Source organism: Paramormyrops kingsleyae, chromosome 2 (genome assembly GCF_048594095.1).
Source record: "Paramormyrops kingsleyae isolate MSU_618 chromosome 2, PKINGS_0.4, whole genome shotgun sequence".
Taxonomy (NCBI): Eukaryota; Metazoa; Chordata; class Actinopteri; order Osteoglossiformes; family Mormyridae; genus Paramormyrops; species Paramormyrops kingsleyae.
In genome coordinates, this window is record NC_132798.1 from 31432530 (window position 1) to 31568967 (window position 136438).

A 136438-nucleotide genomic window follows, 5' to 3' on the forward strand; every position below is an offset into this window, starting at 1 on the left:
ATTCTGGGATCAGCATCCCATGTTTGTGGATGTCAGACCAGCCATGATTACTGTTGCAACATTCACATCAATGAAGGAAGCTTGGAAATGTCAGTCAGATTAACCCCCATTAGACCTTGAATAATATGATAAATGGCCCTTTTTTGGACCTGAACGGTCTCTAGTTCACCTTTGGCTTTCTTGACAGTCTTGTGAAAAGTCATGTGACATTTTGCTGAATTTACCAGTTCTAATGCATGACTTCCTGGAGTACCAGAATAATCAGATAAGCAGTATATAGTCATCATTCTATTTTTTCAAGTATAAATTTACTTAAATTTAGGAATTTGGATCTATGTTCATTTCCATCATATGTTGTCGTTTTATAGTTTTGCCTCCTATGGTTTTACTGGCAAATTATAGTGCTTAAACTGAGTAAAATCATTTGGGAATGATTACAGTTGCAGGGGTTGGGGAAATCCTGTTAGAAACACCTGCAGTAGTTCACCTTTTGCTGTTCAGGCTCAAAGTTCTTTGGTTGAATTTGTTTAATCAGACCATGTTTTGTAGGTCTACGCCAGGACCAAGGGTGATGCGAAAATGTCATTTTCTGTGCAGGATCTGCTGGACACTGTGAAAGGATCAAGGCTTTCCTTTCAGAAGATAAAATAGCCATGATTTTTAAGGACTTGTCCTTACCATATGTTTCAGATGCCATAGTGTGAGTCACAGATGACGTGATGTTCTGAAATACGCAAATTAGTGTAGCAGTTAACAGAACTCTCCCCCTGCCTGCTTACTTCCTACATGCAAAGGTGTTTAATGCCTCACAGTAGAACATCTAGCTTGAGGGTCGGCCTCTTCTTTTCCCCTCTGTAGCTGTGTAAGTGTATGGTCCCATCTTGGTGCGTTGCTGGATACATAACGAAATCTCTTTGTTCTTCCACCCCCCACCTAAGAGTATTTGATGTTCTAGGCTGTAAGAGATGAACATGGTTCTCCAAATGGCTGCCGATGGGAAAACTTCTCACAAGTCGACTTATTGTCTGCTGAGGCCTGGCATCCCACTCTTCTTGAAGGGCGGCCATCAGGTCATTGAGGTTCTGGGATACAGAGCTATGAAACTCTACACGGCGACTCAGCTGATTCCTTAGGGTTCCAAATGGGATTCAGGTCTGGAGAAAGTGCAGGCAACTCCATTCGAGGTACCCCAGGCTCCAGCAGCCGTTCCCTAATGATGCGACCTCAGTGATGGAGCATTGTTGTCCATGAAGATAAAATTAGGCCTGTGTTGTTCATGCAGGGGCATAATGACTGGATTCACGGTCATGTAAACGGTTTTGAATGGTCTGACGTGACACTTGGGTACCTCTAAGTTAACCAGAGCCATACTGTAAAGTGTTACTCAGCCTTGTTCAGCTTCTGACATTCTGCACCCCGCAGACCAATGGGAAGCCCAGCACTGCATGTTGGTGACAACAGTGACAGCTGCTGCCAGACGCTGTGACACTTTACAATACGGAGGTTGTGCGTCTCTGCTGCTGTTATATCAGGGCCTGTTATGGTCCCAAACTAAGTTTCAGGAACAATGTAACATAAGAAAAGGCCACAGACTTCGGTCTCTCAATCACAATATAATTTATTACTAATTCAAATTATCCACAACAAAACATTGATGGTTGCAAAACAAAAAAAAAGAAAGAAAACCCTACCCTTACTTCATAAGAAGTACAGAACAAACAACTTGCCTACCTCCCGACCAAGGTCCAGAAGCAAACAAATAGGTGAGTCTTCTGAAAACTAACTTACTATACTAACTAAACCTAAACCAAAAGTGCAAAAGAATGTAGCAACCCGTCAAAGATCAACATATCCATAAAGGTAACTTAACAATAAACAATACCAAAACTATTACAAAAAAAGGGTGCCGGCATGTAAAGCCAAGGTGAGGGACAGCCATCTTGGAACGAGGGTGGTCTTTATAGGCAGGAAAGCAGACGCCAGCCATTACATAATCCAATCATCAACGTCCAATCGCCACCTACAGGACAAATTCAAACACCAAAAACAGCTCTCAACCCCATTGCGACTAAATAGTTTGGCATCCCCTGGTCTAGAACTAGCATGTTACCTAACACCTTTGAAGACCAGAAATCGAGTCTCCACTCTAACTCTGCTTCTTCTCCCCATGTCGTTGTGGGGTTTCCAAAAACATGCTAAGGTGACTTGGTATGAAGGCTGACCCATCTGTATGTGTGCCCTGCAATGGGTTGGTGCCCCATCCTGGGTTATTCCAGGTTATGTTCCAGACACCTGCAGTCTGGCAGGGGACAAGGGTGTTTGGAAGATGCGTGGATGGATGCATTCACTCCTTTCTGCGCTACTCGACAAAGAAATTTCCCCTCATGAAAATCAATAAAGTTCCATCTTACATCAATGCGGTATGAGAGAGACACTGTCTGCCCTGTGTATCTTTAGACATGGCAGTGTTAAAACTAAAGATTTTTCCCAGTTTGTCCACATACTTAATTTTAAGAATAAAAGTAGAAAAACCCCTATGAAGTTAATAGGAAGGAAGCTACATTGTATATTGAAATGAATTATGACACAGATCAGTAAAACCATTTGCTCACATACCTCATATTTAATTGCCGTTTATATAACTCTGCGGCGGCTTTCACTTAAACTCAGAATCCCCATAACTGACTGGTAGGGACTCTGCGTATCCCTTCCTGGAAGTCAGTGCGCTGGATTTGGGTATGGACATGTCCCTACCAATATTTGTGGGAGTACAGTACTTAATTGTGTGCTTGGGAAGGACGATGGTTCGGGCTGATCTGGTCCCTAAAGAAATCAAACTTCCGCTCTTCTGGGAAGTATGCCTTTATACTGTAGATTGAGGGGGTGTAAAAGAATCTCAATTTTGGAGAAGGAGACTGACGCAACTGGGCAGTACCGTTCTATCTGAGTAAGCAGCATGACTTTTTTAATTCCTTTCGTTTAATTAAATTATTTCAAACATTGGGGAAAGTTCAGAAACTAAAGCTCAAACATCGAATATAACATCCGCAAACTATCGGTGCAATGAACAGCACTTGTGAGCTGTCCCGGGCAGCAGGACTTCTACAGCCCATGTGGGACAGCTTCCTTCTGCATCGCCACATCTTACGGTCGCCCTTCTTGTCCGCCATCCTCGCCTTCTGCGTGCACTTGCTTTTCAGCGCACCTTTCCTATTCCTGGACGCGCTCGCCCGCCATGTTTCCGCTGTGCATCGGTACAGGATCTCATCCAGCGGCTCCGAGCCCGTGTGCCTCCGTCGCTGGCTGGACTGCTTCGGTCGAATTCTGCTGAGATACATCGGCATCGTCCTACCAGCCAGCGCGGTTCTGCAGCGCCTGCGGACCCCTTACTTTCCGCCAGCCGCCCCGTCCTGCGCTCAGATGCTGCTGGAGGTCGGGTTGTGTCTGCTCATCTTTGACACGCTTTTCTTCATTTGGCACGTCTTAATGCACCGGTAATGTATGCTCAGATTACAGAAAATTATTCAGCTGTGTATGTGCGATGAAGTGATATGTCTAGAAGTATTAAATTACCGTCGGAATATCGGTTGCCAACTTTGGCCAGCTGGGAGGAATGAGATTTTCAATTCAACACAAGTCTGCACACATGCACACGCATTTACATGCCTGTCACAGTTTAATTACCTTGTAAATAGTGTATAGGATTGGCAAACTGCCCCAACGCTTTTGATGTACCTAATTATACGTTTATAATTATATTCAAACGTGATGTTGAATAGCAGACAAGTATCACACACTGTGAAAATGTGCATATTTTGGAAATTGCAGAACATCTCTTATTTAAGTATACCTGATACGAGCTGGGACACTTTCATTTATTTTGGGTGGATAAAGACGATGAGGTCACTGTTAATAAGGGATCTTTATGTCCAGCTACATGGATATTCCTGCTTACACTAAAGATCCATGTAAGACCTTCATCAGGTGTTTTTGGTGAAATGTTTACTACCAAATTGAGCACAGACACAGGGGTTAAAGGAAGACAAGAAGGATTCGGCTTATGTGACTTATCAAAACAGTCTCCAGAAGAACAATGTCCAAACTGAGTCTTTTATTACAGAAGGAAATCCAGCTGGGAATGGCATGTTCTGATAAAATAGTAAGCTTCAAGGCAAAGCAACATTTGGTTTTGAGTCTGTTCTGAGTGGGCAGAACTTTAATATAATGAAGCACATATTTTTACAAAGTGCTTTTCAGTGCAGTTCAGTGTCCCGTTTCCAAATCACAACCAGTTTTAAAGGGAGGGTGGGAAAATTTGGGAGCTGGAAGAAGGAGTATGGTTCCTGAATTGCGTCCCAGTGTTAAATCTATGCTGGTTCAGTGTGTTTAGACTGTGTTTAGCAACAGTCTGTAATGAAGCATCACACAATTTCCCTCCATGTGAGCTGTTGCTCTGTGCTAGTCCATGGATAGATTGTGGATAGTCAAAGGGAATCTGAAAACAGTTTAGCTTACTATAGCTCCGATATAGCACCATAAGGAGGATTGCTTCAGGAGAAGTTGGTTTTCTTGTGTCTAAAAAAAGTAAGATGTGCTGTGGTGAGATTAGGGAGGGCGATCATTTGGGACTGCAGCCGGTGAATCCGTTTGCCAGGGAAGGTTATCCCAGCATGCTACTTCATCAGGCTGTATTGCTGGAAGTTCAACTCAGTACAACCAGCCAGCACTACGAAAAGTGATCAACTCAAGCCTTTCACTACGGAGCTGGATCATTACTAGTTGTTGGCTTGATAATGGAGGACGTTGTGTCTGTGAGAAAGACAGGCGTCTCTTGGAGTTTGCCTCAGTGGGACTTTGATGCTGCGAGTCTCTGGCTTTCAGGCTAAGGACTGACCCACCTGATCAGTGACAGGAGGTCTTCAGCCAGAAATCTTAGCCTGAAAACAGACACTGAATGTTAAATTGTTGTGGTTTTCCCCAGAAATGCCACTATGCTGGTGGTTCAACCTCCAATAGAAACTTTATTGTTATTTTATACTAAATACACCGCAGCACTCATAGTTTCATTGTGTATTTAGTGTACGATGACAATAAAGCTTCTATTCAGCTCTAATCCATGGATAATACTCCAGGTTGCGCAAAGTGTTATTAGACCAGCTGGAGCTAATGGCCCATACAGTGTAGAAGTAACGGGGGAAAGTATCAGACATTATCAACACATACTTCAGTGTTTGTCTGCTGCTCTGGATCGTTCATCTGCTACAATCCAGCGGAAGATGACAACCCCTAAGCGGCCACCCTCTCATAACTGCTGTGAATCACCCATCCCTGGGCAGAGGTTTCCACAGTTCCCTGTGAGCTTTGTCCAGCACACAATCTGACTGATGTTCAAGGCCATATTTAGCTAGATTGGATTTGCTGGTGGAACCATGAAATTATTGTGCCTGACTTGGAATGGGGTCACTTAGATGCTTGGTGTGGTTAGGCGTTTTTTTCCATGCGTACAGTAAACTCTCAGCCAAACTGTGGATCGATGGAGACTAACACCATCCAAAGGGATAATCAAACAAATATATGGAACAGCTGGGAGTGTCAGGGAGAGATCTGAGTGACAATAGCACAACGTCCACTACCAGCTCCTGGCAGTTCCTTGTCACTGTCACTTTTCCGTTAATGTGCAATTATAATTAAGCTTATGTTTGTGAAGCTGTGGATGTTTGTGCATGAGTGTGGGAGACAATGTTTGATCCTGTCGTTGGCAGCGTCCCCTGGCTGTACGTCTGGGTGCATCGGGACCATCACCTGAACAGGGACACGTTTGCTCTGGCTGCGCAGGACGCCAGCATATCAGAGCTGCTGTCCCTCAAAGCCCTGGCAGTCGTCACTGCTGCCGCAGTCGGCTGCCATCCTCTGAGCGAGATCGTCTTCTACCTTCTCAACATCTGGCTGGCTGTGGAGGACCACTGCGGATATGACCTGCCCTGGGCCCTTCACAGACTCCTGCCTGGCTTTGGGGGGGCACCTTTCCATTTGGCACATCACCAGAGGAACAGAGGGAACTATGCCCCTTATTTCAAACATTGGGATAAATTGTGCGGGACATTCCTGACGGAGGAGGTGGAGGACCAAGTAGGCAGGTAGATGCCTTCAGCCCTATTCATGTTTAACTTCATGGCTGTGCATCTCAATGTGGGCTGTGCTGTACGTGCAAGTCGATTAATCACTGGAGACTTAAAGGAATTTCTCTGAATCACTTACCATGAAAACTCCAGCGAGTGGGAAGCACTACAAATGAACAGATGCAGGGAGAATGTGATTGTTATGCAGAAGCAGACTTTAAACGGCTCACCACTGCATAAGATGTCACTGCCTAACAATCTTTGCAATCATGATTAATATAGTGGAGACTAAAAGTATATCAAATATCAGTCTTGAACAGCTATTTCCATAAAGCTTTGTTTTAGCTCTTGTGTTTCTTTAGGATAACCTGAGTGAAGCAACCACATAAACACATTTACATTCACTCTTTTTAATAGATTTATATATCTATATTTTTATTATTTAATTAAAATATATAGGTAACAAAGACTGAACCTTTTAGTTCAGTAAAAAGTCATTTTATGGCTTTTTGACATACATCTACCTATTCATCTTACAGCCATTTATCCAGTATGGGATTTGTAGAGCATTTATGTTCCTCCATCAGGCATGTAGCCACATAGTAGTATAGCAGGTATAGAGGGAGAGACCTTCCCCATCGGTAGGGTGACCTCCCCGCCCCAATTTAATTCTACGGGCTACGGGCCTGTCCTCCACATGTGAAGAACATCCACATACAAGCTGAGGCTTGCAGCTGTCCCTCATATCTAATCTGTAACATCTGCAGCGGTTTTACATGAGTCAGAGATGTGATGCAATTTTTTTTGTATCCATATGGTTTAGTTAAATTTAAATGCATTAAAATTCGAAAATTAACTTATAAATTACTTAATGTAATTTAGCAGACTTAATGTAACAGACTAGACCAGGGGTCACCAACATGGTGCCCGTGGGCACCAGGGTGCCCCCAAGGACCACATGAGTTGCCCGCGGACCTGTTCTAAAAATAGCACAACTCACCAGTGAGCAGCGTCTAAAATTTAATTTTATCGTGTTGCTATTCTTCTTTAATCACATTTGCATTTATATAGATTTGAAAATGACAATATCTAAAAAAAGCATTTAAAACATGTTTATCATACATGAAGTTTAGATAAGTTTAGGAGGGTGTTTCAAACTGGTAGCCCTTCGTATGGCTCAGTACCCGTGAAGTACAGTAGCCCTCAGTTTCAAAAAGGTTGGTGACCCCTGGACGGTAGCCTGCATAGTAAGAGAAGAATACACACAGAATGGATACCACAGACTGGGGTAATGTGAACTGAACCCACTGGCAAATTTGTTTACTGCACTATAATTATTAAATTATTACATTGAAATAAACACACACATAAAATGTAATGGATCTGTATATCACATTCATTTGGCCAATCTTAAGAGAATATCTGACTTCCTTCTCTTAGGGAGGCCTAAGCACCTTTTTTTTTGAAGACCTAGTCAAAAATTTTTGGTTTTAATCTATTTTTAGAGAATATTTGTGGGATGATGGCAAAAACGTCAATGTGGAGTCACTGTAAAAACTTTATACCAAATAAAATTGCTTTAAAAAGGTGAAATTCTGAAGAAAACACCCTTTTTCAACTAGTCTGGCGTAATCTTACATTAGGACTATTTAATAGGAAATTCAAGTAACAGAACACTATTGTTCTGAATTTTACAATTAATTTGAGGAAACATATTAGTCAGGTAAACTTTCTCAAGTGTGACGGTGGTGAAACCACCACTCAGAGCCATTTTGTTCATATTGTGCAATAAAACCCTGTTACAGGAAATATCACAGAGAAGGACCTGTGGAAGTAAAATTGGACATTAGTAGGCCCGGGAGGGGAGGCATATTGGGTCTGTTATGTCTTAGGCCTTAGGCCAGAAGAGATTGTTTTGGATACTGTGTGACCTCGCTTTGTGATAGCTGCCTGCAGTTGGCTCCGCAGAAGCTCGGACCTTGGAGAGGCAGACAGTGGAGCAAAGGGGGGGAGAAACCACTTGCAGGAAGAGACTCGAAGCCACCCCAACTGGTGCACAAAGAGTTATAGCTTAATAGAATAGTAGTAGTCAATATATATGTTAATCATACTAATCATATGTTAACCATGTATTTTCAGTGATTCAGGGACAATATGTCAATGTGTTAATCATTAATCAATGGAACACCCAAACATTAACAGTGATTCAATGTCATATAATTAATAACTATATATATATCTCATGTAGACAGGGCTTGTCCTTTGAAAAATGCAGGCGCACACAAATTTGTGCACCTAAAAAGTGCTAGGTGCACAATTTTTTTTGTGCACCCTAAAAGTGCTAGTTGCACAACTTTACCTTTTTTGTGCGCCTAAAATGTGGTTGGACTTTGGTGCAATGGGTCAAAATGTACTTGTATTTGTACATATTTCTGTTTTTTGTAGTCCTAGTGTTAGTTGAGAATTTTGTCCTAGTTTTAATGCTTTAACATATTTTGTAGAAACCCATTTAAAGTGAATCACTTTTTATTGGTGAATAAAATTTGCAATTCAGAATTCAGTCTTTTTTGCATCAATACATCGGAGATTGTCCTCAATTTGCATAACACTTGCTGCAGAAGGCTCAGAGGGGAAGAGCACCATAATATTAAGATTATATGGGCCAAAATACACATCATACACATCTGAGCAAATCAAATGTGGCATAGGGTAACCCTGACATACATGTACATGAATACATTACCATGATTTCTCATGCATGCATTTTGTACAGGTCATATGCGTGGTGTGTGTGTGTACTAGGGTGACCAGCTAATCCATGTCAGGGAGGACACTTTGAGCTACTTCAGGTTTTACAAACTACTTTCAAATTGAAAGGCTCCTGTGCTCGGCTAATTAGTTCAGCTCTTCTTGTGCTTTGATTGGTTTATTTCCTTGACTGAAAGACTCATCCAGCTGTTTCACATTAGCATTAGTGACACATGCATGATTATAGGAGACTGACCAATCAGCACACAGCAAGAGCTCAGTGCTCAAGTGAAATCCAGGTCCGTTTAATTGAAATGGTAATTTACAATTCCTGTCCTAGCTCAGAGTGTCCTCCCTGACATGGATTATCTGGTCACCCTAGTGTGTACATTCTAATCGATCTATCTACGGACATAATAAATGCAGTACTACGACGCCAGTTAAGAAGTTGGTTAGGTAAATCGGTGCTGCATTGGAGTTTGTGCGCGTTCACATATGTAGAGCATGTTCGGCAACGCAAGGCACCATTTGACTCATAGCGCGATCTGTATATGTTTCAGAAGACTGCATGCTAATTATGCAAGGTTATGAGGAGTTTTTAAATCAACGCTGTAAAGAAAGTCCAATACCACTGCAGCCAACAAAAGCAGGCAGGCTTATTGGCAACGTATTGACGGCGGAGAAAATGCATACATACATTTTCACGGTCATAAAACGTGGTCTAAAATATCTCACGACCGAGTATTAGACAATTAAGTGTTTTCTGAAAAGAATTGAAATACTGTTAATAATTACAGAGGCTAACAGATGCGACACAATTCAGAAGTCACCTATTATATGCTGCTAAGTAATATGTAATGCTCCCTGAAGTTCCATTACTGTAATGTTACTCATAATGTAAACCTATATAATATTAACAATTTAACTGATCCGATTTCAAATGCAATAGTAGTGGAAAGCGTACGTGGCAGCAAGTCAAGATGAAATATAAAAACATCATGTCTTTTTTATTGATAGGCGCGCATTTCTTTGCGCAGCTCTTCACCATTTTAGGCGCGTGATGGCGTGCACGCGCAATTGCGCACCTTAAAGGACAAGCCCTGTAGTCTAGAAGCCGAGGCTGTCTCCAGTAAGTTCCGTACAATGGGTGGACTTTACCTTGCTACCAAAGTGAACCAATGGAGCAGGAGAATTGTGTTTGTTATACGTTTCAGCTTAGGTTGTTGATGTTTCATGACCAATCAGGACTTAGAAGTCCTGGGAGTTATGTTTTATCTACTGGTTGCTCTGTGTGCCGGGTGTGACTTGGTACCAAGTGCCAGAGTGTGATGGGAGCGCTTTGCTGAACTTGCTGGAATAAAAGAGATTTTCTTTACTTACCAAACTAAGAGGTCCAGACTTTTATTCTAAGTCCTTGATTTATAATTTTTCTACCACAGTTTGGCGCCCAACGTGGGGCAGCTGAGTTCTTTGTTTGTTCCAGATGATGGGATCCTGCGATAGAAGTAGGTAAGGCGTAGAGCCTGATGGGACCAGATCCAGATGAGATTGAGGATTGGCCCAGTCCCTCGTAGAGGAACAACGGAGACCACGCTGTCCCAGACCTGAACATTCCTGAGACTGATTTGGCCGGACCTGTTTTGGTGAGATAGAGGCTTCTCTGTTTATTCATTCTTGCTGCTGCTTTGCTTGTTGCTGAAGGTTATGTGTTTGGTAGTGTTTGAGTGTGTTATGTGAAAGTCCGCCGTGACTGAGGGGATCCAAGCACGGGGAAGCGCTGACCACGGTTAGGAAGGCCGGTGGGAGAGCGCTCATCCACCTGTAGTAGGGAAAGGGTGCTGTCCAAGTGGAGACCTGAGTGACCTATTACGTGGAAGAGGTGGATGCACGAGACCTTTGGGAAAGTCCGTGATTTTGGTGGCGCCACTGTATATTTGTGTGACGGGGCACAAGGAAGGCGGCAGGGAAGTCGTCACCCGCAGGGGGTCCAGACACGACGGTGATAAGGCTTGGTGCAGCAGGGGCTGAGGGCAGGGTGGTGTGTGCTCTGCGTGGTGCGGCATTGTATGGTGAAGGCTGGACAGTGAATGCATTGCATGCGGTAGCACAGCACTGCGTAACAGGCCAAGGACGGGTAAGATTCCTGTGTGAGGACAGGAACAACCTAAGACAGGCGCTGTCGTAGACCCCTGGCACTGGGCTGAGGCACTGTTCGGGGTTTGGCCCACTCTCGGTCCCACGGGAGTATAAAGATGTATGTTGATAGGGTGTATGGGTTTTGGAGAATGCGTACGTGGTAAAGGGTGTGGGGTCTCCCAGGTGCAGTATCCTCAGTGGGATAAACAATACATGGAGTTGATTTTGCTCCACACTGTCACATGCAGGTGCTAACATTTAATGGAATGGTGGAATAGCCCTGTGGACTAATACAGCAAAAAGTGTCTGGGGAATCATGTTGGACCTGAGATATACTGGGATAGGCTTGTTAATTTGCTTTTAGGACACTAAATGTTTGGAATAACACTTAGTTCTTTTTGATTCTTTCGTCACCCAGTAACAAGGTGTCTTGTTTAGTTTAGTGACTACCCAGCAGCTGTGTGCTTTGTACAGACGGCAGCTACCTTGAGAAGGGGAGTTTGTAGGATATCAGGGTCAGAACAGATATTTCATAGGTCTTATGTTCAACGCCATTTGTTAAAGGGTAGATATGGGGAGTGCGTCAAGTAAACATTCACACCCTCCCGAAAGGGACTCAGAGATCGAGGGAGAGATAATGAGGAAATGTAATAAAAGGGATAAGGGGAAACAGTCCCCAAGGCAGATAATGGAACGGGTTACTGGCCTGGGACTAAAGAAGGCTTGTAACACATCGTCAGACTGGGGGTGGATGGCCAAAGGTATTGACCCTCTGCCATACTGGTTAGGGGATGTACCAGATTGCTTGTGGGCAAAAGGGAAAAATTTTGGTCGAGTGGTGTCAGCTGAGCCTTTGGTGGTCCACCTCAAGTCTGACTTTCGGCCTCACAAGGCCCAGTATCCCTTATCTAGAGAAGCAGAGGAGGGAGTGAGAGAAGTACATGCAGATCTGGTGAAAAGGGGGGCTATTAAGGAAATAGCCTATTCTCCAGTTAATTCTCCTATCTTACCTGTGAAAAAGGCAAATGGTACTTGGAGATTTGTACAGGATTTGAGGGGTGTCAATGCAGCCATACACCCCAGAGCTCCTATCGTACCCAATCCAATCACGATTCTGGCTTCCATACCAGCGGAGGCTAAATGGTTCTCTATCATTGACTTGGCTAATGCTTTCTTTTCTATCCCAGTAGATCCAGATTCCTAGTACTGGTTCACCTTCACCTTTCAGGGGAATAGGTGGACTTGGACAGTGATGCCCCAGGGCTACACAGAGGCACCTAGTGTGTATGGGCAGGAGCTGGGAAAAAATTTGGAGGGGTTTACTGCACCTGGGGGTAGCACACTGGTACAGTATGTGGATGATTTGTTGCTTTGCTCTCACACTCGTGAGTCCTGTAAACAGGACACCATAGCTATGTTAGACTTCCTGGCAATAAAAATTGGGCACAAAGCCTCCAAAGAAAAGCTGCAGCTGGTGTCACAAAGGGTTAAATACCTTGGCCATGTGTTGACAAGTGAGGGAAGGTCATTAGGACCAGACCGAGTGGCATCCATACAGGAGATGCCCAAACCAAGGACTAAACAGCAATTGCTTTCAGTCCCAGGCATGATTGGCTATTGCAGGCCTTGGATTCAGGACTATGCACAGAGATCACAGCCCTTGGTTTAACAATTGGGCTAGGACTGACAGACAGACTGACGTGGACGACTGAAGCCGAAGACGCCCTAATTGATTTAAAGCAGGCATTAATGTCAGCCCCAGCTTTGGGGGTGCCTGACTATCAAAAGCCATTTGTGCAATATGTGGACGAAAAAAAAATGGGTTCATGACTTCAGTCTTGACTCAGTATCACGGGGGGAGATGCAAACCGGTTGCATACTACTCAAAGCGTTTGGACTCGGTGGCTCGACCATTATCACCTTGCCTTCGAGCACTGGAAAACCCATTCAGCATCATCAATTAGTGGAGCAATTGTTGGACGCTCTCATGCTACCCGAACAGGTGGCAATAGTGAAGTGCCTGGCCCACACAAAGCGGACTGATGAAATCAGTCAGGGGAATGATCTCGCAGACCAGTGGGCTAAAAGTTTAGCTAAAGACTCCACTGGGTTTGGGAATAAGGTTTTGCTAGCAATGGATGTTGATAAACTATGCGTTGATAATGACCTTGTTTTGATTCAAACAGGTGCTACAGAGGGTGAGCTCCACGGATGGAAATGGAGCGGTGCACGGTGTGATGGGAAAGGCGTGTGGCGACATTCTGGGACTAACCGACCTTATCTTCCTAGATCTGCATATCCAGGAATGGCCAAAGCCGTTCATGGCCTGGATCATGCGTCTCGTGACGGGATGGTGGCAGCTGTGACTCGGGTGTGGCATGCCCCTGGGTTTGCCACAGCTGCTGCCCAATTCTGCGGGAGGTGTATGGTGTGCATGAAATTCAATGTGGGGAAGGGCATCCCAACCGACCTGGCAGTGACCCCGAGTCCCCAAAGCCCGTTCGATCACCTGCAGATGGATTTCATTGAGCTAACGCCAAGCAGGGGATACAAGTATTGTTTGGTGATTGTAGATCTGTTTTCCAGGTGGGTGGAGGCATTCCCTTGCCGTCGCCCTGATGCTCTGGCTAAATGTCTGCTAAAAGAGGTGATTCCGCGGTGGGGCATCCCATCTAAAATCACCACAGACAATGGTCCTGCGTTTGTTGCAGAGACACTGGCTAAATTGTCCCATTGGATGCAAGTCGATTTGAAACATTATTGCGCCTATCACCCCTCGAGTGGGGGGATGGTGGAGAGGGCGAATCAAACTCTGAAACTGAAAATGGCAAAAATTTCAGAGACGACTGGCCTGCCCTGGGTTGATGCCCTGCCCCTGGCTTTGTTATTCATGCGAGCCAGGACACACCGCCAAACAGGGTTGGCTCCATTTGAAGTGTTGACTGGGAGGCCAATGCGTGTTTTGTCCCCCTCGCGATATGTCACACTGGAAACTGTGGCTGGGGACTTGCTGACTTATCTTACAGGTTTGCGGTAGGTGCAGCCTGGGACCAGGTTCGTGCCTATTGGAGGACTCCAGAAGGAGAACCACTACGAGCTGTGACACCGCTTGACCCAGGGAGCTGGGTGTTGGTTTGTGACCTGAGGAGAAAGAGATGGAACACGCCGAGATGGAGGGGACCACACCAGGTGCTGATGGTGACCCCTCACACAGTGAAAGTGGAGGGATTCGACGCCTGGGTCCATCGGGTCCACTGCAGATGCGTGTCCGACCCTGGTGGTTCTTTCAAGACTGGCCACTGAGGGGGTCACAACTGTGTTGCCTTTTTATGATAACTATTTTTATTGTGACTGTTATATTTGGGATTGATGCTATAATGTTTTGGAGAACCGCTTTCAAATGCAATAGTAGTGGAAAGCGTACGTGGCAGCAAGTCAAGATCCATCCATCCATCCATCCATTTTCTCCCGCTTATCCGAGGTCGGGTCGCGGGGGCAGCAGTCTCAGCAGGGAATCCCAGACTTCCCTCTCCCCGGCCACTTCATCCAGCTCCTCTGGGGGAATCCCGAGGCGTTCCCAGGCCAGCCGAGAGACATAGTCCCTCCAGCGTGTCCTGGGTCTTCCCCGGGGCCTCCTCCCAGTGGGACATGCCCGGAATACCTCACCAGGGAGGCGTCCAGGAGGCATCCTAATCAGATGCCCGAGCCACCTCATCTGACTCCTCTCAATGCGGAGGAGCAGCGGCTCTACTCTGAGTCCCTCCCGAATGACCGAGCTCCTCACCCTATCTCTAAGGGAGAGCCCAGCCACCCTGCGGAGGAAACTCATTTCGGCCGCTTGCACTCGCGATCTCGTTCTTTCGGTCACTACCCATAGCTCGTGACCATAGGTGAGGGTAGGAGCGTAGATCGACTGGTAAATCGAGAGCTTCGCCTTTTGGCTCAGCTCCTTCTTCACCATGACAGACCGATGCAGCGCCCGCATCACTGCGGAAGCCGCACCGATCCGCCTGTCGACCTCTCGCTCCATCGTCCCCCCACTCGTGAACAAGACCCCGAGATACTTAAACTCCTCCACTTGCGGAAGGATCCCATCCCCGACCCGGAGAGCATTCTACCCTTTTCCGGCTGAGGACCATGGTCTCGGATTTGGAGGTGCTGATTCTCATCCCAGCCGCTTCACACTCGGCTGCGAACTGTCCCAGAGAGAGCCGAAGGTCACGGTCTGATGAAGCCAACAGGACCACATCATCTGCAAAAAGCAGAGACCTAATCCTGAGGTCACCAAACCGGACACCCTCAACGCCCTGGCTGCGCCTAGAAATTCTGTCCATAAAAGTTATGAACAGAATCGGTGACAAAGGACAGCCCTGACGGAGTCCAACCCTCACCGGAAACAAGTCCGACTTATTGCCGCTCATGCGGACCAGACTCTGGCACCGGTCATACAGGGACCGAACAGCCCTTAAAAGGAAGCCCGGTACCCCATACTCCCGGAGCACCCCCCACAGAACTCCCCGAGGGACACGGTCGAATGCCTTTTCCAAGTCCACAAAACACATGTAGACTGGTTGGGCAAACTCCCATGAACCCTCCAGAACTCTGCGGAGAGTATAGAGCTGGTCCACTGTTCCACGGCCGGGGCGAAAACCACACTGCTCCTCCTGAATCCGCGGTTCGACAATCCGGCGGACCCTCCTCTCCAGAACCCCCGAATAGACCTTACCAGGGAGGCTGAGGAGTGTGATCCCCCTATAGTTGGAGCACACCCTCTGGTCCCCTTTCTTGAAGAGGGGGACCACCACCCCGGTCTGCCAGTCCAGAGGCACTGCCCCCGATGTCCACGCGATGCTGCAGATGCGTGTTAACCAAAACAGCCCCACAGCATCCAGAGCCTTCAGGAACTCTGGGCGGATCTCATCCACCCCCGGGGCTCGACCACCGAGGAGCTTTTTAACCACCTCAGCGACCTCCGCCCCCGAGATAGGGGAGTCCACACCCAAGTCCCCATACTCTGCTTCCACGTCGGAAGGCGTGTTGGTGGGATTGAGGAGGTCTTCGAAGTACTCCCTCCACCGACCCAAAACGTCCCGGGTTGAGGTCAGCAGCACCCCATCCCCACCATAAACAGTGTTGATGTTGCACCGCTTTCCCACCCGGAGCCGCCGGATGGTGGACCAGAAACGCCTCGAAGCCGTCCGGAAGTCGTTTTCCATGGCCTCGCCAAACTCCTCCCAAACCCGAGTTTTTGCCTCAGCGACCGCCGAAGCCGCATCCCGCCTGGCCTGCCGGTACCCGTCAGCTGCCTCTGGAGTCCCACAGGCTAAATAGGCCCGATAGGACTCCTTCTTCAGCTTGACGGCATCCCTCACCACTGGTGTCCACCAGCGGGTTCGCGGATTGCCGCCACGACAGGCACCGACTACCTTACGGCCACAGCTCCGGTCAGCCGCCTCCACAATGGAGGCGCGGAACATGGCCCATTCGGACTCAATGTCCCCCGTCTCCCCCGGGACATGGGAAAAGTTCTGCCGGAGGTAGGAGTTGAAACTCCTCCTGACAGGGGATTCAGCCAGACGTTCCCAGCAGACCCTCACTATACGTTTGGGCCTGCCAGGCCTGGCCGGCTTCCTCCCCCACCAGCGGAGCCAACCCACCACCAGGTAGTGATCAGTTGACAGCTCCGCCCCTCTCTTCACCCGAGTGTCCAAGACATGCGGCCGCAAGTCCGACGACACGACTACAAAGTCGATCATCGAACTGCGACCTAGGGTGTCCTGGTGCCAAGTGCACATATGAACACCCTTATGCCTGAACATGGTGTTCATTATGGACAATCCGTGGCGAGCACAGAAGTCCAACAACAGAACACCACTCGGGTTCAGATCGGGGGGGCCGTTCCTCCCAATCACGCCACTCCAGGTCTCACTGTCATTGCCCACGTGAGCATTGAAGTCCCCCAGTAGAACAAGAGAGTCCCCGGAAGGAATGCTCTCCAACACCCCTTCCAGAGACTCTAAAAAGGGTGGGTACTCTGAACTGCCGCTCGGTGCATATGCACAAACGACAGTCAGAACCCGTCCCCCCACCCGAAGGCGAAGGGAGGCTACCCTCTTGTCCACCGCGGTAAACCCCAATGTACAGGCACCCAGCCAGGGGGCAATAAGTATGCCCACCCCCGCTCGGCGCCTCTCCCCGCAGGCAACTCCAGAGTGGAATAGGGTCCAACCACCTTCAAGGAGACTGGTTCCAGAGCCCAAGCCGTGCGTCGAGGTGAGCCCGACTATGTCTAGCCGGAATTTCTCAACCTCGCGCACCAGCTCAGGCTCCTTCCCCATCAGAGAGGTGACATTCCATGTCCCAAGAGCTAGCTTCTGCAGCCGAGGATCGGACCGCCAAGGTCCCCGCCTTCGACCACTGCCCAGCTCACAATGCACCCGACCCCTATGGCCCCTCCTACGGGTGGTGAGCCCATTGGAAGGGGGACCCACGTGCCTTGTTCGGCCTGTGCCCGACCAGGCCCCATGGGTATAGGCCTGGCCACCAGGCGCTCGCCATCGAGCCCCACCCCCAGGCCTGGCTCCAGGGGGGGGCCCCGGTGACCCGCGTCCGGGCAAGGGAAAACGTGGTTCCAATATTTTCTTCATCATATGGGGTCTTTTGAGCCGAACTTTGTCTGGTTCCTCACCCCGGACCTGTTTGCCTTGGGTGACCCTACCAGGGGCATAAAGCCCCGGGCAACTTAGCTCCTGGGATCACTGGAACACGCAAACCCCTCCACCACGATAAGGTGTCGGCTCCAGGAGGGGGATCCAGAGGAGAGATGGAACACGCCGAGATGGAGGGGACCACACCAGGTGCTGATGGTGACCCCTCACACAGTGAAAGTGGAGGGAATCGACGCCTGGGTCCATCGGGTCCACTGCAGATGCGTGTCCGACCCTGGTGGTTCTTTCAAGACTGGCCACTGAGGGGGTCACAACTGTGTTGCCTTTTTATGATAACTATTTTTATTGTGACTGTTATATTTGGGATTGATGCTATAATGTTTTGGAGAACCGCTTTCAAATGCAATAGTAGTGGAAAGCGTACGTGGCAGCAAGTCAAGATGAAATATAAAAACATCATGTCTTTTTTATTGATAGGCGCGCATTTCTTTGCGCAGCTCTTCACCATTTTAGGCGCGTGATGGCGTGCACGCGCAATTGCGCACCTTAAAGGACAAGCCCTGTAGTCTAGAAGCCGAGGCTGTCTCCAGTAAGTTCCGTACAATGGGTGGATTTTACCTTACTACCAAAGTGAACCAATGGAGCAGGAGAATTGTGTTTGTTATACGTTTCAGCTTAGTTTGTTGATGTTTCATGACCAATCAGGACTTAGAAGTCCTGGGAGTTACTGTATGTTTTATCTACTGGTTGCTCTGTGTGCTGGGGGTGACTTGGTACCAAGTGCCAGAGTGTGATGGGAGCGCTTTGCTGAACTTGCTGGAATAAAAGAGATTTTCTTTACTTACCAAACTAAGAGGTCCAGACTTTTATTCTAAGTCCTTGATTTATAATTTTTCTACCACAGACCCTGGGTGACCCTAACTGCTGTATGCCAAGGTTAGTAATTCTGTTTAAAATGACAGATAATTTGGCAATTAGTTAGTCATACTTCTGGTTACATGTCAAATGGTACTGTATGACCTTAGGGAAACATTGACATTGAATTAATCATAATTCTAAAAATCACTTAATTTAAAAATATATTTTTTAAATATTGACATCAAGTCCATGTGCTTATGAAGGTGTCCCTGATAATGCCTGTAAAATTTAATTTTAAATTGAAATGTCAAACAATGTAACTGGCTACACCATTTGACTTCTATTATGAGCTTTTCTGTTGGAGGCCATTTTTGAGAAATATCAGTAGTTTATGATGCTGATTAAATGTAATACAAACTAACTTACAGTGTGGAAGTATTTTCAAGTGTTCAATGTCATATTTTTGGGAAAAAAAGTGTTGATTTATCCACAACTTTATTTTCAAAGCTCTGTAAGGCTAGGATAAAATCACTATTTATGACTTGTCACAAAGCACAAGTAAACACTGCACCTGCTGCAAGGATCAATTACCTCGGTAAAAGGCATGAAAGGTAGTTAGTTTTCACACACACACACAGAAATACACAAACGGACAGAAACACACAGACACACGGACAGACATGTTTTTACCTTGATTCATTGTTGCTAGATATTTTTCTTAACTGAAATCATAACTGAGGTTTTGGTTTGGATTGCCCACCCAGGTTGGGGATGAGTTGCTGCCTGAAGCAGGGGAGTTTAAGTATCTCAGAGTCTTGTTCATGAGTGAGGGAGGAAGGGAGCAGGAGATTGACAGGCGGATCGGTGCTGGATCGACAGTCATGTGGACGCTCTATTGTTCTGTTGTGGTAAAGCGAGAGCTGCAAGGCCAAAGCTATTGATTAACCGGTTGATCTGCGTTCCTACATAAGAACATAAGAACTATACAAACGAGAGGAGGCCATTCGGCCCATCGAGCTCGCTTGGGGAGAACTTAACTAATAGCTCAGAGTTGTTAAAATCTTATCAAGCTCTGATTTAAAGGAACCCAAGGATTCAGCTTGCACTACGTTATCAGGAAGACTATTCCATACTCTGACTACACACTGTGTAAAGAAGTGCTTCCTTACATCCAGTTTGAAATGGTCTCCCGCTAATTTCCACCTATGTCCACGAGTTCTTGTATTTGAACTAATGCTGAAGTAACTATTCGGTTGAACAGCATCCAAACCTGTTAGAATCTTATAGACCTGGATCATGTCCCCCCTCAGTCTCCTTTGCTTGAGGCTGAACAGATTTAGCTCAAATAACCTTTCCTCGTATGACATTCCTGTAAGGTGAGGTCTCACCAAGGAATTGTATAATCTTAGCATTACCTCCCTTGACTTAAACTCCACACACCTGGAGATATACCCCAACATCCTATTGGCCTTTTTTACTGCTTCCCCGCACTGGCGAGAATGAGACACGGAAGCATCAACATACACACCAAGGTCTTTCTCATAATCAGCTACCTTTATTTCAATAGGTCCCATAAAATACCTGTACTTTATATTTCTGCTCCCTACATGGAGTACCTTACATTTGTCTATGTTAAATTTCATCTGCCAGGTGTCAGCCTAGTCACTAATTAAATTAAGATCCCGCTGTAGCTGCTGAGCCGCTAGTTCAGTATCTGCTACACCACCCACCTTGGTGTCATCTGCAAATTTCACCAGTTTACTGTATATATTGGTGTCTATATCATTTATGTAAATTAGTAACAATAGTGGTCCTAAAATTGAACCCTGCGGTACCCCACTATGAACGCAGGCCCACTGTGACATTGAGCCTCTTATAACTACTCGCTGCTTCCTATCCGTTAACCAGTTATCAATCCAGGTCGCTACAGTTCCTAAAATACCTGTCGCTTTGAGTTTAAGGGAGAGCCTCTTGTGGGGGACAACATCAGAAGCCTTTTGGAAATCTAAGTAGATGACATCATAGGCCTTCTTATCATCAACTTCCTGAGTAGCTTCCTCAAAAAACTCCAACAGATTTGTTAAACAGGATCTACCTCTCCTAAATCCATGCTGGCTATCCCTCAAAATGTTATTTGAGTCCAGGTAATCTACCATTTTCTCTTTGATTATAGCCTCCATAACTTTACCAGTTATACAAATTAGACTGATTGGCCTATAGTTTGACAAATTACTTCTATCCCCTTTTTTGAAAATGGCTCCATAACATGAACTGGAAGATTGCTTCTGTGCTTCCCACTGGACCTCAGTAGGTCACCTTTAATGTGAGCAAGGTGGACAGGTCTCTTAAATAGTTTGTCAACAGTTGAAAGATGGATGTAAAAGGTCTTCATTAGCTTCACTCCTGATGTAATAACAGTTAACCTCTGCCAAACCATCTTAACTTCAGGAAGTCAGCTGTGGTCACAAGCTTTGGGTAGTGACTGAAAGAATGAGATCATTAATAAGAAATAATGCTAATAAGGAAAAGGTCACATATACTTTGCCTTTAAAATATATATTTGAAAACTACTCATTATTTTTTTTTTCTTGTACTTCGCCAGTTAGTATTGGTGAAATTAGTAGCACACAGTGAAATACACTCACCTAAAGGATTATTAGGAACACCTGTTCAATTTCTCATTAATGCAATTATCTAATCAACCAATCACATGGCAGTTGCTTCAATGCATTTAGGGGTGTGGTCCTGGTCAAGACAATCTCCTGAACTCCAAACTGAATGTCAGAATGGGAAAGAAAGGTGATTTAAGCAATTTTGAGCGTGGCATGGTTGTTGGTGCCAGACGAGCCGGTCTGAGTATTTCACAATCTGCTCAGTTACTGGGATTTTCACGCACAACCATTTCTAGGGTTTACAAAGAATGGTGTGCAAAGAGAAAAACATCCAGTATGCGGAGGTCCTGTGGGCGAAAATGCCTTGTTGATGCTAGAGGTCAGAGGAGAATGGGCCAACTGATTCAAGCTGATAGAAGAGCAACTTTGACTGAAATAACCACTCGTTACAACCGAGGTATGCAGCAAAGCATTTGTGAAGCCACAACACGCACAACCTTGAGGCAGATGGGCTACAACAGCAGAAGACCCCACTCATCTCCACTACAAATAGGAAAAAGAGGCTACAATTTGCACGAGCTCACCAAAATTGGACAGTTGAAGACTGGAAAAATGTTGCCTGGTCTGATGAGTCTCGATTTCTGTTGAGACATTCAAATGGTAGAGTCAGAATTTGGCGTAAACAGAATGAGAACATGGATCCATCATGCCTTGTTACCACTGTGCAGGCTGGTGGTGGTGGTGTAATGGTGTGGGGGATGTTTTCTTGGCACACTTTAGGCCCCTTAGTGCCAATTGGGCATCGTTTAAATGCCACGGCCTACCTGAGCATTGTTTCTGACCATGTCCATCCCTTTATGACCACCATGTACCCATCCTCTGATGGCTACATCCAGCAGGATAATGCACCATGTCACAAAGCTCGAATCATTTCAAATTGGTTTCTTGAACATGACAATGAGTTCACTGTACTAAAATGGCCCCCACAGTCACCAGATCTCAACCCAATAGAGCATCTTTGGGATGTGGTGGAACGGGAGCTTCGTGCCCTGGATGTGCATCCCACAAATCTCCATCAACTGCAAGATGCTATCCTATCAATATGGGCCAACATTTCTAAAGTATGCTTTCAGCACCTTGTTGAATCAATGCCACGTAGAATTAAGGCAGTTCTGAAGGCGAAAGGAGGTCAAACACCGTATTAGTATGGTGTTCCTAATAATCCTTTAGGTGAGTGTAAATGCACATAGTGATATGAGCTTTCCAGCCCGCTAAGCTAGGTGTGAAGCATGCTAACTAGCAGTATTATAAAATGCACTGTAATACGCTTCCTACTTTTAGACATTTGGAAGGAGCTCAAAGTAAAGCTGCTGCTCTTCCACATCAAAAGGAGTCAGCTGAAGTGGGTTTGGGCATCTGTGATGCCTCCTGGATACATCCCTGGGGAGGTCCTTCAGGCATGTCCAACTGGGAGGAGACCCCAGGGCAGACCCAGGACACACTGGAGAGATTGCATCTCTTGATTGGCCTGGGAACACCTTGGTATTCCCCCAGTGAAGCTGGAGGAGGTGGCTGGTGAGAGGGAGATCTGTTCAGACTGTTGCCCCCATGATCCAGCCCTGGATAAGTACTAGATGGATGGATGGATGGAATTACAATATAAGTCATGAATTCATGATTCTTTTTGGTGGATGTTTTTTCTACATTGAATTTAAATAAAACACCACGTTCAACAAACCACGTTAACTGTCAAGCTTGATTTTTCAATGTCAATTTCTTAACCAAATAATTGCATTTCACTGTAGAAGCAACATGGTCAAGTGGTGTAACTGATTTGTGTCAAATGGTGTAACCAGTATTTTTCACAAACATATGATAATATACAGAAAATTAATGTGGAATAAAATGCAATCATCTATTGCAGTGTAATATGATTTTTTTAAAACAATTTTTATGTAATTTGTCAAAGATTATTTAGAAAACAGTGGCCTTTTTAGCATGTCCTGCTCAATACTGTAAAATAAACTGTCCTACACAAGGACAAAACAGCTTTTCTTGTAACTAGGAATGCAGGCAGGCACCTGGTGTGTTCAAAAAAGAAATCCTTTTAACAGAAATTGTAAAGCACTCAATATTTAATGTTAACCTTGTGGTTTCATTTTGTTCATATGTTCAAAGCAGACCATAAAGCTTCCAAGGATTGCCACAGTTAAAAAAGCTTTGCGAAACTGGACTTTGTTGACTTTGGACCAGTCAAGGGTTGTTGACGCAGTTTGCTACAGGAACTAAGCTTGCCCAGTTGTATTGGTTTTATTGTGATGCCTCCATAACATGAACTGGAAGATTGCTTGTGTGCTTCCCACTGGACCTCATTAGGTCACCTTTAATGTGAGCAAGGTGGACAGGTCTCTTAAATAGTTTGTCAACAGTTGAAAGATGGATGTAAAAGGTCTTCATTAGCTTCACTCCTGATGTAATAACAGTTAACCTCTGCCAAACCATCTTAACTTCAGGAAGTCAGCAATAAAATACTGTACAGGAGCAGGAGTATCTGATATGTTTAATGTGGGTTTGTTGACAGTCTTACTAATCACCCCACTCCCTTTCTGCTGAATACTTTCCTCTTTCAAAGACTCTAATGCATTAACATGCTCTTTGAGGAATTCCTTCATGCAAGAGCATTTGGAACAAAAAGCTCTTGCTCTTCCTGCCAAGACAAGTCCATGAGTTTCTCAGTAAAGTCTGCCTATCTCTTCTCATGGTATCAAGCTCAGCTGTCCTCCCCATAATATTATTCAAATGCCGGGCCAGGATTTGTGGATATAATAACTGCATCTCTATGTTAAAATGTCCACTGGCTCCAGCTTAGTGTCCATCCCCATTACAGCTGTCAGATGTCCAAAAGCTGGTTACGGTTGTTTGCAGCCCTTGTCACACTGCACTGACTGAAAATCTAAGGTAATATAAATTCACAAAATCTTGCCATATTTCTGCACAATGATGCTTTCAGTACTAATATTTACTGTGGCTGAATGCATCACTTCCAAATGTTTCTTGCTGCCAGTAAAGGGTCTTTTTTCAGGATGTTGGAAGGATGTTTAAAATAGTTTTTCCCAACCCGGCCCCTGGGAAGCCAAAGACAGTCCAAATTTTTGCTTCCTCTCAGCTTCATTCCAGATAGACCTGAGGACTGGATTAAGAAACACTGGGTTAAAATGTTAACTGCTATGACACATGAGCCCAAGTGAGACCAAGTCAGATGGGAAAGTGGGCTGATTTCGACTACAGTGTCTGTTCTGTTGACTGTATACTGAACAGCAGGCCAGATGTCTGATAGCTTCCTGTGTTGACCCGCACAGCTCCAGGAGACATTTTCCTGTCTGCCACACTAGCTTTCCTTCAAGTCCAAAGTTTTCAATTAAATCCAGCAAAGTCAAAAAATACTGGATGACTCATTTAACCATAAAGCTGAATTCCCAGAAGCACTGAAAAAGAGCTTGTGCTGCATGATCAAGAATAAAGAAATAAAATGTTAAACAATTTTCACACATAATTTAGAAGGGGAACTGGCAGTCGCTTAGGTTCTGCTTTGAAAATGGTGCCTTGCCTACCCTAAGGGTATCATACTTTCAAGGTATCTATGTGGCAATCAGCTTAACAGGGTAATGCTGGAGCAGGAAAGCTGAGATCCCACTGTGTGGGTGGAGGTCTAGAGTCCATGTGTATCGCTGTCAAGGACATTGAAGAACAAAAAACAAGCAAGACCTGTGCTTAACGGCAGGCTGTCACATCTCACAGGAATTCATTTACAGCACCAGTCAATAGTCAGCACACATTAGCCCCCTACAAAGGAGAGTGATACAGTGTCGCATCACATGATCTGTCCACTCGACCAAGTCACATTAGAAATGGTTTTGGAGGAGTTTGTCCAGGAAGTGAAGGAAAAGCAGCCAATGAGTGCTCAGCATATGTGGGAACTCCTTCAGGACAGCTGGAAAAACATACCAAGATGCCACCTCATGAAACTGGTGGAGAGGAGAACGTTAGGCTAGCCAGTCCCTGGAGCAACTAGGTTTAAGGGCCTTGCTCAAGAGCCCACTGGTGGGATCACTCTGGTGACTCAGGGATTTGAACCAGCAACCATCTGAGATCTGACCTGCTCCCCCCCCCCAATAATGCTTTGGTCAGTACATAAATCTATATATGATATTTTACAGTTTTGATACCTTAAAAGTTATTCTAAAATACACAAATAAACCTTTCGCCCAGGTTATGAGTTAGGTTATGAGTTCAGTTTAAATGCCCCTAGTTTTGAACCCGAAAACCACTGACACCCGCTGGAGCCATTGGTCCCTTTGCACAGGATATGTTCTGTTATGGCTGCATAGCACTGCATCTCGCCCTCCCCTCACGAGACACGTTAAAGACCAGGAGACACCGTTATGATGACATGCTCATTATGCTCATTTAATGTTTAGCAAACATTGTACCATGGTTCAGTAACTGCTGGCTGGGTTTGCCAAGGCATTTGTCAGTAGGGACCAAGGTCATTTTAGTTGCCATTGTTAAAGTTAGTTTTTATTCTAATACTTTGTTTTAAGTCTGTGTCTTTTTCAGTTTAGTTATTTTTTTATTTTCTTTTTTAGCTTCATAATTCAGTTTTCATTGTAGTTTTAGTTTAAAAAAAAAAAAAAAACGGCCCTCAAATGAAAACACACGGTGAAAATGTAGCTTTTAATTAGCATCGCAAAACCTAGAACATAAAGAAACAGTTTTCTCATACTTCTCTCACTCACACTGTAGTGGTATCCATCTGTTCAAGGAGCAGACTGTTAACTCTGTTTTGAAGTTTGAGGGAAGGAATTTCTAGAACCGTATAAATGTCAGCAATTCACACAATGTACTTGACATCCCAATTCCCAGTTCAGTACACACTGTAAGCATGGTACTTTCCCGCTTGCATGCCAGTGCCCTGCGGTCCCCAGCCGAGCAGGACCGCCTTGGTCATTTTTGCATGAGAGCAACTCAGAACCTCAAAAGTGGGGCACAATCAATCATTCAGGCAAAAGGGGGCAGCTGCTCAGCCCCCCCATGCCTGCCTGCCAAAAAGCCCCTTCATGCATGCATGCAGTTTAAATTTACCTCCTGTTTCACAACTATTCCTTTCCATGGTGTTTAAGTCCTCAATCTCTGCATAAACACATTTATGGCAGCAGCTTTGGTCTGTCATTAAATTAGCTGGGTTCATTTCCTTAAGCTGTGCACCGACGTCTAGACTACTTACATCCAGGACAAATGTATTCGAGCTTCCATCATACAAAAATGGTTTCACCCTGTTCTTTTGCACTTGGGTCCAGCTTGCTGTATGTCTGTTTAGCTTAATCTCTTCATCTAAATCATGATTTATCTTTTGGGCTCAAATGCAATCTTGTCAATTTGAGATGCTTAGTGTAGGCTAGATTAACCGTCCATTATTTAGAGGAGGGACATCTGGTAGGCTAATATAGGCTGATGACGTTCTACTCATTTTTATTTATTTTAGTTAGTTTTGAAGTTTGTTGTTTTAATTTCAGTTTAGTTTTAGTGTCTCATAGTTTTAGTGTCTCAACGGAGTTATCCTTCTCCTTTCGGCATTCGTTAATGATAACAAGTATGGACAATGGAAAAACCCACGGCTTGCCAAACACGAGGAAATTGTGGGGTTTTCCTTCCCTGCAATAGACATGACGACATGACTAGGCTATCGCGAGGCATGGAACAAAGCATTGCTGTCAGAGTATTGAAGGTATGTGAACAGAAAAAATAAAATTAAAACAAAGTGTTTCTCTGTAAGCCTCCAGATGCATGCCAGCTGGTTAGCCAATGCCTACGTGGGAGAGAAAAAAGTACCCAAATCCATTTATCCAATCACAGAAAAGAGCAGACTAAATCATCTCTGAAACTGCTGTAAGTTTCACCCCCTCCTCCGGCAAGCTGTTTAGTAAGAATTTATAAATTAACCCCAACTAGTCATGTTTAGCAGTGACCTGCTTTAGTCTTGTCTTTTCAATCTTTATCAGACTGTAAGTTCAAGAGCAGTACCTAAGAATGTCCACACGATGTCACCATTGCATGAGAGCTAGCAACCATGCATAACATTAGCTAAAAAAGAAAGTGAATTTTACCCTGTATATAAGCCAGTGCAGTGGCTCAGCAGGTAGCAATATGGGCAGCATAGGGCAGGTGGCACTGGCTCAGAAGCAGGACTTAAAGACACTGGCTCAGTTAACCATGATCATAACTAACTTAACTACACAGACTTTTTGAACTATGGAATGAAACCTGTGGAAACATGGGAAGAGCATACAAGCTCTGCACATACCAAGCTTGTGGAATCAGTTGAACTTTCAACCCTGGTTGGGTGAGACTACAGAACTGCTCACTGTGCCGCTCAAAAGAACCTAAAATCTTTCTCCATAAACCACTACTCAGTGTGGATAGCGAAGGCTGAGTTGGTTTTGTACGAACACTGGAAGCATCCCCTGGCACCAGAGAGCCTTCCTCAAGAAACAGAGTTCTGTTCAGACCAAATGGCATCACCATAAATCAGATCAACCTTTGTGATGGGCAAATGGTGAAATCTTGGTCAGCCCCTGTGAGGACTTTCACATTCCTTCTGTATTCAATAACTTCCTGACATTAGATGACAGAGTTAAATTGAATTATACAACATAAGATATATTTAATGGAGCAGAACAGTGGTTCAGTGGTTAGCACTGTTGCTCACACCTCTGGGACCAGGGTTTGACTCTCTGCCATGGCTCCATTTGTGTAGAGATTGAATGTTCTCCCTGTGTCGTTGTGGGGTTTCCTCCAGGGACTCAGGTTCTCCCCCACAGTCCAAGAACATGCTGAGGTTAATTGGGGTGTGTGAGTGTGCCCTGTGATGGGTTGGCCCCCCATCTTGGGTTGTTCCCTACCTTGCACATGCAGCCTCTGGGATAGGCTCTGAGTAGGACAAGCGGGTACAGAAAATGGGTGGATGGGTGGACAATATATTTAGCTTAATTTTCTTTGTTGTTCTAAATATACAATATATTTTTTCAATACAGTGAGACAGTTGATGTCCCAGTGCTCCATTTTATATTTTACATTTTATAACTACTCCACACATCACTCAACACTGTGCTTGTTCCTTGGGGACCTGGTGTCGTGATGGATGACAGTGGTGAAGCAGCATTCCTCAGAACTCCGCAGGCCTATGTACAGCAGAATGGAGCTTCCTCTCTGTTGCGTCTGGAGACACCGATCCTCCAAACAATCCCAGCTTCTGAGCGTAAAGCTTATCTGATTTATCAGCAGGCAGAGTGGAGGGCGGCCAACTTTAACCCCAGTAGGACTTCTTCTGTCCCTATTACAGGCAATTAGAACATTTCCTCCAGTGTAAATAGCCGTGCTTAAGTGCTGTCTCTATCTCTCTTCCACTTCATCCACCCAATTCTCCTTCTAGCAGTCGCTGTATCTGTCCTCCATCTTGCTATCTATTGATCTCTCTCGCTTCAGTTTGCATGCGTGCTCCCGTGCACACGTGTGGCTTTCCATGTTCAGGGAACGCCCACCACCACACCAGTCCTTCTTGCGTTTGTTTCTGATTCTTCTTCTTCCTCCTTCTTGCTGCAGACTCCATTCTTCCTCGTCTTCCTCGTTTCATGGACTGGCACTTTCCGGCACCTCGTCACCAGGTGTCCCAGATGCCTTCAGGAGATATTTTTACAGCTCTCTGTTGGCCGACGTTCCCCCCTGTGGGTTCCATCCTCTCATGAAGGTCTGTTTCCTCCGCTCCTCCGGCAGATTCACATGATTCAGTTATAGATGCTTCTCATCCTTCATTTATGGACTTTACCGCTTGTGTGCTGCTTCAGACTGCGTCTTTGTGTCATGACCACACTTAGCATCTGTTTACTCAGATGTTATTTAGAAACAGTTAGTTGAAGCCCAGAATGACAAGACTGCTGTCCAGGATCAGGGTTGGACCAGCCATGCAAGCTGAGCTCGGGTGGAGGGTCCTGAGTGGGTGTACGCGAGGAGATAAGGAGCTTTGTGATGCAAAAGGCTGGCAGACAGGCATCATTAGGGACCCACGTCAGAGCTGAGCGGAGGAGCATAGTGCAGCACGCCAGACGACACGCACACACACAGACGGACCAGAAGTCACATAAGCAAGGGCTTCACAGTTGTTAAACACTGAACTCTATTTCCGCAATATAGGACATTATTACAGACAAAGTAGCAGGAAAAACATGAAATCGCTTCGCTTCCTGACCTGGGCTCCGCACACTGCCGCCAACACTGTGTGTTGATGGCAGCCCTGCAGATGTGTAAGTATTCAATCAACATGGCCCCGTTGTCAGCATCCCGTCAACCTCTGGGTCCTCATATGTTGCCACGTTTAGCAACTATGATCAAATTCTTTGTGGCTAGTCATGCTCTGCACTGGAGACATGAAAGATGTGAATGTCTTAGAGTATCATGTGGATCAGTCAGTCAAAAAAAAAAAACACGGAGAATAATAAAAAAATAATAAAGAATGTTTCTGTGGTGCTCATTATGCAGCAGGTGTCCATTTCATCTGGTAGTTTTCCGGAGAACGGTGAGTTCTCATAGTCATAAAATCAACCAATGTTCAGCGGGATTGGAAATTTCATAACCCGTTGTCGTCCATCTGATCGTTGTGGTAAATGTAGAGTTTTCGCCACCGATCAATCTGTTATCTGGTATAGGCACCAGTACACTCTGTCTGACATGCTGAACCATTCTGGGGTGGCTCTGGAGTCTGGGGGGGGGCAGGGGGGCACTGGGAGTTGTGTTGCTCTGGAGAGCTAACAGCATTCCCCTGTTCCTGCTCCACTACAAGTGGCCACTTTGGAGTGTTGACACAGGTGACAAAGGAGGGCGAGGGAGACACGGCACACCCGCTCGCCCTGGGGACGCCTGCTCTGCTCACTGTGGTCAGTGCCGGCCTGAGCCAGAATATTCCGGAAACATTCCAACTTGTCGCTCCAAGTCAACCATGTTTATTATGCACCATCTTCAATGATCCAAAAGCCGTGTCCTGCCTAGGATCAGAATACATTTCTCACAGTGCTGTGTGCCCTGTGGTTTATCCATCCAACTAACCAATAGTTTTGGGCAGGATCACCTGTAGTCTTTCCCAGGAAGCACCGGCCACATGGTTGGGCTATACACCGGATGCCAGTGCATTCAAGGAAACATGCACTCACAAACACAGCCATACCCTAAGGAAACTCAGGGACACCAACCAGCCTAACTGCATATCTTTGGACTGTGGAAAGTAATGTGCATTACCACAGGAGAATATGCAAATTCCACAAACGCAGATAGGAGATGGGAATCGAACCCATACCGCTGCAGTGCCACCTACTGGAATATTTTTGTTCCTAAAATACAGATCACTGTACCTTCTTAGAAACCACAGTATTAATTTACTAGCAAATTAAAGTGTTTCCCAGCTATATAGTACAGAATTTCTGCTTGTGTGGATTTCTGTTTGTGCGTGATTACCGAGTCAAGAAAGTTTGTTTGTACTGGAATTTGTACTGTGAGAAGAACAGACACTTACACACACAGTGCATTCTGCATTTGTCCAGCTTACACTACAGTTGAAATGTATCAGTTGAAGTCGTTAGCTCTCTGTTGTTTATTTCTTGCCATAAGTTTTGAAATGTTTAAAAATTGAACATTAAACAAATTAAACCTTGTTTAAGTCGTCATAATGATAAAAGATCATTTTCTTTGTGGTTTCTTAATTTTGATCAAAACACAGCAAATGTAATGCATAAACTACATTATAAAAAAGGAAAACACAATTTACGTGATTTTAATAATGTTCACTATGTTTACATATATTGTTTTACATATGCACCTATTTGTCACAGTCAATAAATTAATCAATAAATAGGATCTTTATTTACTGAAGCAGCACGGAAACAGCTAGACTGGAAACTCTGATTTTGTATTTCAGGAATTCCGGAGTTCTGAAAATTACAAGTGAGTCCAGCAACATCAACAAAGAAGAGGGTCTCGCTGGACGCTACTCTGGAAGTTTGTCACAAGTTTCTCCTTGAGACCCAGTCTGGGGGAGTGGGGGAGGGGCGGGACCCACTGGGGGACGCGACCCCTTATCCGACAGGCTGACAGCGATAAGGAACGCTGAGCATCATTTCCTTAAAAGTGAGGGATCGGGTAGCGGGAGAAAGGGCCAGGGGTAATGGGGAGGTTCTCCTTCGGCGGGGGGGGGAGGGGGTGCTGGGGGCTTTTCAGAATGAAGGGTGGAGCTTGTTGGGGCTCAGTCTTAAGACTGAGGAATGTTGACAGTCTTCTCTCTCACCCACCCCCAGAATGGTGTCCAGTCCTGGCGACAGTCCACATGTTTCTCTGTGCTGACACCTTCTTATCGGTCCGCTGTGGAGAGGCGTGCGCGGCATGTGACTTTGGGTGACGCTTGGGGGGTCCTGGGGTCGGCAGGGAAGTTGGCCAGCAGAGATAACCCTCAGAAAGCAAAAACCGGAGAACTCCAGTCCAGTCTGGTTGAGGATTCTTAGGTCAGTCCCACTGGAACAGTGCGGCTGGAGACACGCAGAGCTGATTGGTGCTCTGCTCCAGGCTACTGGCCGATAAGGGGAGCGGAAGGAACAAATAGAGTGACCCGTGTTGGCAGAGCAAAGCCAGTCATTCGCTGGGCTCCCCCTTCCATTCCCTCGGCCGCTCCTGTCAACAGTCCTCGGTCCAGCTTACGCTCAGAGATGCTGAAGATGCTGCGGACCCCCCCAAGGGACCCAACACCTCCAGCACACGCTCCTTTGAAAGGTCACTGGCCTCTGTGTGTCCCCCTGTTTTTGAGTGTAAATCCATATTGGATTAGTCCAGTGTTTGAAAGTTTGGGATTTTCTCATAAATGTCCAAATATAATGAATAAATTGACCATATGGGACAAAAACTTATGTTTCAAAAATCTAACTGTAGGCCTTAGTCTTTGAGATCCTCCAAGTCAAATCTTTCATGTTTGTGTGATGGGTCTTTCACATTCTGTCCATTACCTTAATAATCTCCATAATAGTCCATAATAATCTTAGAATAGCTGAAATTCACCTCTCACAGAAAATCACGCATTTGCATGTAAGGTATTATCTTCTCCCCTGTCCTGTTCCAAACCTACCAGGGACACACAAAGTGACGTCAACTCCTTTAGACCTTTGATGGCTGAAAATGGGAAAGTGGTGATACTGTCCGCTTGCTAAGTAAGACTCCAGCCCTGAACAAAACACCTCTTGGAACTATGATCAGAAATACACATCTACATATGTCTGTCCCTGAATCCCTGCTTCCTGCTTTCGTCACTCATTAAATGACATTAACAATGTCCTGCTGTACATTATAATTAAATATTCTTGTTCCTGAAATACAAAATATACACATTTACAAACAGTAAACTCGCACATAAATTAAACCTTATCCCCCCTCTGTGTCTGGCCCACATATTGCAGGTTTGAATCACCATTAAAAACATGATAAGTTACTCAGATCCTGAAATACCCTCATGCTGTCACCTAGACACTGTGGTTTAATGCTTCGTTTTGACTCTGAACAGGATCCTAATTCCAATGGTATCGTTGTTATTGCCTGTAGATGCTGGATGTTGTGTAATGACTGTTGTCTTTAACGTGGGAGTTAATCTGGTTTCCTTTCCTTTGTCATTGGGATCATTTGACAGACTGCACTCTCAATTTTAACAAGCCCTCCCGGCCACTAGGGGGACTATCTGCAGCCACACTCTGCCACCACCATGCCATCATACTTGTACTTGTAGGTGACCACACCCGTGTCATCCAAATAGAGCAGGGAGATGGGGTCCAGCTTGGTGGGTACGCAGCAAGCCCGTGACACCTTCTGTGGGCTCTTGAGGTTCACCAGCGTTTGGACGATGGCGTGTTTGGTGGGTGTTACATGCTTCGTTAGTGGGTAGGAGCAGGTGCCACTACACTCATAAGCCTCATAGCCAGTGGGGGCCAAAATCCAGCTGTCCCACCCAATGTCCTTGAACTCGACATACAGGGACGTCCTTTTGCACTGGCTACCTTTGGCATTGCGCCGGATCCTGGATGCTGTGTCGTAGATGAGGTTGGATCTCATCTGAATAAGAGCCTCTTCGTCTTCCTCCTCTTCTTCAGATGCACCATGCTGATCTCCCCACAGTTCATTCAGACCCAGCTCCAGGTTTTCCTCAACTCCCACCCCTAGGTTCTCATGTTCAATCATTTCATTCAGCTCTCGTTTATCACCACGGTGATCTCCACTCTGATCATCAGAGAACACAATGAGCAAGGGCTTGTGTTTGGCCTCAGGGCTCATGTCAATGTCCATGTCTCCACCTAACATCCCACCTTCTGCATCTTCTCTGCTTACAAAATGTCCTACTTCACCCAGGGTGTTTAGACTTGCAATGTGTACCTCCAGCCTGTGGGTGGTGCTGTATTCCGATTTGTGCCACTGCCGGACGGCAGCAGTCAGATCGAAGGACTCCCAGCCACTGTCTGTGCCATAGACCTGCCGTGAGGCCAGCTCCACCCATCTCACCGGCTCTCCTTCCTCATCCTCCCCTAGCCCTTCACTCTCCTTCATGTGGCCCTCTGCTTCTTGCTGCTTTCCCCTCACCTCGAAGATGGTTACCTTGCGATCAACACCAGCATAGAGGCGCCGGTCCCGCTGCACCAAGGTGTAGAGCCGCAGCTGTGCCGCAGTGACACGCTCGTGGTGGGGGATGGACACGTTGAACAGGAGAGGGTGTCTCCTCACCCCACCCAGCCCGACGCTGTCGGGGGAAGAGTCTGCGGTAGATGCAGAAGCAGAGTAAATACAGTAAAATAAAAGCAATCAAAAAAAGACACAAGTAGACACAGATCAGTGAACTGTCACCTCTGCTATATGACCATGTAATCATGTGTTTTTGACAACTTTTGCTCTCTCTACTTAACACATCATAAACATGCATGGGTCTGTGGTTATGGCTAAGCTTTATATGCACACACATACTCGCCCTGTGCTGCACAGGTTTCCCCCAGTAGTCCAAAGACATGCAGTCTGGCTAATGTGCTAATGCTAATGTGTCTCTAAATTGTCCACAGAGTATTTTTGTGTGCATGTACTGCATGTAACCTGCGATGGCCTGGGGTGCAACCCAGCTTTTTGCCCTTACCAGGAGTCAGAGGACAGATAGATGCATTTGAAATAATGTGCATGCAGCGTAAATTTATGAAATACATGTAATATCCTTGGTTGACTGAAATAGCTAAGCAGTTTAATTTTTATGCATTAACATTATATTAATCACGTTATATTACACAATTCATATCACTGCATGATTTATGTTTGCAGGCAAGTGGTATCTAGACATGTACTGTATAACTTGACACTAAATTGTAGAGTGAAACTGCCAAATTAGTTGTCACTAGTTAAATCTGAACTCAGACCATGAAAAAATCGCTTCCTGCTTTTCAACCAAATCTGCATCGACTTTCTGAACCACTCATGTAATAGACCACCAAGCCAGGCAGAGATGACGGTGTTTCTGCCACTGACCCTGAAGTTCATCACAAACCAGGGCTTAATTATCAGCTTTTATCTGATCCACCAGAAAGATATTTAGCAAAAAATCCCTATGCCAAGAAGCCGACAAACCACTCCTGTACTGGTGCTAAAACTGCACACTGGGAATAGTGATGGTGAAAATGAAATCTGTGACCAACATCAACATTAATCCACAATGATCTAGGCTTAACTTTGTGTAAACGTGTTTAAAGGCAGAAGCTCAAGATGTGTCGATAAACGGTGATCTCGAATTAAGAACATGCAGAGAGCTGTGGAATTTCTAGGTGAAGCTCGGTGTGAAACTTAGGGACACGGGGGGTGGGGGGGGGGGGTACCTTCATTCTTGAAGCTACGGATGATGTTGGCAGAAGGCATGGCGGTGTGGTCGCTGGCGAATCGGTTGTACAGCTCCAGCATGTACTCCGGTGGCTCCACGCGAGACCCCCTGGGTTGCAGTGGTGGGCCCATGCCTGACAAGTTGAAGGTGCGCAGGAACTGTCCCCTCAAGGTCTCCAAGAAGCTCTGCATGTCCAGATCTTCATGCTGCTCCAGCAGCAAGGAGTCCATGGAACCCCGCCGGCTCTCGGCCATCTCCGGGGCCACGATGGGGCTGCCCTGGCCCCAGCGGGGCCAAAAGGGGAGAAGTGGAAAGAGGAAAGTTACATAGATGCCCCACAGTCGGGAGATCCGGACCTTAGCCATCGTCACAGGAGAGTTCAGTGTTCAGGGTAGTTGAGGATTCGTTTGGGACTTCGTGAGCTCTGCAGGTGCAGCTCAGCGGAGCACCATGAACACAGCAGTGGTAACACCTCGGAAACCTGGGGCTCAGCTCGCTTTCACGCTCTTTGGGGACGTCGTTTTGGCAAGGGGTTAAAAAGCAGGTTTGTCCTTGTTGATCTTGTGATTCGGTGGAGAGGGCAGGGCTGTGGCGGTAACCCTTTCTGCAGATAAGTGTGGAGAGTTCACCTCTCTCTGCTCCTCTGGCTCTTTTATGACCACCAGATCTTCTGAGGAATTTCTGTTTCTCCCTTATGTCCCATGCATGCCTTTGATATACTTTTCCGGAAATTTGAAGTTCTGGCAAGAGCGTGGTCCAGCTTCGTCCTGCTGTGGCATCTCTTTTCTTCTGTTTTTCCTTCCCCAAGCCTCTCTTCCCCTTGCTCTCTCTTTCTTTCTCACTCTTATCTCTCAAATGGGAAGCTCTGAGTTTTTTTCTGTGTACATTGTTATCTGCCTTTTTCCTTAATGAGGACTTTGTAAACATGGTTGGGATTCGGGTTGTGATGGCTTCCTAGTGAGTGTGCTCTGTGGCCGGGGTGGGAGAAGATGGGAATCTTGTTTGAAAGTTTGTTTATTTTTTGTAAATGGGTGATTTGGAAGGATGGATACTTGCTTCATTGACCATGCTTCTTGACATTCAGGAGCACAGCCCCCAGAAGCAGCATTCGGAATGAAATAAGGGCTAGGAGTCTTCAAAGTCTTTGTTGAAAGATGGTAGGTAGACTCAAGGCCTGGGAGATACCAGATATGAATTTTATGATGGGTTAAGAAGAAGACCTATGTAAAGAGAGCCAGGCAAATGGACTTTTGCTATCTTTTTGAAGAACACTGCAGCGAGACTGAATCAGAATGTCTGAGAAGATGCGTGTTAGACACAACCTCTGCAAATGTCTGTCTGAAGCTTTGGGAGCTGCAGCTTTTTCCACCATCTATGCTATGTTCTCCAATAACACTCATGTGCTCAAACAGTTGTCACAGGCTTAGGTGAGAGGTACAGTCAAACCTCGGAAGTTTCTGGAAGTTCTGCTGATTTGTGCTTGGCTGCGTTTCAGCAATCAAACACCTAGAAAAGGCAAGGTGAGCTGAGACACTTCTGTGAATGTCAAGTATCTCAATACGGACTCGCAGGTCCGGTAAGGGACTTTCAAAATAGCTGCCGTGAGGCCAGTCAATGGCCACGACCCTCGGGTGGGTGTTGACAACGTGATAAGCGTGGCAGTTTGGAGCTGAGGGTGATAGTGTTTGGGTCTCCATGGAGACCTGGGGATAACACAGCCCAACAGTCATGTGCCTCTCTTGCTCCCTGCAGAGAAGAGCAGGAGATCCTCCGAGATTCCAAGGCAGCTCTGAGTGTGAACCATTTACGGTTCTAGCGAATGCTGTCCAGGCGCTCGTGCGCGTTTTTCACAACCACTTGGGTGGTGTTGACCTCCCAGGGCAGCCAGAAGACGTGGGAAAGCACGGGCTCCGTCCTCTGGCGGCCACTCCCCAGTCATCTGGACACTTGACAGACATGCTACTATCTATTCTGGAGCGCCTTACATAATGCCCCTGTCTAATGAGCTGGGTCTCCTCTGCTTGTTTTGGGGTGTGTGATAACAGCTGTCCCCCCCCCCCCACACACACACACACACACACACACGCATACTCAAGTGAGGACCAACCATCTAATGACATTCCAGCCATTTCTGTCTTAGCTTCAGCCACATTTTATCTGCCCTAACCCACTCTCTGAGCTTAGCCCCCCCCCCTTTCCTCACAGCACCACCCCTACCCCCATGAAGCTACTGTGCTGATAACCTGACATTGGGGTCACCTGGCATCCAGGCTGTGAAAGGCTCACTGCCATAGGGAAAGGAACTAAGGCAGCTAACCAGGGAACAGTGCGGGTGGAGTGAGCCATGTGCACATGGAATGGATTGAAGTGACACTAGTGATGTATGAAGTGACAGTTTTGGGGCACCTTGGGGCACCTTCCTAGTGTCAGGGTGGTGCATGTGTAGACTGTACTGGATTCACACCACATTTACTGGAAGATCTCGAATCACGGAACCATCTCAGACCATAGCTTCTACCACACAATGGTGGGTGGTATGCAGAGGTGGAAAGTTCAGGTCCAGAAAGTAAAAATCCAGACCAAGATTTAGTTTCAACCAACCAACTGAATACTTTGTGAGTGATACTCAACTGCTTGGTTGAAACTAAATCATGGTCTGGATTTTTCTTTCCTGGAACTGAAATTTCCACCACTGGTAGTATGTGATGTAGTGGGTTAGGCTTCTGTGCTTGTCATCAGAAGGTTGCCAGTTCAAATCCCGTCCTTGGTAGAATAATCACGTTATCATTGAGCATGGCACTTAACACAATGTCTCCATAAGGTTTTTTTTTCCCCGTTTTTTTTCCCCTTATGGCGACCAGTTTCCTGGTCCCCATAAGGGAAAACTCAATTTTATAAAAATCTGTGACTGCAATGAAAAAACTAAAAATGCAAAAAGTCTTGTATTTTGCTTAGTTACTTATTGTTATGGTTAGGGCTGGGTGGGGGTTATGGTTGTCATTGTTCCCGTAGAAATTAATGAGCGGTCACCATAAACATATGTGTACCCGACTGTGTGTGTGTGTGTCTCAAATGAAAGCAAGATGGGATTTGACATGAGAAGCAATTCCAATATACCCGTATTTGCATAAATGGCAAATAAAGCATAATTTCATCATTATTTCACAACAAGTTATGAAATATGAATAATACTGACAAACTTTCCAGGGATATTTGTGAAGCTGAGAAAATATGACTCATAAAAGTTCTCAGACTAAAAAGGCTAAAAAGCTTGTACTTTATTCAACCTCAGTCTTTAGTCTTACTTGGGCCATATCCTGTTCCAACACACGTCACACATATGAAAAGCCTGACCTGAAATTGCATTTGGCCCAGACAAAAGAGAAAGCAGGTACAGTGAGAGACATTCTCCTAATGATACATTTCCAGCCTTCGCTTCTGCTTTTGAGGTAAGTCTTCTTGAGGTAAGCTAAGCAACATTTTGAAAGACAGCCAGGCGCTTCACTCAGGAAAGAGTCCCAGCATATAAATGTTATGTCCACAGATCTCTGCCTGCTTGGAAAGCCGGGGCTTCTACAATGAGAGCGTGCAGATGAGACCCTTAAAGTGCTCAACAACTGTAGCACCACGACTTCGCATCTCCACTGTGTTCCGTGTGTCTGCACCACGCTCCAGGTCCACTCGGACCATATTTGGACTTCGTTCACTGACCCGGAACCCCCACGAGTTTACGCCCGTGGCAAATGTGTTCCAAGAATGTCAACGACGAAGGACCGGTTGACCTCTGACCCTCAGGGTGTGTAGGGGCCACTACGGTGGGCCGCCCCTCGGCCTGGGGAGAAACTCCTGGATCTCTCGGTCCAGTCCACGGTTGCGCCTCTGAGCCTCATCGTGACTCTGCTCTGCGTTACGCAGCCGGATCTCTAGCGCCTCCCTGTGACGCTTCTCCGCCTCCAAGGCTGCCTGCAGCTTCTTCACCATGGCAGTGAGCTCGCTGTTCTTCTGCAGAAGGCTGTGAGGGCGGCAGGGAGGAAGGGAAAGTCAGTGGTAGCACCCAGCTAACCTCCGGCTGCTGGCTGTTTGCACGGTCACTCATCGATACCCAGCGCTGCTGCTCACCTGCTGATCCGGTCCTCAGGCGAGTCCTGGCTGCTCTGCTGCCTCTCAGGCTGCTCCTTGGGCTTCTTTGCATCCGCACACGCCTCTAATGACTCTTCCCTGGATGACTGAGAGAGCACCAGGGAGCTCCCACTGCTGCTGCTGCTGCTGCTACTGCGCCTCCTGTCCGGGGGGGTGACCTGTATCGCTATGGCGTCCCTGGTACCCCCACACCCACCCTTTCCAGCCGATCCTGCCCCTTCCGGGGGAGTGACCTGTGTCGGCATGGCATCCTTGGTACCCCGACATGTGCCCTTTCCTGCTGAACCCGCTCTTTCAGATGGCGTAAGGTTTTGCAGGCCCAGAATTTCAAAGATGTCCTCTGAGAAGGTCCCTCTCTGGTTGCCCTCGTCCAGAGACAGCATGGGACTAAGCATGTCCCCCCCTCGTGTGCCCCGGCTAGGGTAGGAGCAGGTCGAAGCCGGGAGGGTGTGCGTGCGCTTGCGAGGACTCCCACTCCCCGACCATGGGTCCGTGGCTGAGGAGCAGGGAGGGATGCAGGAAGCAGGTGTGTCCACAGCGGCCTCAGACCCCTCTCCTTCCTCTCTCACACTCCCCAGTGTCCTGGCATCATCTTCCTCGGGGACCTCAGACAGAGGCAATATATCGGGCTGTGAAGACAGTGACAGTGAACACCTTGGTGGGGTTTGCCAGGGATGTGTGCCAAAGGTGCCAAGTTATGAGTATCTGTGAGTAGTGACCAAATGTTCCCCATAATGTAATAAAAACCTAATTATTTCACATTGTGGGGACCATTTTTCAGGTCCCCACAATGATCTGTGAATGCAATCTAAAAACTAAAAATGGCAAAAGTCTCGTATTTTGTTTGGTTACTTATGATTAAGATTAGGGCTGGGTAGGGGTTAAGGTCATCATGTTGTGATTAGAGTTTTCCCCATAAAAATGAATGGAGAGTCCTCACAAAGAATAATTACAAACCTGTGTGTGTGTGTGTGTGTGTGTGTGTGTGTCTGTGTATTTTTTAAACAGTAGTTCTGTGTTTCAGTGTGGTTTGGATGACCACCACCTGTCAGAAAGCCCTCTTTCTTCTTGACAACTTTCAAGTCTTCGCTGGGATTATATTGTGGGACATTTATATGATTATTCTAAGGATGGAAGCTGGGATGTTGTTTTTTGCCTTTGCCTGCTCCCCATGCACTGCCACACAGGGGTACAGGAAGTGGGGGGCACAAGGGGGACTTGTACCTCTCAATATTTAATATGGATTAATTCATCCCCCCAAAAAGACCTTTGTATTTCAATTAAGTTGTGTCCCATCAATATGACGGAATGCAATAGTTTTGCAAGGAAACACAAAACTATTTCAAAATAATATTTTCCAACCCTGACCTTTTAGGGCAGCTGTTCTCAATCGTCTTCCTCGAGCCCCCCCTGCCAGAATGTTTTCATTCCAACCCACACTGCTTTCAACCTGCCACATTCATTATTAGCCTATTCAGCACCATATGAGCCTGACTAAGGCAGGGTTGGAATGAAAACATTCAGAACCTCTGTCTGTGTGATTTTGTATGCATTCAGTTGCAGTCATGTGATTGGCTCTCTGCATTAACGAGCAGGTTACCTAATAAACTAGCCCCTTAGTATAGGCAACACGATCAGCACAACCTGGTTAGACTCACCGAAGCAGAGCAGAAGTCTGCAGAATCCCACCCCACGAAGCTTCGGGGGGCGCTGGCTTTGCTCTCGCTGTTTTTGGAGGGCGGCGGGGGGGTCACGTCCTTGGAGGGGGGAAATAGCTCTTCATGCTGCCGGATCATGGCTGTCATCAGCTTCTGTATCTGTGGCGTGCCTGCGTGGAACACACATCATCCGCACGCATGCTGAAAGGCTGGCAGGACAGCACGTAATCGACCTGTGTGTGTGTGTGGGGGGGGGGGGCTCACTCTTCATCATGGTGACGGGGTCCTCGATCTGAGGTTTGAGTAGGTTCACCCCAAAGACGGTGGCCAGATTCTCCACACTCATCTTGTTTACCTTGGAGTTCAGCTGCACTTCATTCAGGAACCTTCACAGGGACAAGCAAACACACTCAGACTGCAGGCTGACTGGCGCCTGAAAAGCAGCGTGAATATCAAAGTATTGCCTACACTTTAAAGTTAACCAGACAGCGTAACAAACCATTTTGGTCTTAAGGCAGCAATTACAAGCCAACAAAAAAATATTACTGTTTGCACAATCATTTACATCCCAGAGAAACTAAACTCAGGCAGAAGGGCAGCCTGTTGCTGGTCGTCTGGAAAAACTGCCTATTGCTGGTCTGAGTTGTAGTAGGAAGTTCAAAAACATACCTGCAGACGTAGCTGAGAAGGTTGTAATTGGCTTTTGGTATAAAGGAGATCTGCATCTCCAAAGCATCCCGGCCCTGAAAGCAGGATCACCTACTATCACTGTTAACCTGATACACACTGAAGCTAAATCTCCCAGCAAGATCCCTGTACAGACCAACTTATCCAGCCGGGGAACATTCAGTGAGAAATGACACCTAAGTGTGATGCAGATACAGCCGCTATTGGGTGTGGCTGCTTTCTATTCCAAACAAGAGGATCAGTGTCATACCTGCTCTGTGGTGTTTTGTTTTGTATTCTGAACACTGTGCTAACACTGAACATTGTCCAAACAGTGAATACTGACTTGCTGAACACTGCCCAAGCACTGAACACTGCCTTAACACTGAATACTGATATGCTGAACACTGTCCAAATACTGAATACTGACTCACTGAACTCGGGATAACATATTTGCATCAGTAAAATCCAATTTATTAATGTAGAATAGTAAGCTAAATTATTTTCCTTTTTTAATTTTGCATAATTTATTTACTGTAGCTCACAACTGGTGTTATTAATGTTTTCCGGGGTGATAAAGCTTACAGACCACAGGAGGCTGTGTGGTTTATCACGAACCCGCTCGCATGCAAAAGCAAGGTTTTTTTGTGTCTGTGTTTGTGAATTAAGCTAAAATATGGCTCCTGGATCATCCGACATCTAGGAATAATAAAATCGCATTCATACGTTTACATGTTGAAGAATGTTTGGTAATGAGCCGGCTGAAGTTTATTTGTTTCATTTAATTTGATTAAATGTAACATGTCTAGCGATTTTCAAAATGATATATATTTCAACAATCATGGTGCCCGCTATGGTAAAGTTAATTAGCAGTGAGTTCTTTCGGGGCATAACTAAGCCAGTAACTGGTTAAATATTACTCCTTATAATTTTGTTGTCTTTGCCCATGTTTTACGGAGCCAACATTGAAAAGTGTGATTAGTGACTATTGCAAACTCTCTTTTGTGTCTGTGAAGGGAGAAGAATCGCCAACTTATTCTTATGTTTATGGGAAAGAGAGGAAGAATTCAAATACGGTATTTTGTTTTTTGCTTTGCTATTTTTTTCTCTAAATGAAAACATAAAAGTTTTTTTTTGTTTTGTTTTAGAGCAAGTTTTATTTTGTTGTTTAACTGATATTCACCTCCAGGCTGTATTCACCGTCACCCACCTCTCCTATCATACTGCACTCCCCACTGGGTCAGAACAGCGGAAATCAGACTGTCACCTCGGTTACTGCTGCTGTACCGCACCTGGGCCTGCATCTCCCTCACCGCGCCACATCACATCAACACGTCAAAACACAACACTGCGGGGCCTGGCCTGCACTGTCCGCTGGAGTTACCCAGCCGGAAGCAGCTCATGGCCAGGGTCACATAAATATTTAATTATTAGCAGAAACCCTATGCCTTTATTATTTAGAAATATGAACAATAATTTTCTATTTAGATTGATTCCCCCTCTCTAAACTTTCTCAAACACTCTCTCTCATCTCCAGTTCTCCATTGTTGACAGTGGCCAATTCACTGCAAGTCTCTAGGCCGAGTCTTGCAGGAGTTGGAGTGGTGTCCGTCAATGCATCGCATCGTACCGTGACGAATCGCAATAGGGGTGAATTGTGTTGCATTACAACAGTAGTTGCTTCATATGTATCATACGTAATGTGTTGGATCTTTGGAGATCCATCAAGAACACTGAGCCCCTGAACACTGTCCTAACACAGGACATTATCTTAGCACTCAACGAAAAGGTCACTGCACCCGCTGTCATTAAAATGCTGCTTTTCAGAGGTGTTCAGGCTCTCAGAGTCTGTCGGCAGGAGGCTAAAACAGAATTTCCATTCGAGAGATGAGAGATGAAAGTGAATCCGAAAACATCTGAAGATATGAAATATGGCTGATGCAAATGAAGCAGGTGGGGGCCAGCTGCAGGTGGAATCATATACTCTAAACTAACCAGCTAACCATGTGACGCGTTGAAAAAGGTTGAAGCCTGATGAATGTCATAACCATGCCATAAAGTGGTTAGTGCCTTTCTGACTGTGCTAAATGATCAAGTCTGTGTGAAAGAAGCTCTTAATGAGTCGAGAATGCCTGTGTTCACATGGTTCACATACAAACATTGCAATACTGTAGCCCCCATGCCGTGGGTGGAGCACCTGCTGGGTGCAGGACGATCAAAGCAGGGAGCCTTTCACCTGCGGTATGCTTTGCTCGACATAAAGGGATTCTCCTACCTCCCTGCCATTGGGATTCAGCTGGTGGGTGCAGTCCAGGAAGCTTTGGTACTGCCCACAGGGCACCACAGGCTCCGGCAGCTCTCGCAGGTACAGCTTGAGCAACGATGCCACCGTGTGGACGTCTGTGTCACTGCAGAGCAAAGCGAGTCACATTGACACCGCAAGCGCAGAAACGGCAGCTCTCTTCACATGTCAGATTCCGCGAAGGCCTCGAAAGGGCAACGGGGGATTTAATTTATGCACCGCGAGTCGCACTGCTTGCCAGTCTCATGGCGTTTGCTGAGCAATGAACATCGGAGAGGTCGACGTCAGAGAGACGGGATGTGGTTAAGGCGGCGGGGCAGGGCAAAGTAGGGTGGGGAGAGCGTTCAGCCGTTCCTGCCGCCTATCTGTCGATCTGTGTGAGTGTATGAGTGTGCATGCGTGTGAACAACTCTTTGCGTTACTTCCTCAAGATCTGCCGACTGCAGTGCAGAGCTGACTGTGCCCGACGCCTGAGTTCTGATCGCTCATATGAAGCTTTATTTAATTGATGGAGGAGGCCAGCAATGGCATCCTCTGCCAAGAGGCCAGAACCTGGTCTTTGCTATTGTACCTCCATACAGTGACGGTAACTCGCGCTTTCAGTAAAATAAGCCTGTGATGAACCGTAGTTCTTTTGTATCGCCTGGTCCGACAGGGGCAAACGACGGGTGATTTTTTTTCTACCCGGACACTGGGTTGAACCTACTGCTGATGTGGCATAGATGTAACAAGGCAAAATTCTAACTCATTGATTTATAATTTTATAATTATATGTTTTAAAATAAAATAATATCATTAATAATAATTGTTCTATTAAAATTTAACTTTCTGTCTTTCAACAATAACATTAGATCTTTCATGTCATTTCAGCTAACTAATTTTACCATTAGCTAGCTAGCTAGTTGACTGTCAGCCAAGTAAGGCATAACGTATTTTCAGTGGGTAATTATCACACCAAAGTGCAGTACAGTTCACTGGTTCACTAGATATTCATCTTCTTATATTTTATTGTCAAGTGATTATATTTAATAATGGTGTATATATGCCTTGCGACTGTAGCCTCTGGGATAGACTCTGGACCCCCCATCACCCTGAATAGGACAAGCGGGTACAGAAAATGGATAAATGGATATATATCCATTAAAGATGGTTTTAATATGTTTTTGATAATAATATTTGACTAAAATGAACAACCCAGTATCAATGGTAAATTTACACCAGGATTGGGTAGGTGTAAGAACCCAGCATCATGCTTAAATTGGTTTGAAATAATCCAGTGTGTGTTCTGTCCAATATTTACCCAGCGCTGGGTTGCCAGTTAACCCAGATTAGGCTGTGTTTAACCCGGTGTTTTTGAGAGTGTAAGCCTGAACCAAAGGCAAAGGTCACCTGGGGAAGGACGGCCTCTCGCCGGCGTCGAAGGCATCCCTGAACTGCTTGACTTGGTTGTCTTGACCCGGCAGACGGAAGATGCCCTCCTCGTTCAGGCCGTGCTCACGGATGAAGTCAGCGCACTTCTGCACCAAGATAGGCACCAGCCGGGGTCCAAACCTCTGCTCATGGGCAATGGTCTCACTCAGGCTCCTGCCAAAGACCGCTGAGGCGACACAGACAGAGCAGGTTACAGTGGGGCCACTGGAGAGAGAAATGCGCAGGCACTGCAATGGGCAGCCACTAGCCATACATGGGGTCTGGCACCTATACTAAGAATCAGGGGTGTAGGAACCAGGGGTGACAGGAAGTACGTGTATCCCCCCAATATTTTAATTGGCTTCATTCACCCCCCCCCCCCCTCCCTCCAAAAAATAGACCTTTACATTGAAATGACTAAGTTGTTCCCCCTAATAGCAAACTCTCTCCTACGCCCTTACTGACAATGTGATTAGTATCCTCTACAGGACCCACAGTGTGACCCATCATGCTGGCAGACAGTGGCCATAGGGCTCATTTACCAAACTGCGTAAATTTCATCATGAAAATTAAAATAAATAAATCATCAAACCGGGCGTACAGACATTTCCCTTTCTAAACGCCGGAACTGTCATGTAAATGTATGTAAGTGCGTGAGCCTGAGGTCCTGCTCAGCTGCCAGCCACAAATAACCATAAATGGTCAATGCAAAGGAGCTGCATGTATATTTACTATGGGAAACCGAGCTTTTAGTTGCTCTGCTCCCCTTCTCTGGAATTCACTACCACCTACTATTAGGAATTTAGACTCACTTCCCTCATTTAAGAGTAAACTCAAAACCCATCTTTTCAGACAGGCTTACTCACTTTAGTACACATCTCTCATCTTAGTCGCTGTTTTATTTTATTCATGTGATTTAATTGTTTTATGTATTTTTATTTGTTTTTATTGTTTATGCTCTGTAAGGTGTCCTTGGGTTTTTGAAAAGCGCCCAAAAATAAAATGTATTATTATTATCAAGCCTTTCTGTTTGCAAAGTAAATTAAAAAAAAAAACAATAAGAGGATTTTTGAACAGCGCGAGGTAGTGGCGTGAAAAAATGTTATATTTGGGAGCCTAAGCTGTTGTTGTTCATTTGATAAATTTACTTTGATTTAAGGTGCCCTTATCGCAATGCTGGTGCAGTCGATTGACCCGGTTACACTTGGAAAACTGGACATTTGTGCATGATTTGTTCACGGGGAATGAGTCTCTTACAGCAGGGGTGTATGTAGGTTTTTGCTGCAACTCCCTAATTAGATTACTAATTGTGTGCCTGATTGGCTGAAGAGTCCTCACACCTGGGATTTACCTACAGTAAAGGTTATTCCCATGAGCGTAAATTACTGGGTGGAGTTGTAGCCTCACCAATAAATCAAAACCAGCTAATACAGCTCCCCCAGTAATCATGTTTCCCCCATAATGGGTGGAGACCTCAACCCTCCCAATGTTCCAGCCAAAATTACGCCCTTGGTTATCCCACAAACGTGCATAGAACACTGGCCCTTTGAAGATAAGATTGCCCACCCCTGCCTTACAAGAACTAAACACTCACGTTCACCTCCCTGCAAAGATTTGTTCTTTTCATTCTATCGCTTGTCCTCAGAAATATGATGTAAATGCTGCTTCCCTCCTTGATTATGGCCAGTGAAAGTGAGGCATTTAAGGGCGTGACATATAACTGGCTGGAAAACTAAACCTTGGAGTGAACATATACAACTACAGTGAACAACCGAGAGTCGACGGAGTGAACTAGCTAGCGAGTGAGTCGATGGTCTCTCCACTCCTTTGGGTCTCTCATTCTCATTCTGAACGAGAGACCCGAAAGAAAGACTGAGTTGGTGAGTGAGTCGGTGAAGGAGAGACTCAGATAGGTTACTGAGAACCATACTTTGTCGTGACCGAAATACACCATCTACTGGTGTTGTACATAGCCTACATTTGCAGTGACTTACCGTATGATGCAATAGAATTTTTGAAATGCAACATATTAATTAACGTTTAAAAACATTTTTAACCAAGCATGGTTAGCGTTTGGACTAGTTAACTGATTATGTGATAAGCTGTTTGGGTTTGCATTTTTAACAAGCATGAGTATCTAAGGCACAGTGTTGAGAGACTTAGAATATAATTAAATAACAAATATTATTTTTCTCACATGGCTTATTGGCAGTATTTAGCTTACTCCTTAGTACTATTTAGCCTAAATAATAGGGTATTGTTTTCATGTATTGGAACATAAATGTTACAGATCTGTTTTATACAAATGGGAAGTGCCACTGAATGAGTTGGTGAATGAATCAGAACAAATATTTTAGGTGAAATTAATCAAATGAACAAAAAATAGTAATTTTGTCCATCACAACTGGACATTGCTGGAAATGTTGTTTTTACGTTTGTCTGTTCACACACATTTGTCCCCACAACGTAGGGAAACATATGTTTAATGCAAAACAGACAAAGTGCAAACACATATATAGTGCAAACAGAAAACTAATTAGTAAAAATAATCGGGATGGTCCATGAATACTAGTTTCTGTACATATATGCATTTTTTGTTTAATAAATATTTAATTTTGCGTAAAAAGTTGTTTATACATATTTTGTGTGTCTTTTTGTGCGTACGCAATTTTAATAAATCATAAGTTCTCAACTCCCACTTCCCATATGGCTTAGATATAAATTCATAGGTTAGCATTTTACATTTGCAGGCTTATTAGTCTCTGACCAGGTGAGACCATGTACATATATGTGTGGGTCTATGTGAGCTGCTGATGTTCACATCGTACGCACACGTACCTCCGCTGGACTGCGCCCCAAGAACCCTGCGAATGGCTCGAACCCATTCCTCCATCTCATTCTGAGAGTTGGCCATCAGCACGCAGGGGTCACGCTCGCGGTCACCGTTGCCTTTTGTCACACAGAGAAACATTTTACATGCAACTGCAAAAAAACAACTTTATATTGAGTCACTTAATAATACTAATAAGAAGAAGATTGACGTGAGAGCTGTGCTACCTGTGTTTCAGATAGCAGGAGCTGTGATACCTGTGTTACAAATAAGCTGTGTTAGAAATAAGCTAAATGAGAGCTGACCTGGTATAATTTCGAAAAGGAACTTCCCCTGCTCATCTGCGTTTGATGGGAGCTCATTCACTTGAGTTGATTTCAAAGAAATGGAGCCCTGTGAACACAGATGAAAGCAGGATGGGGAAAATATAGATCTGTTAAATTCCCATGGTGCACCATGATTTTGTTCCCTGGCAGAGTTTTCAGATGACAAGAGTCTGTACAATATAGCACGCTGGTCTCAAGTGAAGGGAAGAATTCAGGCCTACATCCCTACGGGTAGACCGATGTAAAATACAGAGTGAGAGTTCTGCACCAAACCAGACTTTCAGCCACGGACCTCATAACCTTTAAACACAAATATCCCCATGACGAGCACAACTGAAATATCCTTCGCTGAGCTATTTGTATTTAAGTTATAATTTAAAAATGTATCTGGTGCAGTAGAGGGAAAGATTGCAATGTTTTAAAATGCATGTGTGTTCTCTGGGATTCAAACCCACAACCTTTGCGTCATTAGCTTTTTAACTGATCCCACACTCCATACGCACATCAGGTATACATCATACATACATCAGGTATACATCATACATACATCAGGTATACATCATACATACATCAGGTATACATCATACATACATCAGGTAAAAAAAAAAAAAGCCCAAAGGCCTCTGAACAGAAACAGTGAGTCACCCTGTGCAGTCGTATCCAGGGGGGCCATCCCCCCCCCACCCCTTACCTGACATGAGCTGTCTTTGTCGTCCTTGTGGTAGTACAAGGTGTGGCCCCGCAGCACGAAGTAACGCGCCTGCCAGTTCTTCACGATGGACCTCTGCTTCTTCAGCCAGCCCGTCTTCAGGGGTCTCTCCAAGGTCCGCGGCGAGCCGGGCCGGCACGAAGCCGGGCTCCCCTCGCCAGGCATCACGCTCTTGGACCGTGCTTCACAGCCCGGGAGAGACGGTGCAGAAGAAGCTCAGTAAGGAGGACGGCAGATGAAAACTAAACCCGCAGATGCAGACCCAGCGCCGCTTCCTATGTGACTCTGCAGATGCAGTTCATGTGGCCGGAACGGAATTCAATCGAAATGGCCGATAAGAGGCCAGTGTCAGCTCTGTTCCCGATGACGAGAGCAGCAGCATTCCGCTCGCCGAGCAGCAATAGCAGCACAGCAGCAACCCTGCCGTCTGACCCCAGAAACTTACTGCTCACCACAATCACTTCAGTCTCGAAGCAGGAAGCATGCGATTCATTAAAGGAGTATCGCTACTGTTAGAGAGAGAGATAAAAGACGGAAGGCCGCCAGCTCGTTCTGTGTGGTCAAAGGCGTGTGGCTGCATCTGTGTGGTCGCCGCTGCCGTGACCACGGCAGCGTGGCAGCAGAACCATCAACGTCCATCTCCAATTGATTAAGCATCACAGAAGTGGAAGTCCAGGGTGTTGGTGACGGGAAGGGGGGGGGGGGGGTGGAGAGTGCTCACACAGCACCACATTTGCAGGGGGGTGGAGATGAAGCAGAAAAAATTGTAATCTCCTCATTAGATAAGCAGGAAGCTGCCATAAGCCACCCCCAGTTTAATGTCGCTCCTTGCAAACCAGCAGCTGCTTGGTTCAAACCCCAGCTCCACAGACTCCCAGCCCAGGAAGGGCACGCAGACTGCGGCACAGGGAACAGAAATGCAGCTCTGTATCTAAGCGTGGTGATGAGATCAGGCCCGCTTGAGCTCCAAACCTGCCAACTTGCCATTTTATCTCTGAGAAGATAAGCAGATATGAACCTCTGCTGTGTGTAAATGATGAATGTCTACCTCTTGAGGGCAGTGTGTGGCCCAGCGGGCTACGCTTCTGTGCCTGTGATTGGAAGGTCGCTGAATCGAGCCCAGCCTGGGCGCACCTGCGGGTGCTTGAACAAAGCCCTTAACCCCCCCCCCCAGCTCCCTGGGTGCTGCTGTGGGTGGCTGCCCTTCATGGCCAGCTTGCTGTCACCTACACAGAGCGAGTTAAGGGAGGTGTAAAGAGAATTTACCCATGGAGATCAATAAAAAGTATGAATTATTATTTACGCGTCACCTGCCACTGAAGTCGTATAAATGGCATGAGAAGCGTGTCACGCCCGGGCAAACAAGCCGAGTGCCGCTTCACCCTCGCTGTCCCCGGCTACAGACGCCATTATCGGCAGACGCAGAATGCAAAACGCAGTGACTCAACACAGGCTGCCGGACTCATGACTCACAAGACTGAGGACGCCGGAGTCAGCTTGCAAGACTCAGCCTGGCATATAAAGCCCCTGCTTCCCTGATTGTGGTCGAACCCTGTGAGATTCCAGCACCTTGGTGTCCAAGATCAGGTAGATTGAGTGAAACGGGCAGCGGCGTATGACCTTTTGAGCAGGTGACCAGTGGGATCAAGCAGAGAATGTGGACACCAGCTGTTAAGAAAGCTGCCTACTGTATGTTGTTCTATGCTTCACAGCACAGTCTGCTCTGGAATAGTGCATGTTTACCCGCTTATGGAAACATGGGGATCAGATGGGGATAAACGTTAAAGAGACCATCACCGACTCATGCAGGAACTGATAAAGGTTCCTCCACATGGTCAGCTTCTGCGTTTCAGGTCTTTACAGAGACTGGACAAGCTGGACTGGCTGCACCCTCTAACTCAGCATGACAGCAGTTTGCTTCCTGCTTCTGATATTGAGACACAATTCATGACTGACAGCATGACATAGGAAGTGTCACCAAAAACAAGTTAGTGATAAATATCTTTACGGACTATGCTGTTAGATACTGCGGGTCATCTGTTCAAAGAGCTGAACTGAAGCAAGAGAAATGGTCAAATCTGTTTTTCATTTTAAACTTCTCAAGGTCTAAAAGAAGGCTAATTATACGCACAGTCTGCATTCTTAATCTGTCTGTTTGATTCTGTCAGTTTTTGCACAGTGAGGTGGGGAAGTGTGACAACGTGCAGAGACAATCAGCAAAGCAGTAAAGTCATTAGTATGGGCAGGAGGATTAATTACAGCAATGCGCAGAACCCATGAAGAAGCATTCGCATTAGGTGTCAATACTGTCCAGATATCCCATTCAGTGCTGCCCAGCATTGAACTGACAGCCCACCCCTCATCTCTGACTCGGGCTCCACCCCTTACCTCTTTCTGCTTAAAACAAGGTTGTGACCCACCATGCTACAGTAAAACACCAGGAATGAGTACTACTGAGTACTACGATATGAGTACTATTATTAGACTGCACAGCAGTGGGCACCTCTGTGACTAGTCAATGTGACTAAACTGAGCAGAGTTACAGCAGATAAATGATGATTTCAGGACTTCACATGTGACTAAATGTGTTATGGTATAACGGTGGTGGGGGGCTTTGCTGCCCACCCCCCCCACCCCCCCCCCATTTCTGTAGGGCTGATTACAGCTCTGCCATCTCATACAGCCCCTATCATGCTGCATATTTCATCAGTTTCCGGATAATAGAGTTTGACAGCATCAGGGGAAGCGGGAGGAAATCTGAAATGGGGTCAAACTAAACACGCAGTTCAGCAAAAGAGCCCATCGTTACTTTTTCGCAGCACATTGGGTGTATGGAGGCTGCGGGGAAAGGGCCTCACATCCTCTGACTCATTTCAGTCATTGCAGTCAGTGTTCAGATTCATTGTGCTTCACATGCATGATTAAAATATGTAACCAGGACAGAGAAGCTCTATAAAGGACACGAGTAAGATGGCAGTCGAAAAAAAATGCAATAAAAAGGAAAGAAGGAATCTAAAAATAAATTCTAAATCAATATGCTCACAAAGAATGATTTAAAGTTTAAAATAGCTGTATATTTGTGTGTGAGGACACAGCAGGGCTGGGAGCAGGTAGCTGACACCGTGGAAGAAGATTTTATATTAATGCAGAAGAAAATCAGAATAGAAGTTTTTTTTTCTTTCCCATCATCATGGAGCCTGAGAGAATGAGCAATGCCCTGTTGACTTACAAGGCCCAGAAGACCATGGCCAATTTAGTGCCAGGAACACACAGAGAGGAACAGCTCTCAGATTAAATCCTGGTAACGTAACCCGCATTTCGGCCCTGAAAAGCACGCCTGTCAAGTAGCGCTCAAAAAAGCGTGCCCTGAGGGTTGTAGTAAGCACACGCTTCAGTCAGCCACACGAGTCGACACCCAGCACGTCTATTAAAAACAGAAAATAAAACTCGGCTCAGGAACGAGTTTCACTGCATCTTTACCACACCACCTGCAACCATGTCCGCAGTTGAGGTCATAGCGGTTATCAGGTATGGAGGCAGTGTGGGGTGAAGGGTCAGTTCTTCAAACAGACAGCGGCACCAACTCATGAGCCCCCCCAGCCAGCATCACCTGCCCCCTGACCAAACTTATCAAGGGTACCGCGGAGATTCTCAGCCCCTCACTCCCCCGCCTCACAAGCACTGGCGCAACCCCTTACCTATTTTCGCAGATTCAGCTCGGAAGGCACTGAAGTCCCAGTTACGTGGTAGCTTAAGAGACATCCTTGTTATATCCTTGTTATGCGGAGGGTCCGTCTCCACGCACACACATACTCACACGTGCCACACAGACACACACTAGCTGTACATGCTGTCGCCCGGTGGCTCTCCGGCTCGCTCACACGTCGGCCCCTCGCCCTCTCTGCACCTTACTTCCTCTTTTCTGCGCACGGATGTTTCTTCTACGTTTCCGAGCACGTTCATTCATGCCCCGCCACTCCCCTGCACTCCTCCCAAAAGCCTCGCTTCCTGCTCCATAAACACACATGCACGCCGTTTGCTGCCACTTGTGGGGACTCGCACTGTGCAGTTCAGGCTCTGACCCTGATGCTCGGGTGCCGTTTTGTTTTCCATTACTCACGAGGAAATGGAACATCACTACATGCCAGCCTGTGGCAGTCGTGCGCACGCACACACAGAGACAGACACACACACAGACAGAACATCGCACACATCATCTGCACTGAGGACTTCCTGTTTTGCCACCGGTGGAGCCCAAGTGTTGGAGTTCCTACATTTAACCGGAACATTATCAGCCTGAGTCTCAGTGCTCTGCACGTTTTACAGTGCCTGCCGTCAGGTGAAGAGACCGCCCACTGGTCTTCCACAGGACCCGAGTTGGTTTCATCCTCACATCTGGCCTCGTTTGCTGTATGACAGCCTACAGTCAGTGCTAAGCCCCTTCGGTTCATTTCCTAAACTGGGCTGCCCTTTAAGTGTATCCAGAAATCTCCTTTTTCAAAAGATCCCCAGCATTCACTGCAGCCCTGGAAAAGGCAAGCGGGCCGGTCAGAAAAAGAGCATTCAGACACAACATGGGGGAGACGACTGACCCAGAGTCCCAGAAGGTTCAGTTATGATCAGTATTTTTATTATTAACCATTTAACAGCTCAACACAGCACTTACTGGAGGAGCAAGAGCATTGTTTCAGGGTCAAAAAATGCTAAACGTAACATCATAGCACAGTATAATAATGACAATAATAATAAAATTACAATAATAACCTTTGAGCAGGTGCAAAGACCTGAGGCAGTGACATTTCTTAGACATACAGGAAACATTACAAGTGTTATTAACATAGAATGTCTTTGTGACTATGTTCCCTGTTTGTTAGCTGCTAGCAGGCCAGTGTATGTAACACACGTACCACTTACTGTATGTTTGACTTTAAGGATAGAGACCCAACTTTAAAACGGGCTCTAAGCAAACCAGCCGATAGCAAACTGGAATATGTAACGATGACATGAAGTATTTAACAATTAAAAAAAAAAAAACATCAGATTATCATCGTAACAAGTATAACATTTGACAGCTGAGCTCCCTCTGCTGGAGAATCTAGGAACATTGGAGAAAAATACAGTTTATATAACTAATTGAAAAATTAACATAATAAAAAAAACTTACAATAGTAAATCTGAAAAATATTACCTTTATGTCACAGTAGGAAATTACTACAGCTGTATGTTTTTTTTTTTTATATATATTTGTGGGGTTTACTTATGTGTTTCTCCACATCTCAGTGATTGTATACAATATCATTACAATAGCATTAGGTCAGTATTATGTCTCTTTGACAGACAAACTAAATGATTTCTAATGGCACACAGAGAGCAAAGCCAACTCTGTGGAACACAAATAAAAATGGCCATGCCGACCTTGACTGACACCAGTAAACATTCATTAATAAACGGCCTCTATCAATCACCCAAACCATCAATGAGTTCTACAACAATTAATAAAATTACACAATTTCACCTCTAAATAGCTGATTTTGATATGACAACATTTGCAAGCAGAATTAAAAAAAACATGAGCTGCACATTAGATATTAAGGTGAAGAGAAAACAACATGATGAGACCGACAGAGGAGTTTATTCTTGTGGCACAAATGGGAGCCTGAGGGCAAACACAGCCATGCTGTGACAGGCCTCCCTCTGATTGGTTAGGGTCATGTGATCAGCGGAGGCGAAGCACACGGGGAACAGAATGCCTGACTGCACAGCAGAGGAGAGCTGATCCCATGGATGTTCTGAAACTGATTTAAACCTTTGAAAAAAGTGGGGGTGTGGTTCCTTGTGTCCACCAACAGGCTGACAGAATTCACGTTCGGTCTGCTGGGGAGACAAACATGAGGCAGATGACCACCTTGGCACAGGTTCACACAGCCACCCACGTACTGTTCTGATGTGCCCGCTGTACTGCTTTTGCCTGGTGTCGGTGTCATTGGGCCAGGGGGCTGCTACTTTGACAGGGATCCTCCTACACCAAAGATACTTCACCACCAAGCCTGTAACAAACACTTTCATCAGACCAAGATCAATCACCTTTTCAAATGGCAGCCGGCGGCTTTGAAGGACGCGCCAGTGATTGTTTCCGATGAATGGAGGTTACACATACACAGCATGGGGAAAAACAGCGAGCGCTTTCAATGTCATGGGCGGCCACAACAAACAAATGGGTTTAAATTCATTTTAAGTGTTTCATTATTTATTATTATTTATTATTACCAATGAAACTGCCCTTGAGTATTATTGACTATCAGACGAGCAAACCAGACCTTTGAGTGGAGATGTGCATTTCATGGCCAAATCACGATCCCGGACCCATCAGATTACCTTCTGCCTCTGGCACCCTGCAGCCCACGACCCTTGACCTTTCACCATTGACCAATAGCCAAACAACACACTTCTCACTGGAGACTGCTGTCAGGTCCATTTAGTTCATCTGAATCAATAAGACACTCGGTAATCCCTCCTGCACAGCTGCAATGATTCTCCAGTAAATCAATCAACTGCACTGGTGTCAAACAATGGTGGAACATCTCCGAGAGCAAAAGCCAGTATGTACTCAATAGGGACCCACTTCAAAAAAATATCTGCAGACCGACCGGGAAAATAAAACAAAGTAAAAATGTTTAAAAAATATTGCCATTGTGTTCAAGCATAACCCGTATATCAACAACAAGAGAAACAGCAGATAAAACCAAGGAATTCAAGGAGACCCACGGACACTAGAGCCCAAGAACAGGAGGACAGGACAGAGGTGCTTAGAAACTAGTATTGCAAACACAAAATTAAAACTAATTTAAAAACAGGTGATACGAGTGCCAAACAGTAGTCGCTGTATCAGGTAGTCAATCTTCACAGGACTTGCCCAAGTTCAGGCATGTATGTAGTTCATGAAACATGCTTCTCATATTTTCCCGAAAAAATCCTACGAAGACAAACACCGATGACTTTCCAGATCCGGAGAAAATACCTGAAAGGTCATTTTATGACACTAATCAGACGACCATGTCACAATGTAGAATCGTGGCAAAAACGCCTCATTTCAAACATGAGACTACTGGAAATAATGTCGGTAAAGACACCTCCAGGTCAGAGGGGGCGCTGTTCATCTGGTTAGAAAGGCTGCAATGCACTTTGCTGACCTTGGCACTGGACTCAAACTTACTTTAAAATAACACAGAGCTTTCTGGTGGCCTGTGTACACCCTCAACTCGGGACGGCACACAAAACTCCCAGGTTCCCTCAGGATTCACACGAATCTGTGATTCTTCTCCCCACACCTGCACACGCTGACTGGCTGAGCCTCAGCGTGAGCTTGTAGCTTTTCACACGCGTGTTCCATAAAGCAGTTCACGTGAAAAACATACCATGGGTCAGTGAGTGGATTTCTGCTACCCTACATATAAAACAACATACAGAAACATTATATAGAGACCTGTACGTATCAAATAATCTTTCTGATGAATATTCTACTTCAATAATATTCAAAACGAAACTTCAGCACACCAACATATAAATATATATTGCAGTAAATTGAACAGTTAATAAACAGAAACTATTCTGCGGAGGAGGTCACACCGTAAATGCCACGGACAGCCCATTCTTGATCCGGGCTCTTCCCGAGGTTTTGTGTAACCGTGACACTTACAGCTGGCCTCGCAGCCGAGCTCGAAAACAGTTTGGCTAAGACGAAACGTACAACTGATTACCGACAACCCGCGTGCTGAATGGAACGGCCCACGGCGATGGCCTCTGCGTCCCAGTGCTACCAGCCGCAGGCCCACCCCCTCCGACTCCGCCTACTCCACCTACGCCGCCACCTCATTGGCCGGCAGCAGCCCTCTCTCCGTCAGGTGAGCCTTCAGAGAGTTAAAAATTTGGAGCTGCTGGTCCAGACGCAGGGCGAGGAGCTGCTGGATGACTTTGGAGGGGTTCGGACCCCTGGGGAGGGAGCAGAATGAGAGGAGGGGGAGGAAAGAAAAGAGAGAGAGAGAGAAAGAGAGAATGAGCTCAGACAGGCCACTTTTTCATCACGCAGGACAACGTCACCTGATGAGGAATCCAGACTCCCTCGCTGCACCCACCTGATGAAGCTGGCGATGTAGACGTTGACGAACGTGGCCATCAGGTACTGGCAGTCAAAGCGGTCCATGATGCCGCCGTGGCCGGGGATGGTGTTGGCAAAGTCCTACAGGGACAGAGAGAAGGGGGAAGGTGAGGAGCAAGGACAGCAGGGCCGGGACCGGCACCCGTCTGCAGTACCTTCACCGAAAAGCCCAGTATCCCAGCAGAACACTTCACCCATCCTCTGTGATAGGCTGGCATACCTGGGCACTAGCGCCCCCTGCTGGGCATTTACTGGTACCACACATACAGTTACCTTAATCTTAAAGGCTCGCTTGAAACCACTGGCAAAAAAGCCCCCAAACGGGCCCACGATGGAGGCGAAGGCAGAGAGGGCGATGCTGTGGATCTGGAAGGGGTACATGTGGACGGTGGCCTGGAATGAGGGATCGAGAGAGAAAAAGAGAGAGAGAGGGAGATGCCTTTGGGAACCCACGGGGAGTGTAATCTTCTACAGGTCTCTGGAGAACACAAAACTCCAGACTTAAGCATGAAGTCTTAAGCAAAGGCCGAAGGCGTGTGATGCGACTGATCGTTGGGCGTGGCGTGCGTACCCAGCCAGTGAGGGACTGGAGGACCGCAGGCAACGGGTACTCCTGCAGCTGGAAGAGTTCGGACGGCTGACAGTCCACGGTGAAGCTGTTGGAGTCGCTGTTGAACTCCACCGGGCACACAAAGTAGCGATAGCCCGCCATGACGTAGGACAGCTGGAGGGATTGCCGGGGGGGGGGGGGGAGGGGGTTAGATCACTGTAGCATAGCAGGGACATGGCACCCAACCACGATCCGCTCTGATGTGTTTACCAGAATCCCAAAGACGACGGTGGAGAAGAAGCCGCCAACGAATCCCTCCCAGGTCTTCTTCGGGGAGAGCTGAGGAAAGCAGAATGATGTCAGATAGGGAGCTACAAGGACACCAGGCGCAGAGAGTCTGCCGGAGCCTCACCTTGATGAGCGGCGTCCGGCCAAAGAAGAAGCCAAACATGTAGGCCATGATGTCATTGCAGATGACACAGGAGATGGGAACGATGAACCTGCAGATCACCAGTAAACTGAAGAAGCGCGCAGAGAAACCAGACATACTGGGGAGGGGGGCGTGTCATGCAGCCGACTCTTACCAGATCATTCCCTCGAAGAGGTTGTGGATGATGAGGTGAGACTGGGTCACGACAATCAGCAGGGTGACGTGGGTCCAGCCAAACTGCGGGGGGACAGATCGGGCAACAGTCTGCATGCCACGCTCGGCGGCCATAGGGTGGCCATACGGTGACCCCCCCCCCAGCATCACACTCACCATGTAAAACTGCAGCCTGTAGTGTTTCTTCACCAGGCTCAGCACGAACATGCAGAAACCTGACAGGAGAGAGATAAATAAGAGAGGCATGGAGACTGAGCGTGACAGACATAGATAGGGGGGGGGGGGGGGCGGTGCAGCCTTTCTACACGCGGGACAGTGAGCGCGGTCAGCTCAGCTTCTAGGGGTCAGGATGGACTCTTAGACTTAGAGTCTTGAACTAACTTCATCCTAAACACGGTTTCCTCAAACTCACGGCCCAGAAACCAGGGGGAAAAGGCAGGAGCGGCCCTTGCTGAGGAAGCTGCGGGCCGGCGCTCGAGAAATGGAAAAGAACAGAGCCACAAGATGCAAGCGCCCTTTACCACTTCCTGTTCATGAAGGTGACAAACAACCCTCTTTCACGGTGACAGTTTCCTGACACTGTGTGAATAACCATAGAAGGACAGACTCCATTACATCGAGACTGAGTGACAGAACAGACAAGAGATCAGGGCACGTACTGACATTGTGGAGCTTTACTGCCCATTACAAGAAAGATCCTCTGTTAATGCGGAAGATTTGGCTGGGGAACTGGGCTCAGTCGTTTATCTAACTGCGTGTCACAAGAGTAGAGACATTATAACAGGGGAGGGAGAGAGCTGAGCAGGACACGAGAGCCCTGGGTATGTGTTCAGGCCGATTGTGAAACGGGAGTAAACAGGAAGGCGCCTGAGGTGAGATCTCCCTCTACAGGTAGAGGGTGGAAGATATTAAAAAATAAAATATCACAGCAGGCATGGATCAGGGTGAGATCTCACCTGTCAGGTAGAGGGCGAAGGAGATAAAGCGATGGTATTTGCTAAGGATCCGCAGCGGTTCTTCCCGCTGCACCAGGGTGAAGAAGTAATCAGTCACCGTCTCGCCATAGAAGAAGTAGTTAACGCAAAGCAGGAAGTACCTGAATGGGGAGAGGAAGAGAGTACAGGTAACCAGGACAGACAGCGCAGTCACAGCAGTGGATAGTACTTCCTGTTCATCTCTAACACACTCGACTTCACAGGAAAGCCCAGCAAATTTGAGCTACATTTCATACATTCACACTGTTGATGGTTTCCAGTGATCAGTACCGGCTTTCCTCCGCGCGCTGACATCATCAGTTATCTACATCGCTACGTGTTTCACAGAGTCATGTGATCCTGAAAATCCTACATCATCGTGCGGCACTAAAAGGCTGAAATGGCACCGAGGGTCTGCAGTGAAAACCGGGTCAGGCGACCCGTCGGCAAGGAGGGCGTGCAAAGGCGGACGGGGCTGTAAGACGTTAACGACGGGAAGCCCGCAGAACAAAGCTTATGACGTTACTATTTGCTGCACATTTATAAAACATTAAATCAGTAAAGTCATACACAATCACTACAATATAACTTATCATAAGTTAACTGTTTGCTTGTTTGGCTTTTAGGTTATTTTATTATTATTATTATTTTTTGGTCTTTCAAAAGTGATTTTAATGTCTTTTATTTAAACGTGCTCTTCTGTCTTTGCAAAGCACTTTGAATTGACTTGTGTCTGAAATGTCCTAAATAAATACACTCGCTTTGCCTCATGGCGTAAACAGTCAATAGCCAAAGGGGTAAAAGTGAACCAGGCCAATGAAAGGAATTCATCTGGAATATAAACAGGAATATAAACAAGAGGAGACAGGCGCGCATGTGTGTGCGTGTGTGTGTGTGCGTGTGTGTGTGTGTGTGTGTGCGTCACTCACCAGCTCAGTGTCCTGAACCAGGGCAGATGGTAGGAGTGATACACACTGTAGCCGATGGTGATAATCTCTTGAAAACATTTGATCTGCACACATAGGACCTGTTTAAAGGGAAGGGAAAGACGCACCATGAGCCAGACTACCTGAAGGGGACGCTGGCTGCTATCCTGCAAGTATGGGATCAGGATTAAAGTGACATGATCAAGGTGGCCGGGGGGGCTGGGGGGGCTGGGGAGGGAGTTCAGCTCAGATATGGAGCCCCAGCTGCAGTAGGCAGGCTAGAGGTGCCTGTCCATTCCATCTGAAACAGAACCCTGCCCACTGTTACCCATGGGGGGAGGGTGTGGGGGGGGTGCACTCACAATCATCATGAGCACCATGGGGCCCAGGTAGATGATGAAGAAGAAGAAGGAGATCATAGCCAGTGTGAGGATGCCCCGCACCCACCAATTCTTCCAGCTGAAAAGCAGCAAAATCTCAGCGTTAGTGTGAGACCTCTGGGCTCGAACCCAGGCTGAGACCCGCTCAGCGGTGTCACGCCACATGTGCCGGGTGTCGGATACAGCAGGCGGTCCGTCAGGTGACCGGATGACTGACAGGTGCTCATGGCTTATCAGAAGGTCTGTCATCGGGAAGAGAATGAGGCATCAGATGCCACTGGCTGTAAACACACACACAATGAGCCAAGTTACCGTGACGAAAGGCCAGAGAGGGCTTTGTTGAGGACCTGCGGGGTGTCGTCGGGGGGGACAGGAACGTCGGGCAACCCCGTATCCCCCTTGGCCTCGCTGTCCGAATGAGCATCTCCATCAGGTGCCCCATCTTTGTCCAGACCCTGGGGACAGATGAGGGATTTGATGGTCATATGACTCAGTGTTCCTCAACCCGGTCCTCAAGGACTCCCAGTCGGTCCACATTTTTGGTCCCTCCCAGCTGCTGGTAGGGAATGCCTGGCAGGGAGCTGGGAGAGAGCAAAAATGTGGACCATCTAAGGATCTAGGCTGACAAACACTGACGTAATGTACAGGAAGATCAAGCGAAAACCAAAACGGAAATATCCATGTCAAACAGCCTGCTGTGCTCAAACTGGGATCCCAACTTACTTACTTAATTTTACTTACTTCTCACAAGTATAAAATGCAGTGCAGTGTCTGAGGGAAATTGCATAATTCTAGGTGGGGGGGGGGGGGGGTTGCACCTGTTTACCTTGACCTGTTTTGACTCTAACACCCTCCACCTACAGCAAGGCAGAAAACCACATGCCTAAAATATAGCTCCCACAGCTGAATCGAAAGGCAGGAAATTTGAGCCAATCACATCTTGTTACGCGAGTGTGTGCGCACGTGTGGCGTGTGTGTGAGAGACGCAGCGCACGGTGAAAAAAATCCACAAACAAGCTGCTGCACTTCAGGAGACCATAAACATAAACATAAAATTTGTCTATTTTAGTAATAAACATGTGCCAAATCATAAGACTGTAAACCCAATAGTTTTTCTTTGAAAAATGTTTAAAACTATTCTGAACGGACATTCGAACTCGAGTTCATAATGGATTTAGCTGAAATTTATGCTAGCTATAAGATCCTTCAAACGATGTCTCCTGAATGTGAACTTGATCTGTCTTCCTGAGTTTATGTCGGTGTTCAATGAACGTCATGTTTCATATTAGTGCGCAAACAACAATTTAAAAAAATTAAATAAATCATATGTTTTAGTATTTCTTTCCCAGATTTTAAAAACCTGTCATGCTTAAACAGCTCTGTCAATCTTAAAAAAAAATTCTCGATCAAAAAAAAAAAAAAAAAATTAGTGCAACCAAAATTTAAAAAAAAAAAAAAAAGCCACTTTGGGTTTAATTTTGACACTATATTTTCTCAAAGGGGATTAATGCTATTTGCATCAAACTTTTTAATAAGTACCAGGAACATATATTAAAAACTCAAGACTGTGCTCTTACTCCTTCATTATGAAATAATTGAATGAAAATAGGCAATTCACAAACAGAATATTGGTCTATCTGAGCAGAAATCTGTCTGCACAATGTAATACAGTAAATAGTATACAGTAATAAATTATTTAATTACTGTGTGCATGTCACTAGCCCTGGGGGGCTGACATCACGAGCAGCAGAGTCTGGACCCCCCTCTGACTGCCCTTTTTCAGTAACCGGATCGAACAACGTGATGCGTGTTCATCGGCAGCATGCCAGTTACTGATATCCACAGATTAACACGCACTCTGCTGATCCCAACATCCCTCCCACACCACACACACACACACACACACACACACACACACACACACCATCCGCGTGAGGAGACCTCCAGGCCATGGAGACCATATCCTGTCACTCAGGATGTTGGGATTAAAAACAAACCAAAAACAAGACTATTTGGAGAGAAGACAGCTTCCTGCAGGAAAGTGGCTGCTGCGGGCTGCAGCCTACAGATTACCCGCTCTGCAGTGAGGTAAATGGCTCCCCTCACACACATCTGTTTCACTCAACAGCTCACAACATGCACCTTCTATTTAAAGAACTAAATTAGGAATCCATCACTAAATTAGGAATCTTGCTCAGGAAGACAGACAAGGTCAGCTTCCACAAATCCCACCATTCTCATCAGCCAATAGGAAACACGCGGGCGACCTTAATTCAGCAGCACACGGGGGAGCAAGCTCCTCAAAAGCACTGCCAGAACACTAGGGGGCGTCGCCTCAGAGGAACACCCTTTAGAGCAGAGAGCCATCAATGATCAGCAGCTGAAAGGATTCAAGTTACTGCATTTAAAAGTATTCAAATTTTCTGTGCAGCCGTGACCTGCTAAGGGGGCAAGGAGATGGGTCAATTTGCAAGGCAAAATAAACACTCACAATGAACCACCCAGCAAGCTAGATGGAAATGGTGGGATTCTTCATCTTTGGCCATAATGCCTTTAAGTACCTCCTACACAATGCACAAGGGGCATCAGGAATCTGAATCTCTGACCGTACAAGCCACACTCAACCATCACCACCACCCTCCCCCCACCAAATTTCCTCTGTGATTTCACTTATCAATGCTCATGTATAATGGATTACAACCACAAGCTCCAGGACACAAACACACACACACACACACACACACAAGCACAAACACACACATACACACACACACACTCACCAGGCATTTAACCCTTTCACATCAGAAATCGGGAATACCCAGCACATCAGTATCATAAGCATGAAGCCACAGGCAGTATTTTCATTTGAGAGCAAGTGATCAGATCATCAGCAGCTTTAATGTAATTTGCACAAAACGAAGAACCAAGAGTAAAAAAAAAAATCCAAGGATTTCTGAGAGAGAGAAGCAACAAATAAACACTGTCGTTACCCATTTCAACAAAGAAAATTACTTACAAGGAGAGAGGGAGGCAGTGACAGAAAGGCCAGCTGCAGCCAGAACTGTCCTCACTCAAACAGGCCTTCAGACTGCATGGATCCCTACAGTATCTATCAATTAAAATCGGAACGAGAACATCCCAATCCCCTGACGGTACCTCCTTCGCCACCACAGGGCTAAACGAGGGGAAAGCCGGAAGCGGGTAACAAGATATTACATAACCCAGAAACTGGCAACAAGCTGCTTACTGGGACAAACTGGGACAGCCAAAAGCAACAGAAAGAGCACTATTTAATCAAGAGGAGTCAACCTTTTCTATTCAATGCTAAAACCTCAGGTTCATGCATTCCCGACACCGCAACATTGAATCCGAATTGTGTTTCAGACTATATTTCATGGATACAGTGTGATACATTACTTCATTACTTTGGGCATCTGCTGACAGAATGAAACAAATGGGTGAAGATTTCACAACATCCTTATCTGACCTCCCAGCGAAAGGCTGCCTTGAGCTGGGTTGATATGCATTCCCAAACACATACAATCCACCCATCCATCTTTCATAACTTCAATATCCACTACAGGGGGTTGGTGAGCCTGAAAGCACGGGGAACCCTGGACAGGGTGTCAGTTAAATATACAGTATCGTTATTAACTTCTACATAAATATCACGCAAAGTTTTATTTCACAGTGCAATACAAGCTCTTCTAACAAACGCCAAAACGGAGCTACAGTTCAGTCGCATCACAAACAGACAAGGTAATGGCCGTGGAGGCCGCTGACGTCACTATCCTGAAACCATGGTAACGGAGCAAATGTTTTTTTTTCCTATCCCTGTTGTGAACCTAAGCGATGTTTATGATGTTAGAAGCCGATGTCGCGGAGACGGATATCGGCAATTCGATCCATTTCCCAATAAAATGTGTTGTTTTTCAATGGCGATTGAGGGGGTGAGGATGAGGCACACGGCCGTGTTCAGTATCATTTCGTAACGCCTCGGACAGGCACACTATCATGTCACTTCACAGCGACGGCGGCTACACGGTTAGACGAAGTGCTTGATATGTAGAAATACGCTCGCAAGCAGATCGCAAAACACCCACACCCCGTCTGACTGCGAAACGTAGCGCGGCCCATGCTTAGGGCAAACCTGCTTGGACAGACTTCAGCAAATGGCATTTCAGCTGTTAAAGAACACGATTTAAAATGACTGAGCATCCTTATCTTCATTCATAATGCCTTCGAGATGCTCAGATTCTGTAATAAGTGAATACGACGCAGCGATCGGATATCCGACTCTATCCGTCTAAAAAAATGTCACTCATTGATCCGCAAGCCACACGTTTCACAATAGTTAATAGCTAGCTCCTACATAGTGGCGAGCTGAATTAACCATGTTAAGATACGTACGCAAAAATACGCAAAGTTTACAAACTATGACCCAATGACAAATTTAATCTAACTAATAACAAAGAAATAAGCGAAAACTTTGGGGCGTTATCCAGTTAGTCGGGATTACTAAGCAAGCGAGCGCCCAGCTAGTGAACTGCTACATCAACCTTGGCTGTCTAGTAGTTGTGTAAACAGAAAAATGCGGAGTGACAAACGTGAACGAGGTGGCTTCACCCGCTGTCACATGGCTGATGGCCAGTCGGCTTTAATGGCCAGCTGCGCAGCTTCCCAATCATCGATAACCTTACGTTAGACAGAGAAGACGCGCTTGCCTACCCTGAAATCGTCCGCTGCTTGCAAGTCGGTCTCCGCCGGGCCACGGTGCCGCAGCTCTGTCATTGCAACAGCTGGGACTCAGGCAGCAAGAGCCGCGCCCCTGTGTTATTACTGCCGCGATAGCGACGTACTTAAAGCTATCCAGAAAGCTCGCTGGCCGATCTTTGCAGCTGGCTATATGCACGGCCCCCCCGGTCTGCCGCCTTCCTCAGCTCGGACGTTCGCGGAGTTTCTCCAGACGACTCCTCGTCTCTCGCGAGGTTTGCGCCGTTCAGTGCCCCGCGCGTCCCCGCGCTGCGGAAGGCCTTTGCGCGTGACCGTTTAGTACGGAATCCTACGGCTGGACTACTTAATATTATGATATTTCGGTCGGTTGTATTTAAGTCTTAAGGAGCATTATATACGTTTATGAAATACAATGCAGGCATAATGTAAGCTTAAGTATGTTTATGATTTAAAATAATAGAAGTGTTTTCTGAGATTCTAGATATTATTTCAGTATTTGTGATTCTTTTTGCACACGTGCCAATTAAGTAAATATGCAAAGGATGTGGATTTTCAGTAAAACTATATGTTTTCACGGAAACATATATCGTTGTGTAAAGTGTTCTAAAATATTCGACGTCAAAAGGCGACTTGAAGTATTCAGTCAAGTATTTTCGAAAATGAAAGAACATAGACCAAAAAAGGGTTAATTGAGTATTAATTTAATAATTTACTCAATAAGCCGACATATTCTTCATATTGACACGTAGGCCTACATTGTATGATTATTACTGATTTACTTTTAATTTAGTAAACCTATAATAGACCAAAATGAACAATGAACAATTTGAACAAAATTAACAAAGGTTAGCGCCGAGATTGGCTCCTCGACCCCTGGAACAAACGTATATAGAAATTGGATGGATGGTTACAATTTAAAAAAAAAAATACAGTACTTGCTAAACATGAGGATGTTAGTTACGGGTTTTAAACAGCAGGGGTCAGCAAACGCGCACAAACTCCCTTCACCATTGGTGGACAACCTGTCAATTACGGTAGTGTAATTAAGAGAAAATTCGATATTATCACGACTCCGAATATAATTCCAATATCAAACCAATTAATCAAATCAATCACGATTCACAATAATTACAGTAATAAAATGTACAATATAATTTGAAAAAGATTAAAAAAAGAATAACATAACAGTTTTACCTTTTAAGTATTACTGATTATACCAAGGACCCAATCTTGTTACCAAAAGAACCATAAATACTTGGACAGTATAATTGTGTGCCTAAACCACAGACGCCTTTGGCCTCATGTATGGTTTTTACACTGAAGCACAGAATTTTGAATTTGTGCTCTATATTGTTACAGAACATTACAGGTGCAGGCTGTACATTCTTTGTGTGTGCGGAGCAGCAGCACATTGATATTCCACACTATGGCATCACAGAGGTACAGTACCAATTCTTCATGCCCCGTTGAGAACATTTTGGCACTATACCTAAAGACTTGCGTCCTTTGGTGCGTTTTCTAGCATGAAGTGCCGCACGTTGCTCCACGTGACGTCAGCATGACCGACTCATATTCCCAGAGATGATATTTTGTGTACCCCTGAACATTTCGTCATTGAAACTTAGATGTCTAAAAGAATCTATGTTCTTTTGTTAAACATAATGTCCAGCAAAGAGGTGAGGTACTTCCTGCCAATATTTTACAGTCTCCTTAATCATCTAGCTGTCTGTAAACTGGCAGATTGAACTGATGGAATCTTTTCATTTCCCTAAATGCCTTAAACTTAACCTTGCTGCAGATGAAACTGACACATGTCCTTTCACTGCCAATCACCCCTGACCATCCCTGTGGCAGAATGTAGCTCTTCATCTGTATCCTCTCATCCTTCTTAGGGTGAGATAGACTGTGGGACATGCAATACCCAGTGTACACTGTTTTTAATTGTCCACTGTAATTCCTTCAGCTGATAACATTAACTAAGTTGGGATAGTACAGCTACAAAACTTATGTTATGCAATAATAAACATGTGAAGCTTATTTATTATTTCCCAGCATGCCCTTTGGTAACTTCTTGGAAAAATTGATTTTTGACATTGTTGTTGAAGGTTGTTTTTTTTTGTACACTGCAGGCCCAAAGTCTGCAATGACCTGACAGTATGTGATCCCATATGCAAAGGCCTTAGTGTTTGGCCTGATGGGGCTCAGTCCTACCAGGGTACAGACTGCGGCTTTCACTTTGCCGCACTCCAATGTGTCCGTCGCTCTGGGAGACGGTGGCCTCCGCTGTGAGAAGGCCTGGCTGTCAGCTGCAGGAGGGAGCCACTCTGACAGAGCTACAGGGCACTGGGCTGTGGGACATCTGCAATGCAGAAGTCTATATATAGCAGGAGGTGAGTGCCATCACGGGGAGAGAGAGAGAGAGAGAGAGGGAGAGAGAGGGAGGGTGAGAGAGGGAGGGTGGGAGAGGGAGCGATAGAGAGGGTGGGAGAGGAGAAGGGAGATGCTGAGGGAATTCAGAAAAATGGGACAGATGTCATAGAGTTTTTTTACTTTGAAGAGGAATGAGTACAAATGAGAGGGAAATGCCAGAGTCAGGGGGAAGGATAGAGAGACAGAGGACAGGAGCAGAGTGCAGAGAAAAGGACAAAGAATGGCATAGCAGATGAGAAGAAAAAGGAGTCACTAGCTGTATCAGTTTGGTTTACGTAACCCGTTGTCCTTTCATAAGTTATCTTACCTTTCTCATCATTTATGAATGAAACAAATGAGGTTTTTAGTGGCTTGAAACTGCATTCCGCACAGTCATGCTTTACTTAAATAAATAACAAAATTTGTGATAGTTGCCACTTGTGAATAAAAGCCTCCAAAGCCCATTGAGTCAGTACTCCAGAGTCAGTATTGGTGAGACCGTACCACAGAGTGAGTACTCCAGAGTCAGTATTGGTGAGACCGTACCACAGAGTGAGTACTCCAGAGTCAGTATTGGTGAGACCGTACCACAGAGTGAGTACTCCAGAGTCAGTATTGGTGAGACCGTACCACAGAGTGAGTACTCCAGAGTCAGTATTGGTGAGACCGTACCACAGAGTGAGTACTCCAGAGTCAGTATTGGTGAGACCGTACCACAGAGTGAGTACTCCAGAGTCAGTATTAGTGAGACTCTACCACAGAGTGAGTACTCCAGAGTCAGTATTGGTGAGACTCTACCACAGAGTGAGTACTCCAGAGTCAGTATTGGTGAGACTCTACCACAGAGTGAGTACTCCAGAGTCATTATCCCAGGCCACAATGCATAGCAGACTAAAGGGGAGACTATACAATATATACATACATATACATTACAAATGTCATCAAGTTAATATTATCGTTTCATAGAAAGCATCATAAGTTTCCCTTTGGGGTGTGGGGTGGGTACTTGTTCAGTTTACGCTGTCTTCTCTGGTCAGGTCACACTGGCACCTTTGTCTGGGATGCTCTTACTCCAGCTTGTCCTCACCAGTTTAAGGAGGATGCCAGAGACTTGCATGTGGGGTGGGGGGGGGGAGAATTTTATGGCCACCACATAAAAATGGCTTCTGTAGCTTATCCACAAAAAGAATGTCCCAGAGGAGCAGTGAAAACAATATTGTTGATCTGATTGATTCTGCATCCTTGACCTGCTAAACATGCTACATAAAACCTCAGCTGTTTCCCTCTGGTTTCTAGAAGATCAGACGCTTACTTGGTGGTGGTGGGCTGGTATTGACCCTCATCAGCAGATTTATCCTTCCAAAAATTATGGCTCTTCCCCCCATCCCCACCTCCTACTTTGCCATAATTAAAATCATAAATCCACCCTCTATGTCGATGGTAATCCTGCATCTTGTAATTATAGTGATTTTCAGGGCAATAATAATCACTTTCTATGTCTGCCAACACCTGTGTCTCTGGGAGCCCCAAGGACGGCCAAAGTCTGGACAGTCCCTCCCGCTGGAAACGAAACCGCCGCCACGAACGTTGGACTGCGTGACGCCCAAGTTCAGCACAGTGTTGCTTTGCCGTCGGTGTTGGTGTTCAGGCTCAAATCAGCTGTCGGTAACTGGTCATTACGTTAAGGATGGGAGCAATGTCAGAGCCCCAAGAGTCTAATCTCAGCTGTGATAATAATGAGAACAACCAGTGTCCCCTTTCTCTGCCTCGTTAGGATGCTCGGTAAGATGTACTACTGCTGTCTGCGTGATTGTGGCTTCCCCTACCCAGCCAGGCACTGACTGTGGCCAAATTCAGAGGCTGCCTCCTTCTGAGGCTGCATTTGAAAAACCGAATGTGTCACAGCGCTGCGACAAGGCCGTCCTATTTCATAGGCTCCTTCAAATGCGTTCTTCTTTTCCCGCTCCATGGAGGATGCACCTGATGGATCCTTCACAGCCCAACATAGGCCAAGATTCATTGTGCAAAGGTAAAGTGGGTGTGTCCCAGCCAGGTAGTAGTAGCGGTACTTTGTGAGGCAAGGGTAAGGGTTAGGGTAAGGGCGGGTACAGCTGGTGATGCAAACAGGAGTTATCCGGAGGCCAGACTGTCCCATTTGACCAAGCTTTCTGATCAACCTTCAAAGAACGCAGCTCACAAAGGCTTCACCTTCATAGTCCGCGTCCTTTGAAGTATGCAGCCCCTGAAATCGGACTCAGCCACTATCTCACTTCTGAGTTCCTCTTTGGAGAGGTGGAGAGGCTGTTGGACAAAGACTGCTGGTGAAGGCAGCTCAGTCTGCTCCCTTTACTGTATTCATTTATTAATACTGATATTAAGATGCTGTTTGCAGTGTTGAGGCCATTTCTTCTGCTATGTTCAGAATGCAAAATGAGATTTTGCATTAAGACAATCATTTTTTCCTTCTGAGTGGGGATGGAATGTTAGATTCAGTTATGCTAAAGGGACAAGGACAGTCAGAATGACTCAAATTAAACTGAAGTAATTTAAATTTAAATTCAGTCATTTAAATTTAAATTACCTCACTAGCAAGTAGTGAGTACAGTATGTTAGTGATTTCACAAAAAGACAATGGCTTTTCTGTCTGTCATTGGTCTTTTCACCCCCAAAAAATAAGCACTCACAAAACTGCTGAATTAACAGTGCCCTTGACAATGAGAACACAAATGAGGATGATCACCATGATGCCACAGAGTTTTTGGTTAATAAATGGCTTTATTTAGCTTTCTTGGAAATACCACTGCATGGGTTCCAACACACACAGTCACAGTAGCTGACCATTAAGACCAGAAAGGCCAGTAAGTGTTGACACCCCCGCGCTGCCTCTGCATGAAGACTGTGTTGCTGTCACTCTTCGTGGTTATGGTAGTCAGCAGTGGGCAATCCCACTCTGTTCCCTACTGCTTCTTAAGCACCCAGAGTTAGGTCATGCATTCACTGCCTGTTGACTGATTCACTCATCAATGAACAACATCTGCAGACCAGGGGTCTGTCGCTCTCTCCTCTGTTTGTCTGTTCATGTGCTTGTCCTGTGCTTTTATCTTAAGGCTCCGTTCTCTCCCCCTCTCTCTCCAACTCTGTGTCTGCCCCCTTTCACTCTCTCTAGTACAGTGTTTCTCAACCCAGTACTCAGGTATACCCAGAGAGTCCATGTTGGAATGTAGACTGTCTAGCTGGGAACTGGGAGAGAACAAAACAGTGAACCACCTAGGGGTCCCCAGAGCCAGGTGAAGAAACACTGCTATAAAACAATAAGACTGATTTACTACCATCCAAATTTTGCTGAGATGGGATATTTGCACTGGTGTTTCTTCTCAGCCCATCTGATTTTCTTCCCTCCTTAATTCCCACCCCCACTACATCAGGCTAGCTCTGTGTGACTCACTGCAGGAACCGCCCCTTCCACAGCAAACGGCACCCATGTGAGAGTCAGACGCAGCCCCGGAAAAGAGTGCCATCCCTGTCAGCCCCAGACGACCTTTGACCTGTCCAAAGCAAACCACAAAAGTCACACCCCAAAAACGTGAACAGTAAGCCCCTCCCCCAGACAGAGAGACACGCCCTCACACCCTACTGCTGTCGACACTGAAGGGCTGCTTTGGCCTCCTGTCAGGCAGAATGGCTCCAGTCTTTCTTCCCAAAGATGAACGTTAAGGAGAAGCTGGTTCAGCTAAGATTTAGTTAAGATAAGTGAATCAATCAAGGAGTGATATTTTTAATCGAAACATAAAAGGCGCAGAATGATAAGTAGCAATTATCTTTTCTATGTTTTCATTCCCTGCTGGATATTCATTCCCCAGGAAGCAGCTTTGGCTTCTGTCTCTGCTCTTGTCGATATTAATCTATATTGTTTTCTGCCATGCTTTGACCGAGGTTAGCGCAGTTAAATGGGCAAAGTAAGAAAAGATGGGCGAGATGATAACTTTGCCATGTGTTGGAAAGAAAAACAGCAATGGGTGGACCATCCTATACCTTCATCCGGTGAGTGAAGCCAAAGGGGGGGGGCATGCAGGATACCAGCTGTGATTTTGTCCCACAATATGTCTAAACGTGCTGCAGAAGGTGTTGGTTTGCTGTCTGCTTTGGCTCAGTAATGCGAGTGTTCAGTGCCTCTACATTAATCAGCACCATAACTCTGGGGTACAGAAACTGGGTGCTACCCAACTGGCCTCGGATTCAAACATCGGAACCTAACAAGCGTGCAGTCATGCTGTCGGTCCTGACCTCACGGTGTGACCACGCCACCCCTCACAGCCATCAGGCGAACACAACGACTGTGGTCATGTGCTACATCTGCAAATGCTAATTCTACGGAAAGGTGTGTGTGTGTTGTGGTGATTGAATGTTAGTTTTACTGTGATCTGGTTTTTGAAATTGACACTGGTCACTTTATAGCCTGATGCGAGTAACTGGTAGCTGACTCTGTCCCAGAAAGCAAAGCACATGGAAACTCACGGGACGAGTGTGTGTGTGTGTGTGTGTGTGTGCGTGTGTGTGTGTGTGTGCATGTGTGTGTGTGTGTCTATGTGTGTGTGTGTGTAGGATGGAGATTAGGGATCAGATGCTATGGAATGTGGATGGAGAGCAGAGCGTGTTGCTGGACACTGACAGTGACTCAGCATGTTTAGCTCTTGCTTCCCTTCTTCTCAGAGGCTCCCTTCTTTTCATCTTTTTCTTCTTCCTGCTCCGGCTCTTCTTCCTCTTCAGCTTCTTCTTGCTCCTCGCCTTCCTCGCCCTCTCCTTCCTCCTCCTCCTCTCCCTCCTCCTCTTCTTCCTTCTCCTCTTCCTCCTCCCCTTCTTCTTCTTCTTCCTCCTCCTCTGCCTCCTCTGCCTTGCTGCCCATCTTCCTGTAGGTGGCAGCGGTACCCAGGACGTAGGAGCGGGCAGCAAGGTGGCTAAAGCCTGACATGATCATGGCTCCGCCGACGTTACTCATCCGGCACTCCTCTCCCTCCAGCAGCTTCCTGAAGAAAGAGAACCAGAGAGAATCAGGTAGTGATGCGGAGGACCTCAGTGAACTGGCCGTTATGTCAGACCAGATTCGTTAGCATCGGTAAGCCCAGTTTACATCTCTTCCCTGGAACAACCCATGTGACAAACCTGTAGGCGGCAATTTCGATGTCCAAGGCCATTTTCACGTTGAGGAGGTCCTGGTACTCACGCAGGTGGCGAGACATCTCACCTTTGGTGTTGCGCAGGGCAGTTTCCAGCTGCTGGATGGTGTCCTGAGGGTTGGAGATACATGCAGACACATCACCACTGATTTCAGTCACTCACCGGCTTCCATAAATAGCCACATAACCTTTTGTGTTAACAGACCAATCAGTCTTCTGCACCCCCTGTTCTCTGTTAATGTGTTTTTTTAACTTTATTCATCTCTCAGGTTCTCCATTGGCTCGGGTTTTTACCCTTTTATACAGCTGTATTTTCACTAGTGTTACTCAGCTTAACTACCGTTCCCATGGTTACTACAGCAGAGTCCCTGGGACTCAGTCAAGGTGGACTTTAATCACTATGTCATCTGCTGGCCTGTTGTGGAAGTGTTCGGTCAGCTTGGTCATTAATATCCCACCATGTGGCCCATATCCAGCCAAACCCCACTGAAATGCACGGACCTGCAGCTCTCCGATCTCGCCACTGTGGCGATCCTCCATTTCAGCAAGCTGCCTCTCCAGAGCCTCGTTGTGGCCCCTAAGGGCCTCCACCTCCAGGGTGCGGGCCTGAACCTGTCTCCGGTACTCGCTCAGCTCCTCCTTCGTCTGCTTCACCACATCCGAGTTACGGGCTGCAGCCTCGGTCACACTGGCGAACTTGGAGCGGTACCATTCCTCAGCCTGCTGCTGGTTCCGGGAGGACAGGGTTTCGTACTGGGCCCGGATGTCCCTCAGAGCCACCGCCAGGTCGGGCTTGCTCACGTCCATCTCCACAGACACCTGGTAGAGAGTATTTAAGGTCAGACTGGAGGCTGAGTGCAAGCACAATGTATAGATACTGTACATACACTAGTGGCCAAAATTGCAGAAACAATTCTTTATAGATTGCAGAACTTTATTTCAGTTACTCCAGTTTCTTATTTAATCATCCATTGTATGATGTTTGTAAACATTCTTTGATTGTTTATAAACATTACCGTAGTAGTAGTTGAGGACAGGGGCATAAATTAGCTTAATCTGAAGAATTTGAAGGATATAATGAAAACAAATTATAGATGTTAAAAATCGATGAAGCACTGCTTGTTGCTCAGGTTCTTAGTCTGCAGGGAAACTGTGCAAATTATGGGGGCCCTGAGGGGAGGCTGGGGCCACATAGCTGACTTGACATCAAGGGCGCCATATGCCACGTTTTGCTGACCTCGTCAATGCGCCAGGATTTCACACCCCTAGGGTTTTCTCTTTTTTCTAAACCTGTTCTTTTCTAAAATCCATAACCATGTATTTATTAACAATTATTTTCTGCCTTTTAATCAGCTTTGTTTAAAACCCGCATTCTCTAATGGGAACTGCAAAATACAAATTCAGTATTTTGATTAAATAAAATCTTTGTGGGATAACTATTTTTATACAAGTTAAATTTGTTCGTCCTCTAAATAAATTATAAATCAAAGAATGATTAATGAAAATATTAATGATCGGCGTGAGCAATACATGATAAATTTAGATTAATGTTGCCTCAAGTGCCTATTCTGCATCTACGAGCCGTTTTAAAGTTCTGTTAAAACGATTTAATTGACTTTATCCGAACTGAGCAGAGGTTACAAACCCCTCGCTGATCTTAATGCGCGCTCCCGAAGGACGCTTTGCCCCAAACCCTGAGCCACACCTAGAAAATGCGCTTTGCGGCGCGTCGGTTGCTCGAACTCCAGACCCGGTCATTGCTTCCTCTTACCCCGAAGGCAAATGCACGAGTACACGAGTACATGTCGGTCACTATATTAAAATTAAGTGCTTAACACGGGTTTGTGGCATTATTAATAATGCATATAAGTATTAGATTATATGAGGAGAAAGAGCCCCCGGCTACGACACTGCGGAAAGTTACGGTATACCCCGAGGTGGTGAGTCAATAGTTATTAAAGATAATATGGTGGAAATTATATTATTATTATTATTATTTATTATTGTTTTATTATTCCTTTCTATTAAGACAGTTGCACAACAGTTTCCAAACGTCTGGTTGTGTTTGTGTCATAGTGCGTTGATTGCCTTTGCAGGATCGGGATCGTTACTGCTGCTTCAGGAGACACACTTACGGATAGTTTTTATATTTTATCTTCACCTTCTGAAGGAACGCTGAGTTCTCTCAGAAGTGCTCTATTGGAATACATTATCGTGTAATGGTAATGGTGTTTTTTGGATGACGGTTATGAGCGATGATGGTGAATGTCCGCACCTGTGAGGCTTGCAAAGATGCCTGCAACTCTTGCAGCTCCTCTTCATGAACTTTCCTGAGGAACGCAATCTCATCCAGCAATGACTCGACTTTCTTCTCGAGCTCCAGGCGTGAAAGGGTGGCGTCGTCCACGTCCTTGCGATACCCCTTGAGGGTGCCCTCGGCTTCTTCACGGAGTTTCGTCTCCTCTTCCAGCTTCTCCTTCACCCGATCCAACGTCTCCTTCATCTGCACGCAGTCAAGGTGCATCTGGCTCTTTTCGTGGGTAAGCTCCTCCACCCTCGCCCTGAGCTCCCGTATCTCCTGCTCGTACAGATCGTGCAGACGTGACGGCTCCGAGTGGCGCTGGCGCAGCAGGGTGACCTCTGCCTCCAGCACCTTGTTCTGCTGCTCCAGGTTGTGCACTTTCTCGATGAAGGTGACGAAGCGATCGTTCAGGCCCTGCAGCTGCTCCTTTTCGTTCGTGCGAATTATCTTCAGCTCATTGGTGATGGCCGTGGATTGCGACAAGTCAATGGATTCCGGCAGACAGGAGAACCCGCTGCGACCGGCGCCCAGCTTGCTGCGGTAACTGGAGGGCAGCATTGTGGGTGCGGAGCCATAGCCACGAAGCTGGGAGCTAGAGCGGTATGTCGTCGAGCTACGGGACGGGCTGCTGCTCATTGAGATGCGTCCTGACATCCGTGGAGCATCGCCGAAGATCTTCCGATAGGAGCTGCTGGAGTACATGTCACTAGAATAACTCATCTTGAAAGGGAACGATCACCGGAGTGCTCTTCTTCACCTGCTGCAGAGTGGTCTGTTATCAGTGATCGTGTGTGTCTGTGTGTGTATGTGCGTGCGTGTGTGTGCGCGCGGTATGTATGCGGGAAAGAAGGAGGCTGAGAGAAGCAAGTGCGGTCTGAGCAGGACGGCGAAATTTAAAGCCGGAGGACGCCGGCGTCATATGACGCAGTGGCCGCAGCAGAGACGCGGAAACTTGCAAGTTTGTGCAGAAAACCTTGATTCCCTCGGGGCTACACGCCCACCTCCTCCGCGTTTAGTTGTATCAATCCGTTTCCATAAGCAGAAACGGAAGTAATCGCCTGTCGTGTAATAACTTGCATATATAATTGATCGAAATTTCGTGCGGGAACTCAGATGAATACCACCCCCCCCCCGCCAAAAAAAAGTAATAGTTTCTGACTTTTTCACGTGCACTCATGATGGTGGGTGGTAGCTGCGATATGTAGACGCGCCGTGATTTAATATAGACGGTTTGAGAGAAGACAAAATTAATTGTACAATTATTGCAGAATTAGCCTATCAGTAATGTATATATATATATATATATATATATATATATAGAGAGAGAGAGAGAGAGAGAGAGAGCCTATGCGCCACTGAGACGGATCATGGACTGGTTACCCTAAAGAGGTCGATGCGGGTGGGGGTGCATCGCCCATGGATGTGCGTGCTGTAATGCAGAGACTCCAGCATCTTTCGTGCCGGCTCCGCAATATCGGAATACGGAATGAGCTTTGCGGCCCGCACTCCCTGACCCTGCACATCAGATAACGTCGACCGCCTCCGCTTCCTCAGCTGACCATTAGGTGTTTTAATAGGTCAGGAAGGTCAGCAAAGATAAATTCCCTGGAATAGAACACTACGAGCCGGAACATTGAGATTGTAACGGTGTGTGAATCACCACTTTGCGTCCGGGCGGATGAAAAGCGGGGAGCGCCTCGGATCCTCGAGTCGATTCGGGACGCCGCGGCCGTGCAGGCAGCCTGTCCATTTCATATCGTTCACACCCAAACGCGAACAACCTGGTATCTCTGCGGTAATGTCGGACTCTTCTATATATCTCACTCCGTTACGGTTCCTGAAACAAACAAACAAAAAAATCAGATAACAGTTTCATGTGGCCGATAAAAGGACAATGTTTGCTTGGCAGTTAAAATATATTCTGTTTTTTTAGAGACATCAGATGAGGAAACGTGTTTGCGCCGGTTTTTATATGTTATTTAATTAATCTATTTGAATAAAATCTTTTCATCTTTCATTAACTGAAACTTATTGTATTGTCGAAAATTACGCATGCGACAGTGCAGTAATACAGTAGGTTAGATCCGTTGCGATTAGCCTTAGCCCTTAGACCTAAGTGAATGCCGATAACATATTGGCTATTCGACTTAAATTGCATGTTAAAGAACGTTCGGGGTCACCTATTTGGGATTTTTCTTTCACTGACTGCACCTGCAGTAATAGATAGGCCTATTCCCTGGAGAAGTGCAGGCATATATATTTTTATAGATATATATGGAGACTGATGTCTGTTTAGTTTATTTATTAGTTAACTATTTATTATCTTGTATTTTAAACAAGTCAATTGGTAGCATTTTTACCTTTTATAGTAAAACCTTACTGAAGCCCCGCAATGGCGTCCTTTATTTAACCCGCGTATTTGATCCTTACGGTGTTTAAAGGTATTGGTCGGGAAGAAGTTCTGAAAAATTCCTAAAAGAGTATGAATACTTATATAACGAAGATTGTTTTGTACCTAACTGTACAATTGGACTTGGAACGCGTTTTGCTTTACTTTGTAACTGGCCGGTACAATAAAGTTAGATCCACGTAACAAATTCTGAGACAGGGTTTGATGGTAATAAGATGGGAATGGAGAAGACATTACTTTAGCACAAATGGCATAAAGACCTACAAAGTGCCTAAATATGACTTGAAGATTAGGCGAATAATTTCTTTGCAATTTTAATACTTACGATCCCAAAATCAAAAATACTGATAACATACAGTAAATCATGATAGTGCAACTCCGCTACCACTCGCCACTAGATGGCATTATAAGCCATAAAATATCTATCCATAGGCTCTATGCGACGGGGAAGTTTACATTGCCGGCTAAGGATTTTTAGCATTACAGCCTGAGGATATTAATATGGAAGGCAAGAGTAAATTGCTTTACTGATGTACGATTGTCGCTGATGACAGTGTGTGTGCTCGTTTAGTACTGTTTAAAAAGGGAAATTCAAAAGTTGCAAACTGGAATAAATACAGGTAAGTGATGCACTGTGAAACACATTTGTAAAAATGGGTATTCCCCCCCTCCCCCAGAGATACACCCGCAGAGGGAGAGGAAGAAGTGCAGAGTGTGGTTATAACAGTGTCTGAAAATTCCATAATTTGTTCTAAGGTAATATTTGTTGTTCTTGTCTGTTTTCAGTCGGTATTTACGAGTCCTGCTGGCTAGTATTTAAACCAGCATTATTGTAAGATTAGAGAAATATGTGCGTAATGAAACAAACGCAGTCATACTTAATTAAAACAATAAAGAGCAAGCACCTAGCAGAGCCCAACTCAGGAGCAATCACACACGCCCACGTTTGCGAAGTTGCAGGCTGGACAGGCTAAGCCAGCCGCCTCCTGACTCATGGTCCTGCAGGAATGCCTGTTAATCCCCAGGTAGCTATTTTCATCTCTGGATCAGGCCTTACACTCAAAGGAACAATTCGTTTCGCTGTCATCTTTCCTACACCTGATTCATATCGTTATGTATAAAGGGAGCTCTCTGTTTCCTGTTAGGGTGTAACGGAATCTTTAGCATGAAGCAGCCAGTTTGGTCGCGTGTAAAACTCATCTACCAGTGCAAGAATCTGTCTGCATGCCACATGTGTCATGTGACTGAAAACTAGCATGACTTGTCAGCGAGAGACCGTCTCATTTACTCGTACCAAGGAGACATAACCATACATGTAAAAAAAAAATTCCATTATCTAACATGGGTTGTTAGCCCATTTACTTTGGTGTCTAAAAGCACTCAAAGGGAAATCAACATGAATGTTCACAACACATTATTTGAGAAGTCAAACTTTGATTGATGTCTGCATGATTTAAGAGGTGGGGTTAACATTCTTAAATAAAATTCAGGGACAACACCCACTTTTAATTGTCCCATTCCATGACAGTTAAAAATCAGACAAATAATACACATAAGAGTGCACACATTTTATTGTTATTAGTGGAGAACAAACTCATGTACCTTTGATATTATTATGTTAGTGATTCTGCTTGAATGGGACCTGTGTCACTAGTATGTTCTTGATGCTCTCTAATGCCAACCTCCAGCATTTTTTTTGTCATTTATACCCATTTATGTGTGATTCTTCACTGACGCCCCTGCCTATCTGCTTACCCTCCTACTTAAAGCTGAGTAACATGATTCCCTGCCTGCTCATAAAACCTCTCCCTCATTGCTCTAGGTTTACCTTCTTCTCCTTGCTATGAGGAGTATTACCCCACCCCCACCTTAAAAACCTCTGACTTTTTATAGGGCTGTGCCACCCATGGTTCTGCAACGTCAGCTGTACCTTCTCCCCTGCAACTTTCAGTGTGCACTTTGTGTGTTACATACTTTGCCTCACCTCCATACCACATCATTCGGTCTGATACGGAGCCTAATTTTGTCTGTTTCTGCTCTATCACGGTTTGTAAATACTCAGCTGTTTATCCCATTAGTACTCCTCATATCTTTTAACACTATTCTGTTTCCTCCTCTGTGTCTCACTTTCAGTCCATGGCCCTTTAATCCTGTTTCCTTCACTTAGTGTGGGAGTAATCGGACAGTGCCGGCCCCAAACCTGTGTGAAGGTGACCGTGCTATTGGGCTTGGGGCGTGCGGTCAGTGACCTACACAGCGAAGGTCACAGCTGATGGTGCAATGCATGCATTGCGGGGATAAGCTAGTGGATTTCACTAATCTGACAAGTGTGGGGGGAGGGGAGTCATTAGGACTATAAGACTGAGAAAGGCCTGTAGGTGACCCTGGACATACACTCACAAGAGGGATCACAACACTGTCAGCTCCTGTAGGACGACTGCTGTCGTGCATTATGGCTGCTTGGTCGCTTACTCCACACGCATCTGCATCAACGTTACTGCACGTCCAGCACCTCACTGAACACAGCAGGATTATACACCCATCATATCAGCTCAACATGAGTAACAGGAGTGTCACTGTGACAATGAATCAAGTAACCAACCCTGTACAAGACAGTGCCTTGCACTTGATGCTACAATGGTTCTGACTTGATTTCAGACAGAGCTTCCCGTTGGTGCTGGAGCTTTGAAGAATCTCTGTGCCCAGCGTACGGAGTACCTCATCACGACATCACTAATGACATTAACCACACAAGACACAACACACACAAGAATAAATGTAAAGACTCAAACACAATGACATTTTCACCCATACATGCATCAGAACATCAGTACTATTTAATGTGAATCTTCCGTGGCAGTTTGTAACTCTCCAGCTACCTCCATGTTCCACAGTGTCACTCCGGCTTAAATTGTGTGCTTCATACCGCTGGTTTCTGAGCTGGGGTCACTCCAGCTAGGAATACTGTGCAGATAATTCCTTGAATCTCTGAAAAACAGCACTCAAAGGATTCTGGAGAGCAAACTATTAATGAAGGAGAACAGAATGAAGAACCTGATCCTCTCTGGAGGATGCTTGGACATTCGTAAAAGGCTCTTCTTCATGCCAGTATAAACAACCCTTTCCAGAACATCACAGGAATGCAGCCATTACGGGTCTCATATTATTTTATCTGAACGATGCTTTTCACACTGGGGTGTAGCGTGAGGCTACACCACATGCTCCCATTTTCTGTCCACAGTGTCCCTGCCAAAGATTCCAGCATAGACCGGTGACACTAAAGCCGTAGCGTGGATCAAGTGCATAATAAATGAAAAGCATCAGTCTGAAATGATCTTAGACTACAGCAGTGCTTCCCAATCCGGTCTTCAGGGACCCACAATAGGTCTGTTTTTGTTCTCTGCAAGCTCCCTGTCAGAGTCCACATTTTTGGGAGGGAGCAAGAGTGGACTGTCTGTGGGTCCCCAAGGACTGGATTGGGAAACACTGGACTACTGCAAGCTGTACAGCAAGATGAGTCAGACTTACCAGTATTACAGCGTAATGGAGTTTCCTCCTTCTGCATATGCTGCTTCTGAGCACTCTTCATGATGTAATCTATAAATTCACCTCAAAATAAGGCCAGCACATTATTTTAAACTGTATTTGTCCGACCTAATTTTATCCACACTTGTCTCTGTTAAGTATTGCAAACTGATGTGAACAGAAGACCTTACTGACCACAGTGGGTTATTTTTGTCCTCTTTCAGTCTTTATTAGCTCAAGTTTTCTGGCCAGGATGTCACTATAAAAGTGAGAATGTTCTACCTGCTTATATAAGCATATTTAAATACGTTCCCAAGTTGTGCTGGTATACAAATACCATGAGGAGGATAATTTTAAAACTAATGAGAGAACCTGTAGAAGACTAAGAAAAGCCCTCCACTGAAGGGAGGAACAGCCACACCCCCAGCTCCAGGTCACATTTTTAACAGTTTGCTCTACTGTATCATCGTCATGCAGTGAGGTTGTTGAAGATGATCAAGTTAATGATCTGGCCGCACACGCACACGAGTTGTGGCCACAGAGAATACAAGAAAGGCCTTTGGGGCTGTTATACTTGCAAAAATGCCTGTATCACACCTGCTACTGCAAATGAGGAATTGGTGACTAATGGAAGGCACATCTAACAATATTAAAACTGCTACTATTGAACCTGAATAAATATTTCTTGAACTCATTCATCAGTTCCATAATGAAGACAAAAACCATATAGGTAAACAACTTTTTATTTATTCTATCCATGTCACTGGCAAATATAAATAACTGCTCCACATTTTCACAATGTTTTTCTCATTTTTAATGTTTCTTTTAAATTCAATGTTGTCCAAATTTCCCAATTCTAAAAATAAGTGCACAAAAATGTCCACCTTCTGTTTGCTTGTTTAACAGACATAAAACCATGTTAAGCCTGTAAGAGGCACAGAGTCAGTCCTGACTGCGTGTGTGTGGGCAAGAGAGGGACACACCAGAGACACAGCCACAATGAGCAAAGGAATGTGTGTAATGTGTGTAATTTGTGAGAGAGATTGTGTGCAGGATGCATACCCGCATGACATCATACGCATGTAAGCATGTGGTGGTCATCATACTGCTGTCATACATCTGACTGTTTTAAGGCTTCAGTCAGTTTACAGAGACAAACAAAGGTATTAAAGGAAGCAAAGGCAAAGCCCAAGTCGTGCCCCGCTGATGTAAATGGACTGTGTCAGGACACTGTGCACCTCTGCTTCCTCAAACCGCAGTCCTGCTCTGAAATAATGCACACCTGCTGGGGGAGCGCACCGAAGCACCGAGATCGATACAAAGTCTTCCGTGAAAAAGGGGACCGTGTGAGGAGAAACGATAAGGAAACCAAACTAAATGTGGGGCCCCGTAAACCCTGTGTGGCCCTCTGCACCGCTGCCCCCCCCCCTCACGTAATGCTCCTATGTGGAGGATAGGGAGGTGGAAGACGCACACATGCCGCTCACAGCAGAGAGCAGACCGTGACGAGACACTGACACTTCATACTTTTTTTTGCACCTTCCCCTCCCTTGACAATTAAAAACCAGACAAAAGCTTATCTATATAAATGGCTGTTTAAAAGTGTAACACCAGCCCCCACCCCCCCCCCCCCCACCTCTTTCTGAGGACAGCAACGAGACCAATCAACAATGACGTTCACTACCACCACTGTCCCAGAGCATGTGAACGGGCCAATCATAGGGCCGACACATGCAGGCCACTGTACAGATCCCGAGCACATCTATGCTGCAGCGAGGCTTTCACACCACAGAGGAGCAGCACTGCACAGACTCACTCACGTATCCTACTTTTAGATTTTTTTTTTGGTTAGTTTTATTCATTTTGAACCGACTCCACTTCTCCAACTCCATCTGCTGCCCTGTAAGACAGGGATGGACACTACATTCAAAAACCTTGTCAACTCACAGTCCCTGGCCTCATGACTGCTTACATTCTTAAAAGTGTAAAACCTACACCTTGTGTCCAGACCAAGCTGTGTGTGTTTCTTTCTTTTCCTAACCTATAAGGTTAACGATTCACAGGCAGGCCTGGCGGCAGCTGCCCTGTGGCGGAGTGCCGGATTTGGACCAAGTCACAGCTGGGAGTCCCATGGCTGCAGCTGCCTGCTTATGTGGGAGAGATGGATGGACCACCTCCATAAGGCTCACAGGCAGGAGAGACCGCTTCCGCTCCACTACACTCTGCTCTACACACTCCGGCTCTCTTTGCTTCTTTACTTTTTTTTTCCTTTTTTTTTTTTTTTTTTTAAATATCTCCGTTTTCGGCTCGCATGCATGAAAGACGCACGGCTTTTTAAACAGCTAAAAATGTCTCTTACAACGAACCATGGGCAAAACATTTCATTCCCGGAGCAACGCCTCACTTTCTGAACGTACGTAAAATCCTATGCACTAAAAGACAGCTTTAAGACCAATCCACAACGCAGGGCCAAACCAACTACACATTTAAAACTGCTGGGAGAACAGAAAGCAAATTAAGCAATAACTATACCTACTGAAATATAACCTTTAGCATATTTAGATCAAATATAAATTACTTTTTAGATATAAATATCTTCTTGTAAAGTATTTACATGAAAATGGCTACATTTTGCTGAAACAACAACAAACACATGGGCTGAATGGCAGCAGCACCCTGCCGGACACTCACCCCCACCCCCCCCCGTCCCCCCCGTCCCCACAAACATTTCATCACGTCCTCTAAGTCACCCCCTAGACTCTCCCGCTCCTCCATCAGGCCGCATCAACTTGACATGGAATGTGCTTCACACTTTGCTCTGCTGCACGTTTAACAGGCTATCTGACCACGGGATGGAATAAAAACAGGCAAAAGCCGCTGTCTTCAGAAAGAGGCCTCTCCCCCCAGGGCCCAGCCTCATGCTGTACGTGGTTCTTCACAGCGCTTTTCTGTCTCTGGTCGTGGACGTGACCGACTCGGCTTAGCCCTGTGAGGAAGAATGAGGGAGACGTGGGGACCCGCCGTGGGGACCCGCCGTGGGGCCGACGCGGCTGATGGAGGTATTGCTCGGCAGGCCCTCAGGGCGGGGGAGGCGGTGGCAGGCCGTCGGGCTTAAAGTGGCTCAAAACCACGCCTTTACTGATACATTCTGAGTAGATGCAGGTCTTCGGAACACGTCTACCACTGATCAAGTGCAAAATATCATGGTCAGACAATCAGCGGGAGTTGGCTGACACCGCCCCGGTTCTTGGCGATGGAAACAGGGCCCCGCTTTATAGTGCAAAGGTACAGCGGCCATTTACTGGCCCCCACAGCTGGAATGGGTAAGGGGCAGTAATGGGACAAGCGGTCCTCATGGATCCAGCCATCTAACTGGGCCACGCCCATGAAAAATTCACTCAAATGACTGGACACACAGAAGTCCGTGGGGATCTAGAAGCCAGACGAGTTCCTGGCTGTGTCTCGAACGTGTGTAGGCCTGGTGCCGGGACGTAGGAGGGGGTGGGGGGTGGGGGGATCTTAGGTTTGGTCTGACCAGTTGTGCTCGGTGTCAGGTCTGACTGGCGGGGACTGGCTGAGTAGGGGCTGGAGGCTCCCCCTAGAGGCTGCATCCCAGCACAGTGGCCTTATCCTGAAGGTTGGTGAGGTGGCGCAGGCTGGCGCTGGAATAGCCTTCGTCGCTGCAGCTGCTGCGCATGCTGGCCCGCTCGTCCGAGTCGCTCACACTGCTGGTGCTCCACTCCAGGTCTCCCAGCAAGTAGTCCGTACCTTCCACGTCCACATCGAGCTCCTCTGGAAGACACACAGACCAAAGCACATGATCACTGCTGCCCTTGACCACGGTATGTGTGAGCTGCCCTAACCTTACATGACCCCTGTCAATGGATTTTGTCACCCACATTTGAGGCCCTGGTGGTCCTGTGTACCACCAGCAATCACAGAAAGTAGTTATAGCTCAATGAGTCATTGTGGTTAATGGGGCTGATATACTAGAAATTAACCAGTAAGTTTTAACTCAAGCCAGTTCCGGCATTTTTGTACTTTTTGGTTCTTGAGTAGCAACAGATACGACCTCTGTCATCACAATAAGAAAGTATTCTGATTTTTTTTAACCTAAAGGTAAATGTCATTCACAGCGTGCACCTGTAGGGGTCACTGAAATCCAAATCAGTACACATGCCCCGGAGCCCTCCTGCAGGAGCACACGTGCAGCTAGGAGGACGCGAGCCTCACCCTGGTCTGAGTCGGACTTCTCTGAGGAGACGGTAGACCCCATACTGTCCATGCGTGTTCGCTCCACGCCCAGCTGTTCCAGGCGACGTCGTAGGTGCCTCTGCTCCCGCTGCAGCTGGTCAATGGTGTGCTGGGCTCGGCGCTCGCTCTCCTCCAGGCGCTGTGAGCAGACACACGCAGAGCGTTACGCACTCCCTCTGCCTGCCTGCTGCTTCCGCAAAGGACACGGTGTGCACAGTCTAGCTGCCGCATGCATGCATGAGCCATCCAGGCCATACCTTGATGTGTTCCTTGGCTTTCATCAGTAGGCTGAGGGTGGTGTGACGGTTGGAGTCAGGTCCCAGGGGTACCAGTGACTTCAAGCGCTCCAGACACAGCCGCAAGTGCGCCCGTCTGGGGGGAAGGGGGGCAGGTATGTAGTTACATGAGCAGGCTTTATTTCTCCACCAACTAAAACAGACCCCAGCACGTGGCGAGTGCTGCAACAGATGCAGCAGTGCATCAGCCAGGGCTGCAGGAGGCAGCCTGCATTGCCAGCCGTGCCTCCCAGTCTGTCTGCCCCCCATAACCTCCCCACTCCCACCCATAACAGCCCGAACAAGGGCCCAGCGACAACAACACACTTCCTTTCAAAAATACACCACACAAGGTCATGACTTGGATTCATTAACAATTCAGGAAGAGAGTTTTACGCTGCAGAGACACCAGGGACAAGGCAAAGACATAGTGGAGGTTTGGAGCACGTCAGCCATAGCAGAATCAAAGAAGCTGACCTATCCAGATGCATGCCCAAGGGGAGACAAGAGCGTGCGGCTTACGGTTCCGCCTGTCGCTTCCTGTGGTTAAAATGTCTTCCAGTAGAAGATATCAGAACCCATGTGAAACCAGCACTCTCCAGAGTGCAGACATAAGCTACACCTGTTCCTTGTATTAACCAAGTGCCCTCCATTATTAAGGAATTTGTAAGTGTCCTTACCCACCCAAGTTGGTAACCACAGCTGGAACACCCTGTCCGCTGCTCTCTAACTGAAGGCAGTTAGACAATAAAACAATGCAGAAGAAGCCAGGCGGGAAACAATGTGTCAAATGTTTAGCAATTAGTTTAATAATCCTCAGAGGTTATGGGACCAGACAAACTAAAAGCACAACTTCATCTCAAGCAGACCCTATAGTTCATAAACATGCAGCCACCACTACTGCAGAGAATTGGCAGAGGTAATTATAGCTTCTTTCTTTAGACTTAATAAAGGAATTCCTGAGTAAAAGAAGCTCTGGAAGCCCAGCAGCATTTGGCATGGCAAACTTTTTCTTTTTCTTTTTTCTTTTTTTTAATCTTAAGGGTCAAGGAATAAATGATCACCTTCTTAAAGTGATCGTTTTTAATACATATCTACAGGAAAAGCCATTTCACATAAGACCAGTCACATGGACACCTTTTACCTGCTGCTTTTCATATTTCCTTAGTAACAACAAAGCAAAGTTCAGACAATCTGATGATAATGATGAGTACAATGCCAAAATTAATACTACGCTTTAATTCGTCAATGAGTAAAGCTGCAAGGAGATTTCACAGCAAGCTTGAGACCCTAAATGGGTGTAGAAACAGGCTGGCTAAGCTACTCCAGGCAGCCTTTAAAAAAAGGCTGACAAATTCCCGCTTGTTCAAGCAGCTTCTCCACCTGACTGCGATGATTTCTCAGCTCCTCTCTCCCCTGTCACAACTGACATGTTTCACAGCTGTTCATGTGGGGTACGTGTCCTCCACCAGATGACCCGTGTTATGTAATATTCTTCCATTCAGGCAGGAGTCACAGCCTATTTTACAGCCTGCGCTTTTCACAACAAAATCAACCAGGTATTGAACACAGTCTGCACATGTGTGTGAGAAGCTTCTGTATCTATATCTGTAATAGCAACTGTGGATGTTTTGTGTGTGTATTTATATTATATTATATATACACATATCTCACACATGAATATATGTCTAATGTATCATACACGACATTAACTATTAACACCCAAAACCTAATCGATGTACTTTTACACAGGAACAAGTAGCTTAATTTAGCATTCCATTCAACCTGCCACAGTTGAATGTATAAACTGCATGTGTTTACATCATTAGGAGCCACAAATAGCTCAAAGTGACATCACACCGCCAGTTATATACACAATATGTGACACTTCAGAGGACTAGCTCAGCGGGATGGGAGCAACCAAAGGTATAAAAGGAGGTCAGCAAAGCAAGACCCTCAGGACGAGATGGAGGACACCTGTGAGAGTGCAGCCCTCCAGCATGTGGGAGAAAAATGCCCAAAATGTGTGGCCATCAAACCTTTCCAGCATCTTCCTGGCTAACTAATGTAGATATGAAGCCCTGGGATATGTCTTAGTCTTCAGTCTGCAATACCTGCTTTTATTGCTTTCTCTTAAAGGTGCCATTGAATGCATTTTTTCTTTATTCTAAATTGTTCTCTGGTGTCTACATACAAAGTAGGTGAACTTGGTTTGCTCAAGAGCCCACAGACATGTGACTGTTCTGCTGAGGCCAGGGCATGAGCAAGCGATCTTCCAATCACAGAGACTTAGCCCACTGAGCCAATCACCAGCCCCCATTGATGAGCCCTGTTTGCCTGGTTTACAATGAGGCGCTGTGATGGCTCACACACAACCAACATCAACAGTCACGCACCGCATCATGATGTTTCAGTCAACAACGGACTACATTTATGAGGGTGGTCCCTCAAGATTATAAGGGAGCTGAAAAATTCTTATCACCTAATGACATTGTAGCACAGCGCATTACTCATGTGTTTGTGGTGATGCTGATGTAAACAAACACCACACAATTTTGCACAGTACATAATACTTGATAATCAATAAAAACCTATGTTACTGGTTTATGTGTGTATTATACATACATCTTTATTATATGCTCATTATTTTGGTGTACTCTTTCTATTTTACCACAGAATTAATACTCCCACTTCAACCTAGGAACTATGATAACATAGTCATAACTTTTTTTTTTAACACTGCAACAAGAACTTTGTATTTTCACCTCTGTAAACAAATGATTATACGATGCTAGCTCCATTAGCTCATAAATGTGTTGTCTGTAATGAATTAGGATGACTGATTTTTTTTTTTACTTCAGTATTGATTAGATATTTGTTTAGCTAACCAAAAGTAGGTTACAGTACAGAAGCTGTCGATGTCGGTATCATGCACTTTGTAATGTTGTTTAATCCTTCCCTGCTAACCTGGGGTACATTTCCCAAAGGCACATCTCATACAGCTGGAACCGTGCAACTGAAAGGTATCAACAATAGACACTTTCACACCCAAGCTCTGGAACCAGGTCCCTTGTTACAAGTTCCTGGGATGTCTCAACTGGAAACTTTTGAAGCTCCAGGCCACATTCAAGTGCTGCATTCACAGTGCACAACAGAACCGGGACTTAATGCTAAATAAGCATGGGAAATGCAAAAAGCTCATAGGTTAAACTTCACAGATAAATTGAAACTACACCACCACCCCCAAAACAATGTAAACAAGGTGTTTTGATAGTTATTTGTTAGTTACTGGGGGAAACAACTGCGATCAAAATGGGACACAGCCTTTTATTTATGTCATCCATAAGACCCTTGACATTTAGATTCCATTATTATTGCTGGCAGATTAATCTTTCCGTTTCACAGAATAAAAAACAATGAACCATATTCTGCTAAAAAGTGCTGATTTCACCACTGGTGATATTAGACAAACAGTGTTTGAGCTTCATGGTATGTCAGTTACATATACCAAATTCTCCTTATTCATACTAAGGTAAAGTCAGATTTTCATTCTATGGCACCTTTAAACCAGTTTGAGGGAATTCAAAGATTTACATAACCACAATGGATATTACCGTGATCTGCTTTTGTGGCACCAGAACTTTTAGGATGAAGGTGGGCTATTCATCCCTCAACACACATGCTGCACAAATGAGGTTTTAAGGGAAAACCACTAGACCTACAATGCCAAGCCCCACAATTCTGCTACACTGCTCTGTCTCTCTGGATGCTGAGGTCCTTCGGCTGCCCAAAGAGAAAAGAAGGCGGGGCTCACTGGGCTTAACAGGTGCATGGGACAGCAGCCAGGATGCTGCACCCAGACAACAGCCCTGTCACATGAGGTCTTCGAGGACATGCAAAAAAATATATTTTAAACTAAATATGCATCGGAGTGAGTGTTATCTCTCACAGCATATTTTGATTTAGTCTTAATATTTTGATGAAAATGCAATTGTTTGTTATATTTAAGTCATCTGATTTTCCCCCCAATCCATCTCAGTAATCCAATCCATCAACAAAAATTACATTAAATGTAGTCAACTAAATATACTTTAGTCATAGTGTAATACATTATTTTCACATTTCCTTGCAAATTTCACTTAAATTTTCTCTGTAATACATGGACACAAATTGATCTACCTTTATTCTCTATAGATTCCTGAAGGAAACATCTGTAAATCTGTCTTTTATGGCATGACATTAAGCTTGAACATGTATAGAATTTAAATAAAGAAAATTCAAGTGTCCTCTCTCAGCTTTTTAAATCTTGCCAATAAAACTTGCTGAAAGTACCAATTTTGTTGAGCTTTCAAAATACCGCTGTATATCGTATTAGAGTGTCTACAGACTTATACGAAGAGAACTGCATGGTTTCTACTTATAAGATGGATGCAGGGTATATGCACTTATAGGCGGACATTAGCTAATCATGCCCAGCTACAATAAACACAAACTACTGTAAAGATACTACCTGGAATTTGATTACAGTAGATTCAAATTAATTTCTTCTTGACATTTTAATCTTGTTTTTATTCGTTGAGGAAAGGGTCAGGACATTTAGTCATACAAATTACTCTGATGCCAAAAAGTATTTTATTATCGTCTGGTTTTCGTCAATGAAAAATTTTTGTTGACGAATAATTTTCATCATAGTGTTCAATGAACTGAACATTGATTGGAGTGCATTCAGGGTGCCCTGTAAACAGTGGCCCGCTAGCTACCATTTCACATCCACTGCTTATTGCGAGAATGTAAGCTAATGAAGTCATCAGAGCCCAGACAGACCCTTATCCCCAATCCACAGCGTCCATGCCATGCATTATTCAGGGTGTCTGCCTGCCAGGGGCAGCCTTTGTCCCCGCTGATTAGGAGCACCAGCGCTGAGGCCTGGTAGAGGCACAGAAGAAACTCGCTCCTCAGGTTTTCTCAGAGATGCTGAGACCTGTATCAGACAAAGACTAACGCTCAGGCTGACCGACCTTGTGCTCTCACCTGTGTGCCTCTCTATGTAAAAAAAAAAGCAGGTATCTAAAAGAATGACCACTAAATGTCGGAACAAATTTATGGAAGAAGTAAACACATTACAATGTTGTAGGAACACTGGTATATGGTACACTAAGATAGTCAAAAACCTTTGACAAAATACACACCACATATATACACATGTATCTCTCAAAAAAGCTCATTAAACGGTGAATAGGATGCACAGCTCTCTGTAAGATGTGCATGTTTACAGCAATAACTATTCACTGCCTAATATTATTTGGAACACTGTAAACAACTGCATATAGGTGATTTGTTTAATTTCCATATATCACAAGCAGCAGCAAAACATCCTGTCTGTAGCAGTTCCTCTGGCTAAAACCTAATTTTATTTTTTTGCCAGAATGATCAGGCAAAAAAATAAAATTAGGTGGTAGCCAGGTCTGATTAAAACCTACCACGATTGATGAGGATTAGTAATGACGTACTGTACTCTCTGCCTGAAATTTTTTTTAAAGAAGCAGAAATCTATCTGCTCCCATCCCTGTAAACACGCTTGCACAAGCAGTTCAGGTGTGCAGGAGTTTTTGCATTTTTAGTTTTCCAATTGCAGTTTTTTTTGGAAAGAAAATTTGAGTTTTCCCTTATGGAGACCTTACAATCAAAAAATGGGTATTCATCATGTTGTGGGGACATTTGGTCCCTACAAGGTAAGGTATATATCTGGGCCACCCACCCACACCCACACTCTTCCCTTATCAGTAGTATTTCAGTGTTGCACATAGATCGAGGGTAGTGTGAGCCTACCTGTTCTTCTCCATTTCATTGTGTGTGGACCTGCAGGAAAAAAAACAGAGGACATGACCATAGATTCCCTCTCCATCATGGTGGTAAGAGGAAGTTAACAGGAGCATGTTTACAAGATTATGCACTGTACTACGCCAGGATTGGGGGCATTTTATCACCAATGTATGGGCATCTTGAAGCCTAAGACACTGGGACACTGGCTTATGAGCGGGAAATGTACCGTCACACACACAAGGGTAAACTTAGCAACGGTAACCAGAAACACAGGCCAGAAAGAGAGCTTCTGCAGCTCAGTGGTGCTGCACTGTTTTCCTCTCACACATGATACCAGGCTATAAAGTGACCACCCCCAGCACAGAGACACACGCCTCCATGTGTCAGAGCTGCTTGAAGCGCGGGTGCCCATAGCGGCCCCCTGCCCACGCTGCCAACACACTGCGCTATTACACAACAAACAGAACCGCAGACAACCACAGCCGTGCCTGTGCCGTGGACGTGCATTACTATTGAGATGACACTGGTCTTTTAAGAGAAGACAGAACCTTTTGTGAAACCAAAGATGATTTGGAGCCAGAGTCACACCTTGAGATTCCCACAGAAGATATTCTTGCTTAAAGAACATGGGGGAATTATTCATCTCTCTCATACAGGAGAGATACTGCTAACCTACAATGTTCTCTTTCAGACTGACATATATACACATGCATCTACAAAAACATAATCTGTGCAAGGGATCATTCATTTCAAAAATACATACACACATACGCAAATCTACAAAAACCATAATCAAAAAGGCTCAAAATCATTCACTACAGAAAAATACATTTACAGATCCTCTAAAACAAGGTTTCTCAACCCAGTCCTCAGGGACCACCAGACGGTCCACGTTTTTGCTCTCTCCCAATTGGCAGGGAATTGGGAGAGAGCAAAAACATGGACCGTCTGGTGGTCCCCGAGGACCGGGTTGAGAAACCCTGCTCTAAAACAGACTGAAACTGGAAAACATTTTCACTGTAAAACAGACTTGCTCTGAACTCCTTTAAAATCTAAATGATCCTGCATTTCCATTCACAACTTCTGCATGCTGTAAAACACAGTGGCCATCACAACGATTTACCAGCTCAACTTTTTATTAGGGATGGGCATTTCGGGTTCAAATAATATTCAGCTAACCCCACCCACCCCCATCACACACAGAGAATATGGATCAAATTATTTCTTTCCATTCAAAATGAGATATTACTCATTACTGCAAAAGGATAACAATAAATAAGATATACAATAAAGTTTAACAGACTGTGCCTTGGACAGTTACACTGAATGGGAATTTCTTTATTTTTAACAAAACAATCCTTACAATAAGTCTCTGGCTTATAAGCTACTGTATTAATTTATTTCCACACCATAGGAGGCATCACTTGCTCATCATAAAAAGGATCATTTAAAACAAGTAACCGAGAAGCTACAGCTGAATGAATTTCCCAAATATCAGACGATATTTGAAATCTTTGCAATGGATATTACGATACTCATAAAGCAAAAAAGGAGTTGGAAATTACATGAAATACACTAAAATCAAAGAGAAGTTATTATATACCAAAAAAAAACAGTTTTACTGGGAAAAGCAAACCAGTAGTTCACGTTCTCGTTAACTCATCAAAAAGTCCACTGGTACGCTGACAATTCACGCTTATTAAAATTTTATTAAGAATGAATTTCATAAAACATGAATTTCAAGAACATTCTTAACAGTAGCCATGACAACCTAAATGTACATACAAACTTAAGGGCAGCAGCATAACCAGATTCTATTACTATACTTGTTGCCGCAAGTTGTGCCAACAAACACAAAGCAGTGCTGATAAATCACTTGCTTTTGCTCCATATCTCCTCTATGGAATACAAAATATTTCCATGCAGCGAAAAAGGAATGTCATCTGATCAATTCTTTTTCACTTGAACCTCGCACTCATTTTTGTACAATTTCTCACAAACACACCACACTATGAGTGAAAAAGGAAGAAAACGATTATTATTGGCTGAGAGAGCGCATGTAGAGCTCACATAAAAACAGCAGAGGAAAGCTTCATAATAAATAAACCACAACCTTATTAGAGAACAGATAAATCACAACTAATTATATTGCTGCTAAATAATATTTTAAACAGCTCATTAAATTATTCAATTTTAAGAATTTCTTTTCAATTTTATACATATTCTCAAATATTCCACAATGCTGATTCATCTGTACTATTTATTTATGATAAAAAGGTGCCTGTTTCATCCTGCAGCTCCATATATTTCCACAGCGGACTCTCATTGGCACACTTTTTGTTCTCCAGCCAGAGGTCACAACAATGTGCTTCATATAGAGGCTGAACTGGTTATCAGTAACTGTTCCAAACGGAACCACCTGCTTCCCAATGCCTTTCCTCATCAGAATTGACCTATAGAACATTAAACAGACTATGCCCTATGCATACTGGTATTTCCAATAGAGAACTGGTTCTCCCTTTTCCCTGAGATTTTTCCTATTGATATTGCTTTTTGGAGAGCAAAAATATTCTCTCTACAAATCTTTGCTCTCATCTTCAGACATGGCTAATGACTGGGCATGCAGAGCAAGTGAAGAGAACCCCCAACAGAAAGCAGATTTCTGGTCCAAACACAAGCTGCAACCCTGACAGGAACACAGGCTAATGAGTGTCAGTCCCCATATCTAATGCATGTGTGAGTGAGCTAACTGGAGACTCCATTTTTGCAACCAAGAAGCTACAGAAACTGCTGAGAGGGAGGGGGTTGGGAACAACACCTCCAACACACACCAGGAACACACTCCCATCCCCCACACACCAGGGACAGAGGGAGGGTGAAAGACATCACGAATAAAGATGGACAAGAGGGAGACGTGCAAAGAGGATCCTTGGGTTCCCCTGCACTCCAGCTGTGCTCTGGGGCTAACGGCTTGTACTGTTATCAAGATCATTCAAGCAAGTAAATACCACTAACCATTTAGTGGGATTATCTTTAAGTCCCACTTTACATAATACCCATAAAACAGTAGGAACAATTTGTATTTGTACAGCATAACAATTACGCAAGTACCTACAACACAAACTGCCACAAATGTATCAAGTGGTCAGCCATTCAGTGAATGCTGTTCCTTGCAGTTACATAATCACGACTCTATGTAAATGTACCAGTCCGACTGGTTCCACATGTAAAAGGCAGTGGGAGCTAATATTACATTTCAACACGCAAGGTTAAAAGGTTTAAATGATCAACCAAAAATTAATTCAAAATGTTGTCATAATATTGTAGACAGAAATTTGTTTAAAACAAATGGCCATTTTTTTTACAATGCCCAAACTAATTAGCATTAACAGCTGGTTAATTCAATACAATGTTAATTCATGATAATCATCATCAAAAAAACATGCAATTTTAATCACTGCTCTTCTTGATCCAGACTTGCCACCAAAGACAGCATGTCTATAACCAACTAATGAAAGCCACAGCAGACATACAGTCACAAATCTGGGAGAGTTATAATGCTGACCACTCCTCAGTCAAAGGTGCCTCTATCTGAAGAACCCGGCCACCACTCAGAGCAGCACCATAGATGGTACACAGCTTTTACACACAACGCACCCACAGACGACTATGCCTGATGACTCAGGCAGCGTGTGAACATAGAAGTCAATTCCATGTATGTGGAAGCTCTGTGGCACCTTCATGAGTCAATTAAAGAGAATGAGGAGTTAGCTGATGATTAGAGGCACAGAAAAAATTAAATGTTAGTCTTATGCTGTATAGTTCAAATATCTGGCTTTAGCAAATGACAGTGGCAACCATTATGAAGCGGCCATCTCCGTCAGTGAAAGGACACAAACACTAGGTTAGTCGATCAAACTGTTCTTAGTGAACCTTGCTAGTTTATTAAGGGTCACTTTTATCACAATCAAAAGCAATCTTCACTCCTTTCTTCCATTAGAGAACATTCTGGTAAACGATGATATGCTATGCATAAAAACACAAGATCACATGAAACTGAACAATTCATATTTTTCAACACGGTTCATGTAGCATACTGCAAGGTGTTGCAAGGAAAGCCTATAACAGGCACATAACGAAAGACTGAGCAGGGTGTCAGGGGAGGTGTCACAACCCACACTATGATTATGTGTATGAAGCCCACAATATCATCTGACTAGTGGACAGAATGTATCAAGGGAAGTACATTCCATATCTCCATAAAGACCCTCCCCAAACACTTTAACAAGTGATTAGAAAAAGTCATAAAAAGCTGGTTTCTATCGTATTACAGTACAGCTTTTTCCCCCAAACCAACAGGTAGAACTTCACTAAATCTTTGCATGAAAAAAAAACCTTCAAAACTTAATACAGTAATGTGAATTTTTATGAAAAATTAGGATGGTAATAGGGTGTTTAAATATATACACATATCATTGTATGTCCTGTGTTACTACTGCTGAAAGATTTACAATGGAATATGAAGCACTTTCATCTTTTCTATATTGGTTATTAGGAGTCAACCAATGATTTTGATGCTAGAAATTTTCATGTGTGGAAACTGTAGTGTTAGATGCTTTTGACATGATGATCACCCCATCAGCCGTGTTTTTATTTTGTGATGTATAATTAGTGGTAAGACATGCATGTTTTCATTCTGTGAAGAGTGTGTGGCTGACATCTGTAATAGTACATTTTTAAATATGATATTAAATGTAGTTCAGTTGGCATATATGTGTTTCTATGGAGAGGTTTACACTAAAAACTCCCCACTTTTTAAAACTGGCTGGATCCAGTTATTCTCAACGCTACATCAAAATCCTTTGTGACTATGTGAGAAAGTACATGCCGGCATTTCAGTCTCCATTCATACAAGGCAGAAGCTTCTGCCTTGTATGAACCCAATGAGCCAAACCTAATATTTGAATAACATAAGGTTCCTATTACCAGAAAGGCTTAGTGTATAAATAGCAATGACCCCTGCTTTGCCCGGTCCATCTTTAATACCCAGTTAACTAGGGTTACTGACTGTATAGATGTCCTGACACAAATTTTGTGTATAGAAGTAGACACCAAAATGCACTTCCAAAACATGGATTTGGAATGTTTCTCCACTGAAGACATCTTAGGCAGACCTTAATCTGCATGCACTTTGTTCTTGCTCCATTTCTAACTAACTTTCTGCAGCCCTAATGTTCTTTTCTGACAGCATTCATCAAGACGTTCAACAGTTTAATATCTGTGTCTCTGACAACTTTCCATGGTCAGGGAGTAGCCTGATTATCAAGGAGAAGCCATTTTATCCTTTTGATTAACAACCAAAATATTTCAGCAAATTAAAAGCAGTATATAAAAAGCAAACAAGGTATGAGTTTTGCACTGCAACCTGCTTAGACAGAATTACAGCTTCGTACAAAAGCCGTTGGCAGTCAAAGAAAAGGCTTAACATTATTTATCTGGGTAGTAAGTGTATATTGGCTCAGGAAAAAAAAAAAACTGATATAACATTATAACAGGGCTACCACTAACGACGATTTCTGGCGATTAATCTATCAAATTTTACCAATTAATCGATTAATCTGAACGTTTAATTTTTTCCCATTTAAGTTACATTTATTTTAACAACAACAAACTATGTCATTGCAGGGCTTTAGATAATGGATGCTGGTGTTTCTGGACTATATGGATGTTACTTATGCCTACAATTTGATAAGCAGAGTAGTAGTATGATTAAAATAATAATGAGGGGTGTATTATGATACCCAAAAGTTAATTTGTATAAATTCAGCATATCCTTAAACATAACAAATTTGATCAGCGGAGTGCACACAGTGTCAAAAGGGACAGTTTAGCAGCCACAATAAAAGGAGGAGAGGAGAGGAGAGGAGATACTGTGGTTAAAAGGCAAAAAGACGTTGGTGGTGCGGCGATACCTTTTGAAGTTTAAAGTCTGACATATTTTTTGGTAAATATAGTGTTCATTTTTATTTCAGTTCACAGTTTTCTTTTAATTTAGTGACCATTTTCATTTTGATAATAACACTGGTCCCAACAAGCCCAACGAGCACAAACACACGCCAATACCAAAAGAAATTAAAAAGCTCTCCATACTAATGGTAATTTAATAAACATGAACAGACAACACTTTTGCCTATTGTGTTGGTCCAGAATAGCACCTGTGTGTTTCCTCTTCAGAAGCTTTGCACAGTATAGAAACCAGCTTTTTGTTTTGTGATAAAATCACTTCCTGTGACTGCCTAAGACTTTTTACACATGTATTTGAATACCTTTACGAAATTAGATGTCACTGGCACAATACTGCCAGTAACAGTTAACAAATCTGTGTTGGTGACATCTGTTAGAAATAAAGAAATTTGTATTGGTCCATGCCAATCTTAGTCGATATTTAAACTTCATCAATACTAAAAGTTAGCAGCACCAGAGCTAAACATGCAACTACTAAAATGATTCCATTTTCCATAGTGAACGACAAGGGATTTCATCAGCTCATTCATCCCCTTAGAAGTAGGATTGCCACGTCCAATCTAAAGAAATGAGACAGCACCCCCGCCCCCCCCCCCCCCCCGATAATAAAATTTATCGAAGGGAGGAGTGAGAGAAACTATGACATGGTCGGAGGTTAAGATCACATCCTGTATTAGGTCAAAATGAGACATGGCATTTTATTTTACAATATGGGATAGGTGGCAACACTATTTAAAAGAGGTGTCAAAGTATTGGCCCACAAAATGATTTTATTTAAAATGATCTGTCAAAATTCCCATATTGGCGCATCACTAATCTATCCATCTGCCACTGGTTATCCTGGACAGAGCTGTGGAGGGCCCCAAGCCTATTCCAGGCAGCACACAAGACAGAAGTAGACGTACACCTTGAACAGGATGCAGTCCATTGTAGGGGATATACATGCACACAATCACACACTACTGGTAATTTTGAAATGTCAACTGGCCTAACTGCAAGTCTTTGGACTGTGGGTGGAAACCCGTGTGACAGGGAGAACATGCAAAAGGCACACACAGTGGGGAGATGGGATTCACGTCTCAACCCAGGAGGTGTGAGGTAACAGTGCTACCCACTGAGCCACTTTGCACTATTAAAACAAGAAAAAATTAAAAAGTATTTCCCCCCATTTTAATGACTAACCTTTTTTACTGATTATTTTGCTTAAGAGTTCATTAGAAAATGTTTGCCGGTCTATGTGGCAACTATAAGACTTTAGATGTCAAAATAAATCATAACAGTGTAGGAATTCCAAGCCAAAAACACACAGAATGACCAGGGCACCAGCAGCAGGACAAATTACTCAAAGGACTCAATCCATGTACTGCATGGATCCACACACAGCTGTGATGATGCTGTTTAGTATTAGAGTGCATTGTTCAGGCTAATCACCAAAACAATTGGCACAGGTCACCTGCTGCTGGACTCTGTTCCTGCATAAAGCAGCTTGTACACAACACTGGTGCGCTAACAGAAGGCACGAGTGAAAATGCCACAGTGCACAATCAGCTCAGGTTACCTGCTGCTGGAATTCTTCTTGTTTTTACTCTTTCGCTTCAAGCTGTCTCTCTCTTTGCTGGTGCTATAGGGCAGCATGGAGGCATAGCCGTGTTCAGCCTCTGCAAAAAGTCGGGAGGGTTTACATACAAATTATTCAAACACAATCAACACAGGGACTGGGAAAAGAGGGCACTAACAAGGAAGACATCAAACCTTTCCTGTAGCCCCTAAATTATACAGACATAAAAAGACTGCAATTTCAGTGTGTAGTGTTCACACACATAGCATATATTCATATTTGAAAATCCACTGCTCTAACTTCAATGATGTCATCTGAACTCGAGTAAACCCTTTACCCAGCCAAACCACAACAGAAAAGAGGGGGGGATGCATTTGGTTCCATCATTTATATTCAAGATTTAATCAAACTGACAACGGGATTTCGTCAAGGTAAAGAAACATACCTCGATGCATCTACGTCGGAGCCCTGTACTTGTCTGGGTTATATTACTACATGTCATTAAAACTGAAGTATTCAATTTGACAGACAAACAAATGTAAACAGTTGGCTGTATGTGAAAATGCTCTTTCCTCGGCTCTGCACATACGGACCTCGCTCCTTTGGATGCCTGTGTCTTTACAGTCAATCTAAATATCACGGAGATGCAGAAACCCTTGGTACTAAGACATTACTACACACACACCAAATCATGGGAAACGTCTGACTTAATATAGTCACCCCTACCTGATCGGCCGTCCACAGCCCCCCGCCGCCCCCCCCCGCATTCAGGCATGGTACAACGTACAGATGTCAGCCAACACACGGGGGGTGTGAAGGATCATTAATGTCACTGTACCTCTCTCCCTGCGCTCAAGGTACTCCGCAGCCTCGATCAGCATCTGCACCATCCCCACCGCCGCCATTTTCCACAATGACGCCGATGGACGGCTGGCTTTCAACGCTGTTTCAGCCCCCAGCTCAGTTTACACCAAAACGCTGCTGGTCTGTTAACGCGAGCCGCTTATTCCATATACCTGTAGAGTATGGAAAATCCTCCGAATAACGACTAACTGATATATTTATATGTGACTGTTTTTAGCTAAGCTGACGAGCAACGATGCTTGGTAGGCTCTGCCCAGCTACGGGTGTTATTTGAGTATAAAATCGCTGATGTCGACGCCTGTCCCGTCACATTAATAATAAAATAAACAGTAACGGTTGCTGCCACTGACACACAGCGTCTGCTAGCTGCTCGGCTAACTCCTCGATGGCTCGCCTTTCCGTCTGACCGATAGTAAGTTAGCCACCGATGAGAGGACCAGAGAATGAGAATGTTTCAGTCTAAAATTACGAACAAAAATGCTTTTAAGTTCACCACAGAAACGACAGCTTAACTGACATATAGGTGGCTAGCTATGAGCTGGCTTAAAAACATTAGCACTCCAAATAACCCTCCAGCTACGAATAAAATACCACTTAGTTGACTGTGTGTGTTAGCTACCTTGCTAAATGTATTTATATAAAAATATTTCCGAATAGTCAACGAGAAAAATAACAAAAAAATACACTAAATAAGTGCAACGACAGCGGGGCCTCTTCCGATTTAAGTGCACCTGTGCTCTTAGCCTGTGAGCTACCGAAACGAGCAACGCGGACCGCCAGTCTCGAGCCGCGCTAACTGACCGGGCCGAGTAGAGCCGTTTGTTTATTAAAAACGGCAAGAAGGGAAAGCGTAGCTGCCAAGCGGCACTGCCGAAAGAAAGATCGCTGCCTACTGTCTCACTGCTCCGCTATTGGTTACGAGGTGATATGCACCGTCTTCTCATTGGTACGCGCTCCCGTCAATCTCACGACAACAACATAATATTTCTTGACTTGTTGTTAAGCTGTCAAAAGGGTCTAGAAACTGGTAACTGCAGAACTCGCCATTTTGAAACAGATCTATATGTACCGACGCTGCATCCTGCCGCACATTCCGGAGCCGTAATGGAGGACATTTCCGTAGCAAGGGTCTCGAGTGAATCGTTGGAGGATTTTTATTGGCCAATTTCCCTCATTCAATGAACAGTTCTTTTTGGATTGGCTGCCGCCTGCCATGCGCTACTGCAGCAACGCCCCTAATCCCAAGAAAACAGGCCAAGTTCACGTGATGCTAGAAGTCTCCCACGTTGAAGAGGAGCATTGGTTTGGCCATATGGTTGTTTTGAGCTCCCTGATTGGTTCAGTGCCTACGTCAGTTATTTGATCATTTTTAGCATAATTATACTTTGCATGTTTACGATGTATGGCTAAAATGTGATTTGTTTATTAAAATAAAAGCGCTCAGACATTTGTTTACCCTGCAGAACATCCCAAACGTAACAGCAGTGGTTAACGAACGCAAGAAAAATGGAAACAAGGTAAAATACTGTTTCAGATAAAAACTTGTCTTTGAGTCTATTAGGAAGTGCAGGCAATAACTAAAATATGCAATGTTACTGGCTGTCGGTAAAAGATTTCAGATGAATCTTTATTAATAGAAACAGATAAGCACTTGAATGAAAAGTTGTGCAATTTAAACGGGTAAAAAGCAAATTTATATTTTACAGCATTAGGATATCATTTAATTCCAGACATATTTTTGACCTTTACCAGACTACCAAAATAGTCAAAATATGAATTGGATTTACTGTTAAGATGCAATAAGAATATATGTGAATAAAGTATTATCAACATAGGGTAACTGTCCAACATGAAGTCAGACTGAAGAACATAAGTGACAGAACAGTCTTGACAAGCACTGCAGACCAGGAGAGGGCATTAGATAGTCCTACAGAGATTCATAACAGCATTTCTACATGGAAGACAGAGTAGTGAGAGAGAGATGTCCTCTCCATCCTTTACTACCAAGTAGACCCCCAGCAGGTAGTCTCAGTGCTGTGCAGAGAAGCATCCTTAAGTCAGTGCCCCATATCTGCAGCCATATCTTCCAACCCAGTGCCCAACGTCACGAGAATCCATTCATCCCTCATGCTCATCCCTGCAGTGAGTAAATCAGCACTCCTGAAAATCTCCCGTCATCATTTAAAGGCATTTTAAGAAGATCAAACAGCTGGGTCATTCAAAAGATTTTATTTTATATGAAGCTTCAGTTACAACATTGCTATATCCTATAACTAAGTCAATGTCCCTCATATATATATATATATGAAAAAAGTGAAATTTAAACCAGGGTAAGGTGGTCAAGCCAATGAATTCATAGGGTTCATTATTCCTGAATACCTAATTTTCAAGTCAATGTATGCATCTTTTATACAATGGAATATGAAGAGGGGCAGTGAAGTAATACAAACAAATACAGTTTTCCAAGAAATTGAAGAAACTACCATGTAATTTTTATAAACAAAGACACAATGCAATAAGAGAAATCATACCAGACATTACGGACCTTGATAAACAATTCTCATACGCATGAAGTCATTCAAGCAATGAAATCCAGGGGTCTGTTGAATCCACCTTTTCTGTTCATGTACTGCCTATAAGAGAGATTACAATTACATCATTGCTGCCCCCCTTACCAACATTCATGGCACAATACATTACATCATCATCTACCAATGGGATTGCTGTGCTTGCAGCAGTGAAGCACCTGCTGATGTTATTTGGTTGCAATGTGATTGGCTGCTGTGTGCACAGGCTCCCTGGAGTATCATGCAGTTATGTAGGTCTAAGATACTGATGCACAAACAGGAAGGCATAACATGGACTGCACAATTCGCAGTCCTGCAGCAAAGCACTAAAGCATGCATAAGGACTGAACAGATAAAATACTCAACACTTCAAATACTGAAGCCAAAAACTTAGAATAAGAAGGGTGCCTTCATATCACTGAAAAAATAGGACCCTGAGCAATTAGGACTGTTAGAAACAGGTTAACACAAAGTTTCAAAGCGAGTACATTTGAGCCCAAACCAACCTGTATTTTCTCTTCTGACACACGTTGATTGCATGTGCATTGACTGATCCGTCGACTTTCTTTCCCTGTTGGGCGTGAAACAGAGAAAGCAAGAAGCACTGACTATGATTAGCAACATGGGCATCATCGCCATCTTCTGGTGTGTAAGAGAACTGCAGGAACTGCAGTCAAAGCTGCAGGCTACTTGACAAAATGTATATATAAAAAAAAGTAAAATAGCTACATCAGTGCCAGTTACCATTACAGAAGCTGAATTTACCTTGGTGCTGTCAAAGGTACTGAAGCCCATCATTTTCAGCATCTCAATCTCCTCCTCTGTTTTGCCCTGCATTTCTTCCTCTGAGCAAGAATCACATACACCATAAATACAACAGTGGTCAATGAGACATCATGCATCATTAATAGTACAAATTAAAAAAAAAGGTTACAAAAGTACCACATAAAAGCCAAGGAGCTGTTATACAGATAACAAGAGAGTCAACATGTGCAGCAGCTTAATGTTAATTTCCAAGCATAGTTAGTGTTCATGACTCATATTAAACTGCAGGTCATAAATAGGTGCAAGATGAAATACCCAGTTAGTGCAACTACGAGATCAATAGAGCATTTACAAAATGAAAGGTCAGCAACACTGGGTTATAAGGTTCCCCCCCCAAATGCACCTTGCTGCCTGACATAATTCCCCACCATCTCAGAAATCTTTTCCAGCTCAGACACCCTTTCACTGGAGCATCCCAGTGCATCCCTGCCTGTCAGTCACTTGCCCCCCTTAACCCTATAGCTAGATATTCCTTTCTGCACCCTGCATACTCTGTCAGGCAATCACTGTCAGGCAATCTCCTTCACGATACAGACATGAAATACTGCAGCTCTAGCACTCTGTCACACTGCAGCTAGGGGTGGGAGGTACGCCAGTGTCATTCATTACCGGTGTGACTGTCAATGTTTATTTTTTTTTAACCAACCATATGAAGTCATTTTTTATACAAATCAACTGAGATAAAGCAAAATACAGACACTCCTCTACATTCGAACTTTCAGACATACAAAGAGGACTGTAAGTCCAAATTATGCTCATTGGGCTCCCATTTCCTGTCCGCAACATCATTTTTTTGTTTTCTGCGTGCCAATTCCGCCTAGTACGACTTCTGGCCGCTAGTCCCGCTGCGTAGCGTGCGCACTCCCAGCATCCTAGTTCTTTGTACTTGTGTATACCCTTAAAATGATGTTGAATAACGACTTACGAACATTTCAAATTACGAACGGCCGTTCAGAACATCTCACTCCTAAGTAGAGGAGCGTCTGTACATACATCTTCAGGGTTGCGTACTCTCACGCAACTGGTGTGACACACCTGCGTAAGAAATCTTACGGAAAATATATTATTCCATTATAAACCTAATATTAGCGACATAAAAAGCATTTAGGGTAGCTTGCAAACACTACAGACTATTTACCAGGTAATAACACTGTAAAAGCATGTGCTTGTGCCTACAGACTTATCTTGAATTGAAAATCTCACTGAACAAAGTTGGCAACCCAGAGTTTTATTTGAAATGAACTGTAAAATGCACTGTTTTTGGCTGAAGCAGCTTATCATTCACTTTGCATTTTGAACTGAATGAGAAAACATTACTTTTCAAACTAAGACCACCCATACCCAACTGTAACAGTGTTTAAAGTGTACTTAATATATTATAAAAAAAAAATAATAATTTACATAAAGACTGGACATGCTATGCCTCCCAAAACTTGGAAAAAAGTAATACCGCAATATACCATCACCATCATAAAAATGAAAAATACTATGATAATTTAGGTCATATCACCCACCCCTAACTCTAACTACAAATATGGTATAAATGTTCATGTTTCATGTAATTTTCCCACCTACAATACAGAACTGAAACTAAGGTGCATCTGGTCAAAAGTCAACACACAAAGAGAAGTACCTGCAGGACCACCAACCCCAGGGATGGTGTCATTCACATTAAACTACAGAGGGCCTCTCACGACTCCAGAGAGCACAGCTCCAACCTGCGAACTGCATCAGAACCGCCCACAAGCCTGTCACCTAACTGCAGTGTGGGAAGTGCCTGGCCCCTGAATGACAGCAGGGCATGGCATTGGGAAAAAAACCCTCTCAGGAGCTATGGCTGTGCAAGACCTGGATTTCTGCATGGATGTTTCCCAAAATGTGATCTTCAACTAAGTAATAATAATGCAGTGCATGTGAAAACCATAATCTCTTCTCAAACATAAAGCAGGTTGGAGGGAGTATAATGTGGGGCTACTTTTGATTTTGCTGCCAAAATAACTTTGATCTAAAACTCAGAAGCTGGGTCATACAACAGGCAAATGATACCCAACACAGGAGTGACTCAAACATAAATTGTGTACTTAGAAGGGACAGGTCAGAGTTCTGACCTAAGACCCACTGAGATGTAGCACGACCTGAAGCAGGCCGTTGACTTAAAAATATAAAAAATGAAGTGAAAGTTTTTATAGCAGAATGGACAAAGAGTAACTTCTGCAGAAATCGTGTAGTTGAGGTTATTTCCAAGAAAGTTGATTACTGAATACAAAGGTTCACTTCCATTTACCATCAAATGTCTTTCCTGGAAAAACCCAGGAGCATCTAAACCATTTTCCAATTATATTACCCAAGTCTTGGACATTATCAGACATTAAAAAATTGAAGAAACAGAAACCTGAGATCTGATGCTCCCTCACAACTTTCTCCTTCACCTCCTTCTTTTCTTCCTCACGCCGCTCCTTCTGACGCGTGGGAGATAGTGAGGATGACCGGTGTCGCCGTGGAGACCTACGTAGAGAGAACATATACCGGCTTTAAAATATAGACATAGCCTGGCAGCTCCAGCTCCTCCTCATGTCCAAGTTGCACCTTCCCAGAGCGCAGCTCACCTCCTTCAATGGTAAAATGCTTTTCTTAATGCGCTAAAATTTAGCACAAGATTCAAAGTTAACAGTTCAGGTCAGGTTTGCATTAAAATCATGTTTTTTTCCCCCCCCATCAGCTGTAATGTTAATTTTCCATTAGTCACTTTGATTTCTCAAGTTAAGATATTTCTACATTGATTTCTGTTCTCTGTCTTTGTATTTTGACTTATTTCGCTTACCATACTGCTGCCAGAACTTCACTTACTAGCTAGATTCTCCGAGAAGTAAGACGCAATCTGCGAATAACGATATTTTCACAGGGACATTACATGATGTGACATGATGTGAATGCATAGAGAAGAATATAATCTGTGGTGATTTAGATGCATTTTTAAGTTTCATTTACATGTTTCAAAATATTCATGTATTACTTAACCAAAAAAAATCCATGTTAACTTAAAATAACTTTTAGATGACATTTCTCAGTTTGTTGTATTGCTATAAAGTGGTAACACAACATGCCTACAAATTAAGATACTGCATCTTTAAGATAGTGATCTCACACACACACACACACACACCACTATTAGGCACACCTTGCTAGTGCTGGTTTGGATCCACTTTGGCCTTCAGAACTGCCTTAATCTTTATAGCATAGATTCAGCAAGGTGCTTGAAATATTCCTCAGACTTTGGTCTATGTTGACATGACATCATGCAGATGCTGCAGATTTGTCGGCTGCACCTACATGATGCAAATCTCCTGTTCCACCACATCCCACAGCTGCTCTATCTGGTGACTGCGGGGGCCATTTGAGTATAGTGATCTCATTGTCACATTCAAGAAACCAGTCTGAGATGAGCTTTCTGACATGGCTCGTTATCCTGCTGGAAGTAGCCATGCTGGAATGTCGGTTTTAATTTCTGGTTTTAATTTAGTTTTTTTTATATACTGCCACACCGTAATATAATGCTTCAGCAGGCAGCAAATTATATATTATTCACTGCTACAAGCAGCATGGTTGCTGTGCAGACTTGTATTTAGAGGGGCCCTCTTATTTATATACCCTATTTACTAATTATACTAAATTATAACTTTAACACAAGTTTCCATATACAACAGTTCAGCATTATATTACTTACAGTCACGACTTCGGTCGCCGTCTGAAAATTTGTAGTACAGACAGTCCTCAGGTTTCAATGGTCTCTGTTACGATATTTTGACTTTACGATGGGTAAATGTTTCTCACTTTCAGTACACTATTCTATAAAATTACATGAGATATTCAACACTTTATTATTAAATAGGCTTTGTATTACTGATTCTGTCCAACTGTAAGATAATGCAAGTGTTGTAAGCATGTTTAAAGACGGCTAGGCTAGGATGTTTGTTAAATGTACTATATTAAAATGCATCGGAATTTAACCCCATCGTAACCCGGGGAGCATCTGTATATGTAATATAATTAGGGCTGCATCTAGGTAAAGCAAAAAAAAAAAAAAAAGGTAATCCCTAATATTATCGATTTATTACAGTAATTATTATAATCATGCTGGTTAACATTATTAGTATATATTTAGCTAGATAATCAATAAAACGTCTCTAGAGCTAAATGTACAGTTATAATAATAATAAAAAAAAAATCGCTATCGAGCTAAATGTACATAATCTAATAAAACGTGCCAGTGAAGTAGTGCTGGGCGATAAAACGATCTCAATTGTTTATCGATAAAAAATGAGGATAACGATGATACACAGACTATAAAACTCGATCGAACAAGTTTGCTCAGTTTTAGAGAATGCACTGAGACAGAAAACCGGATGGCCTATCGCCTATTGAGCAGCACATTAGGTTTACTGAACGCCAGTACAACAGCCAATCACCGATGACGTTGTAATATTAGACAAATCAACCAAGCCTGAGACCGTAACCAGCTAGTCGTCTTAGCAAAAAACCTGTAGTGTGCCAAAGCACATGTGTGCTTTCTTTTTTGTAACATAAAGAAGGTCCAAAAGGATTCTAGATACAGTTCTAATCAAGATTTTTTAGAGATACAAAATAAAAGTAGATATTGATTGCCAGCATTACAGACTTGACATTGTTTTACATTTGTACTTGCACCGTTAAACTATAAACAGTTTATTTATTTTCTTTTTTAATATGAAGTACTACATGTCCTAACATTCCGAATACTTAAAATCCAAAACTTGTTACATTTTAAAGTTGAGTATTTGAATATAGTTTATTTGGCATTTAAAAAAAAAAAAAATTGGCAATTTTTTGTTTGGTTTAGACCAGTGTTTCTCAACCCAGTCCTCAGCGAACCCCAGCCAGTCCACGTTTTTGCTCCCTCCCAGCTCCCAGCCAATCAGGAACACCGAATAGCTGGAACAGGTGCGCTAGGAGCTGAGAGGAAGCAAAAACGTGGACTGGCGGGGGTTTGCTGAGGACTGGGTTGAGAAACACTGGTTTAGACACTTTTCTGCCTCAGAATTTAAAAAAGTTTTTAAGAGACCAGGAATAGAGACAGATACTTAAAGCAGGTCAGAACTGACTGCAACATTTTATGTTTGCCCTTTAACATATTTGTAATATTAGACTGTTTTGCACATTGTTACATTATTATATGGTTTTGTTCATTTGAGGTATGGTATGTGTTTCTTTGAATACTTGAAAATCAATAACCTTTTATAATTTTAAGGGAAATTTGTATGTAAATAGTAAAATTGTTGGAAATAAATATTTGTTTACTAATATTGTTTATTTTAATGTATTTATTCTATTTGTCAGGATAGGATTATTTTGTATTATTTTGATTATTGCATGGAACAGAATTGTGAAACTATAATACTGATAATTATCGATATCGGTCAATACAGGAAAAATTGTGATATGGCAAAAAAAAATATCGCCCAGCTCTACAGTGAAGTAATACTTAAGCCAAGTTCATGATTATAATATACATTCTCTGTAAATGCTAGAGATGGTTGTGTGTCAAAATCCCAGTAGATCAGCAGTTTCTGTAATACCTGTACCTGTCTGCCACCAACGAAGATGCCACGTTCAAAGTCAATAAAATCACCTTTCTTCCCTGTTCTGGTGTTTGATATTGATTAAACAAAAATACAAGGTAAACAGGTAAATGGATGGTGTTTCTTTTCTTTTTTTTTATCAAATTCAAAATATTGCTTGTCACTTATAAAGCTCTGCATAAAGTAACTCCTTGCTACCTCAGTGAACTATTGACTCCCTACTCACCCTCTCGCTCCCACAGATCCTCCAATAATAATCTCCTTGCTGTTCCACACACCAGACTTTCCACCATGGGTGGCAGGCCCTTCAGTGCCATGCCCCCCAAACTATTGAACTCTCTCCCACAATCACTCCGTGACTGTTCTTTCAAATCAGAATTAAAGACATTTTTTGAACGTGTCTTTCTTCTCCTATACCGAATACTGATTTTTATTTTTATTTTTGTATAAAGCAACCATGGGATTGTGAAAGTCACAATATAAATGGAACTCAATAATAATAATATGGATTTTTTTCTACAGATCAGCTGTAGTAGGAACTGGATATATTTTGTGGATACGACTTTACACATCTCAAAAATACATATTTGTGGATAGTGATGTACTTGTGATTTCTTTTTTTTCTACAGATCAGTTGTAATATACAGAGCCCCTAAGATATGTCTGGGTGGGAAAATATTTTTTGAAATAGTTCTGAGTTCTCTCGCAATACTTTTCCATTACTAATAATTGTACTGTGTCTGTTTGAAGTATAAGCCTAAAACATACAGACATGTACAGTTAAGCATGCTTTAAGCATTAAACTATGCAGGACAATGCACACTATGTAATATTCATATGTCTTTTTAAACGTATTTATTAATAATTGCACTGTGTTCATTCACCATCAGTGATTGTAAACAAGACAGCTGGGCTATTGAAGGTGAAGTCCACACACCAACATTGAAATCTTAATTAAAATTCACCCATAAATAAATCTGAAAGACCAAGAGGTGTTTGCATGCTTGTTGTAGTAAAATATTACAGCCGGAAAACTAAAATATTACTGTGGTACCAGTGTTACGGTTTAAAGACAAACCTTTAGGGTGATATCGCCCTGGTATTGTCACTTGATGACATATGTGTGGATATTAAGGTGGGGTGAAAAAAATCTAAATTTCCAATAGCAATTTCCAATAGTGCGGAAAAGTTGTCACCGGACCTTGTTATTAAACGTGCAAAATATCTTTGAAATAGGTTAATATTTTCAGGTTCCGCAACGCGATCGAAGCTTTCACCTGTCACATCAATGCGCAGATCCACGCTACATATCATCCATATCATAATGCAATGTAAAATTGCTCAGGAGCATGTTTACACTGACATACTGGCAATATACATTATCCATTATCTATACAGTTTTATCCATCTGGGTCTTACCAAAAATATTGAGACACCCCTCCAAATCATTGAATTCAGGTGTCCCAATATTTTTGGTAATATAGTGTATCTAACCATTTTGACTGTCATACTTAATACTTTTCATTTTGGTGGCACTGAGGAACAATTTTACATTGCGTTATGATATGGATGACACGTAGTGTGGATCTGCGCATTGATGTAACAGGTGATAAATCGTAATGCACGTAGAACCGCAGAGCGATGTAATGTATGTGTATTAGGGGTGGCACGGTTCACAAAACCCACGGTTCGGTTTGTATCACGGTTTTAGGGTCACGGTTTTCGGTTCTGTACGGTTCTTGTTGTTTTTTCTTTTAATCTTTAACACTCCAGAAATGTACTTCAGCATATGATATATAGCTTAATTATCCACAATTTAGGATACAGTATTAAAAAAAGTTATATCATGTAATCATGCATAAACTGAATTTGACTTGACTTAAAGCACATTATTAAAATAAATAAAGCTGACTGACTTTGAAATTATTAAACATTATTAATCCCAGAACAGTAATAAAATAAAAGTCTTGCCTTAACATAAATGCTAAAAGAATAGATCGCTTTAAATCGCTATTACAGTTGGGTATGGGCACGCGGTCTTATTTAGAAAACATATAAAAAGAGATGCATATAATGTTTAATCATTCGTTTTGTATTTGTCCGGTCCACGGGGTTAATTTAATTGGGGATCGTTAAAATGATAGATCACCCATCTTGATTAAGCCTGATTCGGTTCGTTTTACACATACATATATTATATTACCTGATTCGGTTCGTTTTACACATACATATATTATATTATTTATATATATATATATATATATATATATATATATATATAACGTGAAAAAAATTGGTATTAATTATATTGAATGTTCTTGAGTAATCGATAAAATCAGTTTCTGTGTATGTACAAGACATCAATCTGTAATAGTGCAAAATATGTCCAGTTGATATGTCTAGTATGATCATCTGGCAATAGCCTGTAGGTCTGTGTGGTCAGACACTGTACAATAAATTTGGAACATGGCAAATGTTCACATTGCAGCATGGAAGCAGGCTCACTGTTACAACGCTGACCGGGGAAGCAGAGGCGAGGAGACCTAGGATCGGGGGAATGCGGGGTTTAATGAGCAAAAGGAACACAGACGAGCGGTAAAGCAGAATTATAAATATAATGACCGGACTAGAGAAAGAAACAGAAACGCGGACTAAATACAATGGAGTAATGACAAATTTGACAACAATCAGGAACAGCTGGTAAACACGGGGAATCCACACAGGGTTAACGAGAGGGCGTGGCACACGGAAAGAGCGGACGATCGAGGCATGACACTCACTGGAGTGCTTTGTCACAGATAACTTAATTTTCTTTAACAAAGTGCCTAACCGCACATTAAATAAAGTCACACAACAGTGTTCAGATGTTGTGCTATCGGTTGGCTGAAATTTAAACGTTTTCTTCAGAGACAGGGGGGTAACGCTGAAAACACGTGCTAATCGCAGCAAACGAAAGGCTACCGGAAATTACTTAGCTGGCTGAACTTTTACCGGAACTACGTCACACCGCTCTGTGCATATTCTTTTGCACGAAAGGGAAACACACTGATGTCACATACGGGGCACGAGGCTACATTGCGCATGTCATGAACCGTCGAACCGTGCGACGCATGCATGCTCCGAACCGAGACAAGCGAACCGAACGGTTCGGTTTTTTCTCATGAACCGTGCCATCCCTACTGTGTATGGCTGATACCCAGTAAAAATCTGCGTTACCTGTACGTTGGTATTTTGTAGTGATTATCATGTTGTGAAAGTGTACAAACAACACCGATGAGTATAGATAATGGATAGTGTATATTGCCCATTATTGTAAACCTTGCAAAACTGTCACCCAAATGATGAAAAAATGTTGCCATAAACAGTGTATTTTCCAACACCACAAAATAAAAAAGGGCATAATATGAAACAATAGGTGTTTTTATTTCGTCATCCAATATATATCGTCGTATTGCACATCCCTACTATAACATGAAAATCACAAAACTGTTATTCAATTTAGTTAGGGCAAGCTGTGTATTTTGTAAATACTACATATTACTAGGACTGTAATAGTACATGTATTCGTCATGTACCATTTATGTATTTTTGTATTTTCAAATTGCAAATTACTTGCATTTTAATTAAATACATTTTCTCACACCACTATATTGTATTTTATTTTGTTACATTTGATGAGAAAGCATTTATAGTTTGTAGCCAAATACTTTTTCATGTATTTGTGCCCATTTCTGCACTCACTTGACGAAACTGCAAGGTAATGTAAACTCTTCCTAGCAATATCGAGTACATGGTAAGGGAGACTTACAACTGATTTGCACATTCTGCAAAACGACAGTCAGGATACAGAGAATTCTGCCCGAAATCTAGGTGACCAATGCCCTCTGAAGCTTATTTCTCCCAGCAATGCACCCTGGCTTATGATAGCTGATTGTATTCAATGTATTCTTGACCAGTTTGATGCACTAACAGCACACTCCAATAAGACGGCTTTCATAGAGCACTGCTATACTGCCAGACTTCTTGCAGAAATGTATAAGGATGACACCAACTACCTACAGCTGGTAGCAGATTCTGATCTGGAAGTGACATTCCAGCAAACCATGGACGTTAGTAAACCGAGTGATGCTACTATAGATGCAATTCTTAAATGCAGCTTGGACTTTATTAGGATGCTTTTAACACAGCATCAAATGTGACTTCCATATGTTGAGCAAACTGGAAATTCTGCAACAGAAAGCCTGCAGTAGGCAGACTACCAAATGAGGTTCTCTCCTGTTCCCTGTATGAATTGGAGAACTAGTGAAGAAAGCTGTCCTGTTGCAGTCTTACAGAGAAGACTGTCATGGAGAAATTTGGTTTGAGGTTTTGTAGGAGGAAAAAAGTACTTCAAAGACATTGCTCTGTGTGTACCACAGGTTTTGTCTCTGCCCATTCCAAAAGCTCATGTAGAATGTGTATTCTCTCAAGCTACATTCCTAACAGATGACCACCAAAAGGGAATTGATGTAAAACTGCAGTATAATTTGGTACATGTGTAATTTGCACTGCAAATGGATGGACTGAGGTCAGCCTCTTTTGTGCGCTCATAGGAGCTGTTGTCAAGACTTAACATTAGCATTTACAAAACCTAAAAAAATGAAAATTATAAATAGTCCAGCTATTGGCTTGGACATGTTCATGTTAAAATGCTGCAGGTGGATACTCATAAGAAAAAAAAGGTAAGACTAATTTCATCCAACCAACAAATCTCAGTTTTTGAAGGGTCAGATTTTGGGATACCTTTAGGCTATTTTTACTCCCGATTTGGGCTATAAAAATGGAAAAGTAACTGGCAACCCTGGAACTGAGTTGGGGAAAGGCATAGGTCATGACCCTGGCAGCAGAACTTGTCCAGTTAATAAAAACCGGCGTTAATATCTGGTGTCCGGTCCTGTGAAATAGGCACAGATGATTTCAGAAAATGTCTATTTTAATGCCATACCATTAACTTCCCTAATAGTTACCACTACTCTGACGGGCAAAAAAGTTACACGTTCATGATGGTTCCTGACCGTACATCTCACGATTAAAGCGTTATGCGTATGATATCGGCTTCACCTGGAGCGGCGCCGGTGCGGGGAGCGGGAGCGACTTCTCCGCCGGTCCCTCTCACGCGATCTGGAGCGTTCCCTCTCTCTGCGCCGCCGCTCCCGGTCTCGGGAGGCTGAGCGAGAGCGACGCCTCTCTGGGAATGATGGAAGATTATCATCAGCGGCATTTCCGATATTTTAACTGCATCTATTTCTTGAAATAATTCATCTTTTAAATAAAACTCCGTTTGATTAATAGTCACCACTAGATTAAATCGGTCAGATGCGAGGTTCACTTCAAATGCAGGATGAACAGAAACAGAAGAGAATAGAGCAGCTAACAGCTACAGTTAGCCAACCGACTGCTATTAAGTTAGCTGATGAATGCTCTTATTTGTCACAACATACCTCGTCTTAGTGGTGACCTGCTTCTGCTTCTCCCCATCTGGCCGTAAATGTTAAAAAAAAATAATAAATCAGACGACAGGTTTTGGTGATAAAGACCGTGACAAAAGCAAAACAGATTACTCTAGGGCAGCCATCTTTTTATTAACATCTGTACCCACAATTAGAGTCCCCTGGAAACTAAGCGTGTAACTCTTCAACGTTCCGGGGTCAAAAAAAGAAATGTTCTTTCTTTGTTTTGCCTATTTTAAAAAGCGAACGTTTAACTTTATAATAGCTTAGGCAATATATTTTTATGAGGAAGGCTTATCCAGATAGATTTGCAATAAAGTTCGCAGTCATAATTAACGCTGCGCTTTACATGAGGCCAAAGTTAGTTTCCTAAAGGCTATTTTTCACTTTAAGCGGACGCGATCCCGCTTTTGCGTGAAGTAAAAACCAGGCCATTTCTCACTGAACGGGCACGTATAACCTCATTATTTTCTATGGCTAATATTAATTAACTCAATAAGAAATAATTCAAAAATTAAATAAACACTGGAAGAAATAAAACAATTTTCTCAACAGATTTATTTCTGCTCACATTTCATATCATTATCATTTATTGCCATATTCTGTTAGGTTTGTTTATTAATGCATACATTTACAGGGCTCTGAAGTCTCACACATTGACCGTGAGACACACGCATTTCAACCAGTTCACATGTTCACATGCCACATAACTGTCCCTAATTATACAGAGTTAATAGCCACCTACCAGCTAATCATAAAATAGCATTTGTTGACTCTGGGTAAATTCCAAAATAAGTCATGTGATCCCGCTGCAAGCACGTTGTTACATGGATGTGCACACAGTTAGAGTGCAGATTTGGATTTCCAGCTTTTGAAACAATTTTGCAGAAGTTGTTAGGCTAACACCCTGATATCTGGACTAGATCTTGAACAAAAGAAATGGAACCAACCTATCTTTTCAGAGCTCCTTCTGCTACTCCGCATGGAAGAAAACAAACAAACCTCCAAAGTCTGTCACATGAGCTGGTACTTTGGTGCTACAAGGCAGAGGGTGTCATCACAATTCCAAGGCACACATGTCCAGTGTGACGAAAGCAACTTACCACCACAGAAAGAGTCAAACTCTAAACTACAGGATCAGCAAAGACAAACTGCTGATTTGTAGTCCCATGCAGCTTTTTAGAATGACACAAAGGGACCACAAAAAGGATATAAAGAAAGCACTCACTAAACCAGCTACCAATAATCCCCTGGCTGAGATTGACAATCTGAAGATAACCCATTCTGAAACAACTGTTAAAGCCAACAGTGAAAGGAATAGGTCAAAACCATGGTACTGTATTGTTTCAGATGTGGAGAAGATGGCCACATCAAGCGGTTTATCAGACCACGGTGTGTGTTCATGCACTAGTCCCCATGGATCTCCTCTCCAGATCCAGAGCTATCTCAAGGCTTTCTCAGCTGCTTTGGTGATGTTCTTGATGGCTCTGCTCCTTTCTCTTCCTGTGATGCCTAGCATCACACCATATGATGAACCAGATGTTTCTCACAGATGACCTGTTGCTTCAGGTCCACTGAGAGCTGTCAGTCCTGAGCTGTTGACAGGATATCTGCGGCCTCCCTCTTGTGTCCTGCCCTGGGTTGCTCTCCTGTTAAGGCAGAACAATTAACAAAACTGTCCTTATACTAAAATCAACTGTACATGTTAAACTGGTGAGATGATCACAGGACTGTATAAGGTGCATACCGGTAAGATGACACCTCTCTGGGTTGTCAGTAATAACACCCTGGGAAGCAAATGTAGTTCTGAGCTTTACTGGGCTTAATAAAGCAGTACAGTAATGCACATGGATTTGACACAGGCTGACCACTGGCTGTTACAGGTGCAATGATTTAGCTGTAGACAGGGTGTACTTGTGGTTTAAGGAAGGAAATAGAATTGTATGAACAACTCAAACAATGAGAACATGAAAGTATCTTCAGATAAAGTAACACAAATAGAACTACTCTATACAACCTCCAATCATCCATCATGTGACAGTACTACCATTTACTGGTTAACCCAGTACCTATAGAACACGTAACAATAATACTACTGTCCTCATAATGCAATATCCTGTCCCTGATAAACATTCCAGAGCCTAACGATAATTAACAAATGGATTTAACATACAGAGTACACACCTAGAACAACGAACACAGAATATAGAGAATCCGACTGCAATATGCTCAGCATCAGATCTCCTCAAAAGTTACATACTAACAACTTAGCGGTTAACTGCACTACAGCATTACAGCATTGAATGTAATTATTCCAGGACCAGTCACTTACAGTTTGTCAGTGATACACAATCCCGCACCGCTGAGTATGGTAACCATCACACTGAGCACAGGCGCGCCGCAGGTCTGTGTGCTCAGCCCATTGCTCTTCAAGCTACTCACTCTCGACTGCACAGCAGAGCTCAGCTCAAACCAAATCATTAAATTTGCAGATGACATGACTGTGGTGGGCCTCATCAAAAGCAATGACATCACAGCATGCACAGAGGAGATGGGAAGAGTGGCAGACTGGTGCAAGACCAACAACCTCTCATTAAATGTGGACAAAACAAAAGAAATAATCATCAAATGCAGGAGATCTAGCACTGTGCATCCACCTCTAACCATCGACGGCGCTGTTGTCGAGAGGGTGCAAAACACCAAGTTCCTGGGCGTCCATATAACGGAGGACCTCTCTTGGTCCCTCAACTCCTCCTCTAAAGCTAAGAAGGCTCGTCAGCGGCTGCACTTTCTGCGAAGACTGAAAAGAGCGCGCCTCCCACCACAGATCCTCAAGACGTTCTACAACAGCACCATGGAAAGCCTTCTCTCCAGCTGCATCACGGTCTGGTACGGAAACTGCATTCAGACCGGAACTATTTGCAGCGGATAGTGAAAGCAGCAGAGAATGTTATCGGTGTGCCCCTACCTCACTTGAAAGACATTTCCAAGACCCGCTGCTGCAACAGAGCCAGAAACTTAGTGAAGGATCACTACCATCCATTACATGGACTTTTTTCACTCTTACCATCTGGCAAACGGTATCGTAGCTTCTGTTCTGCCTCCATGAGACTGTGTAACAGCTTCGTTCCACAAGCCATCAGGGTTCTGAACGCACTTTAAGTTTAGATCATAGCTCTTCTGAAATACCTCATACCTGCATTTTCATGTTTACTCTGTACAATATAGTAACCATCTGCAATAGTACCGTGCAATATAATGTAATAACCATGTGCAATTCCAGTCACTAAGGCTCACTCAGGTTGCACCTCAGGCTGGACAGTCTGAGGTGCAACCTGGTGGTGTTGGATGGACTGAAACATAATGTCCCAGAGATGTTCTATTGGATTTAGGTCAGGCGAGCGTGGGGGCCAGTCAATGGTATCCATTCCTTCATCCTCCAGGAACTGCCTGCATACTCTCGCCACATGAGGCCGGGCATTGTCGTGCACCAGGAGGAACCCAGGACCCACTGCACCAGCGTAGGGTCTGACATTGGGTCCAAGGATTCCATCCTGATATCTAAAGGCAGTCAAGGTGCCGCTGTCTTATCCGTCAAGGTCTGTGTGTCCCTCCATGGATATGCCTCCCCAGACCGTCACTGACCCACCACCAAACCGGTCATGCTGAACAATGTTGCAGGCAGCATAGCGTTCTCCATGGCTTCTCCAGACCCTTTCAGGTCTGTCACATGAACTCAGGGTGAACCTGCTCTCATCTGTGAAAAGCACAGGGTGCCAGTGCGGACCTGCCAATTCTGGTATTTTATGGCAAATGCCAATTGAGCTCCACAGTGCCAGGCAGTGAGCACAGGGCCCACTAGAGGATGTCGGGCCCTCAGGCCACCCTCATGAAGTCTGCTTCTGATTGTTTGGTCAGAGACATTCACACCAGTGGCCTGCTGGAGGTCATTTTGTAGGGCTCTGGCAGTGCTCATCCTGTTCCTCTTTGTACAAAGTAGCAGACACCGGTCCTGTTGAGGGGTTAACAACCTTCTACGCATATATTGATGCGCCATCCTGGAGGAGTCGGACTACCTGTGCAACTTCTGTAGGGTCCAGGTGTCACCTCATGCAACCAAAAGTGACACTGACTGTAGCCAAATGCAAAACTATAGTGAAAAAATTGTCAGAAAAGATCAGGAGGGAAAAATGTCAGTGGCCCCCACCTGTTAAATCATTCCTCCTAGTGCACCTGTTGTTAATTTCATTAACTGATTAACAACCCCCTCTACTACTTAACTGACCAGATCAATATCCCAGAAGTTTGACTTGATGCTATACTCTGATTAAAAAGTGTTCCTTAAATCTTTTTGAACAGTGTATATTTATATATGTATTGTTGTAGGTTTGACTACCACATAAAAATAGTTTTTGTGTCAAAGACAACTGTCCTGCACAAACATAGGTTAAGCCAACTAACCTCTGCATCAGTTAAGGTGAGAGATGTGTTTTTATGGCATTTTATGTTCAAAACATGTAGCAAAAAACACATGTAGCACAGGGCTACCAAGGGACTTGTGATGTACTCATTGACAACCCCCTATTCAGTGTAGCTCCAGACATGTGTTATTAGCAAATGAATTAAATAGAGAAAACCTTCTTGCACAGTCTACATAACCACATGGGAAGCTAACTTTGTGTAAGGAACCACCATATTCACTAAGTTACCTTATTAACTTGGCTGGGTACACACTCAGAAACAAGGGTAAAAATGTGTACCCCTGTTAACTGTATCTTTGAAAGTACAGAAATGATCTTTGAGGAACATGCCAAAGGTACAAACAGCATAAATGGCACGGAAATGTTCCTTAGAGTCCTTTTCGGTATTTCAAAAGGTACAATTAACTACAGCTAAAAGTACAATTGGAAGAACCTTGAGGGTACAGCCCCAGTGAGAAGCAAAAGTACAAAATTTTACCCATTTTTCTAAGTGTAGTTAGACGTGGAATATCGTAAAACAAAAAGCTACTGCTGCACATGAGCAGAGGCTAACCAGAGCCTTCATGCGGTCTGGGTCTTTAGTCGTGTATATAAGTGTCTGCCTCCACCATAGTCTCCAGCTCATCATTGAAGTCAGTGTTAAGTGGTCACAGAATGCTGCAGCTGCTATGAAGGAGGCCCATCAGCACATTTACTCCCTTAGCTGTCTGAGGGAGGCCTGGATGTTACCTACTGTCCTCGCAAACAGGTGTGCTGTGGAGTCCATCCTCACAAGCAGCATAACCTCCTGGCAACAACTTCTGTTGTTTTACAGTTTGAACTGTGTCTACTTCTTCCCACCGTGCCTATCGCGTGACACGATGGCCGGCTGCAAACTCGCCACCAACCACCAGGGGGCAATCGGACCATGCATAATATTAACCATGGTTTTCTCTTTCTGGGTCTTAAGGGGTGATAACCGGGCATGGCTGGTGACCCCTGTTTGGCCCAGCCAAGGGATGCAGCTGTCCCTGCCAAGATTCATAGCCCATGCAGGGAAGAAACGGGACAGAAGAGAGGAGAATGAAAGGGCCTGCAGATACTGCTAGTCAGCTTGCTTTTCTTAGGGAATATTGGGGGGTGACGCCCTAAAGGGAAGATTACCTCCAGTCTACCCCTCCCCCCATATTTCTGCATTTTCTCTCCTGTATCTTTGCTGATAAAACTTGCCCTGAGGGGGTTTTCCTGCATCTCTGTCTCTGGAGCCTTTCTGTCAGTGACATGACTGTGCACTTGGTCTTTCAGCCACACTGTATGTATCTGTGCACTTTGTGCACCTCCCTGCTGTATGGAAAAGAATTTCCCACTGAGAAAAAGAATGTACATAATCATAACACTACACACTGACATTTATGATTTTGGTTATAATCATGAACTGTAAATTCACAAGGTTTTTTTTATAAATAATTGGCAGAATTTTACTATGCAAATGTGCTTTGCTTGTAAGTACAATGAGGATATCCTGTATTTCTTGACTAATTTTTTTTTAACCAAAAGGTTCTTTTTTGTTGCAATCCAGTATACAATTAGTGCCCACATTTTTGCTATGCATGTGTGATTTTGCTGGGAATATAAAATGTTATGTCTGTGTGTTAGTTTTTTCAGTGTTAATTGAGTCAGTCCTTGTGTATTTCAGGTTTTGGTCGTTTTTGATTTTGGGCATTGTTTATATTTTTGCTAAATTGTGCAGTTTTCCGAGAATTGTGTGTAACCAATCGAGCAAAACTGTAAAGATAACGTAGGATAACCTTTTATCATCACTGTACACATGCAGTGAGATTCAGTGTGCAGTTCCCAGAGTAACAAAAAATAAATAAATGTAGCATCAGCAGACATGTACACAAAATGTGTAAGACAGTAAAATGTGTAAAAATAGTGGAATGTGAAACATGTATGTAAATCTGCACATGTATAAAGCAGCAGTATACCATCAGAATAAGGTGCAGTGGATAAAACGTTTAAGGTGCTTGCTGTACAAAACAACAATGAGCAATGGACAGTATGAGATAAATAATAAATATGAGTTTACATTTACAGTCCACAATGCAATAGATAATGGTTGGTGCTGTGAGTGAATCTTGGGAGAAACAGCTGGTTGTCTGGTTTAGATTGCTGATGGCTTTCAGATAGAACCTGACCCTCATGCTGGTAGTGTGGGCTTTCATGCTCCTGCAGTGTCTAGCGAAGGGCAGGAGCTTGCAGAGGTGATGACTGGGGTGTGTGTGGTCGCTGGAGACGGTGGTCGCTCTGCTGAGGCACCGGCTGCTGTAACTGCTGTACACTGAGGGCAGTGGTACACCGATGATTCTCTGAGCACTGCTGATGACGTGCTGCAGGGCTTTCCTCTCTGCACTCCTGCAGCTGGTATACCATGTTGAGATGCAGTAGGTGATAATGCTCTCAATGCTGCCTCGGTAGATTGTGCTAAGCAGGTCCGAGCTGAGGTTTCCTGTCTTTAGCGTTCTTAAGAAGTACAGTTGTTGCTGTCCATGCTTAATCAAATGAGTGGTGTTGACTGTCCATGACAGATCCTGTGAGATGTGCACACTCAGGAATTTGAAGTTTTGTACCCTCTGTACTATTGTCATGGTTTGGTTCAGAAGGCAGATATTACATTAAAGGGAGGTACATTATCAAAGAGCTTTGCCACTATCTTGGCCCACTTACCAGTTACTTTAAGCATCAAGGTTTGAAATCTTATCCAAAGGCAGCGTGCAACAACACCATACACTCCTCTGTTTAAGTGGCACACTGCTTACAAAAGAGGACAAATTTTCCACAGATTTATTTTATTTATCAGTCTAGTACATTTTGTACTCTGTAAATACTTCTCTTTCTAAGAAGATACACGTATGACCAAATAATTAATTTGATATTGACATAAAAAGCAATACCAAAAGTATCACATGTTATTCTTTTTAATGATCAGCATGAAATTGTTACACCCTCTCTGATATCATCCAGCTTATTTTACTAAACCTGTTTTCATAAACACAGCATTGCATATGTTTTATGCTGCTGTTAGAGTTCAAGATATTGCAAACCTATCAGCTTATATTGATCACTGATTGATGAACATGGCTGATTTCATTTGACCATTTCAGTTTGAATCTGTTAAGGTAGTAGTGTAGTTTTCAGTGGCATGGACAGTACTCAGAGGACATTTGCTGTTTGCTGCTCATACTGTACTGGTTGCTTAAACTATGTGCTGGTCTAATTTACACAGCTTTACATGTTTAGTCCTCCACTGAAGCAGATTAAAGACTTGGAATCACAGCTAAAAACATACCATTATTGATTCTGGAATTACCTTAATCCATACTAAATGTAATTATAAATAATGAATCTTCAAACAATAAAATGGTACTGAGATGATCATTTATTTTGCAAGTTCCCAAAATGTAGGTTGCACATCAGGGTTTCTCCTTTTCTCCAGACGTCTGCAGCTGCTCTGACTTTTGGATGAGTTTGCCCACTAACAAAGAAATGATCAGTCTATAATTGCAAAGGTGGGTTTATATGAACAGTGAGAGACAGAACAATAACAAAATCCAGAAAAAGTTCAATTAATTCACATTTTCATGAATGAAATAAGTATTTGATCCATTTGCAAAACGTGCTTTAGCAATAAACCTGCCATTGAAATTATAGACTGATCAACAACAACAAACAACAAATTAATTTTTGTATAGTGCACTATCACAAGCGCTTTACTGCATCCCCACCCAAAGCCCCCAGTGAGTAAGCCATAGGCGACAGTGGCAAGGAAAAACTCCCTAGAAGGAAGAAACCTTGGAAGGGACCAGACTCAAAGGGGGAGCCCATCCTCCAGGGGCCGGCAGGGAGAGTCAAATGATTCATTTCTTTCTTAGTGGGCAAACTTACAAAATCAGCATGGGTTCAAATAATTTTTTTCCTGACTGTAGACATGTACATTTTAAATATTTTATGTGCAGTTTTTAAGCTTATTGTGATTACTGTATGCATTAACATTTCTAAGACTTAATTAACACTCGGCCTTTTAATTACTCCCTCTTTCGACTTCTTCCAAAAGGCAGGAGACAGCAGAAGAAGCTCCATTTTATCATCTTCTTCTTCTTCCGGCTCTTCTCAGTATTATCTCCAGAAAGATCTTCGGCATTCACACTGAATGGCACTTCTTCTTCACTGTAGATCTTCTCGACAGCATCAGCATCTTCTTTTATTTTATCTGTCTTCATCACTTCAGTGTCGTCCTCTTCCTCAGGTCCTTCTTCTGCTATAGTCACTAGCTGTGATCTGTCTTCAGATGCCACCATACATTGAATCCTGACCACTGTGGCAGCATCAGCATCTTCTGCCTCCTGGAATATCACGTCAGTGTCTTCATCTTCCTCAGGTCCATCTTCCTGTAAAGCCTGCAGCCATATTCTGGCTAGATATGCCGCCATGCATTGCCATCGGTCAACTGTGGCAGCATCAGTGTCCCACTGGATCCAGGCTTGGAACGTGTGGATGTTGGTCTATGGAAGTTTTGAAATTTAAATTTTTTTTTTCCAGGCTCTGGATAAGTTTTGGAATTCTTGGATACAGAGGGAAAAATTTGGAAATTAGCCTTGTTCATTTTTGTTAGACTTTGTTCATTTTGGAAATATACGAGCAGAAGTCAATAGTTAATTATCTTGGTAAACATCAGTTTCTGGCACTTATACTGCACAGATTTCGCATATTTGAGATCGCTGCATTTTTGCTCGCTATTCCAGTTTTTATTGTTTTATTTATTTATTTTTTTGCACGTATTTGAATGTTATTGATCACAATTTCCTGTTTTTGACTCTGTTTGCCTCTACAATCATAAGGTACATATAAATATTTTAATATTGGGATTAATTTTCTCAATAATTGAACGCTGTTTGCACATTGGTGAAAGTTGTCCATCGTCTGTGTTTATTTGGTAATTCGTTCTTATTTCTTTGTGCATTTGAGAATTAATGCATCATTAGCAGACCCAAGATTTCAGGTACTACATTTTAGATTTTATTTTGTTATTTTTCCTTATACAAATACTGTTCTATCTACTTTAGTTTTACAAACTTGTGGGTTTTGGAACATTTTCTTATGGTACTGGAGAAGTTTTAGAAAAGTCATGGAAATTTAATCTGCCAGAATTGGGGGAACCCTGATTTTAGATTTTAGATTCAGAGGTAAACTACACAGAGGTGTATTAGTGAAATTAAAAGACTAACAAGTTCAATGTTTTTGTACAGCATATTTCAGGCTCAAACGGATAATGAGACAGTAATAAAGAAAGTTGCTGAGACCAGTACACTACTCAGGCGGCTGTTACTGTTATAGATATTTTGTTATTGTTTTTTAAGCCCTTTACAGTTAAAACTTTGTATTGTAGTGCAACATGCCTCACGTGAAGAACTGCGAGATTAATTTTGATATTATTTTATTTATTAATTTGACTAGTGTTTGAAAAAAAGCAAATAAAACTACTGAACAATAAGAATTGAAGTATTGCCTCATTTATCCAGTTTTCACCTTCCTGAAAAAAGTGGGCTGGTCAAGGGCATGAAACTCCCAGGCTGAAAATTGGCTCCACTCCGGCACTGTCCACCACTGTAGCTGCATCGGTGATTGTAATGTAGTTACTAATATTTCTTTAGCAGATACTTAGCAGACCCAACAACCTTCTGGTAACAGGCACAGTGTCCAAACCCCATGAGTCACACATACCCTGCCCTCTAAACTGGCTTGATCCACCAGAGATAGGTGTCGATAGAACTTGGTTAACCTGAGGCTGGAACCCAATTGACCAATATAGCTAATACTTCAAAATTAAGGCTGTTTCTCACATGTTATTTCCATTATTTTGCCCACCCCTGTAATATCATACAAGGAATGATATACTGGATATGTGATTATGGAAGATAGATGGATAAATATTTAAAAAGCCTGGTTGAGAATAAGCAGTGACACTGACATTTATGTAATATGAAAATGACATTTATTTAATAAAGACATACATTCATTTCTTATATACACTTTTGGATGAGTTTGCCCACTAACAAAGAAATGATCAGTCTATAATTGCAAAGGTGGGTTTATATGAACAGTGAGAGACAGAACAATAACAAAATCCAGAAAAAGTTCAATTAATTCACATTTTCATGAATGAAATAAGTATTTGATCCATTTGCAAAACGTGCTTTAGCAATAAACCTGCCATTGAAATTATAGACTGATCAACAACAACAAACAACAAATTAATTTTTGTATAGTGCACTATCACAAGCGCTTTACTGCATCCCCACCCAAAGCCCCCAGTGAGTAAGCCATAGGCGACAGTGGCAAGGAAAAACTCCCTAGAAGGAAGAAACCTTGGAAGGGACCAGACTCAAAGGGGGAGCCCATCCTCCAGGGGCCGGCAGGGAGAGTCAAATGATTCATTTCTTTCTTAGTGGGCAAACTTACAAAATCAGCATGGGTTCAAATAATTTTTTTCCTGACTGTAGACATGTACATTTTAAATATTTTATGTGCAGTTTTTAAGCTTATTGTGATTACTGTATGCATTAACATTTCTAAGACTTAATTAACACTCGGCCTTTTAATTACTCCCTCTTTCGACTTCTTCCAAAAGGCAGGAGACAGCAGAAGAAGCTCCATTTTATCATCTTCTTCTTCTTCCGGCTCTTCTCAGTATTATCTCCAGAAAGATCTTCGGCATTCACACTGAATGGCACTTCTTCTTCACTGTAGATCTTCTCGACAGCATCAGCATCTTCTTTTATTTTATCTGTCTTCATCACTTCAGTGTCGTCCTCTTCCTCAGGTCCTTCTTCTGCTATAGTCACTAGCTGTGATCTGTCTTCAGATGCCACCATACATTGAATCCTGACCACTGTGGCAGCATCAGCATCTTCTGCCTCCTGGAATATCACGTCAGTGTCTTCATCTTCCTCAGGTCCATCTTCCTGTAAAGCCTGCAGCCATATTCTGGCTAGATATGCCGCCATGCATTGCCATCGGTCAACTGTGGCAGCATCAGTGTCCCACTGGATCCAGGCTTGGAACGTGTGGATGTTGGTCTATGGAAGTTTTGAAATTTAAATTTTTTTTTTCCAGGCTCTGGATAAGTTTTGGAATTCTTGGATACAGAGGGAAAAATTTGGAAATTAGCCTTGTTCATTTTTGTTAGACTTTGTTCATTTTGGAAATATACGAGCAGAAGTCAATAGTTAATTATCTTGGTAAACATCAGTTTCTGGCACTTATACTGCACAGATTTCGCATATTTGAGATCGCTGCATTTTTGCTCGCTATTCCAGTTTTTATTGTTTTATTTATTTATTTTTTTGCACGTATTTGAATGTTATTGATCACAATTTCCTGTTTTTGACTCTGTTTGCCTCTACAATCATAAGGTACATATAAATATTTTAATATTGGGATTAATTTTCTCAATAATTGAACGCTGTTTGCACATTGGTGAAAGTTGTCCATCGTCTGTGTTTATTTGGTAATTCGTTCTTATTTCTTTGTGCATTTGAGAATTAATGCATCATTAGCAGACCCAAGATTTCAGGTACTACATTTTAGATTTTATTTTGTTATTTTTCCTTATACAAATACTGTTCTATCTACTTTAGTTTTACAAACTTGTGGGTTTTGGAACATTTTCTTATGGTACTGGAGAAGTTTTAGAAAAGTCATGGAAATTTAATCTGCCAGAATTGGGGGAACCCTGATTTTAGATTTTAGATTCAGAGGTAAACTACACAGAGGTGTATTAGTGAAATTAAAAGACTAACAAGTTCAATGTTTTTGTACAGCATATTTCAGGCTCAAACGGATAATGAGACAGTAATAAAGAAAGTTGCTGAGACCAGTACACTACTCAGGCGGCTGTTACTGTTATAGATATTTTGTTATTGTTTTTTAAGCCCTTTACAGTTAAAACTTTGTATTGTAGTGCAACATGCCTCACGTGAAGAACTGCGAGATTAATTTTGATATTATTTTATTTATTAATTTGACTAGTGTTTGAAAAAAAGCAAATAAAACTACTGAACAATAAGAATTGAAGTATTGCCTCATTTATCCAGTTTTCACCTTCCTGAAAAAAGTGGGCTGGTCAAGGGCATGAAACTCCCAGGCTGAAAATTGGCTCCACTCCGGCACTGTCCACCACTGTAGCTGCATCGGTGATTGTAATGTAGTTACTAATATTTCTTTAGCAGATACTTAGCAGACCCAACAACCTTCTGGTAACAGGCACAGTGTCCAAACCCCATGAGTCACACATACCCTGCCCTCTAAACTGGCTTGATCCACCAGAGATAGGTGTCGATAGAACTTGGTTAACCTGAGGCTGGAACCCAATTGACCAATATAGCTAATACTTCAAAATTAAGGCTGTTTCTCACATGTTATTTCCATTATTTTGCCCACCCCTGTAATATCATACAAGGAATGATATACTGGATATGTGATTATGGAAGATAGATGGATAAATATTTAAAAAGCCTGGTTGAGAATAAGCAGTGACACTGACATTTATGTAATATGAAAATGACATTTATTTAATAAAGACATACATTCATTTCTTATATACACTTTTGGATGAGTTTGCCCACTAACAAAGAAATGATCAGTCTATAATTGCAATGGTGGGTTTATTTGAACAGTGAAAGACAGAACAATAACAAAATCCAGAAAACGTTCAATTAATTCACATTTTCATGAATGAAATAAATATTTGATCCCTTTGCAAAAAGTGCTTTAGTAATAAACCTACCATTGAAATTATAGACTGATCAACAACAACAAACAACAAATTAATTTTTGTATAGTGCACTATCACAAGCGCTTTACTGCATCCCCACCCAAAGCCCCCAGTGAGTAAGCCATAGGCGACAGTGGCAAGGAAAAACTCCCTAGAAGGAAGAAACCTTGGAAGGGACCAGACTCAAAGGGGGAGCCCATCCTCCAGGGGCCGGCAGGGAGAGTCAAATGATTAATTTCTTTCTTAGTGGGCAAACTTACAAAATCAGCATGGGTTCAAATAATTTTTTTCCTGACTGTAGACATGTACATTTTAAATATTTTATGTGCAGTTTTTAAGCTTATTGTGATTACTGTATGCATTAACATTTCTAAGACTTAATTAACACTTGGCCTTTTAATTACTACCTCTTTCGACTTCTTCCAAAAGGCAGGAGACAGCAGAAGAAGCTCCATTTGATCTTCTTCTTCTTCTTCTTCTTCTTCTTCTTCTTCTTCTTCTTCCGGCTCTTCTCAGTATTATTTCCAGAACGATCTTCGGCATTCACTCTGAATGGCACTTCTTCTTCACTGTAGATCTCGGCAGCATCAGCATCTTCTTTTATTTCATCTGTCTTCATTACTTCAGTGTCGTCCTCGTCCTCAGGTCCTTCTTCTGCTATGGTCACTAGCTGTGATCTGTCTTCAGATGCCACCATACATTGAATCTTGACCACTGTGGCAGCATCAGCATCTTCTGCCTCCTGGAAAATAACATCAGTCTCTTCATCTTCCTCAGGTCCATCTTCCTGTAGAGTCTGCAGCCATATTCTGGCTACATATGCCGCCATGCATTGCCATCGGTCCAGTGTGGCAGCTTCAGTGTCCCACAGGATCCAGGCTTGCAAGGTGTGGATGTTGGTCCATGGAACAGCTCTCAGAATTCGCTCTCTGGGGAATAAATGACAGATAGTTCACCAGTGTTTTACAATGATAATAAAGCGAACAAAGAGCTGACATTTCTTCAACCATACAGAAAATACAATTGCTACAATTATTATAATAAATGATTCCAGGGTTGACGTACAGTACATAAACAGCGAGCAAGATTGTAAAAAAAATGAAAATACACCATATGTACAATAGCATATTAAACAGTAATGTCACCAAGTTGTAACTAGAATACGAAACAACAGTGCTCCACATCAATGGGTCGTATTTATTTGAGGTCATTGTCCAAGGTACGCATAAATGAAAACGAGCTCGCGGTGGCCATTTTACCGGGGTGCGAGTGACAACAGCAGCAAGAAAACCCCGAATCTAAGTTTCTTCTGTATACCTTCAGATCGTACAAATCAAGGCAAAGCGACAGAAGAGCTAATTAAGTTAATTTCTATGATCTAAACGTGGGAGTTTTATAGCCACTGAACTTGTGTCAAAGGGAGAACCGACTGGTGAACTTGACGTTGCATATCATCTGCGTCGCAGTCGCTAGTCCCGTTTTGTATTTTTTGAGTTTATGTTTGGCACCCTACTGAAAGGCAAAGCTGGGAATTCACGCATTATGATAATTTAAGAAAGCGTTACGGTGTCTCATTGCGCCTGCAGTTACACTTTATGGTTAAGTGTGTGGTAGATTACTTCCTTCAAATGATACGAAGAAATGCCGGTCCTATTTGCCTGAACAAAATACAGCTTTTCATAGTCCTGATCACTCGCTATACGTTTAGTTTATATGAAACTTTCTTTAACATTGAAAAGAAATACAGAACTTTATGCAACTGTGCGACGGACGAATCCGACATTCCCTGGTAAAATGGCCGCTACGCACAAATTGTGACGTAATACGTATGTAACTTCATACAACCCATTGGATGCCCAGATGAATACTACCGAGAACTGAGTTAACACTGATGAAACTAAGAGTATTTGAAAGTGTTAATTCTGTGTAATATTGTAAACAGACGTCATGATAAGCCTGAAGCATGTAGCCTACTCCGAAAGCAATGCCTCAATTTGATTAAACAATTTAACATCCTGTACAGTAGGGGGACCCAACTTCCGGTCATGGTTCCGTTACCGTCCGCGGTCAGTATCCCACCGGGCGGCGGACAAGTCGGGGTAGAGGTGCCAGCCGTCCCGTTTATTATGAGATCGCGCGGTTTTGGAAAGAAATCCACCCGTATTGATGCACGGAAATACGCGATTAGCCCCGCATGTCCGTATACACTGCCAATCTCCCGCCGCTCGGGGTGGGAACCCCGGCAAATTATACCGCCGTCTTACCGATCCCTGACATTTTTCTACGACGGAAATCGATCCGGGGACATGGAAAGGTTGGGAAGCCCTACTAAACTAGCATGTTTCAGATGAATTTACTAACCAAATAGTCTGTCATTATTTAAATATTAGCAACCACTTTAGTAACGAAGACCACTGCACTTTAAATAACGTTAAAAATATGTAATATTTTTTTTACCGTATTATAGACATTTACTATGTTATTATAGAATAAAAGGCTAAATAATCAAAATGGCACAACATTAGTTGAATTATCAGACATTTTGGAGAGCTAACATGGTACTCACCTCTGCGCCATTGTCATTATTTAAATATTAGCAACCACTTTAGTAACGAAGACCACTGCACTTTAAATAGCGTTAAAAATATGTAATATTTTTACCGTATTATAGACATTTACTATGTTATTATAGAATAAAAGGCTAAATAATCAAAATGGCACAACATTAGTTGCAGAATTAAGAGACATTTTGGAGAGCTCAGCTGACATGGTACTGTACTCACCTCTGCGCCATTGTCACTCGAAGAGTTTGTTGTGTTTTAAACGGTAAAGATTGTTGACGTTGTTTCTATGGAAACTACTCTGTCCGCTTGACCGTAATATAAAGGTACTGTATGTATGTAGTAATTGGCTGGTTGCAGATTTGATCCCTATATGCAGTAATTGGCCATTGACCTCTTGGACCGTCTGTGCTGCTGTCACCTGCATTGAGGCAGCTGTTACGTTTGCTGTCATTACATTCAATCCAAAATGTCAAAGTACAGGATTTAAGCTTAGATTTGAATTAGTAAGGAGACTGTGGCAAACAAAATATATATATTATTGATCACACGAAGAATGTCTTCAATTTTCTCCTTCTTTCAGTTCTTAAATAATCTGTCAGTTCTTGCTGTGTTTGGTTGGGATTTACCATTTTAACATTGTAGCAGTTCTCAGGCAATACATAGACAAATTCATTTTTCAGTATTGTTATGCTGTAAACGGTTACCTTCACGTTTAAACAAAGGTACTTTGTTTTGATAAGAGCAAGATACATCAGTTTTGTACATCTGTACTCTGGTCTTACTCCTTGTACATATGGATGGCATGGAAGGACAGTCACTACAGTCACCTATATTCTCCCCATCTGCTTTTCTCATTTCAGTGTTGATACTGCAGACGATGGATCTCTTGCTTGGTTGCTTAATAACCACAAGATCGCCAATAGCAGAATGAATAAGACTGAAGTAGATGTAAGGCCACATGTCTGTCTGTCTGCCATAAATGAAATAAAAGGAGGAGTTGGAATTACTTATGATTAATTATTGATCCCCATGGGGAAATGGTCTTTTTACACCTCCCTCAACTTGCTCTTTGTAGAGTAAGCTGTCTGCGAAGGGCAGCCACATGTTGGGGCGCCCAGGGAGTTGGGGGTTAAGGGCCTTGCTTAAGGACCTGCAGACGTGCTGAGGCTGGGTTTGAACCGGTGTTCTTCTGATTACAGTCACACAGGCTTAGCCCACTGAGTCACACGCTGCCCCCTATTATGGAGAATCATTAATGGATTATGGATAATATGGCTGGCCATGGTGAAAAAGGTGTGCAAATGTTTACCAATTCACATTCGGGATGACATAAAGGGTTGGCTAATTCAGTATGGGTGGAAATGATGTATTTGGTAAATGTTGTCAACCTGATGCAAATTATTAAACCAATTCAAATATTAGCGTATTTCTATAGCTTATCATGACGAATCAATGCGTTCGCAAATGTAATTTTAAGAAAAATTATACATATAAAAAACTAAAGCACAATCTAAGGATGCAGTAAAATGACCATTTAACCATTTTGTAGTTTCTGACCAGCAGTCCCCTGTCAGTTAGTATTCTCCCAAAAATGAGGGACTACTGATTAGCAGTGAGGATGCCGGGGCGGCTGAGGGGTCAGGTATTATATATGAATTGATGTTACACTCATATTCACACACAAGTGATAGATGGATTCAATATGAAATTCAGGTATTCAGAAGTTGATGAGATTTACATTTCACAGGGTACCCACGGTCATGGAAAACCTGGAAAAGCATCCCCACCCAAAGCCCCCAGTGAGTAAGCCATAGGCGACAGTGGCAAGGAAAAACTCCCTAGAAGGAAGAAACCTTGGGAGGGACCAGACTCAAAGGGGGAGCCCATCCTCCAGGGGCCGGCAGGGAGAGTCAAATGATTAATTTCTTTCTTAGTGGGCAAACTTACAAAATCAGCATGGGTTCAAATAATTTTTTTCCTGACTGTAGACATGTACATTTTAAATATTTTATGTGCAGTTTTTAAGCTTATTGTGATTACTGTATGCATTAACATTTCTAAGACTTAATTAACACTCTGCCTTTTAATTAGTCCCTCTTTCGACTTCTTCCAAAAGGCAGGAGACAGCAGAAGAAGCTCCATTTTATCATCTTCTTCTTCTTCCGGCTCTTCTCAGTATTATCTCTAGAAAGATCTTCGGCATTCACACTGAATGGCACTTCTTTTTCACTGTAGATCTTCTCGACAGCATCAGCATCTTCTTTTATTTTATCTGTCTTCATCACTTCAGTGTCGTCCTCTTCCTCAGGTCCTTCTTCTGCTATAGTCACTAGCTGTGATCTGTCTTCAGATGCCACCATACATTGAATCCTGACCACTGTGGCAGCATCAGCATCTTCTGCCTCCTGGAATATCACGTCAGTGTCTTCATCTTCCTCAGGTCCATCTTCCTGTAAAGCCTGCAGCCATATTCTGGCTAGATATGCCGCCATGCATTGCCATCGGTCAACTGTGGCAGCATCAGTGTCCCACTGGATCCAGGCTTGGAACGTGTGGATGTTGGTCCATGGAAGTTTTGAAATTTAAAAAAAAAAATTCCAGGCTCTGGATAAGTTTTGGAATTCTTGGATACAGAGGAAAAAATTTGGAAATTAGCCTTGTTCATTTTTGTTAGACTTTGTTCATTTTGGAAATATACGAGCAGAAGTCAATAGTTAATTATCTTGGTAAACATCAGTTTCTGGCACTTATACTGCACAGATTTCGCATATTTGAGATCGCTGCTTTTTTGCTCGCTATTCCAGTTTTTATTGTTTTATTTATTTATTTATTTGCACGTATTTGAATGTTATTGATCACAATTTCCTGTTTTTGACTCTGTTTGCCTCTACAATCATAAGGTACATATAAATATTTTAATATTGGGATTAATTTTCTCAATAATTGAACGCTGTTTGCACATTGGTGAAAGTTGTCCATCGTCTGTGTTTATTTGGTAATTCGTTCTTATTTCTTTGTGCATTTGAGAATTAATGCATCATTAGCAGACCCAAGATTTCAGGTACTAGATTTTAGATTTTATTTTGTTATTTTTCCTTATACAAATACTGTTCTATCTACTTTAGTTTTACAAACTTGTGGGTTTTGGAACATTTTCTTATGGTACTGGAGAAGTTTTAGAAAAGTCATGGAAATTTAATCTGCCAGAATTGGGGGAACCCTGATTTTAGATTCAGAGGTAAACTACACAGAGGTGTATTAGTGAAATTAAAAGACTAACAAGTTCAATGTTTTTGTACAGCATATTTCAGGCTCAAACGGATAATGAGACAGTAATAAAGAAAGTTGCTGAGACCAGTACACTACTCAGGCGGCTGTTACTGTTATAGATATTTTGTTATTGTTTTTTAAGCCCTTTACAGTTAAAACTTTGTATTGTAGTGCAACATGCCTCACGTGAAGAACTGCGAGATTAATTTTGATATTATTTTATTTATTAATTTGACTAGTGTTTGAAAAAAAGCAAATAAAACTACTGAACAATAAGAATTGAAGTATTGCCTCATTTATCCAGTTTTCACCTTCCTGAAAAAAGTGGGCTGGTCAAGGGCATGAAACTCCCAGGCTGAAAATTGGCTCCACTCCGGCACTCTCCACCACTGTAGCTGCATCGGTGATTGTAATGTAGTTACTAATATTTCTTTAGCAGATACTTAGCAGACCCAACAACCTTCTGGTAACAGGCACAGTGTCCAAACCCCATGAGTCACACATACCCTGCCCTCTAAACTGGCTTGATCCACCAGAGATAGGTGTCGATAGAACTTGGTTAACCTGAGGCTGGAACCCAATTGACCAATATAGCTAATACTTCAAAATTAAGGCTGTTTCTCACATGTTATTTCCATTATTTTGCCCACCCCTGTAATATCATACAAGGAATGATATACTGGATATGTGATTATGGAAGATAGATGGATAAATATTTAAAAAGCCTGGTTGAGAATAAGCAGTGACACTGACATTTATGTAATATGAAAATGACATTTATTTAATAAAGACATACATTCATTTCTTATATACACTTTTGGATGAGTTTGCCCACTAACAAAGAAATGATCAGTCTATAATTGCAATGGTGGGTTTATTTGAACAGTGAAAGACAGAACAATAACAAAATCCAGAAAATGTTCAATTAATTCACATTTTCATGAATGAAATAAATATTTGATCCCTTTGCAAAAGGTGCTTTAGTAATAAACCTACCATTGAAATTATAGACTGATCAACAACAACAAACAACAAATAAATTTTTGTATAGTGCACTATCACAAGCGCTTTACTGCATCCCCACCCAAAGCCCCCAGTGAGTAAGCCATAGGCGACAGTGGCAAGGAAAAACTCCCTAGAAGGAAGAAACCTTGGAAGGGACCAGACTCAAAGGGGGAGCCCATCCTCCAGGGGCCGGCAGGGAGAGTCAAATGATTAATTTCTTTCTTAGTGGGCAAACTTACAAAATCAGCATGGGTTCAAATAATTTTTTTCCTGACTGTAGACATGTACATTTTAAATATTTTATGTGCAGTTTTTAAGCTTATTGTGATTACTGTATACATTAACATTTCTAAGACTTAATTAACACTTGGCCTTTTAATTACTACCTCTTTCGACTTCTTCCAAAAGGCAGGAGACAGCAGAAGAAGCTCCATTTGATCTTCTTCTTCTTCTTCTTCTTCCGGCTCTTCTCAGTATTATCTCCAGAAATATCTTCGGCATTCACACTGAATGGCACTTCTTCACTGTAGATCTTCTCCGCAGCATCAGCATCTTCTTTTATTTCATCTGTCTTCATTACTTCAGTGTCGTCCTCGTCCTCAGGTCCTTCTTCTGCTATGGTCACTAGCTGTGATCTGTCTTCAGATGCCACCATACATTGAATCTTGACCACTGTGGCAGCATCAGCATCTTCTGCCTCCTGGAAAATAACATCAGTCTCTTCATCTTCCTCAGGTCCATCTTCCTGTAGAGTCTGCAGCCATATTCTGGCTACATATGCCGCCATGCATTGCCATCGGTCCAGTGTGGCAGCATCAGTGTCCCACAGGATCCAGGCTTGCAAGGTGTGGATGTTGGTCCATGGAACAGCTCTCAGAATTCGCTCTCTGGGGAATAAATGACAGATAGTTCACCAGTGTTTTACAATGATAATAAAGTGAACAAAGAGCTGACATTTCTTCAACCATACAGAAAATACAATTGCTACAATTATTATAATAAATAATTCCAGGGTTGACGTACATAAACAGCGAGCAAGATTGTAAAAAAAATGAAAATACACCATATGTACAATAGCATATTAAACAGTAATGTCACCAAGTTGTAACTAGAATACGAAACAACAGTGCTCCACATCAATGGGTCGTATTTATTTGAGGTCATTGTCCAAGGTACGCATAAATGAAAACGAGCTTGCGGTGGCCATTTTACCGGGGTGCGAGTGACAACAGCAGCAAGAAAACCCCGAATCTAAGTTTCTTCTGTATACCTTCAGATCGTACAAATCAAGGCAAAGCGACAGAAGAGCTAATTAAGTTAATTTCTATGATCTAAACGTGGGAGTTTTATAGCCACTGAACTTGTGTCAAAGGGAGAACCGACTGGTGAACTTGACGTTGCATATCATCTGCGTCGCAGTCGCTAGTCCCGTTTTGTATTTTTTGAGTTTATGTTTGGCACCCTACTGAAAGGCAAAGCTGGGAATTCACGCATTATTATAATTTAAGAAAGCGTTACGGTGTCTCATTGCGCCTGCAGTTACACTTTATGGTTAAGTGTGTGGTAGATTACTTCCTTCAAATGATACGAAGAAATGCCGGTCCTATTTGCCTGAACAAAATACAGCTTTTCATAGTCCTGATCACTCGCTATACGTTTAGTTTATATGAAACTTTCTTTAACATTGAAAAGAAATACAGAACTTT

General features: G+C 43.7%; 7 protein-coding genes and 1 long non-coding RNA gene across 8 annotated transcripts; 2 read left to right on the plus strand and 6 right to left on the minus strand.

Annotated features, from left to right (window-relative positions):
• Positions 1-2592: 2592 nt before the first annotated feature.
• On the plus strand, positions 2593-18520 carry ch25hl3 (cholesterol 25-hydroxylase like 3). The gene is made up of 3 exons (XM_072708958.1): positions 2593-3494; positions 5763-6137; positions 10351-18520. The coding sequence occupies exons 1-3, from the start codon at positions 3064-3066 to the stop codon at positions 10352-10354; spliced, it is 810 nt and encodes a 269-aa protein (XP_072565059.1). The 5' UTR covers positions 2593-3063; the 3' UTR covers positions 10355-18520.
• A 12338-nt stretch (positions 18521-30858) lies between these two features.
• bmp10 (bone morphogenetic protein 10) lies at positions 30859-36002 on the minus strand. Its single transcript, XM_023803377.2, has 2 exons — positions 35121-36002; positions 30859-34025 (listed from the first exon to the last, which is right to left on the minus strand). Exons 1-2 carry the CDS (start codon positions 35485-35487, stop codon positions 32956-32958), a joined length of 1437 nt encoding a protein of 478 aa, XP_023659145.1. The 5' UTR covers positions 35488-36002; the 3' UTR covers positions 30859-32955.
• Positions 36003-38376: 2374 nt separating this feature from the next.
• Positions 38377-53280, minus strand: arhgap25 (Rho GTPase activating protein 25). The gene is made up of 11 exons (XM_023803383.2): positions 52862-53280; positions 49146-49345; positions 48434-48521; positions 48137-48247; positions 45278-45485; positions 43862-43994; positions 41590-41663; positions 41185-41306; positions 40921-41090; positions 39242-39891; positions 38377-39134 (listed from the first exon to the last, which is right to left on the minus strand). Exons 1-11 carry the CDS (start codon positions 52923-52925, stop codon positions 38933-38935), a joined length of 2022 nt encoding a protein of 673 aa, XP_023659151.2. The 5' UTR covers positions 52926-53280; the 3' UTR covers positions 38377-38932.
• Positions 53281-53771: 491 nt separating this feature from the next.
• On the minus strand, positions 53772-65747 carry cds2 (CDP-diacylglycerol synthase (phosphatidate cytidylyltransferase) 2). Its single transcript, XM_023803384.2, has 13 exons — positions 65481-65747; positions 61065-61207; positions 60735-60831; positions 60376-60473; positions 59429-59568; positions 58629-58687; positions 58453-58535; positions 58281-58368; positions 58139-58207; positions 57890-58042; positions 57592-57711; positions 57296-57399; positions 53772-57152 (listed from the first exon to the last, which is right to left on the minus strand). Exons 1-13 carry the CDS (start codon positions 65541-65543, stop codon positions 57020-57022), a joined length of 1350 nt encoding a protein of 449 aa, XP_023659152.1. The 5' UTR covers positions 65544-65747; the 3' UTR covers positions 53772-57019.
• A 4903-nt stretch (positions 65748-70650) lies between these two features.
• Positions 70651-76256, minus strand: neff1 (neuronal intermediate filament family member 1). The gene is made up of 4 exons (XM_023831646.2): positions 75345-76256; positions 73571-73888; positions 73056-73180; positions 70651-72919 (listed from the first exon to the last, which is right to left on the minus strand). Exons 1-4 carry the CDS (start codon positions 76089-76091, stop codon positions 72580-72582), a joined length of 1530 nt encoding a protein of 509 aa, XP_023687414.1. The 5' UTR covers positions 76092-76256; the 3' UTR covers positions 70651-72579.
• A 5777-nt stretch (positions 76257-82033) lies between these two features.
• Positions 82034-100955, minus strand: mxd1 (MAX dimerization protein 1). The gene is made up of 6 exons (XM_023803380.2): positions 100079-100955; positions 99241-99340; positions 91665-91694; positions 85818-85932; positions 85540-85699; positions 82034-85098 (listed from the first exon to the last, which is right to left on the minus strand). The coding sequence occupies exons 1-6, from the start codon at positions 100143-100145 to the stop codon at positions 84905-84907; spliced, it is 666 nt and encodes a 221-aa protein (XP_023659148.1). The 5' UTR covers positions 100146-100955; the 3' UTR covers positions 82034-84904.
• Positions 100956-101713: 758 nt separating this feature from the next.
• On the minus strand, positions 101714-114756 carry snrnp27 (small nuclear ribonucleoprotein 27 (U4/U6.U5)). The gene is made up of 7 exons (XM_023803382.2): positions 114592-114756; positions 114212-114338; positions 105889-106001; positions 103437-103516; positions 103178-103242; positions 102650-102737; positions 101714-102241 (listed from the first exon to the last, which is right to left on the minus strand). The coding sequence occupies exons 1-6, from the start codon at positions 114626-114628 to the stop codon at positions 102683-102685; spliced, it is 477 nt and encodes a 158-aa protein (XP_023659150.1). The 5' UTR covers positions 114629-114756; the 3' UTR covers positions 101714-102241; positions 102650-102682.
• A 15315-nt stretch (positions 114757-130071) lies between these two features.
• Positions 130072-134006, plus strand: LOC140587608 (uncharacterized). Its single transcript, XR_011989252.1, has 3 exons — positions 130072-130207; positions 131318-131405; positions 131657-134006. It is a non-coding gene; the product is annotated as an uncharacterized lncRNA (long non-coding RNA).
• The last annotated feature ends 2432 nt before the right edge of the window (positions 134007-136438 follow it).

Excerpts from the sequence above, each read along its gene's own strand:
- ch25hl3 (XM_072708958.1), top strand. The coding sequence starts at position 3,064 with ATGAACAGCACTTGTGAGCTGTCCCGGGCAGCAGGACTTCTACAGCCC. Across the intron at positions 3,495-5,762 it reads TGGCACGTCTTAATGCACCG|CGTCCCCTGGCTGTACGTCT; the intron begins GTAATGTATGCT and ends TGTCGTTGGCAG.
- bmp10 (XM_023803377.2), bottom strand. The coding sequence starts at position 35,487 with ATGGCTAAGGTCCGGATCTCCCGACTGTGGGGCATCTATGTAACTTTC. Across the intron at positions 34,026-35,120 it reads CCGTAGCTTCAAGAATGAAG|ACTCTTCCCCCGACAGCGTC; the intron begins GTACCCCCCCCC and ends CATCTACCGCAG.
- arhgap25 (XM_023803383.2), bottom strand. The coding sequence starts at position 52,925 with ATGTCTCTTAAGCTACCACGTAACTGGGACTTCAGTGCCTTCCGAGCT. Across the intron at positions 45,486-48,136 it reads TGGGGCGCAGTCCAGCGGAG|CGGTCTTTGGCAGGAGCCTG; the intron begins GTACGTGTGCGT and ends GTGTCGCCTCAG. Across the intron at positions 39,135-39,241 it reads CCTGAGGACCGGATCAGCAG|CCTTCTGCAGAAGAACAGCG; the intron begins GTGAGCAGCAGC and ends CCGCCCTCACAG.
- cds2 (XM_023803384.2), bottom strand. The coding sequence starts at position 65,543 with ATGACAGAGCTGCGGCACCGTGGCCCGGCGGAGACCGACTTGCAAGCA. Across the intron at positions 58,536-58,628 it reads ACAGGCTGCAGTTTTACATG|TTTGGCTGGACCCACGTCAC; the intron begins GTGAGTGTGATG and ends GTCCCCCCGCAG. Across the intron at positions 57,153-57,295 it reads TACATCGCCAGCTTCATCAG|GGGTCCGAACCCCTCCAAAG; the intron begins GTGGGTGCAGCG and ends CTCCCTCCCCAG.
- neff1 (XM_023831646.2), bottom strand. The coding sequence starts at position 76,091 with ATGAGTTATTCTAGTGACATGTACTCCAGCAGCTCCTATCGGAAGATC. Across the intron at positions 73,889-75,344 it reads CATCTTTGCAAGCCTCACAG|GTGTCTGTGGAGATGGACGT; the intron begins GTGCGGACATTC and ends ACTCTCTACCAG. Across the intron at positions 72,920-73,055 it reads ATCGAAATTGCCGCCTACAG|GAAGCTGCTGGAGGGAGAGG; the intron begins GTTTGTCACATG and ends CTCTTTCTTCAG.
- mxd1 (XM_023803380.2), bottom strand. The coding sequence starts at position 100,145 with ATGGCGGCGGTGGGGATGGTGCAGATGCTGATCGAGGCTGCGGAGTAC. Across the intron at positions 91,695-99,240 it reads AAGAAGAATTCCAGCAGCAG|GTCCACACACAATGAAATGG; the intron begins GTAACCTGAGCT and ends TTTTTCCTGCAG. Across the intron at positions 85,700-85,817 it reads AAGCCAAGGAACACATCAAG|CGCCTGGAGGAGAGCGAGCG; the intron begins GTATGGCCTGGA and ends GTCTGCTCACAG.
- snrnp27 (XM_023803382.2), bottom strand. The coding sequence starts at position 114,628 with ATGGGGAGAAGCAGAAGCAGGTCACCACTAAGACGAG. Across the intron at positions 106,002-114,211 it reads CCGCACCGGCGCCGCTCCAG|GTCTCCACGGCGACACCGGT; the intron begins GTGAAGCCGATA and ends CTCTCTACGTAG. Across the intron at positions 102,738-103,177 it reads TGTCAGAAGAGAAAATACAG|GCAGTACATGAACAGAAAAG; the intron begins GTTGGTTTGGGC and ends TCTCTCTTATAG.